The 144,179-nt window shown below is 39.2% G+C and overlaps 2 protein-coding genes and 1 pseudogene across 2 annotated transcripts in view; all 3 read left to right on the forward strand.

Annotated features, from left to right (window-relative positions):
* Positions 1-2,574: 2,574 nt before the first annotated feature.
* LOC111140775 lies at positions 2,575-3,626 on the forward strand (annotated as a pseudogene).
* A 13,932-nt stretch (positions 3,627-17,558) lies between these two features.
* Positions 17,559-82,196, forward strand: LOC111141090 (complement C6). Its single transcript, XM_022493423.1, has 19 exons — positions 17,559-17,657; positions 18,717-18,782; positions 22,197-22,359; positions 24,304-24,460; positions 25,932-26,076; positions 30,478-30,625; positions 34,565-34,703; positions 39,788-39,988; positions 48,600-48,840; positions 54,090-54,212; positions 60,052-60,218; positions 62,065-62,290; positions 63,374-63,545; positions 63,799-63,910; positions 66,972-67,104; positions 68,046-68,234; positions 73,987-74,077; positions 76,693-76,934; positions 81,652-82,196. The coding sequence occupies exons 2-19, from the start codon at positions 18,755-18,757 to the stop codon at positions 81,831-81,833; spliced, it is 2,859 nt and encodes a 952-aa protein (XP_022349131.1). The 5' UTR covers positions 17,559-17,657; positions 18,717-18,754; the 3' UTR covers positions 81,834-82,196.
* Positions 82,197-134,709: 52,513 nt separating this feature from the next.
* LOC111141149 (maestro heat like repeat family member 2B) overlaps positions 134,710-144,179 on the forward strand; it is a 63,456-nt gene continuing 53,986 nt past the window's right edge. Inside the window, exons 1-6 of the mRNA XM_022493508.1 lie at positions 134,710-135,194; positions 136,510-136,571; positions 138,117-138,227; positions 139,484-139,643; positions 140,369-140,467; positions 143,155-143,309. Coding sequence (XP_022349216.1) covers positions 135,167-135,194; positions 136,510-136,571; positions 138,117-138,227; positions 139,484-139,643; positions 140,369-140,467; positions 143,155-143,309 — 615 coding nt within the window. The 5' untranslated portion in view covers positions 134,710-135,166. The remainder of the gene's footprint in view (positions 135,195-136,509; positions 136,572-138,116; positions 138,228-139,483; positions 139,644-140,368; positions 140,468-143,154; positions 143,310-144,179) is intronic.

Below are 144,179 nucleotides of genomic sequence, written 5' to 3' on the forward strand. Positions count from 1 at the left end.
GTTCCAGAGTAATGCAACACTTTCCAAATAAAAGGAACTTAGAATTGCTTTGTAATTACTTTGTTACTCTTGGGAATATACTAGAATTCCCCTACTCTGCCCCCGGAAAATTTAAGGAAAGTGGAATTTATATTATGGAGACAAGCAATCTATTACTCTGGAGTATTTCTATATGGATACCTTGCAATTATACAGCGTTGGGGTTTTTTTTTTTTTAACCTTTATTCTTCAAAATAAATAATGTAAAGTTTACCTGGGAAGGATCATTCTTTTTTTTTTAAGATTGTATTTATTTATTTGACAGAGAGAGAGAGAGAGATAACAAGTAGGCAGAGAGGCAGGCAGAGAGAGGAGGAAGCAGGCTCCCTGCCGAGCAGAGAGCCTGATGCGGGGCTCAATCCCAGGACCCCGAGATCATGACCTGAGCCGAAGGCAGACTTAACCCACTGAGCCACCCAGGTGCCCCTGGGAAGGATCATTCTTGAGAGAGGGAGCAGTATGTAGGTGACGCTGTTCTCCTAGTTTTCCAAACTCTGACTACCAGAAGTTTGACTCTAATGGTTAGTCAGAGCCATTCATCCAGTATTTACATATAGCAATACTTGAAGGTTTTCACTTAATCTCAAGAATTTATCAAGAAAACAGAAATATTTGTGGTAACGAAGCAATATTCAGTAGTGATAATGCTGCCATATGTGTATGATAACCAAAAGAGCAAAATAAATGAATTAATGAGAGAATTAAGTAAACTAGAAAAGTATACATTGATAAACTTCTCATATCACCTGCTGATAACCCAGTATAGCTAGGAAAAAAAAAAGATCTGATCTCATCTGGATTTGTCTCAGTGGTTTTCTTTCAAATCTTCTAAGACAGGAGAGCTTTTTTCCCCTTCTCATCCCTTATTAATAAGTGCAATTATTTCTTTTTGCTCATGCACTTACTTAGAAGCAACTGAGTATTTATTGCATTTCTGCAGATGTTTGCCTCTCTCTAAAGTGCTCTACGAAAAGCTAATTGCCTACTTTTCTGTAATAGAAATAGCTTCATCTTGTTCTGTGTTGTTTTCTTACCTAATTACTCTGTGACACTCATCCCTCTGCCATGATGTAAACATTCCATGTGTGAAGCTTCTCTGTCTATGTGGTCAGTAGAAAGCATTACATTTTTCTTGGAGATCTGAGGTGAACATGGATCTGTCAAATCACACATGGCCCTAGTGGCCTTTTTGTAGACAATTGACCAGGCAACAATGGGAACAACAGTTCCTTCCCTTATTGCTTAACTGTTTCATGTTCAGTATCTTTTATTTCATAACTTCCTTGTACATCTGTGAGTTTATTTACTTTTAGCTAGAGCACTTATCATTTCCTTATTTTACAGATGAGGAAACTGAGCCCTAAAAACGTTAATTGACATGCCAGACTTCAAGTAATTGGTGACCGAGCTATACTGCTCAAAAGCACATTTTATAAATATCAAATAGGCGATAATGGATACTATGTTTACAGAAACTAGCAGACATGGTCCGTGCCACACTAGAACTAATAATCTAGTGAAAGAGATAAATGTTAATAAAATGAATACAAAAATAAATCTATAATAACACATCATTTAAAAAGTGTAAACCAAGAAAACAACAACAACGAAAAACAAGCTGCTATGAATAGATTCTAATTTAATATAAATGAAGGTTGATCTGACTCTGAAGAAGTTAATTGAGGCAGAAAACAGAAAGATGACTAGGAAGTAACCAGGCGAAGATGTTGGAGCATCTTTTAATTTCTCTTAATTTCTCCTTTTACTTTTCTAAATTTCCAAATCTCTGCAAAACACGGATGTTACTTTACCAATCAGAAACTATGCATGTGTGATTTTGATTCTCTTTCTGACAGAGTCCTTTCTATCAAACCAGACCTCCTAGAAAAGCAACTCTAAATGCTGAACTTAAAAAGAATAGTAAGGGCAAGAAATACTTTAGCAACAAAGAAACCCCAGAAAAGGAAAATTGACTGTAGTAAGAGAAATTCTCTGCTGCTTTTCCTTTTAAGGAATTTTCTAATATATAAGTGCTGTGGACCAAAGTCTTAACAAAAACAACCTGTAGGAGCTTTGACTACTCCACAGTGGTGAAGGTGGAGGTGAAGGCGGGGGGCGGGACAAGCTAGGAAGATGTTGAAAATAGCCAACATTCAAGGAATGGGTAATGCCGTTGGGATATTTTAATGCACTTCTCAACAGTCTCATTGATAGAAGATTGGAAGGGCACTCTTAATAAATTTGGCCTAATTAATAGATAAAAGACTGCAAAATTTCACACACACTTTTCAGGGGCATGAGAAACATTTACCATATGCTGGTAAATGATCATACATTGAGCCATAATGCAAGTCTCAATGATTTAGAGGATGGAGATATAGAAATATAATCCCAAACAGCAGTTGAATTTAGTTCCGCACAAGTGTTCTAAAAGTTGGAAGCCCAGGGCGTGCATGCGCAGTGGTGTGGGGAGAAGTATGGACCAGGCCAAAGGACTGGAGGCCGCCCACCATAAACCCAGCAGGCAGCAGGTGTATGCACCATGTGGGGAAACCAGGAGCCAAGGTCTTCAAGAAGTCGAGCTGTGACTGCAAACTCAAGGTGTACTTGGGCAAGCAGGACTTTGTAGAACATCTGGACAAAGTGACCCTGTGGATGCATGGTGCTTGTGGACCCTGACTACTTAAAAGACCGCAAGGTGTTTGTGACCTCACCTGCACTTCCTCACTTCCACTATGCTGTGAGGACCTGGATATAATATCCCAGAATCTGCCCTGGTCCATCATACTGTAGCCAGGCCCAGAAGACGCAGGGAAGGCCTGTGCAGCAGACTCTAAGATGTGAGCCTTCTCTGCCAAATCATTAGAGAAGAGAAAAAACACCAAAGGAGGTCTATGCATCTGGTGATCTGAAAGGTGCAACTTGCCCCAGAGAAACCGGGCCCCAGCCTTCAGCAGAAACCACCCACCACTTCATATCTGACTAGCCCTGCACCTTGAGACTTCCATGGACAAGGCCCTGAACTATCATGGGGAGCCCCTCAGTGTCAATGTCCATGTCACCAACATCTCCACCCAGACCATCAAGAAAATCAAAGTCTCTCTGAGATAACATGTGACATCTGCCTCTTTTGCTGCCCAGGACAAGTGAACTATGACTCAGATCGAACAAAATGACCAGGTATCATCTAGCTCCCTCTGAAGGTGTATACCATCACCCTGCTGCTCAGTGACAACCAGAAGAAGCATGGTCTTGTCCTGGAAGAGAAGCTCAAGCATGAGGACACCAACCTGGCTTCCAGCACCATTGTGTAGGAGGGTGCCAACAAGGAGGTACTGGGAATCCTGCTGTCCTACAGGGTCAAGGTGAGCTGGTGGTGTCACATGGTGGAGTAGCCTCCATGGAGCTGCCTTTTGTTTTTATATACCCCAAGCCCCACCACCACATCATCCCCGATAGCTGCTCCTGAAATAGACACCCCTGTGGACACCAACTATGCCACAGATGAGGATGTTGTGTTTGAGGACTTTGGCCAGCTATGGCTGAAGGGGATGAAAGACAAGGACTGCAAGGATCAGTTTTCCTAGAAGGGGGCTGCAAGGAAAGGATGTGTGGCGCTGGGAGAGGGAGGGTCCCAGCCGTCTCTGCCTTCCCTCCATTCAACCACTTACTCAGCCAACCTTCCCTCCTTCACTCCCTCACCAGTTGCCCCCAAACATGCACTGAACCCATCTCCTGTTGAACATGAGCATTGCTTTTTTGACTTCAGCTGTGCCTCCCCAACCCCCCAGTGGGTGGTGGCAAGCTGTGCTCAAACCCATATTTTCTGGAAGGGGATGCTGAAAAGAGGAGTGACTGTAGGGAAGATAGGGAGAAAGAACTCCCACATTGGACCTCACACCAAAAGCCAGCCCACCCCACACATACTTCCTTTCTTTTCCTTCAAGAGGAGACATTCCGGGGGGACAAGGTCACTTCTTTATTTCTGAGCATAAATAAGAAAATAAATATTTCCTGGGAAAAATTATAATAAAATATTTGGAAACTAAGTAAAATATTTGGAAACTAGATTATCTATGGATCAAAGGTATAATAGAAGTAGAAATTAGAAAATATTTAATTTAAATAAGAAATGCAACATATTAAGTCTTACAGAATAAAGTGAAATCAGTGTTCAAAGGGAAATTTAAAAACTTTAAAATGTATGCATTAAGGGGGAAAAGACTGAAGACAAGTGATATAAGTTTATTAAACATTTTTTAAAAATTAAACCTAAACTAAATGAAAAGAAAATTATAAAGAGAAGAAATTAATAAAATAGAAAACAAACATGCTAAAGAGAAAATCAACAGATTAAAAATTAGAGCTTTGAAAAAATGAATAAAATTGAGAAACCTGAAGACACAGAGAATAATTATTAGTTATAAAAATTTTAATATCAGGAACAATTTAAAAAGATACCACTGAAGAGGCTACAGAAACTAAAAATAAATTAGAAGCATGTTTTGAGCAATTTTAGGGCTGTAATTAGGGCAAAGAAAGAAAAAAAGGGAAATGGACAAATTACTAGAAAAAAACTTAGCACAAATGGCAAAATTAAAGAAATAGATAAACTATAAAGTCCTGTTTCTATTAAATTGATTGTATATTTTATTAAATTATTTACTCCTCAAAAACTCAGACCCGTATTGGACTTACTAGTAAATATTTTAAAATAACATCAGTCTTAAACAAACTTTTCCACAGTATAGAAAAATAGCAAACAACTCATTTAATATAGCCAACCCAAGCTTAACACTAAAACTTGACAAATATATTTCAAGAAAGAAAAATTAAGGCTTATCTTTCTCATTAACATAGAGACAAAAATGCTAAATATATACTAGTACATCAAATGCAGGGATTCCCAAAATGCACTTATTCTCAAAATGCAATGATGATTTGAAATTCAAAAACCAACTGATGTCATCTCCAGATGCAACACTGTCAGACAAACCCGAAGTGATGAGTATTCGAAAAGTAGCCAAGCTTTATTCTTCAAAATTGTCAATGCCACTAATGACCCCAGAAATTCAGAAATCTGTTCTTGTATCAAGAGAGACCATGATGACTAAATGAAACGTGTGATCCTGGCCTGGATTCTGTACTGCAGAGAAAAAAAAAGCAATAAAGAATAATACTGAAACAATAATACTGAAATATGAATAATATAAACTGTACACTAAATGAAAGCACTGAAACAATTGCTTCTAAATTTGATAACTGTGTTGGATCAACAGTAGACTGGATACAAACTCACAGAAGCAGAGAGTAGAATGGTAGTTGTCAGGGACTGAGGGAAGGGGGTAATGCGCAGCTATTAGTCAAACGGTACAAGGGCCCAGTTATACAAGATGAATAAATCCTAGAGGTCTATCCTACAGATTCTATAACATAATGTCATAGTGAACAATACTGTATTGTATACTTAAAATTTCGCTAAGAGGGTAGAACTTCTGTTAAGCATTACTATCACACACACAAAATAATAATGAGTGTGGGAGGAAACTTTTGGAGGTGATGGGTGTGTTTATGGCACAGAGTATGGTGATAGTTTCACAGGTGCATACTTCCAAACTCATCAAGCTGTAAACATTAAATACATGCAATGTTTTGTATGTCGATCATGCTTCAATAAATGGGTTTAAAAAAAGAGTAGACTGTATAAACTATGAATTCCTATAATAGGATTTATCTTTGTGCTCTTTCATACTTCTAAGCCTAAGACAACACTGTTTTTATTCAAATAGAGTGCCTCACCTCTAGAAAAGATAGAGCTAATGTAATCACTCAAGAGGTTGACTGGCATATCCCATGGTGTCAATAAAAGGTTTTTGAGGTCTCTTTTCCTGGAGGGTAGGCCTATGTCCACACCGTCTTGAGGTTTTTGTGTGGTGAGCTAACACTGGAGATTGTTCATTCATCTAGCCCATTTTGTAACTGTTGTCCCCGACTGATTTCCTCTAGTATCACTGGAAAGAAGAGCAGAAAAATCACTTTTATTCAAGCACAGTTTCATTCAACTGTCTAGTCCTCGTAGAATAATGAAATCACCACAGTTTTGTAACTAATTCTCTGCTACCCTCTTTGTTTTCCTGCCTCCTCTGGCATATATCTCCCCAGTGCCCAGTGGGGTAACAATGCCTCTTAATCCCTAAATGTCAATTTCAGGAGAAACCATAAAGCCGCAGCATTCATCTATCATAAATAGTACCCCAGGCAAGTTCAGCTCAGAGCTGAATACAAATTTTTCCTTCACAGCCTCATGAATTGTATTCTTTATATCTGTTATCAAAACGGATTGCAAAGCTTAATTTACAGAAGAAATTCAAAAAGATTTATGCATGTTAATTTTTTTTTTTTTTTTTTTTTTTTTTTAGGACGGGGTGGGAGGATGGGGGAGTATCTGGTTAAATGAATATGGTTAAAACATTATGTTTATTCCCATCTAGGAAGCTACATGAATTTCCACTAGACATAGCAATTGGCCATATAAACTTATTTCATCCATCTCCGTTATAATAGGAAAGAAATAAAATGTTGTAAATCTAAAAGGAAAAGAAGAACAAAGATGTCGGTAGACATAATATTTCAGTAACTTTTGGAAACAGAAAGCAGATGGAAAAATAGTGTCTGACTTAGAGCAAGCTATATGCTAAAGGCACTTAGGCTAAAAGGCACGTGGAGTGAATACTGAACAGTCACTTTTTAACCTGCAAAGGACTTGGAGGCATCAGGTTACCTCATTCAAGACAATCAACCACCTCCCCATCTTCTCCCGCAGGAGACAGTAGGTCTGGAAAATCAAATCTTACACACAGATCAAAGATCAGAAATGATAAAATTGTGGATGTACATAAAGAAGCAATTATTTTTTTTCTTTTAATTTCTTAGAAATACATATGATAGTTTAAATCAGCTTCACAATCTTTTTTTCATTATCACTCCCTAAGAAACTTTTTCGACCTTTTTTTCCTAATCACTCATCCCCTCAATGAAATGCTAGTATTCGTGATACATTGTATACCTACTTATGTCGTATGAGTATCTGTACTTTATACATAAAAAGAAAAAAATAAAGTTTACTCTTTTTGTTCGACACAGGTTTCAAAATGACTACAATTTTAAAAGTTAGAATATTAAAAAGTTAGTGTCATGTAACAACTTCATAACTGTGTGATTTTTGTGTGATAAATTTTAATGTAACGTATTTAGTTCCATAAATTATAATGTATGAAATTAATATGCAAATTATCAACATACACAGCACACAGTAATAAGAGGTTTTGAAACTTATTTTTTTAAAGTAATTTACAGTTGGCTCTTGAACAATGCAAGGGTCAAGGATGTTAACCCCTTGCACAGTAAAAAATCCAGGGAGAATTTTTGATTCCCCTAAAATTAACTACTAGTAGCCTATCACTGACCAGAAACCTTACCAATAACATAAATATTCGATTAACAGATATTTTGTATATGTATTTTATACTGTATTCTTACAATAAAGTAAATTAGAGGAGAGGAAATGTAATTAAGAAAATCATAAGGAAGAGAGAACACATTTATAGTACTGCGCTGTACTTATCAAAAAAATTTGCATATACATGGACTCATGTAGTTCGAAGCTATATTACTCAAGAGTTAGCTGTAATTTAAAAATTAAGTTGCTGGGGCACCTGGGTGGCTCAGTAGGTTAAAGCCTCTGCCTTTGGCTCAGGTCATGATCTCAGGGTCCTGGGATCGAGTCCCGCATCGGGAGCTCTGCTCAGCAGGGACTTGCCTCCCCCGCACCCATCTCTGCCTGCCTTTCTGCCTACTTGTGATTTCTGTCCATCAATTAAATAAATAAAATTTAAAAAAAAATAAATAAATAAAAATTAAGTTGCTTAAAATTTATTTTTAGGGAACTCAACTTTTAGCTTTTGCTTGATATGAGAAAATGACTTTTAAATAACTGCTAGATATTCATTTGGATATTGTCAACATTTTTTTCTTTTCAGCACTTAATACAATAGACTGAATAACTTATAGAATTGAATAAAAAGCATAAACCTATTTTTATTTCATTCTTAAGGCCCAAGTCACACATAAAAACTGAGGATCCCACACAAACAACATCTCATGATTATGCCTCCTCTTGTAATATGCCTCAAAACAGAGCAAACAATCAAAGAAAAGAAGTCACCTGCTCACCATTGACTTTAGCACTGATCTTGTATACATTCTGCAACTCTTCCATAAACTCGATGTCAGTGCTGCTTACATGATTCCTTAAAACAAACAAACAAACAAAAAAACAATGAGAGAAGTTAAATTCTAAGGAATAAAGTTCTACTGGGTGTGGTTAACCTTTACAGCCCTGTAATATCTAAGAATTTTTCACCACCCCCACCAACAATCAATTTTCATCCTCTTGAGGGCAATGTTAGCCTTCTTATGAATGCATAGTTTACAGCATAAATTATAATGGTGTGTAATGGAGTGAACATGAAAGCTATAACAGAGACCTGGGCCTGGGATAAATGGAGTTTTATGGGTACTAGTACTAAGAAACACAAAGATAAAAAACAAAAAAGAGAAGAAAAGAAAAGAAAAACAAACCAGCTCTAATTGAAAGTGACTGGTCCTAGAAAGAAGACAAGGAAGTAAGACAGGCTAAATTAGTGGCATTGTTTTGCTGCCTTAAAACTGAATTCTGTTTTTTTTTTTAACAATATAAATAGGTTACTTTAATAAAATAAAGAAAATACTTTAACTAAATATTAAAATTAAACTGCCAAGAGTGCTTATTAGGTCCTTGCTCTTTTTTTTAGATCAGATCTAGTTTATAGAAAGGCTTTTTTCTGATTACACTCAAAACATTAGCAGTCTATTAAAGTAAAATAAGCTTTACAGAATGGTTTGGGGCGGCCATGGGAGTGCTGAAAGCTAATAAAAAACGAAGTGAAACAAGTTCCACTAGACAGCAGAAGACCTCTAATTCCCCCTTTACCATTGATTTGTTGCAGTAACTTGGCTAATCACTAATGTATCCAGAGACTTAGATTCTCCTTTATTAATGATACTTTACCTGCATAAAAATGAAGGCTGTACAAATGGCCAACAGACACATGAAAAGATGCTAAAAAAAAAAAAAAAAGTTGCTCAACATCACTCAACATCAGGAAAATGCAAATCCAAACCACAGCAAGCTATTACCTCACACCTGTCAGAATGGCTATTATCAAAAAGACAAAAGATGACAACTATTGGCAAAGATGTGGAGAAAAGGGAAGCCTCGTGCACTGTTGGTGGGAACGCAAACTGGTACAGTCATTCTAGAAAACGGTATGGAGGTTCCTCAAAAAATTAAAAATAGAACTGCGCTATGATCCAGTAATTCCCCTACAGGTTATATATCCAAAGGAAACAAAAACAGAATCTTGAAGAGATGTTGCCACTCTCATATTCTTTGCAGCATTATTCACAATAGCGAACATGTGGAAACAACCTGTGTCCATCAACAGATAAACGAATAAAGTGGGGTGTGTGTGTGTGTGTGTGTGTGTGTGTGTGTGTGATGAAATATTATTCAGCCATGAGAAAGAAGGAAATCCTGTCATGCGATGACATGGATGAAACTTGATGGCATTATGTTAAGTGAAATAAACCAGATAAAGACAAATACTACATGGTATCACTTATATGTGGAGTAAAAAGACAAAGTCAAACTCTTAGAAGCAGAGAGTAGAAAAATGGCTGCTAGGTGCTATGGAAAGGGAACAGGTGTACCTTATGGGATTCAAGGGAAGGAAGTGTAGCTGAGCCTCGTGAGGGACAACATTTATACTCTCTGGGTAGATTCCTTCAAGTCCCCACTTCATTCTTCTGTCCCTCTGCGGAGAGGTATTCTCTGCTTCTCCTTGCATATGGCTAAAGTAAGGTTCACATTATGTCTCACTGAAGTTCCCCTCCGTAACCTGGGCACATAAAGTCTAATTGACTCCTCGTGCCCTATCCTGGTCCATCAGTCTTGCCCAAGAGGCAGAATCATGAGCCCTGCAACAGGTTCTACAGGATTAGATTTTTCTGAGCCCAGACTGGGCAGATTTCCTCTAAGAAAGCATAAGGGCAGGAGAATGACCTGCATTTTTAGAAGTATTTAATATTTTAATCATATTAAAGAAATGCTACTAAAAAAACTATTATTTGCTCATTTACTTTGTTTTCACTCTTTTCTGCCCAATAATTATAAATTCCGTGAAGACAGGATGTTTTTCCCTGTCTGGTGCCTAGAACAGTGCCTTATAGTAAATTTTTGCTAAAAGAGTGAACAAAAGACTTTAAATAATGATAATGGCAATTATAATAAATGTAAGCTAAAGAAACGAGAATAAGTGGTTACATGCACATGAGAGGATATGATTTCTTTGATAAGTTTCTTATAATTGCAGTATGCTCATATTCATTTTTTCCATTCAACTATTATTATCTTTTATCTAAAGTTCTTGAAAAATTCACCAAATTCACCCATCTTTTTCTCTTTAAGTTTCAACATAATATCTGGTTTGTAACAGGTGCTAGGTGAGTATTTATATATTGATCTTAATTTTGATCAATTTATGTATTGATCATAATATTGATTGGGCAAATAGATATCACTGAGCCTGTGGCATTTTGAAAAGTGTTTAGCAAGCCATAAAATGCTCCCCAAATATTAAACTGTTATTTTCATTATGGTGGAGATTTCGAGTGAGTGGTTACATCTCCCCAAATTCATACGTTGAAACCTAATGCCCAGTGTGATGGCATTTGGAGGTGGGGATTTGGGTGGTGATTAGGTTGTAAGAGCCAAGCCCAATGAATAGGATTAGTGCCTTAAAAGATAAAAGAGATCTTGGAGAGCTCTCTTGCCCCTTCTGTCCTCTATGAACCAGGAATTGGCCCCTCACCAGATTTCGCATTTGTCAGCACCCTGACCTTGGACTTCCCAGCCTCCAGAACTGTGCAGAATTAATCTCTGCTGCTGTGAAGCCACTCAGTCCATGGCATTTTTGTTTCAGCAGTCAGAACAGATTAAGACCGAAAACTTGGTAATAGTGTTCAAGATGCATGGGACAAGGAGCAAACTAGGAAGCCAGTTCAAGAATTTGTGCAAGACTCCTTTGACCTCAATAACCTTTTTTCTTGCCTTTTCTCCCAAAGTCCTGAATTAAAAACCAAGTCCAGATTTCTCTATAACCCTAGGAGGGGCAAAATCTTGCAGAGGTTTGACTTGTTTTATCTCAAACTATATTTCTATTCCTATCTATATTAAGTGAATTTTAGATTAAGAGTCTAAATAGTAGTTCATTTTCTTTGCATCCCAAAGAATCGTCAAAGGGTTTACTCAATTTAATAACATCATTATGCATTGCTCAACAAGTCAGTAACCATGTAAGTAAAAACAATTTTTGAAGCCCTCTACTGTAGGAAAGACTGCTGTCTCTTATGCCAGATTAATGAGAACCTGCATAGTGGGATTCTAGCTAAGGGCATATATGTATAGACATAATGAAAAATTCAGCAGTTTTCTTGCAAATTCATTGTGTATGGACAACTCCATTCAATCAACATTTATTTAACTTCTTTTTTACTCAGTTATAAAGATGACTATATTATTCAGTCTCTGTTATTAAGGAAATTTGAACATATCACATGGAGTAAGAGAGAGCAGGTGATAATACAGCAAGTAAATAATCATAAGGCCTGGCAGTAATACCTTCCATACAAGAGGTTAAAAAAAAAAAAAAAAAGTTATGTAAGCTTAAAGGATAGAGGAATCATGTAGTTTCTGATCATAAGAGTGAAAGTGTTCATGAAATACAGAAAGATTTAAGAAGAAAATATACTTGGAGTGGCCCTTGAAGAACAAATACATAATACACTAATATTTCAGAATACAAAACTGGGGAAGAAAAAGTTTCAAGAAAGAAGAACACTGTCAGGAGATTCCATAGCCCATTTTGAGCAAATTGTCCAATTTGGTTGGCTAACGGAGTGTGCAAAAGGAAGGAGAGAAAGTAAGTCTAAAACGGTAATATGGGACAAAATTGTTCAGGGTTTCAAATATCAGGCATTAGAACTCTGTTCCTAATTCAGTGGTCTTCAGAAAAGAGCACCATCTACATTCTGAGTAGAGTTGTGCCACTGAGAGGTGAGCTCTAGATGGACTAACCAGGAAGAGTCGTTTAGGAGGAACAATAGCACCACGGAAGCCACTGAAGGGATCTTCCAGTTTTGAGTTCATCCGTTCATGGAAGCAGAGCTGTGGCTATAGACACGGGGAAGAGGTAGAAAATATGAAAGTGCATAGACAAGAGACACTTCAGAGAGTACAGCACAGGATTTAGCCTCCAGTAGAATAGAGGAAGTAGGGGAGAAAGGATGCCATCACTGTGATGTGGTGTTCTGTTTGGATACTATTAGTGAACACTTGAATATAGTTGACCTTTGAACTGCATGGGTTTCAACTGCATGGGTCCATTCTATGTGGATTTTTTTACAGTACAGTACTGTAAATGTCCTTTCTCTTCCTTATGATTTTGTCAGTAACATTTTTCCTCCAACTTACTTCGTTATAAGAAAACACTGTCTAATACATACAACATACAAAATATGTGTTCATTATTTGTGTTATCAGTAAGGTTTCCAGTCAATAGTAGACGTTTCATTTTTAGGGCCTCGGAAGTTATACGTAGATTTTTGACTGCATGGGAGATCGACACACCTAATTCCCATGTTGTTCAAGGGTCAGTTGTACAGAGATCGGTGGGCTAGGAAGTATTCAACACAAAGGTAAAGGATAAATCCGTGGACGTAGATGAAATATCCGATTAAAGAAAAGAGACTGAGGATAGAATTCCAGAAAGGAGTAAGGAGAGAACCACGGGAAGAAAGAGAGGAATTTCCTGAGAAAAACGTGGATGGTAAGATATCCGAGAAGCCAATAGCAGATTGAAAGGTGGTCCTTGGGTTTGACAGTTAGGAGGTTCCTGGTGGTTACTGAGTGAATACTTTGGGTAGGCTGTTGTATTTGTAACTCTAGTTGCAAAGAGTGAAGTTAATGAAGAAGAGCCATTAAGAAATTAAATAGTCAATTTAGATGGTCCCTGAAATAATTTTAGTAATAAAAGACAAAAAGAGGGTGGTAGCCTGAGGTCCAAAGCAAACTTCTCTTTCCTCCATTTGAGAGTCTTGATTTCTGATTCTCTGAGTGAAATAATTCAATTTGTAATTTTACTTTATCTACTCACACATGGACTGACAAAGTGCACTCGAAAGGGCTGAGAAAATAGATGGGGTCATTAGCCTTGGCTCTAATAAGAAATTATAGTATTTTTCCTATAATGATAAGTTGGCATGTGAATAGTTAGCATATGAAAAAGCCTTCAGATAGCAGCTTCCACTGTTCATTATCTTATGTTTTGGGGTTATTTTCTTGGTAGAAAATATCATTTGACTGTGAATCTATTATCATTAAGAAAGGAGTACAGATTTTTAACAGAATACATATTCTCCTTGTGGAAAAATTATAATCGCTCTATTTCAACTTTCCATGTCCTGGCTCTAATTTCCTCTACACCCTTCTGTTCCTTCACGATGAAGGCTTTTTCTGCTCGTCAGTCTACACATTTAAGCTCAGTAGCAACTTTCTGCTTTATACAGATTTGGAGCATTTTATTGAAAAAGGTATTCTGTGTCACCAGTCAACACTTTATTTATTTTTTTAAAGATTTTATTTATTTATTTGACAGACAGAGATCACAAGTAGGCAGAGAGGCAGGCAGAGAGAGAGGAGGAAGCAGGCTCTCCGCTGAGCCAAGAACCCAATGCGGGACTCAATCCCAAGACTCTGGGATCATGACCTGAGCTGAAGGCAGAGGCTTAACCCACTGAGCCACCCAGGAGCCCAAACCAGCCAACACTGTAGAAGGCCTGCAGCTGCTGAAACTGTTCAGCTGGTTAATTTCATAATGCGCTTTGTTTCTCAGCATCATGTGTCCAAATACCGTTTAGAGAGCACTCAGATTCTTGCACAGAGGCCTACCTGAGCATCTTTGCACACAACCAGTTCGTAGTGCTTGAATAATCACCCATTCATCAGTTAAAAAACAAAACAAAACAAAAAACCTATTTCTACTTCTACTTCTCAAAGCTAGTTGTGGTTGTATTGATCAGGCCAGAAATCTCTCCCTCTGGGTTTCAGGGTTCAGAAAACTTTCTGTAAGGGGCCACATAGTAAATACTTTAATCTTTGCAGGCTGTATAGTGTCTTTTGCAATGACTCTACCGTTGTAGTGCAAAGGGAGCTTTCGACAATGACTAATTATGTGACTCTATTCCAATAAAACTTCATCTGCAAAATAGGTAGCAAGCTAGATCCACCTCCCTGGCTCTAGTTTGCCAATCACCACTCTAGAAAAAGACCTTGAGTGGGATGTGTCATTTAGGCATCCATAGAGACTCAAGATGGAGAACCCATGAACATCATTGAGAAGCTACCAGCTTCTCTGTTGATGCCAGGTCAGCTCTAGTATTTGAATCACAGCTATTTGCACTCCATCTCAAGCATTCCTCCTTACCCCATTTATCTCTCACCACCTGTGTTTTCCTGTGCCATGACACATGACCTTCTCATTTCTCTGTCCACATTACTTAACAACCCTACTTAAGCTCATCCTATTTCCTTCTGACTTTTATCTAAGTTATGAATGCTGGCATTTGCCCTTTGCTCCAGATGACCATAGGAAAAATGTATTTAATTTTAGGGCCTCAAAGAACCAACTAGATAAAGAAGTGTATATACTTAAATGGTGTATTTTCTTGCCCAGTCACCATATATTTTTTTCTCCTGTTTATCTTCCCAGACACTGAACAGTGAAACTCCTGTACCACACCCCCAAAGTGTCTTCAACGGTGGTCTTCAGCACACCACTCTGTTTTCCTTCTTAGCCTGATATCTCAATATTTAAAGTCTCAACACAGTACAGGAGAAAGAGAACAGACTGAACCAGGTTCCTGTATTCTGGTTCCAGCTGACTCGTGTGGGATAAGTTACTGCCATGCATGTTAAAGCATGTCACCTTGGAGCAGTGGTCTCCCTGCTGTACTTCCAAGAATCTTTAGACCTGCTCGGATAGTTATTTCCCACCACATAGTGAAAATACAAGTTATTTGAGGAATATTTATTTTAGCTGTTTTCCATATTAGAGATATAATTAATATTTTTGAAAATATTTTGAAATAAGTTTGAAGAATACTTACTCTCAAAAGAAAAAACAATTTCAATGAAGTAAAGGGATTTGCTGAAGAACACATAGTTGGTTACCAAAGAATCAAGAGGAAAATAGAAGTCTCCACATTCTCTATCCCCATAGTGTTCTTTTTTCATTGCACTATTTTTTTTTCCTGCTTCACCTTAGCACAATATCCATATTAGCCCACCTCAACCTATACTGTGAACCTCTCATAGAAGTAAAATCATCATCAGATGTAAAGAGTGTACTTGCTGAGGCTGTTTTAAATCTTCCCAGTTTAAATTTGCTTTTGCTGGTTTATAGAAACATTTTTTCTATAATAAACATTTCTATAATAAACCACATCCAGTAATCTTATAAATTCATTTATTAATTTCAATATATCTCCACAGATTCTTTTGAATTTTCTACACATAGAATCATGTTGTCTGTAAGTAATACTATAGGATCTCTAGTACGATATTGAAAAGAAGGAGTATTTACTTAGAATATTGGAGTGATTATTGTCTGCTTATTAAAAATGATTTTAATCTTCCTCTTCACACTTTTCCATATTTTCTAAATCTTCCTCAATGAATATTCTATAATCAGAAAAAAATAAGAATCAATACATATTTGGGGGTGTCTGGGTACCTCAGCTGGTTAAGTGTCCCGACTCTTGACTTTACCTCAGGTCATGATCTTAGGGCTGTGAGATGGAGCCCCACATGGGGGCTGGGCATGGAATTAAGATTCTCTCTCTCTCTCTCCCTCTTCTTCTGCCTCCCCCCTTCTCTTTTTCCCTCTCTCTCTCTCTCAAAAAAAAAAAAAAAAAAGAATCAATAGATATTTTATCTTTCATACCTAAAGGGGAAGACAATTTTTTAAAAAGATTTTATTTATTTATTTGACAGAGAGAGAGAAAGAGAGAGGGCACAATCAAGGGGAGTGGCAGGCAGAAGGAAAGGGAGAAGTAGGCTCACTGCAGAGCAGGGGAAGCCTGAAATGGGACTGGATTGGAACTCCAGGATCATGACCCGAGTCAAAGGCAGTGGCTTGACCAACTGAGCCACCGAGGCGCCCCAACAATTTTTTTATAAAAATATTTTATTTATTTACTTGACAGAGACACAGTGAGAGAGGGAATGCAAGCAGTAGGTGTGGGAGAGGGAGAAGCAGACTTCCTGCCAAGCAGGGAGCCGGATGCTGAGCTCGAACCCTGATATCATGACCTGAGCTGAAGGCAGATGCTTAATGACTGAGCCATCCAGCCGTCTGGGGGAAGACAATTTTGAGCAATTTATTCTAAATGGTTTTAAAAAATGGAGTCAGAGGGGCGCCTGGGTGGCTCAGTGGGTTAAGCCGCTGCCTTTGGCTCAGGTCATGATCTCAGGGTCCTGGGATCAAGTCCCACATCGGGCTCTTTGCTCGGCAGGGAGCCTGCTTCCCTCTCTCTCTCTCTCTCTCTGCCTGCCTCTCCATCTACTTGTGATCTCTCTCTGTCAAATAAATAAATAAAATCTTTAAAAAAAAATGGAGTCAGATTTCTTTTCGAGAGCAATACCTATTACAATCCCTTTAATGGGAAAAATCATTGAAAACTTAGGACTCTGTATAGTACCTCACTTGGAGTTTCAGGGTTACTGCTGATTGAAGTAATCATTTGTGAAACCCAGAGTTTCCACAGAGTGTTTATTTTGACAACACTCCAGGTATTGTTAGATCTCTAAGATAGGGCCATGTGTTAGCAATAGGAGGGGGAAAGCTTGTTTGGATTATCATGTAAACCGTTTTCATTGTGAGGAGGGACCTTTTGGTTTTTCAGCCATCTGCAGCAAAGATTTTGTTTAAAGATGACTGATATAGTGATTTCATTCATAATCTTAATATTTCAAAGCTGAGGATCATGTTTCCAACAACCTTACCCTTTTGTGCATGAAAATAAACAACTCAGACTATAGCAATTTATTTGCCTTTCTCTTAAAAAAAGAAATAACTACTTTGCTTAAATCTCAAAAGAACTAAAGGTTCATGTTTCTTAAAGAATTATCCCGCCCGAGAACTCCCTTGCTGAGATCAAGTTTTTTCTATGAGTTAAACTAGAGTTAACAAGTAAAGCAAACATACCCTTTAACCAAAAAATGAGTCATGTGCCTGCACTTCCCGACCTGTCCTAACAACAGTACATGTCATTTCTTGAGATTCTGGGGCATGTGCAGAATTAAAAATAATATGAAATAAAGAGATTCAAGAAATGTACAAGGAGATGGAAAGGAAGTACCTACAGCTGGGGGTAAATGAGAGCATCCTCTGAACTGTTGGGTAAGTTATGCCGAACGGCCCTATAGACAGATGGTTCCTGTGAGGCAAGTACACCAGACGGTGACAGATCAGAATGAGTTGAACTCCACTCTACACTAGAATTCTCTAAATGCTCACAAATCTATCCTCAGCGGTTCAGTGGTATCACTGATTTTTAGGGTCCAAAAGAGCTGCACAATCACTGCCCTTCCATGATGACACCCCAACAGAAGATTCTTCCTATTCTGTTTCATGTTTCTAAGAAAATTGTATGGTAATGGCTAAAATGTCCACCTGTCATTGTAGGTATATCCAAAAGCATAGAGATGTTGAAAATTAATAAGTAAGGAAACATTTGATATATGCTGGGCTGTGGTAATAACAAAATCAGAGAAATAGTTACCTTTATTTGAATGAAAATTATCCTCCTAACAGTCAAATCTTATAAAAGGTGAAGATACCAATGAGTTCTTTTATTAGCATCTCCTCAAACAAGAAGCTTTGACATTACCATTTTAATTTATAGCATTTTCTAAATCACCTCAAAATACTTACAGCCAGAGAGGAGATCAGAATAATTTTGTAAGGGTTCTGTTCTTGCAGTTTTTGCTGTTAGCTGGAATAAAGTCTGTCTATGCTTTTCAAGCTTTTGGACATGGAAACAGATACTGTTTGCTGAGAACTGAGAACTGGTAATCTCTTGTAATTCAAGTTCCCCTAATCATCGACATACTGGTTCAGCAAAATACTTCAAGAGTTCGTTTTCTTTACAATTGAAGGAGCTATCCTGGAGGAAAAAACGATCTCTTCAAAATCTAATCAGAAAAATAAATAAATAAATAAACAACAACAACAAAACCCTCTCCAGTTTAGGCTTCCTTGTTAGCAGTTCCTATATGAGAAGATCCCAGTTTGGGGGGGTTGGAGGGTAGGGAGGTGGTTGGTCTAGTGACTGTTTGCCAGGAAACGTCACATTGTCTAGGAGCCTCAACTCCTGAACCAACCCTGAAGCCAGTGAAAAACCACCCAATCTGGAGCTTGGGTCTGATGTTTAAGACACGATACTCTGTCTGATTACAGGCTAAATTCTGTCTGGACACCGTTTGTCTCAATGTCCTATGGCTCTGCTCAGGAAAACGAGGAAAGGTGAGTTATCAGTGAGCATGGATCAGCAGGCAAGTGCAGCAATCTTTAATTTTTATGATGCAAATAGCCCAGGGCAGTAGCAGTTTATAGATAAGTAGTGGCTTATCTATGAGTTGCATTTAAAAAGCTTGGATAAAAAGCTTGGGAAGAATGTTCAGTTTCTGTCTATCCTCCCCAGGCAGTGATAACGGATTCTATTCTCTGCATCTCACTTAACTCGTAGCAGTACACAATGGATACTCAAACGTATGTCAATTCCAATTTTAAATTGAAGGACATTCAGTCACATGTTCAGTGGTTTGGGTTGCTTTTATTCTAGCATTTTTCTCTGAGTTGGTAGGGAAGTGCAAAAATCTCACTGATTTATTAAGAAGAAATGCTGCGAAGTCTGAGCATATTGGAGAAACAATTTTTATATTTGATCTCATACTCTTGGTTTGAATGAAGATTTTTTCTGAAGTATTTTTTTAACCACAACTATGAAACATAAAATGACCACATTCAAATATAATCAGAAAGTTACCCTCTGAAACATTTGAGGGAGCCATATTTCAGTAGGGCTATTTGGCAATACCTATTAATATTTTAAATTTCATATCCCTTGACTAAGCCATCTACTGCTGGGAACACACACACTGATCCCATGGATATACAACAAAAGTATACGAAGATATAATACAAAGATGTTTATTGTAGTGTGTGTGTATATACTGAATGTTTAAAATTAGAATAATAGTTAAATCCGATGTAATACATCCATATGGTATAAACTATGCAGCCATTGAAAGGATGAAGTAAGTATGCATCCATCAATACGAAAGATCTTCAAAGTGTATTAGGCTGATTATGTGATGATGTGTTTTCTGGCTACAAGTAGAAGAGAACTCCAGCCTTATATTTTTTCCTTGTGTTCTGTTTAAAATTTTCAAATATAGGCATGTGTTATTTTAACTTTTTTTGAATGTCAGCAGAAATCTTCTGGTTGATTAAATTATAAGCCATCTTAATTTTCTTCTTCATACATCTTTTTTTTTCTTCTTCATACATCTTGATACAGTTTCGAACTTAATAAATGTTATCAAAGAAATAGAGGTGGACTAACTAAATTACAGGTGTTTTAAAAAGAAATCTGAATCTCAAAAGGTGTAGTTTTTTTAATTTCAGTCAACTATTATAACAAAGCTAAGTTATACTGCAAACTATCTATCAGTCTTGCTAAAAAAGTGGGAGACAATTTCTAAAGTCTATGAAATATTCTCAATTTGGCAGAAATTTTAAGAATAGTATTACAAAAGTGGCTGTAATTACGGACTCATGTTATGGTATTCATATGTCATAAAAACCCATTTCTAAAATATTTCCTAGACTCAATTCAAAAATATTTATTCATTATATGCTATGCTTGCTCTCATTCTTCTAAATGCTGAAATGAATAAAACAGACAAAAGAGATCAAGCACCACCGTGTTTATATTCTAATGAAGAAGGAAAGAGGGAAGAGGAGCTATTTATTTAAACTTAAGTAGTCATTTATATATCAAAAGGGGATATATAACAAAAATAAAGCAGGGAAAGGGCATAGGAAACACTGGTGGGAAATTGCAATTTCAAATAAAATGGTCAGAGATCTGATTTTATTTGTAAGATGAAAGGCAATTAACACCATATTTCTCAATCTTTTTGAATGTGAATAGCCTTATTTAATATCTAAACATATTTTTGGCCTTCATATGATCCTTACTTCAATTGAGGAGCCCCTGATTTTGAAAAATGCATGAGCAACAGCTACAATTAAACCTTTAACACTCTTAAATGTTATTACTAACTTGTGAAACTAATTTTTATTGAGTGATGATTCCATGCCAAGGATTGTTCTAAGCACTTTGCATGAATTTTCTTACTGAATTCTAACAAAAGTCTTATGAAGAAGGTAGAGTGTAACCGCTGTTTTATAGATAATGAAACTGAGACACAGAAATTAAGTGAATGGTGGGCCTTCTGGGTAACTCAGTCAGTTAAGTGTCCAACTCTTGGTTTTAGCTCAGGTCATAATCTCAAGGTTGTGGGATAGAGCCCCATGTCCCTCTCCCTCAGCTCCCCTCACCCCCTGCCACTCTAAAATAAATAAATAAATCTTAAAAAAAAAAAGGAAGAAAAAATTAAGTGAATGGTGTTTTATCTCTTTAAATGAAAGTTACTCTATTAATTACAGCAGCATTTTCTCTATATATTTAATCATGTTGCATGTTTTGTTAGAGATAAAAGGATCAAAATAGCAACAGTGGGGACAGAGGTAGTTTTGCAAATTCCTTTCATTGCTCACAGATCCCCAAGGCTCCATAGCACACAGAGGAGAACAGCTGGTCAAAGTTTTCTCTGGCATTCAGCTTCATCGGGATGAACCCTCTTGTGGCCTGTGTGTGGGGGCACGGGGAGAGTTGGAGCAGAGTTCAAGGCATCTAGATGCTGCAGTAATGCAATCATTAGTATGATCAGAAATTCAATGAAGGAATGCACCTCATCCAAGAATGAAGAGTCCTGGACGCTTAGTTGTCAGGAAGCCTCAACATTATTTCCCGACCTTAAGCCCCAGTTTCATCATTCATAAAATGAGGGGGTTTAACCTGGAGATCTCAAGGTTCATTTCAGCTCTAACTTCTATGACTCCATAAGTAGATATACTTGGGCATTGAACTTTCTCATTAGCAGTTTCTAGGATACCAGGGAACTAAATAGAGCTTCCAGAAAAATGCTCCAAACTCCTTCCCCAGTCCCTGAAAAGTATGAAAAACTGCAATGTAATCAAGAATATTGCCCACGAAAATGAGCAACTGTTTCAAAAAATGTAAGGTAAGGGTGCCTGGGTGGCTCAGCTGGTTGAGCATCCAACTCTCGATTTCAGCTCAGGTCATGATCTTGAGTCATGAGGTCAAGCCCCACATGGAGCCTCACATGGAGCCTGGCAATGGGCTCCAACGCTCAGAGCAGAGTCGGCTTGTCCCTCTCCCTCCCTCTGTGCTCCTCCTCCCACTCGTGTGCTCTCTCTCTCTCAAATACATAAATCTTTTTTTAATTTTTTTAAAAGAAAAGTGTTAAGATTACATAAGAATTTCCATTTTGGAATGAAATGTGCTACAAACATATACTGTAGTACTTTGTCTTAGAGCCTATCACAAACAGTTTGGAGAAACTTACTAGAACTGAGAGTTGTAACTCTGGGAACATTCACTGAAAAAATATGTAAAAGTAGGATTTGTAGTCATGAGTATGTAAATTTATAGGTATTAACCAGCCTTAAGGAAGGCAGGGAAATGCAACTGTTTCCTAACATCATATTTGATTTCTTAACTGAGAATGGCTTGTAAAGTTTTACTCTCAACAAGCATTTGATATGTATTCTATAATTCCTCTTCAGGGCTTAGAGGCTTTCAAGGTATGGCTGGACACTCCATCTTGTATTTCATCCTCCTGAGTGCTCTGATTGACAAGTGCCAACCCTGTTACTGTGATCACTACCCATGGAGTCAGTGGTCCCCCTGCTCAAAAAGCTGCAATTATGGAATCCAGAGCAGACAAAGGTGGGCGTGAGCTCTGTAGATTGTCTTTGTGTCACAGGAAACCTCACAGATAGACCTAGTAATATCAAAAATGCCACACTAAGCAAAGGAGGGAGGGGAAATGTGTGTGTGTGTGTGTGTGTGTGTGTGTGTGTATCAAAGTAAGAAATCATAGAATTTGATTTGGATGGAATTTAAGTCTTTTCCACATAAGGTTGAAATGCAGTCTATGTTGGTTCACTCCATAAAATCAAGGAGCTTCAAAGAACTTTAATTAAGAATATGTGCAATATTTTCTGTTGACTATTTAACTTACTAAGAATTACTACTCAAGCCTTTTTGCAGTGTATAACTCTGCTTGCCTACAGTTAGTGAGTTAATTATAGAGAATTTTCTACTCATTAAACTGAGTCTAACACGACCTCAATTGAGCAGCACTATTAGCTATTAGCTTGATTGTTGGCAAGTATAAGAAGGGAAGAGAATGTGTTTACTTGATAACATTTAATAATTCAGTCTTCTCATGGATTCACACTACTTATCCCCCATAGCTTCTTTAACTCTGTTAGATGTCTCTGTTGCATAGAGATGCTCACATAACTTGGGAATAAAAGCATATATTTAATGTGTTTTAATTATTATAGCTTTTTAGAGACCTATTATAGAAAACCATTTTTACATGCTCAGTACAAGTCTCATTAAAATCACCAGCTGACACCAGCTGACTCCCTCAATAAACCATCCACCAAGTATGTTAAAGATTTTCAGACTCCTTCCCTCAAAAGAACCTCCATAGCTTTCTATTGCCCACCAAATAAAGCACAGCAATCATTCAGGCTCCTCTTAGCCAGCAATGCCCAGGCCCATCCCATAAGCCCTACCAGGAATACGTCATGCTCCTCCACCTCTAATCTTGGCATACCCCTTCCCTTTCACGTGCCTTCCCTTTGGTGCCTAGAGGAGTCACATGAATTTTTCAAGATGTATCTCCTCTATTATTTTCTCTTTGAATCTTTGGCCCCATAGTACTCTGACTCTGTCTTAATCATGATACTTACCAAACAGTGTTGTCATATTTTAAGAAATTTGCAGGAATTTTTTTCTTTTCTTTTCCATCCAGTCCCTTCCAGGAATTCCCTGAGGGCCAGTTTCATGGATATGTGACCTATGCAGTCACATAAGACCACACCAAGAAGGGCTCCATGCTTGGCTTAATGCTCTGCCAGTAGTGTCTTAAAATTTTTAATAATTTTTTAACAAGAGGCCCCTCATGTTCATTTTGCCCTGTGCCACACAAATTATGAATCCAGTCCCAAGTTCCATTAAGTGGTAAGAACTGCACAGACACCAACCTGCCTGATTTTCCATGAAAACCTTCTTTCTGAGCCTAGATGTCCACTAACAGATGAATGGGTTAAAAAGATGTGGTATATATACAATGGAATATTATGCAGCAATCAAAAAATAAAATCTTCCTATTTGCCAAGATGTGGATGGAATTAGAGGGTATTATGCTAAGCGCACTAAGTCAATCAAAGAAAGACAATTATCGTATAATCTCACTGTATGAGGAATTTGAGAAACAAGACAGAGGATCATAGGAGAAGGGAGGGAAAAATGAAACAAGATGAAATCAGAGAGGGAGACAAACCATAAGAGACTCTTAATCTCAGGAAATAAACTGAGGGCGGCTGGAGTGAAAGAGGGTGGGATGGATGGGGTGGCTGGGGGATGGACATTGGGGAGGGTATGTGCTATGGACAGTGCTGTGACTTGTGTGAGACTGATGAATCACAGACCTGTACCCCTGAAGCAAATAATACATTATATGTTAATAATAATAATAATAATAAAAGAAAAACTTTCTTTTACTCATTGTGGTTAATATTCAATGATATTTTTCTTATGGGGCTGGAACCACAGTGAATATATTCATTCTAAACAGCTTTCTCCTTACTATGACAGAAAAATAGTGGTTGATCAGTACTATGTGGGTAACTTTTGTGACCAGATTTGCAAAAAACTGGAGACCAGAGAATGTAACTGGCAACACTGTCCTATCAACTGCCTCCTGGGAGATTATGGACCGTGGTCAGACTGCGACCCTTGTGTTGAAAAGCAGGTAGGTGACCCATGGGCATCTTCCAGAAATCCTAATCACAAGGAAAGACTTGGAAAACTTGGCAGGAATGCTCAATTTCTTCAATTTCTGAAAATAAACTATCCCAGCTTCCACTGAGGGAAAATTCCATTTAGCAATTTTTTTGTTGTTGTTGTTGGGAGTAGGGGGAAGAGGATTCATTTACATGTTTTACTATCATATGAGCTCCAAAAGGAGCTCAGAAAGGAGCTCAGAAAGTAAAAGCAGATGCTAGAAAGTGGGGATTTCAGTCCAAGGTTTAAAATCAGACAAAAAGTAAAGACATTAATCAAATGACTGACTCCTGACCCTTCCTCTAATTTCCCTCTCCACACAGGAAAGTCCCTCGATTTGTTTATTGTTCCAAGCTGTAATGTTTACTCACCTTAACTCATTCCTATAAGGGCATTGGCCCACATAAACTATAGTCGTCACAGCAGTGCTGAGCATTCACACATTAGGGGGAAAAGAGGAACTGATTTATGGAGCACCCACTCAGAGGGAAACTGTTCTAAGCCCTTATATCATCTTATTCAAACTTCACATCCGAGTGTGTTCTCCTACCCCATTGACAGATGGGGAATTTATAACTCATTGGGGAATCAGTAATTTTCCCAAGAATGTACCTCTGATGAATAGAGTGCTATATTCTGAACTTGGATTTTTCTGACTTCAAAGTCAGTACGTTTTGATCCTGTCCTATTCCTATCCTTCTCTGACTCCCTGTTTTACTACTCACATTTTAAAATCATTTAAAATGTGGAGAATATGTCAACCCTGGTTTCCATGCTGTCTTCCTCACACAGAAGAACCCCTGAATCCTTTCAACCCACTGAGCCATCCAGGCGCCCCCCCCCCGAATCCTTTCAAATTGATCACTTCACACTCCCTCTGAATATGAAAGTGCTTTGTGGGGCACCTGGGTGGCGCAGTCAGTTAAGTCTCTGACTCTTGGTTTCAGGTCAGGTCATGATCTCAAGGTCATGGGCTCCAGGCCCACGTCAGGCTCTGCACTCACAGAGTCTGCTTGAAATTCGCTGTCTCCCTCTGCTCTCTATGCTTGTGCTTTCTCTCTCTCTCTCTCTCTCTCTCTCAAATAAGTAAATAAATCTTTAAAAGTGCTATTGTTACTACTTGGAAGATATACTGCCTGCAGGATACTCAGCAAATATTTGTGCATTTGATTTAATTTATTTTCATATGGTTTCAGTGTACAAAGTCTTAGAAATCTATTGTCCTGCTTTCTCATTTTACAGTTTAGAAAACTGAGGCCCAGAGAGGTGCTGACTTCTCTAAGGGCACACAATAATAGAATTGGAAAACTCATTAGTTAATTTAGGAAACATTGCTGGAGGAAGAGTCACTGTGATGATTAAGAAGTCCAGTTTTCTTAGATACATTTTGGCTTTGGCCCTGCTTCCAAGTGCCTCACCTTTCTCTACTTTCCTTTCAGTTTAAGGTTAGATCCATCTTGCGCCCTGGTCAGTTTGGAGGACAACCATGTACTGAGCCCCTGGTGACTTTTCGACCATGCATTCCATCTAAGCTCTGCAAAATTGAAGAGGTCGACTGCAGGAATAAGTTCCGCTGTGACAGTGGTAATGTACACTAGAAGATGTCCAGTCTCCAGTAAAAAAATGACTTGACTAGATAAAGTCATTCTAGTTGACTACCAGTCAAAGCCACGACAGAGAAGTCCCACCTTATGTTAAGTATAGGGAGACAAAGGTGTTATGGTACCAATTGCCAATCCATTCATGTATGAAATTATAGCTTTCGAGCTATAATCATCTTGACAATGTACCTGATCCAATTGCTATTGGTGCTCAGGTCCCACACTGTGATAAAGAAGGATGATGCGAAAGCAACAGGAAAAAGAAGAAAAGGCAGATACTGGTAAATATCAGCTATTAATAAGTACAAACCTGTAATCAGAACCAGCAGCTGAAAAGGAGTAACAGATTTAAAAGATTTTCAGTATCATTTACTAAGATGAGAATATTAAGATATTATGTCAAGGAAATAACTAGAGATAATGTGACAGACTTTCTTGGGTGGTCCATTGAATGGTTCCAAAGGTAATTCCAAAAGGAAGATTGAAAATGCTTTAAACAGTGGCAACACTCCCTTCAAGTCATTACTCATTCAGATATTTACATTTTATTAGATTATGAATGAATATACCTGAATATACTACTTAATCATATGTATTCTCTTGCTTATTACCACCATTTTGAACTCTCTAAATCTGATTTCTGCAAACTTTTCCAGTAAAGGTCCAGACAGTAAATATTTTAGGCTTTTTGGCCATACGTTCTTTATAGCAACTGCTCAAATCTGGCCCTGTAGCTTCAAAGCTGCCACAGACAGTCTATCAACAAGTGGGCATGGCTGTGTTCCCATCATATGTTACATACAAAAACAGGCAGCGGGTGAGGTTGGGCTCTGCTTTCTGCCTTCAGCCATTGGTCACTAACCTCTTCTCCAAATACTCAATTTGATGTTAAAATTGGAACTCAGATGAATAAAATTCATACCATTTTTGTATACTCTGGAATACAATGAAAAGTAAAGTATTTATAGTTAAACAGATTTCAAATTCCATAAGAAAATTGACTGCAGACCTTAGGTCTATTGTTTCTCTCCTTTTGCTCCTGCTTCCTGCCTTCAGCTATGCCAACTTTTGCTGAAAGTCAGATGGGAATGCTGGTGTCAGGATTTTCCCTCTGTGGCCCCCAAACCCAGGATATGATGGTGGCCCATGGGTGGCTACACTTCATAGCTACATGCATAAGGTCATGTCAAAAGCTGAAAAAAGAGGAACTATGCAAACAATCTTACTGGCAATGGCTGAGTGGAATACAGACGTAGGCATTAAATCCAGAATATGAAGATAAAGGTTTAGAACTGAGGGCAACTATTGGAAGCTTGAAGAATAGTTTTGGAACCAATTACCAGAAAGAACACATTTATACAATGGATGTTAAATCTGTGAAATTTACTACAGAAGGGTTTTGTTAACCAAAAATATTCACAAGTTTGAGAAGGCTTTAGATACATCCATAGCCCACCCATTCATAATGAGCGTTTTAAGGAAAGCTAGTGGTGTAAGGACAGGTGACTCTAGTTCATCAGCAATATATTCACAGCAAGTGATTAAGAAAAGAAAAAAACCTGACTATTGAAATGTGTATGCAATGTGTGTTAAGTAGCTGCTATCCTGAGCTCTCTTAGTGACTTCTGCTCTGCTGTCCAGATCCCTTGACCAGGAAACCATAGATCTTCCCGAAATCCAGCCACTAAGTAGTTGATCCCTGGCACAGATGTGGTTGGCATCCATTTTGACTGGGTGCTGCCATGATCTATTGATTGTTCAGTATTCCAGTGAAGATTATAGACTACTTTGCTCCTCTAAAATCACCCATTAATGCCATTCTCAAAAGGCATTAAAGGTTGGATGGACCATTATTTGGCTCAGTAGGATGTTTGGCCCTCAATTAATAAGAACCATTTATCCTAAAGAGAGTTTCTCTCTTCCCCTTCCTCCCTCATGATTACTGTTCTGGTTCCCCAGACTAAATTTGTGACTTAAATGCATACATGGATCTTTGAGAATTACCCATAAGGCTAATAATCCCCACGTGCACTATGCCAACTCCTTTCTCAAAGTCCTAATTTTAATCATAAAGACTAGAGAATTTGTAGCTCCTTATACATATACTATACCATTGCAGTAACACAAAGCAGTTCAAGTAATGGGAAAAACATGTACAGTTTCTAAATGATACATAGCTCCAGATATAAGTACATATAATGCATGCATTGGCTAAAGCATGCTGAATTCTGTAAATCCTGCACTATCCAAACTACCCTTCTTCACCTTTCCCATTCCTTCTCCCGTATGGGATATATTTACAGCTTTCTAGATCCCTCCCCTTGTATTTCTTATTCCATTGAGTTTCTGTGGCCAGGAACCATTCTCAGGTGTGTCCTATCAGACCAATATCACTCTTGCCACCCATTCCTAAACATCCTTCAGAAGAAGTCCTCTTGCCTTCATCCCTACCTTGCTAATAGGTCCTCTTCCATATCTCCAAAAGTACTAAATCCATTGAAATTCTTATATTCAAGCATATCTGGTACGTTGCTCACAAAGCTAGGCTAATGAGAACTATACCTTGCACGTATGACCCTACCTACCTCTGCCTGATAAAATGGGATTTCCTTTTTATTAAAGTGCAACAGTATCAAAACTTAGAGTTGCTCAAATTTATAAGTAAGGGTATCAAAACTTTTTAAAAATGTGATATTCATTGTTTTTCTTCCTTTGGAAAAAGCATCTATATTTCAAACTAAATTACACATTCTTTTCTGCCCTTAAAAAAGCAAGCAAACAAACACTAGAGAGATGTGCTATTTTAAAAACAGACCATCTTTCAGGTTTTATCTTTGGACTCACAGACATCCAATTCCCTCAATATATTCAGTCTTGTTTGACCATGGTGCTCATATAACTATAATTCTTTATAATTATGGTCTAGATACAATACAAAATTTTGAATAATTAAAGAAGGAACCTTACTTTAATTACTTTAGTTACTTTCGTTTTTCTCTACCTTCTTAATGAAGATTATTTACCAAAAGATTTTTTTTAAGATTTTTTATTTATTTACTTGACACAAAGAGAGAGAGCACAAGTAGGGGGAACAGCAGGCAGAGGGAGAGGAAGAAGCAGGCTCACCACCAAGGGGGAGAGCCCAATGCAGGGCTCCATCCCAGGACCCTGGGATCATGACCTGAACCAAAGGCAGACGCTCAATGATTGAGCCCCCCAGGCTCCCCTATTTACCAAAAGGTTTGAAACTAACTGCTTTCTGGGAAAATTTCTATTAATAAAAAAATTTAATTCAACAGAATACCCAATTTCTCCAAGCATTTCAGTTAGTTAGTAATGCATAGCTGCAGTGAGATGTTAATCACAACTTAGAGTACTTAATCCAATAATCTTGAGTAAAACATTTAATTCAGTCTCCTTGTCAGTGAGACCTGTACATAATTGTACAGATGCCAGCATCTCTGATTATAACAAGAGGCTGAGGGACAGGAGAGGGGCTGTCATTGTACATAAGTCATTTCAACTTCTGCAATTTATCAATATCCATTGATCCTAAGGATCTTTATGAAATTCAGCAAATTTAAAAAGGAAGGGAATTATCCAAGTAAATGGGCTTGGTGTTATTTTGTAAATTCACTCACTTAACCTGGTACCTAACACTGTAGTACATAGTAGTTTAAAAAAATTGTTTCTTTTTAACTTGTTCAAAAAACAATTACAGAAAATAAATTTGATGTCCTAGAACACAAGATTTTTAAAAAATCATATAGCATGACTCTTATGTGTCTGGCTTCTTTTACTCAACAGAAAATTTTAGAGATATAGTGATAGTATCATGTGTACATGTGTATGTGTATATATATATATTAAATTATAGGGGGTTTTTTTCTAAATAAAAATAGTGACAAGTGCTATGGTGAGTGCTGTGAAATGTGTAAGTCTGATGATTCACAGACCTGTACCCCTGGGGCAAATAATTCATTATATTCTAATAAAAATAATTTAAAAAAAAACAGTGACCTTGATTTTGTTGTACTGAATCAAAACAAAAGTCTGAAACTACTGTTGATTTTCTCCTACAGAATATGATTTATGCAGCAAGCTCACTGTAATGGGAATGGGATTCTAGAATTACCTCTCTTATTTAAGACAAGCAGCCCAATGGTGACTAAATAATTCTACAATGACTCTTGTTATCCTACAAAAATAAGGGGAAAATATCAGTCTGGCATCCATATCCATATTTCCTAAATCTGTATAAAGAATAATGAGAACTTTCCCTCACCACTCTCCCTTGACATTTAAAGCACTAACTTGCTTCAAATCAATAAATAACCTCAAATAATCAAGTGTGTCGTTAACGTTGTTTGCTTTCCTTGACCAGGCCGCTGCATTGCCAGCAAGTTAGAATGCAACGGAGAAAATGACTGTGGGGACAATTCAGATGAAAGGGACTGTGGAAGAATAAAATCAGTGTGCCCGGGGAAGAAGCAGCATCTTCCCATCCCCAGCGTACAGCTGATGGGTGCTGGGTAAGTGATGTCTCTTCGTCGTTGGCGGGAGTAAAGGCATCTCAGGAGGAATGAGCTGGAAGCAGCAGTGAAGGGATGAGACCCATGTTTGTCCGCTTTCCTCAGTAACCTCTTATGACTCCCATCAGCCCTTTCTCCCACACGTGGCTGCCCCGCTCAGGTAGCATGCGGCCAGGATCCTCACTCATGGGGAATAAAAGAACTCGGCATTTTCACCCTTAGTCTGTACTAGGCAATGTTAGGCGCAGTTCATAAACATCGCTTGTTTCCATTCCCATCTATCCTTCTGACAGCTCTGCAGTGAATCAGGCCAGCTGGTGCCGGGTGGATTCCTGGGGCTCGGTCTTGAATGGGCCAGTAATCAATCAGAAATGCAGTTTCCTCAACTGTATGTTGGATGACTACAAATGGATTTGAAGTTCTGTCCTAAGAATTCCTAATTAGAGTTGATTTCAATGAGAATGTTCCAACAGCATCTTCTTATCAATGGACAGAAATGGTTTCCCTGGAAGAAAACCTCAGCTCAAAATTCCCACTGATAATCACATTTCCTAATGTTCTGATTGATGAGGGGTGACATTACAAACTCACCCCTTGCTCAACAGATCTAGCTTCTAGAGTTACAGATGGGGAGGACCACATGCTATGTGTACTTTGGCAGAAGGACCATGTGGCCCTCTGCCAACCAGAGTTGTTATCCCAAGGTTTCTCAGAAATGAGCAAAACCTGCTGGCTCAGGGACAGCCAGTCCTCTCCCCGCCTCTCCAGGGACTGAGAATTTTAAGAGCTGCTTACTGGAATTCTTTCTAATCTGCTAGCCTTAGAATCTCTGCCCCCCTCTCTAGCACATTTCTACCCAAAAACTGTAGCCTCCTGGGTAGCTGTCCCTCTTTTTAAGTAGCATCTCTCCAAGAAAGAATTTAACAAGACATACCAACGTTCTTAGATTGCCAGCGCCAGTCACCAGGTCTTAAACCTAAAGCAAGAATCAGGCAATAACAGCATGCCATTTGTTTTTTCTCAGGCTCAACCAAGGTACAAATGCATACACACATATACATAGAGGCACACACATGCAGATTTATGTGTGTGTATGTGTGTGTGTAATTTTAAATGAAATTTTAAAAGTCATAAAATATGATGTATAAAGCCAAATTAGATTTAAAAAACACTTTAAAAACTTAAAATATGAAAGACCATGATATATTTGAAAGACCAAAATATTTAAACTTAACTTAAATACCACAGAGGAGAGAAGAAAGAATAAAGTTGAAAATTGCAACGCAGTTGACTTAATTGCTGACAGACTCCTCAGGCGTGCCCTGACAAAGCCACCTCCAGAAAACTATCTTTGGGCTCTCTGCTACCTTCATAAATTCCTTATGACCTAGGAGCCATTTTTCTCAAGCCCTTTCTTGTTTGACAAACTCATAAGTACATTGTAGAACACATAAGGTCAGCAGTTTTTTTTAACGTCATCGATCCCTCTCAACTCAGAAAACAAAAATGAATGAGTCTGAAAACACCCGTGTTTGTCATGCTCCCATAAGTAGTTTGGAACATTTTCCCCAGACCAACTCCTAATGCTCTCTCCCTCAAACATCCATTGATACGAATTCAAGTAGGGATGAGAATGAACCTCAAATTGTGTTTGTAGCTATTTGAGTATGAGGTGCATCTTACAAAACCCACAGGAACCACTTATTTTTTTTTAACAGCTTTATTGAGGTACAATTCACATACCAGTTCACCGCCTGTGTACCTCTTTTCCTCTCACATGATCACCCTTCTCACAGTGCTCTGACACCAGAAGTGTTTTCCCCCAAGTCAATCTCTATGACACCAACTGGGTGTCCTGCAGTTTAACTCAGTTAATGCCACAGGTTCAGGGCTCAGTCCCACAAGACCAGACCCCTCTGATGCTAATCACAAGACCAAATATCACCTGTGATTCTGACACCTACGAGGTTTTCAGGACCCCCTCCTCTTTGCTTTATTTGCTAGAATGGCTCACAGAACTCATGAGGTAAAACAATTTATTTACATTGCTAAAAAACAAAATTCAACTGAATAAGTTAAGATCTAATTGGCTTTATTCAATGATTTGTGAATCAGGCAGCATCCCATCTAGCAGATAGAAATGAGCTCCAAGGATCTATACAAAATGGAAGACTTTTATGGGCAGAAGGATGCAGAGCAAGGAAGTTTCTGAAAAGAGTGGATTATTTCAAGCAAGGTCACCTTCCTTTGAGGGAAGGCAAGTGTTGATCAGGCCTCACTAGTGCTGACCAGATAATTCCCTATGGCTGATTAAAGGTCACTTTCTTGGGAGAGGCAATCAAGAACTGCATTTAGGTGAGGCATTAAGGATTTGTTTGCTGACATGAATCTTAGCCCAAGTGACTCCATTTTGCTGTTTCTTTCTTTTTTAAAATACTGGCTACCAGTTTATTATAAAACGATGTAAAAAAAGAATACAGATGAAACTCCAGTTGGTAGACATAAGTAAGGCAAGGTATGTGGGGAGGGGCATGGAGCGTCCATGCCCCCCCGCCCGGCACACCATTCTCCCAGCACTTCCATGTGTTTACCAACTGAGAAGCAAACTGAACCCCATACTTGTGGGATTTTTATATCAATCATGTAGGCATAATTGATCATTGACTCCGTTTCCAGTCCCTCTCCCCTCTCTAGAGATGGAAGATAAGGCTGAATATTTCAAGCTTTTAACATGGGTTGGTCTTTCTGGTGACAGGTCCCCATAGAGAAGCCTACCAAGAGTCGCCTCATTTGAACAAATGACACGCAAGAAATTCCAAGGGATTTAGGAGCTCTGTGTCAGAAATTAGGGTCAAAGACCAAATATTAGAACAAAAGATGTTCTTAGTGCTCTTATCACTTAGGAAGCTACAAGGGTTTTAGGAGGTTTCGGTTTTTTTAATTTCCATAATTTTTTAAATATCTGACTTGTGCTAAGCTAATGACCTTCAATTTCCTCATTTGTAAAATAGGTGAAATAATTGTATCCTTATCTACATCACATGGTTATCATAAATATTAAATACATATAATAGTAACATTAAATATAGATCAACCAGAGCTTGATATATGTATATGTATAAATATATGTATATATTTACTTTATACAGATAGTAAATATGTATGTATATTATATATAATTATGTAAATATACAAATAGTAAATTATGTATAAAATATACATATAATGAATATTTGTAAGCATTTTTAAATAAATTTAAATATTTTTAGTTATTAGTAAGAATGATAATATTATAATTTTATTAAAATACTGCTGTTACGGGTGCCTGGGTGGCTCAGTGGGTTAAAGCCTCTGCCTTGGGCTCAGGTCATGATCTCAGGGTCCTGGGATGGAGTCCCGCATCGGGCTCTCTGCTCAGCAGGGAGCCTGCTTCCTCCTCTCTCTCTCTGCCTGCCTCTCTGCCTACTTGTGATCTGTCTGTCAAATAAATAAATAAATAAAAATCTTTAAAAAAAAAATACTGCTGTTACTATTTAATTATTGGCTGTCTATAAGAATTCCTTTATGTATCATACTGAAGGAAGTAAACTCAGAATGGCATTAATTATGTAATAATTTCTTTCATAATCTGCTTCCAAAGTTTGCACTGATGTGGTAAGTCATGAAACAAAAATAAACCTAAATTTTAGTTCATGCTGAAAGCCCAGAATATTTAAGTGAGTGGAATATGGAGAATCTAACAGAGCCAGAGGGGCAAAGTTTTGGCTTCCAGACCTTTCTGGCTGCTTCACCATAAGCTAGAAAAAAAAATGGGCTTTTTTTCAAGTCATTCTTCAAGAGTCAAAAATGTCTAAGAAAGGAATTTCTTCCATAGAAGTCTGGTAAATTTTAAAGATTGTTCCACATCTATTGAATTCTTGAAAATTACTTTGTTTGCAGGTATCATTTTCTAGCAGGAGAGCCCAGAGGAGAGGTCCTTGATAACTCTTTCACTGGAGGAATATGTAAAACTGCCAAAAGCAGTAAAGCAAGTAATCCATACCGTGTTCCAGCCAATTTGGAAAATGTCAACTTTGAGGTATGACAGCCTATCATGGCGGCCCTCCAATGCTGATGGTGATTAAAAGCTAAACTTCCAATGAAGAATTAGTGATGAAGGAAGGGACAGAATACCAGGGTAATGAACATTTTAAATCATGTGTTGTGGGTTGGTGTTTACTCCTTCCACAACCCAGTGAGGTCAGTGTTATTATCATCGCTTTACAGATAAAAAACGAATGTAACCCAATTCGCCCATAGTCGAGCATCTCATAAGTCAGGGGTTAGTGATTTAAGGTCAGGTTTCCCAAACTCCAGAGTCCAGTGAACATTTAGCTGTACCTTCTCCCACACAGATAAATAAACAGTTTGCTTGATTCCAAATTTCCTCGCACCATAGCTAGTTCTCTCAGGTAACCACAAAAGTATTGTGGTTATATAAAAGAGTGCCTGGCTTCTTAAAAAATCAAGATGAAGCTAAGTGTCACAGGGGTAGTTCTTCTTACCTTTCTTCCTATTTTATTAGTTGATTTGGTTTTCTGTTTGTTTTCCTAAGTGTAATGAGAGTTATACTACATACTCCCAGAACCAACTCCAGTGCCTTACACACAAGTGCTCCAAAATTCTTAAGCTAAAGTAAACAATCCATTTCTTTTAATTTATGATAAGAGAAACAGGAAAGACAGGATTTTAATAGTAATATCCAGGCATACAAATTCGACATGTTAGAATTTCGGGGGCTCCATTGATTTCTGAGACTGCTTTATGGATAGTATAAGCTCAGCAAAAGTGATTTAATCCTTCCTTTAGAAAACCTTTCACATATATATAAATACAAGCAGTTTTCCAATTTAATCAGCTTAATTTAAAGCCACCTGATATGCACTAATGGACATAGGGAATGCCCTTGGGGCCCAAATGCCAAATTCAAACACCTTCTGGGAGAGATCTCTGTCTGGAGATAGAAGTGACAAGGGTAACAATTGACCTCTGACCAAGTAAAGAAACTGCCCATTATCTCCCCACAGATCCAGATACTAATTCCAGAGGGTCCACCACCACCACCAACTGAGGTGGTATGCTAAATAGGAACTCAGAAGAGACATTGTTCCAAAGAAATTCTGTCAATTACAGCATTATTCTTGAGGGGATGAAATAAGCTTTAAAGACAGAGCTAACACCCAAATATTTACATATAATACTGTTATGTTGGAGGATGTCTTCTAGCACTAAACAACCAATCCATATGCTTACTTTTAAAATACAGCAATCCTCCCCCTGCAAATACTTCCTATATTCTCAGCAAGCATCTATTTCACGCAGTTTTACAAGGAACATGTTAAACTGAGCTCATGGGATGAGGGCAAATTTGGACAAATTTGTTATCTAAACATATCTAAACAATACTTACAGTTTTGAAAGTACTTGCTGGAAGTATTTGCTTACATTGTTTTACTCAATTCCTATAACAGTCTTCCCAGAAAAATAGAAGATTGTTTATGTCCATTGTACCCATAGAAGATCCAAGATCTGAAGCCACTAACAACTTTCTTGGAGTTATGCAACAAGTAAATGGCACATGCAAATGCGAACTCCTGGCTCCTAGTGCAGCGCTGCTTGAGCTAGGTGAGACCTTGACAGTAATAGCAAGAAAGACATTAACAACCATGTAATATGTGCCAGGGTTGTGTACCCTTCATAAACTGTCGTTTATAAAAGGTATCACCTGGGAGGTTCACCAAGGGTGTGTTAGAGTGAGCTCTTCCAGTTTACAAGAGTGAATTGTTAAATTTTTGGGAACTTTGCGAGCCAGTTTATAAACATAGCCATTACTAAATATTAAGTACAGAATCTTACAATCACATAAAAATATTAAAAACCTAGGTAATAATTATTCAAAATTTATCAACTCTCTATTATTTTGCTACATATTCCCATCTACGCTCTCGAGGTTACGTACATCTATTGTATCAATGTAATGAAAATGCTATATAATAATTTGCTATCGTACATCTCTTTCCAGGTTTGAATTAAGAGACACTACACAGGTAGCTTGAATCAGGTATGGTAGGAATATATACACCATAACCAAGAGCAAGTGCTGTAGTAAGTCACAGGTTTTCCCCCTCCCAGAGAGTTAGTTTTTAAACAGTTACCAGCAGACCACTGGATCCGCCCACATAACTTGGTAACCCAAGTTATGGGTGGCTAGTTACATCAGGAAATACAGCCCAAAATTCCTCATTCAGAATAAGAGACTCCTTTCATTATCAGTGTAGATTAAACACTGTTGAACCTTACTTAAGAAGCTACCTGAGTTGATGTCTAACTATATGTCATTGATTTTTAGGTAATATTCAACTACTGAGGAAGGTCAATAACCAGATCCAAGGTCAAAAGAGACCGGTTGACTCTTCACTGATCTCTATATTGCTTTGTTCATGCTGTTAGCAGGCAGCTGTGCAAATCTAAGCTATGCCTTAATGAAAACATAGAGAAGAAATTCAGCAGACACCTGACTTCCCTTCTTCTCTAGTACTGGGGTTCATTAAGATAAATGAAATAACAGGTTGGCTGGTACAGATGAGAGAGGCTCTTGAAAGGAAAGGAAGGGAAGACATTAGATAGGAAGTCAGATTAGAAGACCACTGGAAGAATTCTGCCCCTTAGGGATCCCCCAGCTGCTAACTGCAGAACTCAATCACCATATAATTCCTGCACCAGCTCCCAGAGTTGTACCACTTAGTCAGGAAGACTCCTCTCTTTTTCTAGGTGGTGCTGCTTCACTACTGGTTGTATGCTTAGCATTTGCTGTCAGCAGCAAAGTGCAGAGTGTGGTCGCCACTGGACTCTGATTCTTAACAATACATTGCCCTATTTAGGCATGGCCCCTTGCTGCATCCCAGAGCTATGAAAACCTTCAAGTCCTCCCCAAATCCCTTGTGAAATCCACAACTTCAGGTCCTGTCTCTAACCCTCAAGGCACAGGAAACCAGGTGCTACCCAGTCCTCTCTATTCCCACAGTCCCGCTTATCTCTCCTCTCCTCCTTTCTACAAACCCATCTTTCTTTAAACTCAAAAGTAAAAGTGTTGACGCACATAGAGTCCTATGTCATCAGCCCACTGGATATACAGACAGTGAGGATGGATGGGCTCATCGATGTATGTAACGATAGGTAAATGAGGATTAAAACCTTTCCCCAGAGTTTGGGTACCATCTCTTCCTGGGAAAATCCATACTTCCAAAAGTTGCCTTGGCTTTCTATATTCCCTTTCATGGAACAGCATTTCCATCATCTCTCTCTCTCATGCTCTCTCTGTCCTCCCTCCCCATAGCTCCTTGGTCAACAACTTCTGTGAACTCAACTCCTCTTTCAAATGCCCCAGTTTTCTCTCTACCCAACCACCACTGCCCTAGACTTGGCCATTATCCCATCTCACGTGGCTTATTGCAACAGTTTTTACAACCACTTCCTTGGCCTCCACTTTATTGACTATAGTTAACATGATCTTTGTAAAACACAAAAGTGATGGTAACACTCTCAATATTTCATTCATTCAATTCACATTTTTAAAGAAACTGTTATATGCAAAACCTTCATTTAGAAGTCAATCCAAATACTTTCTCAGGCCATGCAAGCCCCGCCCCAGTTTCCCAGTTCAACCTAATTTTTCAGTCCTGCTCACCCATAAACCTGTCCTTCCAGCAAGTTAATATACATGGGCAGAGTTTCCCTGAGCTTTTGCCCAGGATACCTGAGCCCTCCTCCTTCCACACTAATATTTTTTTCCCTTTACGCTGATACGTCTTTTCTTGCATAAGAGCTTAATTCATAAAACAAAATATTTGTATTCTGAGCTTTTTAGAGAAATGGTAAAGAAATGTCAGCGGCTATATTTAAATATGATTGTATTGCTTCATCGCTAACTAAAGAGCTTCATTTGTGGGCCCTTTAAATGCTAACTAGCATGCATTGGAGTATCTGAAAGTAGCACTGAACTTCTGACTGTGTCTTACTGTTGAGCAAGACTCTTTTGCAGCTGGGTTATTTTGTCTTTCCTTCACTAATTGTACAAGCTATTTGATTGTGATATGCGGTTTGCCTCACAGTGCACTTTAATACTGAATATTTTTTTAAAGATTTTTATTTATTTATTTGACAGACGGAGATCACAAGTACAGAGAGGCAGGCAGAGAGAGAGGAGGAGGCAGGTTCCCTGCTGAGCAGAGAGCCCGATGCGGGGCTCCCAGGACCCTGGGATCACGACCTGAGCTGAAGGCAGAGGCTTTAACCCACTGAGCCACCCAGGCACCCCTTAATACTGAATATTTTAAAACAAGAAACTTTCCCTCTGCAAACCAGAAGAGCATATTTAACATAAAATACTCTTCAATTTATTTTGCAACTTTGTTTTTTAATTCATCCACTGTGTCCTTGTAGCAGCATAACCATAACAGGGATTTAACTTGTACTTGGAAAATTCCTGTTCCACTCCTAGTTCAAGTCAAGCTCCAAGGGTAGTGTCTTTCTCCTCTTCCCAGACTCAGTCAGCGAAGGCTGAGAACCAGCTGCCAGGCAGAACCAATCAATTACACGGCCTCTGCCCCGCAGACATAGCCAGTAGAGCGCTGATGCCCAACATCTGGAGGAGACTAAGTAGGTGGGAATGGAAGTAGAATAGGGTAGGACAGAATCTGTCCTCCCCTTTTATAGGCCTCAGTGTTTTGGGAGATACCTTCAATTAGATTGCAAAGAGTATCAAAATTCACAAGCAGACTAAAAATAACCCTTGTTGCTAAACTGTTCAGTCTCAGTTTAGGAGTAGTTTGCTTGATGAAGATTTACCTGGAGGGGCCTCTCTGGGTTTAGGGTTATTTATGCCAATCCCATTAGCAGCACAACACTTCCCACATTGAATTAAGTGTGGGTGATTGTTTTTCTCCCTAACTACTATTGACTCCCTGAGGACAGGAACTAATTTTTCCTTTATTTCTAGCAAAATGGGTCTTCGACAAATAATCATTGAATGCATAAGGGAATGAAGGTTCATTTCATTAGATCTTAACAAGAGGTGTAATATTTCCTAAGTTATGTCTTATTTCACATGGATTTTTTCTCCAGGTAAAAACTGAAGAAGATGATTTTGAAACAGATTTCTACAAGGACTTAATTACTCTTACAAGTAACAAAGATCAACAAGGTTCATCTTCGGAGGGATACCTAAAAAGTGTTTATGTACCAATTTTTTATTCTTCAAAGAAAACTCAAAGCACCACCCATAAGTATGCCTTCAAACAAGCCATAGAAGCCTCTCATAGAAAGGTAATCAAAATGGTTCCCAATCTGTTTATTCTTTTTTGAAAAATTAATGCCAATTCCAACAACCTTCCAATGAGAAGGGGAGAGTTTTGGGCATCAAATCAGTAAGATTTCTAACACAAATTTAAATAGATTTACCTTGTTATATCTGATTTCAGAAATTATAGAGGTGATACATATAATGATGCATATATTTGGCTGTATTTATGGTTGTGTTCTCTTTGTCTTACTGTTTTAGGTATATTTTTTATAAACCACATGTAACAGAACTTTGCTTTTTTAATCTGACAGGTCTTTGCTAGGGAAATTTCATCTCCTTTGATTTAATATACCCACTGAAATACTAGATTATATTTCTTCCTTTTTAATTTTTCTTACTCATTTTATTTTGTTGCTGTTTCTTATTTCTTTAATTTTGCTATCTTTGTCTCATTTGTTTACTGCTTCTTGTCCTTTTGATCATTTTGGAAGTGCTACTAAACTTTTAAATTCTGCTCGTGGTTCTCTTTCTTTAATTAACAAGCATAATTAAACCTGTGTTTTTCTTTTATCACATGAAGTAATATCTGTAGTTCCCAAAAGATGTTTTACTTCTCTATACCCCACCCCCACTATTTTCTTTACCTTTCTGGTCCCCCCACACTAAACCTCAGTTTTACTGAGATAGTTCAATACCTTTGTGTTCCCTTTCTTAGAATTGTTTTGTGTTCATTTTTATATTACATATGTTAGTTTGTATTTTATTCTGACTCTTATATTCTCTATTTAAAGATTCCTCAGTAACATTTATAAAGTTCATAGTCTGTATTTTATATTTGTGTTATATTTTATATATTGTATGTGTGTGTGTGTGTGTGTGTGTGTGTCTATACATTTACTCCCTAAGTCCTTATAGGTCTAATATGCTTACATTTTTCCTGAGCAATAAAGGAATATCTTGGCCAAATATAGGAATATTGGATCATAGTCTTCTTTTCTTGGTAATTGTTGGATATTCCTATCCAACTATCTTCTACTTTTCATTGTTGCATAGGAAAAATCACATGCAGAGCTGCTTTTCTTTCTTTTATTTTCTCTATCTGGAAATTTATAGTTTTTATTGTTGTTTAGAATTTAGGTTGTAAGTAAGTATTAGACTTCTTCCATTAATCTTGCCAGGAACCAATGAAACTCTTTCAATATGTAAAGAAACATTTTCATCCATTAACCTTTCTTCTTCTGTTGCTTTTTCTTTGATTATTTGTATATGAAAACTCCTGGACACATTTTCCAATTTAGGTGATAGATTTATACTAGACATTTTTAGACATTTACAAATGTATTTTAAAATAGTATCTGTTCCTCACTACAACCACCACTGTGTACTATTTTTTTTTTTCCAAAGAAATGAATGGGAAGACTGAGCCCTGAATCACAGAACTTGAGGGGAGAGGTGAAAAGAGTTACCAACACTGGAACAGATGGGACCAGCGGCTGGAGGGCACCATTTTATGGCTCCTCCTGTCTTTACCATAGTGCCTCTCATATTTTTATTTATTCACCCATTCATACACTTTCATAAAGAAGAGATTTTATAACACTTTATAGATAATTTTCCTAGGCACTTCATTTATCTTCAAAAGAACACTAAGAAGGAATCAGAGTAAATATTTTTAATAACATTTTACAGATGAGTAAATTAAAGTCCATACATTTATTTTTAACCCAAGAAATATTTATCAGGTATCTACCATGTATTATGTACTACACTAAAGTCCAAGAAGCTAAGTGTTCCTATGATCTTACAGAGAGTAGATGTCAGAGTTGGGCATTGAAATCAGTTTTTTCTAATTTTTGCCCACTCTTCATATCACTACGTTACACTTCAAGCTATCTGCTTATTCATTCATTCATTTATTCATAATTTAAACAAACTGTGAAAAGAGTAGAGTTCTGGTGATATGAACCCATAAAAGAAAAAAAGAGAGAATAGAGTAGATTCCTTTTATAACATAAATTGTTAGTGCACTTTAGAATGGGCTATAGGTAGCATAGTGTCCCTCAAATTTACCAAAATTATATTCTTTTTCCTTTTAAGTTTTTATTTTATTCCAATTAGTTAACATACAGTGTTCTATTCATTTCAGGTGTACAATATAGTAATTCAACCCTTCCATACATCACCCGGTGCTCATCACAAGTGCCCTCCTTAGTCCCCATCACCTACTTCACCCATCCACCCCAACCATGTTTGTTCTCTATAATTAAGAGTGTGTCTGTGTTTTTTTTAAGACTTTTTTTTTTTTTAATTTGAGAGAGAGACACAGAGAGAGACAGCATGTGTCGGGAGGGTGGAGCTGAGGGAAATGGAGTGGGAGAGAGATAAGCAGACTCCCCACTGAGTAGTAAGCAGGCTGCAAGGCTCAGTCCCAGGACCCTGGGATCATGACCTGAGCCAAAGTCAGATGCTCAACCAACTGAACCACCAAGACACTCTAAGAGTCTGGTTTTTTATTTGTCTCTCTTTCTTTCCCCTTTGTTCATATGTTTCGTTTCTTAAATTTCACATATGAGTGAAATCATTTGGTATTTGTCTTTCTCTGACTGACTTACTTTGCTTAGCGTTATACTCTTCTAGCTCTTTCCATGTTGTTGCAAATGGCAAGATTTCATTCTTTTTTATGGTCGAGTAATGCAAGTTATATTTTTTTTCTTTCAAGATTTTATTTAAATTCAAGTTAGTTAACATGTAGTATAGTCTTCATTTCAAGAGTGGAATATAGTAAGTCATCACTTACATATAACACCCAGTGCCCATCACAACATACACCCTCATTAATGCCCACGACCCATTTAGCCCATCCCCCTTGCAAATTATGCACTTAAAACAAGTTAAAATCAGAATTACTAGGAAGTAAAAATATGCATCCCATGGCCCTTCTCTTTTTTTTTTTTTAATTTTATTTTTCATAAACATATAATATCTTTTTATCTCCAGGGGTACAGGTCTATGATTCGCCAGGTTTACACACTTCACAGCACTCACCATAGCACATACCCTCCCCAATGTCCATAATCCCACCCCCCCAACCCCCCTCCCCCCATTAACCCTCAGTTTGTTTTGTGAGATTAAGAGTCACTTATGGTTTGTCTCCCTCCCAATCCCATCTTGTTCCATTTACTCTTCTCCTACCCCCTTAACCCCCCATGTTGCATCTCAGGGAGATCATATGATAGTTGTCTTTCTCCGATTGACTTATTTCGCTAAGCATGATACCCTCTAGTTCCATCCACGTCGTCGCAAATGGCAAGATTTCATTTCTTTTGATGGCTGCATAGTATTCCATTGTGTATATACACCACATCTTCTTTATCCATTCGTCTGTTGATGGACATCTAGGTTCTTTCCATAGTTTGGCTATTGTAGACATTGCTACTATAAACATTCAGGTGCACGTGCCCCTTCGGATCACTACGTTTGTATCTTTAGGGTAAATACCCAGCAGTGCAATTGCTGGGTCATAGGGTAGTTCTATTTTCAACATTTTGAGGAACCTCCATGCTGTTTTCCAGAGTGGTTGCACCAGCTTGCATTCCCACCAACAGTGTAGGAGGGTTCCCCTTTCTCCGCATCCTCACCAGCATCTGTCATTTCCTGACTTGTTCATTTTAGCCATTCTGACTGGTGTGAGGTGGTATCTCATTGTAGTTTTGATTTGTATTTCCCTGATGCCGAGTGATGTGGAGCACTTTTTCATGTGTCTGTTGGCCATCTGGATGTCTCCTTTGCAGAAATGTCTGTTCATGTCCTCTGCCCATTTCTTGATTGGATTATTTGTTCTTTGGGTGTTGAGTTTGCTAAGTTCTTTATAGATTTTGGACACTAGCCCTTTATCCGATATGTCATTTGCAAATATCTTCTCCCATTCTGTCAGTTGTCTTTTGGTTTTGTTAACTGTTTCCTTTGCCGTGCAAAAGCTTTTGATCTTGATGAAATCCCAATAGTTCATTTTTGCCCTTGCTTCCCTTGCCTTTGGCGATGTTCCTAGGAAGATGTTGCTGCGGCTGAGGTCGAAGAGGTTGCTGCCTGTGTTCTCCTCAAGGATTTTGATGGATTCCTTTCTCACATTGAGATCCTTCATCCATTTTGAGTCTATTTTCGTGTGTGGTGTAAGGAAATGATCCAATTTCATTTTTCTGCATGTGGCTGTCCAATTTTCCCAACACCATTTGTTGAAGAGGCTGTCTTTTTTCCATTGGATATTCTTTCCTGCTTTGTCGAAGATTAGTTGACCATAGAGTTGAGGGTCTATTTCTGGGCTCTCTATTCTGTTCCATTGATCTATGTGTCTGTTTTTGTGCCAGTACCATGCTGTCTTGATGATGACAGCTTTGTAATAGAGCTTGAAGTCCGGAATTGTGATGCCACCAACTTTGGCTTTCTTTTTCAATATTCCTTTGGCTATTCGAGGTCTTTTCTGGTTCCATATAAATTTGAGGATTATTTGTTCCATTTCTTTGAAAAAAATGGATGGTACTTTGATAGGAATTGCATTAAATGTGTAGATTGCTTTAGGTAGCATAGACATTTTCACAATATTTATTCTTCCAATCCAGGAGCATGGAACATTTTTCCATTTCTTTGTGTCTTCCTCAATTTCTTTCATGAGTACTTTATAGTTTTCTGTGTATAGATTCTTAGTCTCTTTGGTTAGATTTATTCCTAGGTATCTTATAGTTTTGGGTGCAATTGTAAATGGGATGGACTCCTTAATTTCTCTTTCTTCTGTCTTGTTGTTGGTGTAGAGAAATGCAACTGATTTCTGTGCATTGACTTTATATCCTGACACTTTACTGAATTCCTGTACAAGTTCTAGCAGTTTTGGAGCGGAGTCTTTTGGGTTTTCCACATATAGTATCATATCATCTGCGAAGAGTGATAGTTTGACTTCTTCTTTGCCAATTTGGATACATTTAATTTCCTTTTGTTGTCTGATTGCTGAGGCTAGGACTTCTAGTACTATGTTGAATAGCAGTGGTGATAATGGACATCCCTGCCGTGTTCCTGACCTTAGCGGAAAAGCTTTCAGTTTTTCTCCATTGAGAATGATATTTGTGGTGGGTTTTTCATAGATGGCTTCGATAAGATTGAGGTATGTGCCCTCTATCCCTACACTTTGAAGAGTTTTGATCAGGAAGGGATGCTGTACTTTGTCAAATGCTTTTTCAGCATCTATGGAGAGTATCATATGGTTCTTGTTCTTTCTCTTATTAATGTGTTGTATCACATTGATTGATTTGCGGATGTTGAACCAACCTTGCAGCCCTGGAATAAATCCCACTTGGTCGTGGTGAATAATCCTTTTAATGTACTGTTGAATCCTATTGGCTAGTATTTTGGCGAGAATTTTTGCATCTGTGTTCATCAAGGATATTGGTCTGTAGTTCTCTTTTTTGATGGGATCCTTGTCTGGTTTTGGGATCAAGGTGATGCTGGCCTCATAAAACTCATAAAATGAGTGTGGAAGTTTTCCTTCCATTTCTATTTTTTGGAACAGTTTCAGGAGAATAGGAATTAGTTCTTCTTTAAATGTTTGGTAGAATTCCCCCGGGAAGCCATCTGGCCCTGGGATTTTGTTTGTTTGGAGATTTTTGATGACTGTTTCAATCTCCTTACTGGTTATGGGTCTGTTCAGGCTTTCTATTTCTTCCTGGTTCAGTTGTGGTAGTTTATATGTCTCTAGGAATGCATCCATTTCTTCCAGATTGTCAAATTTGTTGGTGTAGAGTTGCTCATAGTATGTTCTTATAATTGTCTGTATTTCTTTGGTGTTAGTTGTGATCTCTCCTCTTTCATTCATGATTTTATTTATTTGGGTCCTTTCTCTTTTCTTTTTGATAAGTCTGGCCAGGGGTTTATCGATCTTATTAATTCTTTCAAAGAACCAGCTCCTAGTTTCGTTGATTTGTTCTATTGTTTTTTTGGTTTCTATTTCATTGATTTCTGCTCTGATCTTTATGATTTCTCTTCTCCTGCTGGGCTTAGGGTTTCTTTCTTGTTCTTTCTCTAGCTCTTTTAGGTGTAGGGTTAGGTTGTGTACCTGAGACCTTTCTTGTTTCTTGAGAAAGGCTTGTACCGCTATATATTTTCCTCTCAGGACTGCCTTTGTTGTGTCCCACAGATTTTGAACTGTTGTGTTTTCATTATCATTTGTTTCCGTGAATTTTTTCAATTCTTCTTTAATTTCCCGGTTGACCCATTCATTCTTTAGAAGGATGCTGTTTAGTCTCCATGTAATTGGGTTCTTTCCAAATTTCCTCTTGTGATTGAGTTCTAGCTTCAGAGCATTGTGGTCTGAAAATATGCAGGGAATGATTCCAATCTTTTGATAACGGTTGAGACCTGACTTAGGACCGAGAATATGATCTATTCTGGAGAATGTTCCATGTGCACTAGAGAAGAATGTGTATTCTGTTGCTTTGGGATGAAATGTTCTGAATATATCTGTGATGTCCATCTGGTCCAGTGTGTCATTTAAGGCCTTTATTTCCTTGTTGATCTTTTGCTTGGATGATCTGTCCATTTCAGTGAGGGGAGTGTTAAAGTCCCCTACTATTATTGTATTATTGTCAATGTGTTTCTTTGATTTTGTTATTAATTGGTTTATATAGTTGGCTGCTCCCATGTTAGGGGCATAGATATTTAAAATTGTTAGATCTTCTTGTTGGACAGTTCCTTTGAGTATGATATAGTGTCCTTCCTCATCTCTTATTATAGTCTTTGACTTAAAATCTAATTGATCTGATATAAGGATTGCCACTCCTGCTTTTTTCTGATGTCCATTAGCATGGTAAATTCTTTTCCACCCCCTCAATTTAAATCTGGAGGTGTCTTCAGGTTTAAGATGAGTTTCTTGTAGGCAACATATAGATGGGTTTTGTTTTTTTATCCATTCTGATACCCTGTGTCTTTTGATTGGGGCATTTAGCCCATTAACATTGAGGGTAAGTATTGAGAGATATGAATTTAGTGCCATTGTATTGCCTGTAAGGTGACTGTTATTGTATATTGTGTCTGTTCCTTTCTGATCTACTACTTTTAGGGTCTCTCTTTGCTTAGAGGACCCCTTTCAATATTTCCTGTAGAGCTGGTTTGGTGTTTGCAAATTCTTTCAGTTTTTGTTTGTCCTGGAAGCTTTTAATCTCTCCTTCTATTTTCAATGATAGCCTAGCTGGATATAGTATTCTTGGCTGCATATTTTTCTCGTTTAGTACTCTGAATATATCGTGCCAGCTCTTTCTCCATGGCCCTTCTCTTAACTTACTGATTCAGAATATCAGGTGGGGCATGTGATTCTGCCTTTTTTTTTTTTAAAGTCCCCCAGCTGGCTCTAATATATCCAGGATTAGAAAAAACTGCTTTAAAAATATAGTACATAATGAGCAGGGAAATGGAGATATTGAAAGAGACATAGATATATATATCGGTCTCAACTTTAAGATTTGCTTCACAGAATTGGTTTATAAATGTTTCAGAGAAATGTGTTAAAGGCAAGAAGGGGGCCAGCGTGGAAAGGAATAGGGTAGAGAGAATGGAAAGAGAGAGGGTAAAGTGTGAATGGTGACTCTTTTTCAATCTTTGTGATTATTTCTTTTCTTTTGTGTTAGCAGCCATTTTATGCCTTAATTATAGCACACAGGAAAATAACTATTTAATAGTTTATAGCTACGATAAAGTTCATTTGCTAAAGTACACTCCTCTCTCTGCTATTACTCAAACACTACACTTTGCTAAAATTGAGAGATATATAAAGTATATATAATATTTTTTCAACAGTATATGTGGATATACTTCGAAAACTCAGTGGGTATGTAGAAAGACAATTTAATGGAATGAGATTTGGGTATAAGACCAACCACCAAATCATAAATTAACCTGACATAATAAGAAATGATTAAAAAAACACCTCTCAAACAAATATTCCAGTTTATGGGTAGAGGAGGGAATATAAATAATGTTGTTTAATTTTAACCCTAAGTAATTTTGAATCATAGCATGTTAGAGTTGAAAGGGGTGTGGTATTGTCACCTGTCACACAGCCTTCATCTGTGCCCCAGGTGACATTTCTCAGACATCTGGGGCCTGGGGAATGTACATGCCTTTTCCCAGTTAAGGACAAACTTGGGACTTGAGCTCAATTGCGTAACTTCCAATTCAAAATTTATGCAATCCTTCTTCAATGTTTCGCATTAGCAAGAAATTCTAAATACTCAGTAGGGACGCAACCATGATTGACAACCAAGAATGAAAGATTGACTTTTCCGATCATGGATGTCTTTTTGGTAGATCTGCCTACCAAACGTAGGCTTCTGCCACACAATTCCCATTACCGAGATAATCTTATCTGTTGCGCACTTTGAACATTTCAGGAAAAAATCCTGGGAGGTAAAACAAAAATTCTAATTTTGTGCGTGATAGCATGCCACAGAGAGGTAAAGCTATTAGCAGACTATGGTCAGGATGAAGCTGGTGACAAATGGACGACATTTAAAAGCTTGACACTTCAAACTTTCATTACCTTTAATCATCTAATCATCTTGGCTTTTTTTTCTTCTTTTCTCCTCTTCCATTTAGGATTCCAGTTTTACTAGGATCCATAAAGTGATAAAAGTTTTAAACTTCACAATGAAAAGTAAAGATCTGCAGCTTTCTGATGTCTTTTTGAAAGCACTTAACCACCTGCCTCTGGAATACAACTTTGCTTTGTATAGCCGAATATTTGATGACTTTGGGACTCACTATTTCACCTCTGGCTCCCTGGGCGGCGTGTATGACCTTCTCTACCAGTTTAGCCTCGAGGAACTCAAGAATTCAGGTAGGCTTTTTGCAGCTCTCCCTCTTTTTCAACTTGATTCGACTGCCTGCAATTCATTTTTCTCTTACTCTGTCATTTTAATTCTTCTTTATCGACTTCTAGACTCCACTTTATTTCCAAAATGGTATGAAGAACAACCAAAAGGTACACACTCAAGCAAATAAAATAAAAATAGAAAATTAGGACCAAAAAAAGAAGGAAAAATAAATATACATTCCTCTTTGACTGGGCATTAGGTTTGTTTCTGAATTTCCTGACATCTGGGAACATCATAAGCTACACAGTGGTGATAACATAAAAGAGAGATGCGTGCCATTTTTCTCAAGGAAAATGAAATTTGTCCTGGAATTAAACTCTAAAAGATAATTTACTTATAGCATTTTTATAGGAGATAGTAATTTTATAGAACAATAATTATAGGAAATTCACTAGCTTTCTTTTTCTTTTAATGATTTTTAAGTAAAAGCCAAGGGCATAAGATAAAAGAACAATTAAGGACTTGACAAGGGACTAAGTTAATGTGGGCTAGATATGCACCCACTGTTGATAAAACTTGAAGCCTGATGAGAAGCACTTTTTTTTTTGAGGAAAGTTTGCAACTTTGTATTTTGGGATACAATCAGGGATATTTTTCTGCTTCCCTATAAGCTTTGGTTTATAAATAAGCATTGGTTTATAAATAAATCTTGGTTTTTTAACTATTACCTTAAATTGCCAATAGTAATTATTATTACAGCTTAAGCACGTTGGATAAATTTGTTTTGAGACTCCTTTGTGAAATGACACAGGGCCCTTGTGATGATTCTATCATGTGTCTCTTAAGGACATGGTTGGGAGACTTTATGGTAACCAGAACTCAACTGACCAATTACCCCAGATAAATAAGAATTCTTGATCAGGTGACTTTTATATGAAAGAAATCAGGGGGTGCCTGGGTGGTGCCAGTCGGTTGAGTGGCTGACTCTTGGTTTGGGCTCAGGTCATATCAGTGTCCTGGGACCGAGCCCTGTGACTGGCTCCATGCTCAGCCTAGAGGCTGCTTCAGGATTCTCTTTCTCTCTCTCCCTCTGCTCTCCTCCCTGCACCCCTACCACTCTCTTTCTTTCTGTTTCCCTCTCTCTTAAATAAATAAATAGATCTTTAAAAAAAAAAAAAAGAAAGAAAAGAAAAGAAAAGAAATCAGGAATTTATTTTAAAAAAACAACTTCAGGCCAAGCTTCAGGTCACTCTAGTGTCAATCCCTCTCTTAAATCTCATGATGGCAATTACTAATGTTTAATGTGGCTCTCCTCAGTTATTCCAAACTTTAAGTGACTAGCTATCCCTCATTATCTACCTTCCTAAGAAAGAAGATGGGATAAATGTTTTTGAGAAGGATTTTCAGTAAGACGGCCTAAAAAATTTTTACCTGACAGAGTCACTGAAATCCAAAATATTTATGCTGTGGTGGGCTTTCAGATTACCTAACCTTATGTTCCATTTCTGTTATTCTTTCCACTGGAGCAATGTCTTTATGATGAATTTGGTATCTTCTGCCATGAGAATACCACATTCATGCTAAGCAAAAATGGTTGTGGAAAACCTCTGGCTTTTGACTGGTTTCATCTCACCCCTGGGATGAAATTATTTTGGTCACTTGCTGTTGTAGCCCAGAGAATAATTTCTCACTTGATCAGCTATACTCATCATGCATTCACAGCAAGGCTTCTAAAGGCTTAGAGGTCAGGTCAGTTAAAGAACTATGTGAATCTTTAATCAACCATTCAGCATTTTAATAGTTGAAGACCCATGACCAAAATGAAGTGATGAACTATACTTTCTTACTGAAACATTCTCACCTTCCATCTCTTTCTTTATAAATTGAGGTAGAAACAGGTGCACATAATAAGGGAAAGGAAGGAGTTTGAGATGTGATAAGAAGCTGAAAATATATGACCATATACACCTACATACTCACATACACAAATGTTATATATAGATATAGATATATCATATATACTTTAGAGTGTACATATGTCTATTCAGTTTCTATATTTAATATTCTTATATATAATACATGTTCTTACATTCAATAAGTATATATATATATGTATATATTTCTCTGAGTCACAATAATGATACTGGTGTACAGTTTGTTTTTTTTAAGATTTTATTTATTTATTTGACAGAGATCACAAGCAGGCAAAGAAGCAGGCAGAGAGAGAGGAGGAAGCAGGCTCCCTCTGAGCAGAGAGCCTGATGCGGGGTCGATCCCAGGACTCTGGGATCACGACCTGAGCTGAAGGCAGAGGCTTTAACCCACTGAGCCATCCAGGTGCCCCGCTGGTGCACAGTTTTAATCGTGGTTAGGATGAAGCACATCCAGATGGAAGAAAATCTCAATAAAATGAGATTTCTCTAGTGGGTATGCTTACCTGTTTTTGCCCACTCTCTAGATGAATATATACTCTGGCCTCCTCTCACTTTTTTCCATTTCCTCTCTCTTTGCTGGAACTAAAGTATAGGCTTAGTTTTTATTTGCTTTATTTAATAATAATTGTATCCCTTGTCATTAATTTCAAAAACATGACCTGAATATTTCATAGTACCTTTTCTCCCTCAAGAAGAGGAAAACAAAATTAAATTGCTTTTTATTTGCATCCTTCATTTATTCCTCTATTGTTCAATGTCCCATAGTCAATTTAAATTTGAATAAAAGTTGACATTGCTTCAGTGTGCTCGGTGAACAGAATTTCAGAAATACAGTAAAAACATTAACCAATTAAACTATCATAATGTGCGAGATGGTAATGTTAAACATCTTTTGTTGAGAAGTCATTTCTTACTCCAAACTGGAGAACAATTACAGGCCCCACCATTTATCCATATGACTAACACTGTTTTTTGACTAACACTGTTGACCTCTGCCCCGTCAGAGCAACTGAGGACATTTCTGAAATACTTGTCCCTGTGCTACATCAAAAGGACACTCAGGTTTAAGAGGCCAAGTACTGCAAGCCACAGGAAGTACAGGGGAAGAAAGGCTTATATAGAAATTCACTGATAAAGCCTTGACATTGTGACCACTGCGTGACCAATACCATGGCTCATACAAGGGATTCATCATTCAAATCTTCCAAGATTCTCCCTTAGCCCTCAGAAAATGAAATTAACTAAGTTGATAGTCGATGAATTATGTTATAGTTAATGAATTGGATGCATAAAATTTAATTTTCATTTATAAATAATAAAAGCCTAATGAAAAAATTTTAAAAGGATGGCAACTATGCACTATAGACACATTAAATTCCTAACATGGCTTCAACGTTTGACTGACCTACTTGTTAGAACAGCACTACCAGAAGAAAATGACTCATACTTATTCAGTCTCACCAAAAAAGAAAACCAGACTTTTTTTTTTGTTAGCGTTAAAGATTCATGGTAAACTGGTAAACATGAGGGCTCCAAACTAAGAATTTTTCACTGCCAACTTACAGTGCATCTCTTCAAATGTGTCCAACAATTGAAAATACTGTGAAGTAGGCAGACCACATTCCCTTCTACTTGGCCTCATTTCTCAGTAATCTGGGTCTTTAGAATTCAGTTTCAGCGTCACACCCAAACGACACCTCAAACTCTAGAAACACTCCTCTGCTGACTATAATCTATAATCCTAAATATCAGGATTTGACGAACTCCTTTGCTTTAAGGTGCTTAGGAGCTGATACTAACAGCCCTATCTCTTGTGTGCTCGTGTTTTGCAAGGCAATTTTTAAAAAATTAATTAATTATTTTTAAAATTTCTTTTCAGTGTAACAGAATTCATTGTTTATGCACCACACCCAGTGCTCCATGCAATACATGCCCTCCATAATACCCACCACCAGGCTAACCCAACTTTCCACCCCCCCGGCCCTTTCAAAATCCTCAGATTGTTTTTCAGAGTCCATAGTCTCTCATGGTTCATCTCCCCCTCCAATTTCCCTCAACTCCCTTCTCCTTTCCATCTCCCATGTCCTCCATGTTATTTCTTATTGCAAGGCAACTTTTAACTAACAATGAGAAAACTGAATTCTTGTGTCAGCTGTACTTCGATTTAAATAAATTCCATTAAAAACAAAACCCAAAATCTGGATTCTAATTTTACTGTTTCCGGTAGCAGGTCAAGAGGCTTTAGGTAGCTGTTAAAAAAAAGGAAATGTTGATTCTCTTCAGATTACCCCGGATAGGCAGCACCAACTCAGCCTACAAATAAGCCAGACCTGTTTCCCTGCACTGTGTCCCACTTAATCCCTGACGTCTCATGGATTTTGAAGTCATTGAGAATACAGGCAAGGATGGGATTGTGAAAGAGCGACTCAGAGGTCAATTACTTCAACAAATGATGCTTGAAAGTTTGGTAAAAGGCAAGAACAATGAAGACTAAAGATGTTAGAACCGAATGGCCTAAGCCTTGGAGCGCCAGGGTTTTGACAAGATTTCCGTCTTACGTCAGCACCAGGAAGCTAGGAGGAGATCAACCCCAGCTCTCCAGGACTGGGAATGAAGCAGTATCCCCCTCCCTCCAAGACATGAAGAGAAACAAGGAGTATAGGCTTGAATGAGGATAAGGAAGAAAAGAGTCAGTGAGGACACTGAGAAGAGTTCATAGGTCAGCAAGTCAGAATTTCTGAGAGAAAACAAAAGGGTTTTGGGAGGACAGGTGGAATGAGCAGCTAAGTCAGGGAGACGAGTATGAGAATGAGTGTTCAGGGAAGGAGGGACGAGCAACAAGATTTCCATTCTATGTGATGACCAGGGAATAAATGAGGTGGACTCTGGCCTCACAGAATTAGCTGTGCCCAAAAAGTAGGCCTGACGGGGCACCACACGGAACATGTGTTCATCTCTTCATCTGTGGGGCTATCGAGTGGCTGTGGCCAGTAGGACAGGCAAGCTTGGGGGCTCCTTGTGTGTAGGCCACAGGGAGAGGCCAGCATGAGCCCCATGGGATGGGCCACAGACACCTTATATTTGCCTCTTAGGGCCAGTGCTGACGGGAGAGACAGCAGGGACTCATAAATGACTCCTCTTTCAGGATCATCCCAGGGCTTGTAAAGGACTGAATCTGGAGATGAAAGCTGGAATCATTCCAGTTTACTGGAACTGGAGAAGATGGGAGCCAATACCAAGTATTTGTAGCTCCCCAGTGTCCAGAGCCTCACGCTCTTCTACTCTGAATTCTCAGGGGTGCATTCTCAGAATGTGCTGTTTGTACTCCCATTTCCTAGGTTTAACAGAGGAAGAAATCCAAAACTGTGTCCGGTTTGAAACAAAGAAACGCTTTTTGTTTATTAAGATAACAAAAGTGGAATACCGGTGCACCAAAAACAAGATGTCCGAGAAATACGAAGGTAAGGGTACTTCCTCTCTCCTAGCAGCTTGTCCGCTAGTGGCTGTCCCAAGCTAGCAGCTTGTCCACAGGTGGCTGTGAAAGGGGTACCACATTATGTTTGACTGTGCTATTTTTAACTTTCCTTTATTTCATTTATCTACCTCAGAGCCCTCTGTGTGGTGGGGGAAAAGGTGAAAATAAAATACCATTAGCACTACTTACAAGAGAAATATTTAAGTTTTTCTTGATCTTATACTTAGGTTGTTTAACATATATCAATTCTTCCCATGGGCCGAACTCCGTATTAAGCACTGTGATGTAAAAATGGGTGTCAAGCAGCCTTCCTATCAAGGAGCTTACAAACTACACGTATAAACAACCATTAAAAATATAGGCTAATAAGAGTCTATCAGTCTGTAAGGCTCCAGCAACCATGCCAAAAACCTGAGTCTTGTCTTTAATTTCGCCTTCTTTCTGGCCTCCATATCCAACGAGTAATCACTCTACATTCTTGATACTTCTCCAAGTTACCCCCATTTCTTCGTTTCCATGGGCATGCGCTGTGTTCGTTCTTTCCAATCCGGATTACCTACCACAGAAGTCTCCTAACCAGTCCTGGTCCCCTTGTCTTTCCCAATGCCTTCTTCCAATCTCTTCTACAGATTTCCTGTGACAGGACTTTTCCAAGGCAAACTTTAACGTGCAATTTTCATGCCTTAAACATGTCATGGGGGGCTGCCTGGGTGGCTCAGTGGGTTAAGCCTCTGCCTTCAGCTCAGGTCATCATCTCAGGGTCCTGGGATCGAGTCCCACATCGGGCTCTCTGCTGGGCAGGGAGCCTGCTTCCTCCTCTCTCTCTCTCTCTACTTGTGATATCTCTCTGTCAAATAAATAAAATCTTTAAAAAAAAAAACATGTCATGGTTTCACATAGACTTAAAGATAAATTCCTGTATCTCTCTCTCTCTCTCACCTGCTCTCTGTCTAGCTGAACTATATAGTCTCCTAAATAAGGCATACTGTCTCTTGTGCTTTGCCATTATAAATATCTCCTTCCTCTGTGTAAAGTTCCCTTGTTTCCTGACTTTGCCTGACTGAACGCTACTCATTCTGCTAACAACAAAAGGAAGCAGAATCATAGAAACTCCTAAAATATGAAGCTTATATTCTCCTGGGGAGACAGATAAGGAATAGATAAAAATATTTACTATGATAATAAATAGATAATTTTGAATATTCAACCATATAGATGATCTACATGTATATGCCCATGTTAAGCATAAGCAATTTAAGAAGGTGATTTTTATTATTGGTGGAATACTTTGCCCACATATCAGTCATATGCCATTTAAAACCAATTTTGACTAAACATAAAACACATTTTTAAAGCCCTCAAAGAAGCTATTCTGCTCATTTCATTTAAATGAAGATAAAGGAGTTCAATCATTATGAAAAAGAATAATTTACATACAATGTAAATTATGACAGCTATGCATGCATATTACAGCAAAAAAAGAAAAGAAAAAAGAATATGCAAAACAAATAACCTAGTAATATAAACCAAAGAATGGATATAGACTCTATACCAGTTTTTCATGCAAAAATTAACAATAATGTGAATTCAATAAATCAAGTGCTCAGAAACAAAAAGATTATAAGAATTAATTAAAAAGGCAAATTTCAAAGCTAAGGTACAAAGACAAACATTGAAAAATATCACCATTATAGTTCTAAATAAATTAGATACTGCAAGAACAAAATATAATTGCCTGAAAATAAAACCAAGAAAGTTAATCACATTTAGAAGGATTTAAAATAATTCATAATAAATGCAGAGAAAATTTAGGTATTAACTTTTTTTTGGTATTAATGTTTATTAAGAAAAAATCTAATGAAAAGGGAATGACAAATACAATTTAATATAATTGTCAGATATTTTAGGATGTGGAAATTTGTATTCCCAGTAGAGATCCCCAAAAATCAAAGAGGAAAACTGTTAAGAAAAAAAAAAGATACAACTATATATGAATACCTATATATGAATATATCCCTGAAATAAAGGAACAAATTTGTTTTGATTATATGAATCAGAGATATGGTTCAAATATATAACTTCAAGACAAACCCTAACTAATTTACTATATACAAAGATTTAAAAAATGAATTATTCAATTATCTTGACTGAAGGAACAAGTCTCCCACAGAACAACCAAAACAACAAAAATTGTCTGGCCTCAGACTTCTCTATAACTAAATTCAATGCTATAAGACAATAATTTCCACAAATTTCTGAGAGAGGGAAAAAAAAAGTAATTTCCTATATAAAGGTAATAGGAGGACATCTCAAAACCTGAGAGAATTTTGAGAATATACTTACTGGAAAAAAAAAAACCCAAAACTGCCCTGTTATCAATTATAAAATTCATCCAAAAAAGAAATGAGAAAATGTCAAATATGGACCCACAGTTTTCAGCTTGTAAGAATGAGGTGAGGACACTGCAAAATCTGAGTGTATTACAATGGTCTCCATACTGGTTTATCCATTAGCCATTGCTACCCATGTGGCACATTACGTGAATTCTCTAACTCAAAATGTTTCTAGGGAATGTAGTCACTTCTAAACCTACAGGATGAAGTCCATTCTCCTTGACTTTCCATCCAGATCCTCTCTGTCTTGCTGCTCTTCCCCTAACTGAACCTTCAACTTCAACTCAAGTGGTTGTCCATGGGCACTGTTTCCAGAACATGGAACCATCGGCCCCTCATTCCAGGTCTCTGCCCGTGTTGGGAGGGCATTGCCCCCTACCATGTCTTAGCTTTGCCTCAAAGTCCTTTCATAGTACCACCCTCCTTAAGTGCCTAAAATCACAGAATTCTTTCACGGCCCTAACTCAGGAATCCTGAATTGTTGCACCACTCTCTAACACTAAAACAAAATGTTGGGATTTTTGTGCACCTTTTTTCCCCCTCCCTAATCTCCCTTCTTATCTTCCTTCCTTCCTACTTTCTTTCTTCTCTTTTTTAGTTCTCTATGGTTTTGCTAATATTATTTATGTACCTATTTTTTCTTCTCATTGGGAGTCTATGTCCTTCAAATACAAAAGCCATATTTTACATTTCTCTCAGTCTTCAACCTAGCATATAGCAGATTCTCAACAAATGCTTATTAATCATGATGAAAATTTGCCTAATGTCAAAGCACGTTTAAGAGTAAAACACACATGAAAACATACTGTGTCGACGTCTGATCCTGAGCTCCTTTGATTAAATCACTGGACTCCAAACTTTTAAAATCTGTAATGATATCATTAAATTTTTTTTACTATAAATCCCTAATATACTTACTTTAAAAATACTAACAAACTTTATAAATGTAGTATTCTAAAAATATATTATGCACAAAAATATATACAGACATGGAAAAGAGAAAATTTTGAAAGATAGCTTACATGAAATAAACAGAATTTTTCAGTGTCTTGTTCATATTATGACAAATTAATATTTCATCAAAAACTCCTTGAAATTTTTGATATGTTTTGGGCAGCTTTGGTATCAGTCTCATGTTGTGACTTACGAGAAGCTTGTGTAAGTAACAGAAATATCTGCTCTTCTTTCTACTACCATCCTTAATATGCATTTCCTTCCTGGAATCTTTTTAAACCACTCATTGTCTTGCAAGAGTTAGTTCTGTTCCAGCTAGCTCATGGAATATAAACAAACTTAATGCTCACTCTTTCTTCAGGACCCCATGCTTATCATATTTAACTCTTACTGGTGTCAATCCATTCAGGAAATACATGGTATCAAGCCAAATGTGAATTAGCGTGTCAGAGCTACTGACAATTGGTACATGATATATTGACAAATACTAATTTCTCTCCTTTTTTATATGAAAAATACAAAACCTCTAAAATGTTTTCTTATAACCCCTCTGTGTTATCTTACACAACCTCACTTTGGAAGGGATATACGACTTCCTTCACAGAGAGAGTACTTCACCCATTGGGCTCTTGTTCTAGATTCTCACTGTAGAACTTCAAATCAACGGAGCCATGGCTGATCCGTACTGCACAATAGATGCAAAATTAATGCCATTAACTCTCACCCAGATCACTAACCTCCTCTTCATTTGCTTTGATTTCTCACTATGATTTCCTATTACTCAGTTCCTACCTTTGTTAATTAAAGACATCATTAGCTCATAGGAATTGTTTTTGAAAATCTACGTAAAAGATTTGCGCGCTATACATTAAATATCATTGTTCCTAAAGAAACAACGTGCCACCTCTTATCTTGAGGCTTAACTTTTTCTTCCTCTTTGATTAGTTGTGCCTTTGCCCCTGTCTTTGAGCTTAAAAGCATTTTATCAACTTTAAATGGAAGTCTCCAGCCTGGCAGTCCACCGATTGGATATCAGAAGCCTGGTGATTTGTGCTATTCTGAAGTCCCAAGTCATATGCTGATACACATCAAATGTGGGCGCTCTGGCTTCCAAGAGCTGGGAGCAGAGTAGCCTGGACTTGGGCAGCATCTATGCCCCAGCCTACTCCCTCTACGCCACCCCTAGTTACTGGACATGTGTTCAGGCTAAATTACCTCTAGCTTCAGTGCCTGTGTTTATAATAATATCTACTTCTCAAGATTGTTGTGAGAATAACTTAAGACAATCAGTGCAAAGTGCCTGGCATAGACAAGTTGCTTAATAAATGGGAACAGCTAACACCGTTATCATTTCTATTACTGAACTCCCTGGAGGGTTGAGGCAGACTGTTCTCTCGCCTTTCACTAGCTTTTGTAATGTAGCTACATGACTACCATCTACTTCTCCTCCCATGCAAACAGGCTTTTCTTTTTTTTCTTTTTTTTTTTTTTAAAGATTTTATTTATTTATTTGACAGAGAGATCACAAGTAGGGAGAGAGGCAGGCAGAGAGAGAGGAGGAAGCAGGCTCCCTGCCGAGCAGAGAGCCCGATGCGGGGCTCGATCCCAGGACCCTGAGATCATGACCTGAGCCGAAGGCAGAGGCTTAACCCACTGAGCCACCCAGGCGCCCCTCACATCTTCTTCTTGAAGTGGATAGTAACTAATCCCATTGCAAAGATAAGTTTGCAGTTTATGCAGTACTGTACCAGTTCATGATAATCTCCTGGTTTGTACATACATATATTTAAAATCCTGCAAAAGATCTATGAAAATGTCAGATTTTTCCATCTTATTTTTTTAAACAAGGATTTTTTATCCCAGCTGTTATAGAAAGTTAACTAATTTTCTCAAAAACAATATTGCATATATGGGAATTCTCCTACAAGCTTTCAAATCGGGGTTAAAAAGTGAACTTTCTGGATTTGGTATTAAATAAGGCATTATGTCAATGAGTTGAATGAGTTGAATTTATTTGTCTAAAAAGGAATTTGGGTCTATTTAATTTATAGCTGTTTATATCTTACTTAATATACTGCTTTAAGTGTGTGCGCGTGTGTATAGTGTGTGTATCTAAATCGGTAAATTCTGCCTATGTGGTACCCCATGTGGCTTAATTGTTGTCCTTTGGAGTTTGTTTTTCAAATAATCATTACATACTCATGAAAGCAGATTTTTTTTTTTAAAGATTTTATTTATTTATTTGACAGACAGAGATCACAAGTAGGCAGAGAGGCAGGCAGAGAGAGAGGAGGAAGCAGGCTCCCCGCTGAGCAGAGAGCCCGATGCGGGGCTCGATCCCAGGACTCTGAGATCATGACCTGAGCCGAAGGCAGCGGCTTAACCCACTGAGCCACCCAGGCGCCCCAAACAGGCTTTTCTTTAAAGTTTGAATGTGCAGTAAAGTTAAATGAGTCATTTTCTTGAAACACCTTGCAGGTTCAGTTTTGCAGGGAGCAGAGAAATCTATTTCCCTGATTCGAGGTGGGAGGAGTAAGTACGCTGCCGCCTTGGTGTGGGAGAGGGGGAACTCTGGTCCTGCGGAGAAGGAATTTTCGGAGTGGTTAGAATCCGTGAAGGAAAATCCCGTTGTGATTGACTTTGAGGTAAGAGTCAGAAATATTATGGGTAAGAGAGCTACAGCGATTCTCTAGCAGCCTAAACTGCACACCATGCAATCCCTTTTCCGTTTTCCTCGCACATGAGAAAGGAAATGTCTTTCTTTAGTGTGCGTTTCTTTTTTAAAATGTTAAATTACACATCGATTATGTTTGCTCTTCAAATGAGTGATCTCTGGTACGGTATTTGGAATCCTTAGTATACATAAAATACCAGGAAGGGTAATTTATTTTTTTTTAAGATTTTATTTATTTATTTGACAGAGAGAGAGAAAGGGAGCACAAGTACAGGGAGTGGCAGACAGAGGGAGAGGAAGAAGCAGGCTCTCCACCTTGCAGGGAACTGGAGCGGGGAACCCCATGTGGGGCTCAATCCCAGGACCCTGAGATCATGACCTGAGATGAAGGCAGCTGCTTACCTGCTTAACTGACTAAGCCACCCAGGAGCCCCCAGGAAGGGGAATTTGGGGAATACATCTGCTCAGGCTTGCCTTAACTGGTGCTTTTCAGCGCCCCGTCTGCATAATAAATCTGACTGGTGTACCTTTCTTGCAACTTTTTATTCCATGAGCATGCCTAAATCTTCAGTCTAGCTCTGTGGGATAAATGGGGTCTTAGACCCATTTGGCTCTCAGTTTCTATCACCATTGATTAAAATTACCTGTCCTGTATTTGATAGGATTACATAAAAAGGTGATTTTTATTATTGATGGAATACTTTGCCCACATATCAGTCATATGCCATTTAGAACCAGTTTTGACTAAACATAAACACATTTTTAAAGCCCTCAAAGAAGCTATTCTGCTCATTTCATTTAAATGAAGATAAAGGAGTTCAATCATTATGAAAGAAGAATAATTTACATGCAACATGAAGATACATTGAGCTCCACAGGCTATGATGGGAAAATGAGATCTGGCTGCCCATCTGGGCACCTGTGACTCATATGCTGCATTACATAGTCATTCCTTTGAGGTTTTCAAATGTTAATAAAATGAGCCCTGATTTTGTGTTAGCTCTATTATTTGTTACTGTAATTCTTCCATTCATCCTATGGGCAAGTTCATCTCTCCTGCTCCATAGTTTCTCATCTGATCCCACCAAGAGCCAATCCTGTCCGTGGAAAAAAGAACACAGAAAGCCTCTCTTCACCCTCTTTGGATTTTTCTGCTTAAATCAAACCTAATGAGATTTTGGCAGAGCATGCATGAACCGCCCAACTCTCCATCACCTCTCTCAGTGTACTTGAGGCATGCATTTGTTGCTTACTGAATAATGTGGTGTAAGTCCAAATAAGCGACACCTCCCAGGAGGCTTCCTTCCTAGCAGTATTCCAGGGAAGGTAAGCGCCAGAGACATCACATCAGGGACAAGAGAATCTGGCTAATCCTGTAGAGAGCTGCTCTACCCTCCCTAGAAGGGAAAGAAAAGAAACTCCCCTGCCCTCATGCAGAGAGTTTTTCTCCACTAGTTCAAAAAGCAGATATGCGGGCGCCTGGGTAGCTCAGTGGGTTAAAGCCTCTGCCTTCATCTCAGGTCATGATGCCAGGGTCCTGGGATCGAGCCCCGCGTCAGGCTCTCTGCTCAGCAGGGAGCCTGCTTCTCCCTCTCTCTCTGCCTGCTTCTCTGCCTACTTGTGATCTCTGTCTGTCAAATAAGTAAATAAAATCTTTAAAAAAAAAAAAAAGCAGATATGCTATATTGCACAATAATCCCTTTGAAGTGTGAGATTTTCCAGACCTTTCCTCTCAGTCCATGAGAATTGATCAGTGCTGGCAGCATATGCCCAAGGAATGTGGTGGACCACACCGCCTCTCTACCATCTGCTCTTAGCTTGCTCCCATCACGGACTTGGTGAGAAACATCCCCTGTGCGGTGACAAGACGGAGCAACCTCAAGAAAGCTTTCCGAGAATACGCGGCCAAGTTTGACCCTTGCCGGTGTGCTCCATGCCCTAATAACGGCCGCCCCACGCTCTTGGGGACCGAGTGTCTGTGTGTGTGCCAGAGCGGCACCTACGGAGACAACTGTGAGAGACGCTCCCCAGACTATAAATCCAGTGAGTATCCGTGACTTCCTGTGGGGGAGGCCCCTCTTCCCCACCAAAAGGTGTCCTAGGTTGGTCAAGGAAAACAAAAATTTTATTTTTCACCTTATGCAAACTCACAAGGAAAAGAAGCCTGTAAAAAATTAGACTCTAAAGTCAAACAAACAGCCCTGGAGAGAGTGAGGCTTTGCTGTAACCTACCAGCTGGGTAGCCTTGGGAAGGTCACCCAACCCCTCTCTGCCTCAATCTGTTCATCATCAAATGGGGACAATGCCAGTATGTACCTGAAGATTTTATATATGTATGGAATAGGCAGCACAGTGCCTGTAACCTGGGCACCTGTGGCCAATAATAAATAAATAAATAAAATAATTTATTAAAATTAAATCGTCAATTTTAAATTAATTAATTTAAATTTAATTTAATAAATGTATTTACTTTAACTTAAAATTTAAAAATTTAAAATTTAATTTAAGACATTTAACATTTAAAATTTAATTGAATAATTTAAATTTAAATTAATTTAAAAATAAATTGTTAATTTGTTAAAAATAAATAAAATAATAAACCATACTATAAAATAAAGTATGTGATACTGTTGTTATAAGCCTCTTCTGTTGTATAATGTAGAATGACGATGGCTTTATAATCAGAGATAAATTAAGCCCCCACCCAAGTTTTCATACAGGGCTAAATAACGTTCATGGCTACCTCTAATCCTCCCTAGAAAGGGGATGTGTCATGTGGATAAGAATGTATTCTATTACCTTTAAGAAAATAATTTGATATATATTCTATTCAGAAATTTGTCTTTATACATATATGTATGCATCTACATATGTGTGTGATATGTTGTTGATAGTCAAAAATGATTCATAATTATGGCCGTTTTATTCAGGCTGTGGGAACAGGAAAGGGAAGTCAGGCAAGGTGTCAGGCCCTTTGCACAGGTAATTTCTTTTAATCTTCACTATAACCCTGTGACGGTCCTCAAGGAATCACACAGCTAAAAAGTGAGGAGACCACGTCAGCTGGCTTCACACCCCCTGCTGTCTCAGGTGCACCAGGATGACAGGGGCCTTCCTGTGTTCCAGATGCGGTGGATGGGAGCTGGAGCTGCTGGTCTTCCTGGAGCACGTGTGATGCTACTTACAAGAGATCCAGAACACGAGAATGCAACAACCCCAGCCCCCAAATGGGAGGGAAAAACTGTGAAGGGGAGAAGCAGCAAGAGGAGCACTGCACGTTTTCAATCATGGAGAACGAGTAAAGATGGGCGACGGGGATTTTTTTTATTTTCCTCTAAGTAAAGAATCAGAATTTTACCTATTCCAACACAGTGTGTTAGTGGGGGTATTGGTGGATCTGGTGCTACCCATTTCTCTCTACTGGTTTCTCTCTTTATATCTATGCGTACACATTCACATGTAAGTGGGTTGTGTGTATATGGGTGTCTATATACACCCACTCACACACACATTTGTTACATTATACACACATATTTACTTTCCCCTTTTAGTGGACAGCCATGTGTCGGTGATGATGAAGACAGGAAAGAAATAGACCTCCCTGAGACAGAATCAGATTCAGGTTGTCCTCGGCCAATTCCTCCGGAAAATGGATTTATCCGGGTAAGCATCCTGACCTTCACTTCGACTTTGGAATCCAAACCATAGAACATAAACTGGGCGTTTTCTTTTATTTAACCTCATTGTTTTCCCAGTTTAATCATCTTCTGTTGACTTTAAAAATTAATACTTAAAAACACTCTACCATGCCTCTGTCTTGAATTCCCTGGAGAGGTCTCCCCCCACACCTGGTTGTTAGACCAAAGACAGCAGGTCGCCTACCTTTCTTGGCACTACTGGCTCCTAAGGTAATGGTCCATTATGTGAATGGAAAGTGGAGCTTGGCCACAATATCAGTTCAGATGACTTGTGAGAATTTGAGACTAAGATCTGACTGTTTATTTCTGAGTCTGAGCAAACTAATCTGCTATCTAAGACATGTTTTCAGAGAGAAAGCTTAATCACAGGAGGTGTGGAGCCTGTAATGCCTTGGGTTAGAAACCTGTAGAATTCTTCAGCAATCAATATAGTTTTAATACCTTTTAATTTTATCTTTTTTCATTGAGCTGCAGCGTTTCTATGATTTAAAATAACTAAATATGTTCATCAGACAGGTCTGTGGTTGAGATATAAATTAGACATATAATATTTAAAATGGATCACAGAAGGCATGCTCCATAATCAATTTTACCTTCAAAAAAATTTTTTTAGCTTTCTTAAACTCAGCGAAGCATTTAATCTTTTTCCAACTGTATCATATTTATGATCAAAAATCAATAACCCTCAATTCTCCAATGCTGGCAAATAAATATCTACGGAGCCTAGTCCGGGCTAATGTACCCTCCGCATTCATTTGTCTTCTGCCTAAAGATTGTAAGGGGAGGAAATATTTTAGAGTGAGATAAATGTCATTTAGTCCTTAGAACAGAGATTCGAGAACTCTACAGGGCACTGGAGGGCTTGTTAAAACATGGATTGCCGGGTCTCTTGCCTGGGATTTCTGATTCAACAGGTCTTGGGCAGCGCCCAGAAACTGTCCTGTCTAAGGAGTTCCCAGGTCATACTGATGCTGCTATGTCCAGAGCCACACTGTGGGAATGAGTCCCCCAAAAGCAGGGGTCAGCAAAATGTGGCCCACAGCCCAAATCTGGCCGGCCATCTGTTTTCCTTTCTTCTTTTTTTTAAACAAAGTTTTGTGGAAATACAATCACACTCGTTTATTTACGTATTATCGATGGTGGCAACAACGGAGAGCTGAGGAGTCACCGCAAACCCCGTGTAGCCCGCCCTTTACCGAGGAGCTGTGCTAGTCCCTGGCCTAGAACATACTCTTCAAAATTACATTTTGTCAGGTCCTGATACCCAAATAATTTTTAACCTGTTTTTGCCAGCTGCTCACAAACACTGTTAAAATGATCAACATTCTAATTTTAAAAGCACACAAAGGGTTTCAACAGTGTTGCATTATTCGAATGACTCTTTTTATAAAATTAGATGACATGTGTTTCCATTCCTATGAATATATTTATTACTTTTTGTTCTCTTTTGCTCTTTATTAAAGACCCACTCTCTACTGACAGTAGTTTTTACTCAAACATAATATAATTTTGATTTTTCCTAATGAGTGCCTTCTGGGATTCCACGTAGAAAGATACCCCTTGTTCTGAGAGAGAGGCAGCTACACCTCCTTCTAGGCTAGAGCAACCACGTCCTTGCACAGGAAGGTAATCGCCTACCCCCGTAGGCAAGCAACAGTGACTTTAGGTAAAGTTCCCTTGTTCAGTCAGTCTAGCAGATGTGTTGGTGGAAGTTTGATGGTTGCAACCTACACTCACAGGTTCCAGCCTCATAAGATAAACAGAAGCACAGGAACACATATTTATTTGGGGAGGAATGCAAGAAGAAATGTGCAGCCTTTGAATAAAATAGCCACATCCTGAATGCTATGCATTAGTTCATTTCCCTTAGAAACAAAGCCACACACCCATAACAACCAGTAGTGGAATAATCTTTTTGTAGTCAGGAAAGTAATCATCTTCTAGGAGACAAGTTGAATCGTGTGGCCAAGTAATAATGAAAGTTGACATTAGAGCTTTTTTTTTTTTCACTTACCTCAAAATTCATGATTTCAGTTCTCAGAGAGTAACTCCCTAGTCAATTCTTTGCATTTTTCTTCCTCTCAGTAAGGAAAAAGAGTGTTACATTACTGCCCCCTCAGAAGAATTTTGTTTTGCATTCTTTCAGCAGAGTTAGTAGGCCTTTGTAAAGACAGGTGAGGCAGAAATCTGTTAGTGGAAGTGCCACTCCTGGGTCGGGAATGAAGCAGCAGTGTAGCACATGTTATAAAAATAGGGCTTTGTACGACTTTCCGCCAGACCTGAGAGAATGGTGCACCTCATGAAGCTGGGAAAGTGAAGGTTTTCACAGAGGAAATTCTATTTGAGTTGGGTCCTGAGAGAGGGGAAGACAGAAGGTGTGGAGCACGGAGGGAACAGTCCGATAAAGACATGGTGGCATGACTGAGAATATCACGTTCAGAGAATGGCAGGTGGTTTTGTTTTGTGAGAGGTAGGTTTTACAGGAGCAAAGATTTTAGTGAACTCCCACATGACGGCAGTTGTACTTTAGTTACACATAACTGGGAAACTATAGAATGACTCCTGGGTTACTAGGAACTGAGTAACACTTTTAAATGATATGTAGTTTATTAGCCACCACAGCAAATCCCTGTAGAATACATTATTTATTCAGTTTATAGCTACTCTAGGGTCAGTATATACAGATTTTTAACTTTTACAGTGGTAGGGCATGCTATATCCAGTGGGGAGGAAGTTTCTAAGGAAAAAAAAAAATATATATATATATATAAATTTAGAGCAGCAATATGGAAGGTGGCTTAGGAGAAGGCCCAGTTAGAAAGTTGTAAGAGATCATAAATGCCATGAACAAAGACAGTGATGGTGGCAAAGGAAAGGAGAGAGCTTTGAGAGATGTTTAGAAGTAGAAACTGAGAGGACTGTGACTGAAGAGATCAGGAGTGAAGGAATGGAAAGAATCCAGGACTACCCCCGAGGTATTTAGAGATCATGGCATTGATAATTTATGGTTTCTGTGTTAATTCTAGAATGAGAAGAAACTGTACGCAGTTGGGGAAGATGTGGAAATCTCCTGCTTTACTGGATTCACAACTGTGGGCTACCAGTACTTCAGATGTTTACCAGACAGGACATGGAGGCGAGGAGATGTGGAATGCCAACGTGAGACACAGGCAGACTTTTTGCATGACTGCTCTAAAGAATGAACGTGTCCCATACACCTAGAGCAAAATCACACCGTCAGATCTCTACTTCATACGATTTTACATAACTCTGGTAAAAAGGTCTAGTGAAGGAGAAAATGGGATTCATTTGGTAAAATTCAATTTCAAAATGTCTTCCTATTTCAGTCTCAGGCTGCTGTATCTTAGCCTCCTAGACGCAGGACTACAAAGCATGTGCTTAGCAAAGAAATCCCAAAAGTCCGCTACCTACATCGAACCTCAGACCCCAGGACCTTGCCTGATGTCCCAATTAATGCAAATTGATGAGTCCTAGGAAGATGATACTTACATTCCTTATGTATCAGAAAAGGGATTTTATGTGACATGAAGATTTCTCCTTGGAGCATGTTCGCATCCTTCATTAAGGAAGAGAGGAAGAAGCCTACCCATTTGTAGGCTACAGGAAAGTCAAAATAAGATTTCCGGAAGGCTCAAGTAGGAACCCCAAAGAGTTACTAGGGAACCCCACGAAGCAGAGTTGAGACCAGTGTCAATTAGGACTTCTGCCTCTGGTCATCCACACTGTAGTGACTTGCTTTTGGGAACCTATGCTATGGAGAAGAAGGGGGAAAGTACATTTTGAAAGGAAAAGTCCCAATAATGTAATGAAAGTGGAAAGTTTCTGGAGCCACATCCTTAGCAAGGGAACCTCAGATAATGGAACTAAAGGGAGTGGCTCAGGGGAGGAGTCTCTCAGGGGAAGGGTGGGATCCTTTGCCCACACCCCGGAACCCCAGTTTTCTGATCAAAACACGGCCTTAAAGCTGCACCCATGCAATAAGTAGCATGAAAATCACCTCTTGGGCTGCCTAAAATCTGCTTACATTTGTTCAGTGTTCTGCTTCACTAAGCAATTCTGAAGTGTTTCTCTGCCTGCAGAGACACAGTGCCTCAAGCCAGTTGCGCAAGAAGGTCTGACGATCTCACCATTTCAGAAATTGTATGAAATTGGCGATTCCATTGAGCTAACATGCCCCAAAGGCTTTGTTGTTGCTGGGCCATCAAGGTACACATGCAGTGAGGCTTCCTGGACACCGCACATTTCAGACTCACTCACCTGTGAAGAAGGTGAGTAGCAGCTCAGGGTTCTGGGGTCTGCTAAGATGCCGCCCCCCCCCCAAGAGTGGTTGTATAGCATCCACAGTAGGTCTATTTCCTGAGTGTGTTTTGGGAAGAGAAAGTGGAAGTTTCCACAATGGGCTGGGTTTCATATTTCAACCTGTGTCATAATGAAGACAGGCAGCAAATGAAAGTTATTAGTTGGGTAGATATCTTCAGACTTTAGAGAGTGAGGTCAATGTTCTTTTCCAATCGAATGCTTCAGTATTTGAATTTAACATCTAGCAAAATCAGAATTTTTTAAAAGATTTTATTTATTTGACAGAGAGAGAGAGAGAGAACAAACAAGGGGAGTGGCAGACAGAGAGGGGGGAGCAGGCTTCCGCTGAGCAGTGAGTCCCATGCAGGGCTCCATCCCAGGACCCTCGGATCATGACCTGAGCCAAAGGCAGATGCTGAACTGACTGAGCCACCCAAGCACCCTAACAAAATCAGAATTAATGGTAAACTGAAAATGTGCTTGAAGTGGAGAGCCATAAAAAAGTAATGCATACTACTTTTTAATTACCTAAGCATTTTGTTTTAATTTAAAATACATAAATGCACGATTATTCACCCATTTGCCAAAGTAGGACCAAGATCTTATTTTCTAAAGGGTCTTCTGATATGAGTTCCAAGACTTCTTCCTCAAATAAAACAAATACATAATTCATCGTCTATGTTATCTCATATCAATTCCTCTAAAACAATGTGTGTTTTTTTAACTCCAGATGGGGCACTTCTTTTAAAAATCACCTCTGCTTGGGTCCCATCCCATGATTCTGATGTCATTGAGCTGCAGAGAGCCTGGTATTTGGTGTTTATTTAAAATCTCTTCCAACTAACCAGATCCATGCAGAGTTGAGAACCATTGTTTTGAAGAGAGGTAAAAACTTAAAGGCACTTTTGAAACAAATTGACTAGAGAAAGCTTTTAAATTTATCTACATCTATATCTATCTATCTATCAAGATATACATAGAATAGTCTGTTTACAAGCTTGTGTTGTATTTTGAGTAATTAGAGGAGGAATGTTCATTGACGTAGTTCCACTTCTGGATAAAAGTCTGCTTTTTTCCAGGAATCCACATACCAATCCTTATTTGGATTGAGCAGAACTGTCATGGTGATTTTAGTTAGGAGCAAGGATCTTTCAAAACTGCAATGTAAATGGTATTATAATGAGGGAAAAGTCACCTGAAGATACCACATAACCTAGCTTGCTGTTGGCCTAAGATTTCCTCATCACAACAGGTGGCTTCAACCCCCTTTTGATGCTTAGCAGGTGCCTTTCTGCTCCATCCCTGCCCTGCTCATTACTATCTAACTGCCTACTCTAACCAGAGGAGCCTACAAACTGGGAAGTTCAATTATCAGGCAACTGTCATGGAGGGGCAGGAGAAAATAGTCTGGTGAGTCAGTAACTTGGAAGAGTGGTTAAGGGCTTCTAATAATTCATATCTTCCAACTTTTTCAGCATGCTTTTTCGAAACATGTCTCATTTTTATTGAAAGAATCCTGGGGGCACCTGGGTGGCTCAGTGGGTTAAAGCCTCTGCCTTCAGCTCAGGTCATGATCCTGGGGTCCTGGGATCGAGCCCCACGTGGGGCTTTCTGCTCAGCGGGGAGACTGTTTCCTCCTCTCTCTCTGCCTGCCTCTCTGCCTACTTGTGATCTCTGTCAAAAAATAAATAAAATCTTAAAAAAAAAAAAAAAGAAAGAAAGAAAGAATCCTGGAAGATGTGTCTGAGATCAGGTATGATCAGGTCCATTTTGCTTAGGCCATTGCCAAGGTTGGGCAATTTGGGTCAACGGGAACTGACCAACAGACGTACTCCTTCCCCAAGCTCACTGCCATCTGGCCTTCCATATCCTCTTCTAGGCTATCCTAATGTGTGAACGAAAGGGGGAAAGTTAACCTATTAAAATAACCTTAACACTATTGATAAAGAGATATCACAGAAATTTGTGAGAACTTCAAGTTGACATTATGGCTGGATTTCACTTGACTTCTGATCACTCATACGAGAGGGAACAACAGGCTTCAGACGGTTAAGATCCTCTTGGCGTCTTAGGTAGTATCTTCTCTCTACAAACAGCAGCACTATCACACACACACACACACACACACACACACACACACACACACACGCATACGCACACACACTCCTATGACTGTGTTTGGAGAAGAAATTGAAATTATAATCCAATCTGAGAGAATGAACTTTTCTACATCCAGATAAAGTAAATAAACATCCTATCTCATACATTTTCTCTCCAGCAACACTGGCAAAAAGATCAATGAGGGAAGTCAGAGAGAGAGAGAAAATCATCAATAAAGCTGAACACTTTCCTTTCAATGTGCGGGAAACTGTGAGACAAAGAGGCTTTCAGGCCATCCTTGGTTAGGAAAAGATTTTTTAATTATTTCAACATGAAAAGGGTTTGGCTTCCTGAGGAAATGAGATGGTACATGCCTTCACAGTTACTTTTTCTTCCTCTGAGAAACTGACACTCCCAAAGATCCCCTCAACGCCAACCCCCCAAAGATCACAATGTTCTCTGTTCCATGTCCTTCACAAACTATGCAGCACAGTGTGGGCAGCTGACAGCCGGTTCTGACTTCCACCTGACGCACTGAGGGGTCGGACTCCTTGCGTGTGATCATGACAACTTTGAATCAGTAGTGCCAAGTGCTTGAAAGTTGATTCTCTTTGGAAACAGTGTACAGCTCAGAGTCCTTCCCTGACCTAAGTGTGGACTTATTTCCGAAGGGCAGAGAGGTATAGCTCTACAACAAAGAAAAATAATCCCATGTCAATGGAAAAGCTCAATGCCTGAGGCCTTCCCAGTAGCTGTAGGTCTCCATGTTCAGGAAAGTTATGGGCCAGATTTCACCAGAAGGAATAAGGTTCCTGACAGAGAATGAGAGTGGGAAATGATGAAATTCATTTTTATTGATTTTTAAAATCTTTATTTTTGCCTCTAGCATAAACCTCCTTCCCTCAACAAACCTTCTGCCTGGTAGGGTAAAACAGGTATCTGTGAGCTTGGTCTCCTATTCAGTCATTTAACATGGCAGAATATCTACCTATAGCTGCCTACTGCCATCCTTTGATGACTAGCTTCCAGAAGCCATTGTGGTTCTGTGGATTAGTCAAATTCAGTTCTGGGAAGTTTGTTTCATGCAATAGGCTCAGGAAGTCAACTCTAGGTCGAGTTCAACTAGTCTAAAGGTTCTCTGGATGGCCCTTCATGTAAGCTAAGACAACCAAGACTTCCCCTTCATATAATACACCCAAGTGTTACTCCCTCTGCTTTAATCCCCGTTGCTCACATACACACTGTTGCTTGTCTTAGATCAAGCCTCATTTATTTGTGGATCGTTCCTTGTATTTCTCAGTTGAGGTCTCTTGTTATATGGTCTCTGGAACTATGTTCCCTTTCTACAAAGTACCTATCATGGCCTTATATATAAACTCATTACTATGATTATTTAATTAATGTCTGTTTTCATAGTGTCCTTTACATTCATGCAAAAAAGGGGACCACTTCTGTTTTCATTCTTTTTATCTTTTTTTCCCCGCCATCACATACTAGTGCCTAGAATATCACGCAGGGATTAACACCTGCATTAGGAGTTGCATTTCTCCATGGATTCTCCTTAGAAGAAAATCTGACTTTCGAGACATTACCCCAAAAGAACAATTTTCACCATTGTCACTGACATCTATACTGCTAAAAGTGATGGATATTATTTTGATCCTCATCTCCTTTGGCCTCTTAGGAACATCCAACAGTGTTGACCTTCCTTTTCTTTCCGTGGCTCCCAATATACAACACCATCTTGTTTGTCTTCTACCTCTCTGGCTGGTGCTCTCTGTTTTTGGCAGCCTCCTGCCTGTGCTTGGACATTAAATGTTGGAGTTCCTCAAGGCTCATATCTGTCCCCTCACCTTATGCTACCTTTTCCTAATGGGGAATCATACCCATACATATGGCTTCAATGATTCCCCAAAGAATAATAATAACAAATTTATTTCATTAGCACAGACTTCTCCACTGAGCTTAAACCCAAATGGCCACATGTTAATAGATACATCTAAAATAGATACATTTTATGTACCTATTTTGATCTAGTTTGTTTGAGTGTCTAAAAGACACCATAAATTTAAGAATGCTTGGGTGGCTCAGGTCATGATCCCAGGATCCTGGGATCAAGTCCCACAATGTGCTCCTTGCAGAGCAAGTAGCCTGTTTCTTCCTCTGCCTGCTGGTCCCCTTGTTTGTGCTCTCTCTCTCTCTCTCTCTTTCTCTCAAATAAATAAATAAAATCTTTTTAAAAAATAAAGATACCACAAATTTAACATTTGCAGACAAGAACTCTTGAGTCATTACCCTTCCCTCCCTAAAACTAAGCATCTTTTTTTTTTAAGATTTTATTTATTTATTTGACAGAGAGATCACAAGTAGGCAGAGAGGCAGGCAGAGAGAGAGAGGAGGAAGCAGGCTCCCTGCTGAGCAGAGAGCCCGATGCAGGGCTGGATCCCAGGACTCTGAGATCATGACCTGAGCTGAAGGCAGAGGCTTAACCCACTGAGCCACCCAGGTGTCCCCCTAAAATTAAACATCTTATAAGATTTTCTATTTCAGTTAAGGCACCAAAGCCTATTGTCTAATGCAAGCCAGAAACCTAAGAATCATACTTTGCAGCTCACACAGCTTGCCCACGATATGCAATTTCATCCATTTAACCTGCTAAATATGTCCCAGGCTTATCTACTTCTCGTCATTTCCAACTCAACATTTTGGTCCAAATTACCGTCCTCTTTCACCTGAACTACTATAATCATCTCGTAGATTGTCTACCTTCTGGGTCACCATGCCTCTTCAAATCCATTCTCCACACAGAAGCCAGAATTAATTTCTTTTTCAGAATCCAGACCTGCTTTTGTCATAGGACCCCCCTGTTTAAAACCCACTGAAGACTGGTCATTGTTTATAAAATAGAGGCAAAAATCTTTCAAAAGCCTTGTAAGCCCCCACACAGCCTGACACACACTTGCCTCTCTGGCCTCATCTTGTTCCATGCTTTTGTTTTTCTGCACTAAAACCACACAGGCCTTCTCACAGTTCCAGGAAAATCACTTGCTGCCTCTCTTTCGAACTTCCATGCCTGATGGTTCCTCTGCCATGAACATTTTCCCTTTCGTCTTTCCATTTTGCCAGTCCTAACCTTCCTCATGATGTCAGCTTTCTTGATTATGTGCTTTCTCTCTACTAGCATGAATAACATGAGCAATTCTATTTGTATTCGTGTGTTTGATTACTGCCCTCATAAAACTCTAAGCTCTGTGAGCATAGACTCTGTATGAAATTGTACTTAATCCACTATTGTCCAGAACTTAACACAGTGCTTAGAGTATCATAGTCACCCAGGAAATATTTGAAGAACAAATGAACAGAAATTTCACCAATTCCATTTTCTTCAGTTCCATGAACTTTACAGCAACTTTAGGCTGGGAAAATGACGGCTCATGAGAGCTAGAAAGGACCTTTCAGACAGAATATTTCATGACAACATATTTGGAAAAAGGCAAAATGAATGCCCTAACTATAGGTGATAAGAGAGAACTTTTCACCACTGCCTTTCCTCCTACGTCCAAACTTACCATTAGGAATCCATGCGGTGCACTGCTCTTTACCTGTTTTCTTTTGTTTCAGATTTTTTGACAAAATTAAAGGGCCATTGTCAACCAGGACAAAAACATTTGGGATCTGAATGCATTTGCATGTCTCCAGAAGAAGATTGTGGGTGAGAGATACTCTGTGGACTGTATTTGGAAAATGGGAAAACCAGTCTAGTGTAACCAGCTTGATAGAGGAGCTGAGCTTCTTGAAGCACAAACACGAAACATACTAATTTTTCACATAACTGATACCCCCTCTGCTGTGTTGATTTCTTCCCCACTGGTAGCAAGCTTTCTTAATTATCTCTCAGCCCCATTCCCTAAGTTTGTATGGCATTTGTTTATGAAGAAACTTGCAGTTTTGTTTATGAAGACTTATTCCTGTCCATAATGGGTTTCAGACTCAATTATTCTCAAAACCTTCCTCTTGCTCCTAAGCATGGGGCAAGGTTGTGACTCCAAAAGCATAGCATAGAGACAGTGGCATGAGTACAGACTTCACACATAAACACATCCCTTTGTCAGTTTATTTTTTCATGCTGGGGTAGAGAGAATGAAGAGGGAAAATGATGCATCTCCCTCTGACTGCCATGACTAGATGGCTATTTCCTTTTTGTTGTTACAATTGCCTTATCTTTTTTTAAAGTAATCTCTACACCCACTGTGGGGTTTGAACTCACAACCTCGAGATCAAGAGTCATATGTTCTTCTGACTTACCAGCCAGTCACCCCTAACTGCCTTTTCTTTACATGAACAAACTAAGGAGAGTCAAGGGAGCTTCTTAATTTAAGGGTTACTTTCAGCTGAGTTTAATTCAAAACAATGTTAGCTGAAGATAAAATTTTGTTTCTCTATCTCACAAAATAAATGCAGAGGTAGGCCTTCTAGGGCTAGTATGGCGACTCTCTCGTTGCCAGTAAGACTGAGGCTCATTCCTGCTCTTGTTCTACCATCCTTAAAGTTATTTCATGGTCAGAGATCGCTCTGTAGAAGCAGGAATGGAGAAGACCAAAAATGGACATTTTCCCTTTTTTTAAGGAGAATTCTTGGAACACCCATCACTCACTTCCATCTCATTAACCTTCACTTATTCATATGGCCACATGTACTTGCAAGGGAGGCTATGAAGTGCAGTTCTTTGGCTGGATGCATAGGCCCTATGAATAAAGTTAGAGTCAAATGACTGAGGAGGAGAAAGACTGAACACTGGGATAGGAAGCCAATAGACTGTGCCCAGGTGTTATCCTTCACTTTTAACACTAAGTAGCTCTCATGTTCCTCCGTGCTACAGGTGAATGAACACTTACAGGGATTTCTTATTTATTTAGGAATACTCTAGGGTATTTTTCCATATAATGCCACAAATATAATTCAGCACAAAAGTGGTCCTCTCTTCCCCCCCACCCCAATCTTCACCAGAAATGGTCCACTGTGTAGCTTCTTGCTGCTGGAGTCTCCTCATCCAGCAGATGGCCTCCTGGGGAGTACATGCAACCTTCATATTGCCCATGTAATGCAGGGGAAGCTTCTGTCTTAATCTTTGCAATACCAAGTTGCAGGAACACAGACTATACTCTGTCAGAATTTCAGCTCTTCCCTACCTCTCTAGCCTCTTTCTGTAGTCCTCAGTTCTCCTTTACACAGCATTGAAGGTATTTGTGAGAAGTGACTGGCCCCACAGCTTAAGTTCTCTGCCCACAGAGAGTGAGTGGCCGTTATTCCTGGAGATCAATTTACACACTGATGCCCTGATTGTGGACTCTAAAACTGACATCCAAGAAGAAACTCAAATTGACAGTAATCAAGAAGCTCTTATCCTCTCAGCAAAAGAAGGACTGTGACCACTGGTTAGGTTTCAGGAGGAAGACCCAGCATCTACTTAGGAAGATTAAGCAAGTTACCCCGGGAATGACATAAAAGCTCATGCCCTCAATCGCAGTACAAACACACTTGCAAATATATATATATATACACACACACACATATATATATATTGCAAATATTTACAATATATATATATGTGTGTGTGTGTATATATATTTGCAAGTGTGTTTGTACTGCGATATAGATAGATAGATAGATAGATAGATAGATATATCTCTGATATATCTGATATATATATATCTGGTGTTCCAAATACTGAGTGTTATAGAGTTCTGAGGCAGTCCAGACTATAAGGGTCAGATTGGTCAGGGATAGCTTCCAAGTGCAGAAGGCAGAAGTGTAGCCAGGAATTGAACTGGACACAGAGAGGCACAGAAGAAAGACAATGCAATGCAATGCTGATGGAACAGAGCATGGGATGCCAACAAAGGAGAAGTAATCTTATCATTTTCAAAAATGATCAATATAATTGTCAAGTGATAGCGATCAGGAAGGAAAAGAAAACAATTCTAGAAAGGAAAGTTAATTGGAGTCAAGTTGTAGAAAGTTAATTGGAGTCAAATTGACTCCAACTGAGTCAAGATCCTCAATTTGAAGATCTTGATGACCAGAATTGAAGAATTCAGACTTTGATTTGAAGACAATTGGGAGGAACACCAAGATAAAGATGAAACATTAGAAGGATAAATCACAGGGTGCGCAAGATGAGATGAAGAACCAAACGAAGAGAGGCTGGGGACAGGGGGAGCATTGGGGAAGAAAACTGGGTGGTGAGTCTACATATTATATTGACTGCCTACCATCTCTTTTTTTCTAATCTTCATATGCGAATGTTTGCTTTCCTCTCTTGGGCAGCCATTATTCAGAAGATCTCTGCGTGTTTGATAAAGACACCAGCCATTACTTTACTTCATCTGCTTGTAAGTTTTTGGCCGAGAAATGTTTAAATAATCAGCAACTCCATTTTCTGCATATTGGTTCCTGCCAAGATGGTCCACAGCTAGAATGGGGTCTTGAAAGGAGAAGACTTTCAACCAATAGCACGAAGAAAGAATCCTGTGGCTATGACACCTGCTACGACTGGGAAAAATGTTCAGGTGAGCTCCAGTAGTGACCACGTACTAGAAAGGCTCACACATAATCTTCATCGCAACTAGTTCATCTTTTTTTTTTTTAAAGATTTTTTATTTATTGATTTGACAGAGAGAGATCACAAGTAGGCAGAGAGGCAGGCAGAGAGAGAAGGGGAAGCAGGCTCCCCGCCGAGCAGAGTCCGATGCGGGGCTCCATCCCAGGACCCTGGGATCATGACCTGAGCTGAAGGCAGAGGCTTTAACCCACTGAGCCACCCAGGCGCCTGGCAACTAGTTCATCTTATTTGCATTTATACTCTTTTTCTAAAAACAAAACAAAAACTTTTCCTTAATCAAAAATAACTCCTTTACTTTGTAAAAAATTTTATAAAGTCATTTAAATAGAAAGAAAAAAAAACATAACCCACTCATTGTTAGAAATAACCACTTTCATAGTTTTAGGGTGAATCTTCCTAATTATTGTTCATTGCATATACAATCAGTATACTACCCTTAGACTCCAGTAGAGAATCACCTGTCCCAGTCTCATGCTTCAGGCACCATTCCCCACCCCCAGCTTTGGAAAGCTTTCATCAGAATTGTCTAAGCTTTCCTCTGGCATCTGGGACTGGCTGGGACAACATAGCCAGAGGACCCTGAGCCTAGACCAAATTCCTCGTGGATACTAATTGCCAGAAGCATCTTCTTCAAATTTTTTTAAGTCCTCCTGCAGTGCCTGGGACTAGCCAAGGCAGGCAGTGTTAATCAGGTAGGACACTCTGGGCCCAGATGGGGTTGGCTCATGGGCTCAGGCACCGTTTTTCCCTTGTGGAACATTCTCTGACATTCTGCTTCTCTCTCACCATGCATGGGGTCAACCAGCTGCTCCAAGGAGCTCTGGGACTCATGCCTGTAGAGCCATCTGTGGCTCAGAGCTAGAACCTCATTTCCAGAAAGCAGCCTGGTGAGCCACCAACCAGCAGGGTATTTGTCAAGATTGCTTGAGATTGGACTGCTAGTATGGTGCTAACACTCTAATTTAGAGTGATTGTTATTATTTATACAGAGAAGCATTTCACAAAAAATAAAATAAAAATAAAAAATTCCCCAGGGCCTTATAAATCTCAGGGATGGCCCTGATTACATTGCATTTTTTTTTAAAAAGTATCATCCTTTACATCTTATTTTATATATTGCTGTTTTTCACTTAATATATCATGAAACTATTTTCACGTCATTATATATTATTTTGCCACATAATTTTCAATGTCTGCTAAAACCTATATGGACATTCTATAATTTACTTAACTAATCTTAAGTGTCTAGATTTTTCCCAATATTTTGCTGTTATAAATGGTGCTGTAATAGACAAATCTATCACAGATAAATCTTTAAGATTATTTCCTTAGGATATACCTTAGAAAATGAAATTCCTAGGTAAACATGACTTCCAAATATAAAGTCTTTGTTGGTACTCTGTATCAACTTGCTTTCCAGAAATGTTTTTACCATATTATATTCCTACCTACAATGTATAATTAAGACTGCCTTCCATACTTTCACCAATGCTTGGAGTTATTACTCCTTTATTTCTCTGTCAATTTGATACTCAGGAAGTGGCATTATGTTTCTACTTTCTGTAAGTTGCCCAATTTTGATCAGTATCAAATCATCTTGTAGCTAAACACTACAACTCATTTTTCATTGCCAGACTAACACCATTACCCAACTGACATGTCTCTCATAAATGATAATTTGTGGTAGAAAAGAGCTGAAAGTATTATGGAATATCATTTTATATTTAAAATATAAACTTTTTCTTTGAAAATGGTAGCATAGGAACATATTGTCAGGAATGCACACTGAAGATAAAAGGAAACAGGATAAAATGGTCCCTGTCTGTGCTATAATAGATGGAACTGGTATTTGAGAATGTGTTTAGTGTCAGCTTCCCTCCTTCCATACTTATTATGAAGAAAAGATTTTCCTGGAACCCTGTATAGCAACTAATTTTTTTTCCTATTTTCCGCAAATTATTCTTTTCAGATCTATCAGAGTAACAAATAATATCTGGCTTACAATTTCATCAAAATCTGCTTTTACTATTAGCTCTTCACTGTACATATATCTAAATCCTACAGTCTCCAGAAGTCTGAGTTTGTCTAAAAAAGGAACACAGAAAAGTTTGAATATTTAATCAATATTGCTCAAGTTAACAGAATGTCCTGGGATAGTCAAACTAATACATGGATATTTTGTAATGAGAGATTTAAGTAATTTAAAAGATTCTTTAATTTTATACACAATCAGAATACTGAAAGCATTTTTCCCCAAAAGATATGGTCTTCCTGGGTCAGTCTTCTTCAATTGGTGAGGAAAAGTCAATGTCACAGAGAATTCTGTTCATTAACACTATAGAAGAGCATCACTGTACAAATCACAGCATTTATGAAGAAAGAGAAAGCTAAAAATGTATTTTTAGCAATCCACTCATGGCAAGTTGGGATATTATTAATTTTGAGTTGAAGTGAAGGTCTTCTTGGTTGAACTGTGTTCTTGAATACATCGCATACTTTGCTACGCTTTTCCTTCTCTATCTAAAATGAAATAAAGAAAGGTTTAAAATGGAACTTCAAAATTACATAAAGTTCACTTTTCAAAAGTTAGAACATGAATGGCTTCTTGAGGAGCCTATTTTTATGGACGTGGAATGTTTTGCCTAAATTTCAAAAATATCCACCCTTGGCTAATTGAAGGGGGAAATTTATTCAGCACACATCCATTTAGTAGTCAAGATGTGGACATCACTGTAAAAGGTATGATGAAGACACTGAAGATAAAGGAGTTTTGTACCTTCAAACTGTTCACAGTAGCTAAAGGAGTAACTTTTCATGATGATTGCATGAATAACCTTATGCAAGCCAGTATGTAATAAGAACTGTGAGAAAGATAAAAATCTTTTGGCCTGGAAGTGTTTCATAAGGTGGCACCATGAGAATTGAGTGTTGGAGGATGCATTAGTAGAGGTGGTGGGAAGGGCCTTTTGGTGCTGGTAGTCTAAAGATAATCTTGCTAAGAGCATTTAAGCCATAACCATGTTAAAGGAATGGTGACCATGGCCTTTCCAAAAGCCTGGGGAATGGACATCCTCTCCAGAGGTGTCCTTCGCTAAACCCTATTGTTCACAACAATGAGCAAGACCTTTCCCAACTAGAATCTTCTCTAGCTGGTGACAGAGGGCTTACAAGAGAATGCATGCTCTTTCATGAAATGTTTTCTACCAAAGACAGGAAGTCTACAGGAAGTCAATGAGTGTCTCCCTACTTCTTTTCCCCCATTTTCTTACATTGGGCAAGAACCGATATCCGCCTAAAAGAAGCTACTTCTTAATGACATCATTGCTGATTCTCAGTCTGACTCAGATATTTTGGCAACATGAGTTTTCCCAGATCCATCAATACACTTCTTTTTGAATACTTACACCTGTACCCCAAATTCAGAACTGAAATTGACTGATGAAACTGAATTAATTGAGCACCTCAGTAAGAGGTAAATGGGACATAGAGATGGATGATCTCTCGAATAAACCACTTAACTGTCTTGAGAGACAGACATGTCAGTGTCAGATATAGTACTAACAAATGTCAGATATAGTACTATTACTATAAAAGTTTTACACTATTAAAGTTTAGTTAAAAATTCAATTGCCGTTTAGTTGGTATGGGACAAGTGACTATGAAATGCTTCATGGAGGAAGTGAGACCTGTAGAAACTGGATATGTGGAGGAAAGTAAGAGGGAGCACATCAGTGTAGCAAAAGAAGGGGATAGCATGGGCAGGAGTACAAAAACTAGACCACCACTGAGGTCTTGGTTGGGAAGCACAGAGGGACTTACTCTACCTGGAATGGAGAAAACAGAGAAGGCAATATGCAAAGGGATTTTGATGTCAAACTGTAGAGGACCTTGACCTTTGATTAAAATATGCATGTATATAAATGAGCCTATAACCCTTTACTCAAAATTTTTGTAATATTCTTGGCTTTGGTAAGTTTATCTTAAGTAATTATTTTTAAATGATTTCATGAATGCAAGATCTATATGAATTATGAAGTGACTGGGTAGTTTTGAAACCAGACCTCATGAAAGAATCATCCACCCAGAAATATTCTAGAAAGAAATCAGTAACTGTGATGTAGAGTTATGTTAAAGAATTAAGGCCTATGGGTCATTTATGATCTAAAACCTGCCTCTACCACTTACTAATTGTGGCAAGCTTGTGTGTAGAATTAGCATGATAACATAGAGTCCATATGTTTTTTGTGAGGATTAAATGAAATAAAGAACGTAAATCTCTTGGCTTATTATGTGGTTCATAGCACCTTCTCAACAGAAGTTAACTAAATGTTCTTGGGTGGTGCCAATGAGAAATAACAGCAAGGAGAGACAGAAGACATTGTCGAAATGGATTGACAGGATGTAGCGACCAATTGGATGTGGGCATTGAGTGAGAAGGAGGTGCCAGAAACAGCCCAACTCCTGAATCTTTCTGGCTTACTAGTGCATTCTGGTCTCTTCCAACCAGATGACTCCATTCGAGCACAGTTGGGTCTTTTGGGTCATTGCCTTTTTTCCAGCTTTCTAATACATTGTCACCAAAGTGCCTGCTGCTCTGGGAACAAACAAGGTAAAATCAAACCCCGAAGTCTGTGGTGAGTCACACTGTCTCCCTTTCATTTCAGCTTCCATTTCCAAATGTGTCTGCCTCTTGCCTGCTCAATGCTTCAAGGGTGGAAGCCACCTCTACTGTGTCAGAATAGGATCATCAACGAATGAGAAAACAGTGAACATCTGTGAAGTAGGAGCTGTACGATGTGCCAACAGGAAAATGGAAATACTGTATCCTGGGAGATGTTCAGCCTAAAGCAATTACGGATAAACAGATTTACTCTCTAAAAATAATTCCTACAAAAGGGCATCCTCCTACAAACAGCAGACTGGTGCGCCCAGAGGTTAGACATAAATTCTTTTGTGTTATTTTCATGCAATTATTCACCTTGCCTTAGCCTTTCCCATCCAGTTTCAATCCATGATGTTCTGTAGTGTACACCCAGATAATAGCTTTCACATTAATCCAGTAAATTCTTCTGTTCTTGTTGCACTAAAATGATGGGACTTCTGAGGACCTTATGAAGCCTGTAGTATTAAACATTCTCAGAAATAGAATTGAGAACAAAAGCCATAATTGTCTTCAATTAATAAATAAACAGAAACCTACAACCTGTAAAACACATTCTTGAAACCCAACCTTCCTTCATGCACTCATTCAGCAGATAATTCTGAATGTCTACAATGTGCCAAGCACTGTTTAAGATGCCGGGGAATTAACAGTGAATAAAAAGACAAAATTCCTTGCCTTCATGAAGCTCACAGTCATGTGGAGGAAGACATACAAAAAATAAAATAAGCATATAAATATATAGTATTTTTGATGATGACAATTGTCATGGAGAAAATAAGGCAAGGAGAGAAGAAAGAGTTCCACCATCTTGTGCCAGGAAACACAACACAGTAATAAAGCATCACAGTAAGGATGATTGGAAAGAAGTGGAAATTGGCTCGTGTAAGGCAGTTAGTAAACTTCTGGAGTTCCATACTCTTAGGAAAAACAAGTCTCCTTGCCTCAGCTAAAGTGCATCCTGAAGCTTTTGAGCTGAAGCATGTGATGGGTGGAAAATAAAATCGTTAGAGAATTGTGAAGGAATAATTTTTAAATTATGTCTTCTGCATTGGGCCATACCAAGAAGACACCCATTTCTTAGAGAGGCTAGGGTGTCATTCTATTGGGAAAGAGGAGCATCTTTAGAACAACAGTTCTCGATACTGATGTGCGTCAGTCACCTGGAGTGCCTGCTAATTGATACACGTGCCTGCAACAGTCCCCCCCCACCCCCAATTTCTGTTTCAGCAGGTCTGGGGTGGGGCCTGAGAATTCTTAACAACTTTCCAGGTAGACTGACCATCAGGAGTGCGACATTTTGAAAACAGTTTAGAAATGGAGTCATCCAACAGTTCATTCTGTTTGATTTACTAACTGATCTCAAAGCCTAACTTAGCCAGCCCATCTCCAAGCCTGTGAGTGGAAGAAGATTTCCTTCCTCTAAAACTCAGTGGGACTCCTACCTAGTGGAAGGCGGCCATGAGGCACGGCCACCTGCAACACCCTCATCAGACCTGACACATTAAATGTCACTCCTCCCCTATCTCTTTCATCATAACATGTTAGCAAAATCTGAAACATCTTGCAACATCAAAGGAGAAGTACAAGGAAGGGAAAAAACTTAGGAACAGAAACATTTTCCCGGTGTAACAGCCATCGAGTGGGAATTTTTATTTTCCCAGGAGTTAGTAACCCATCTTTTCCGGTCATGCCATCCCCTCCCATCTCACAGAAGTGGTGCCACCTTGTCAGTACCCATGCCTTCAGCACTCCCAAGACAAAGAGGGAAGGCAAAGAGGCATGGCTGCCTTCCACTAGGTGGGAATCCCATTCAGTTTTAGAGGAAGGAAATCTCCTTCCACTCACAGGCTTGGGGATTGGCTGGTTAATATTTTGAAATCAGTAATTCAACATGAGGGCAAAGGGGCATTCAATACTCCCATGTCCTCAGGAGAGGCACTAACAACTGAATCAAGAACTTTTCCTCAAGACTGAGCTGGAGCTGCTCTCCCCAGATCTCAGGCCTACCTCCCATCTTTCTGAGGGGTCAGGGGAAGAGAGAGGGAGGCCAGGGGAATCCACAGCCGAGTAAATACTGTGTTCATAGAGAGTCCTACTTCCCGCCCAAGTTCTTTTCCTACCCTGAGTGAAGAGGTAGAGATGCTGAAAGTATCCACCAAAGCCAGGCAACCGAAGCCCAGAGACTCTTCTCTAAAGCAAGGGGAACCGGCAGTAAGGACACAGGTGCTGCCCCCCACTGGCTGGTGGGATGCTGTGCAGTCTTCAAGCTGACGCCTGTGAGCAGGTTGCAGGAGTCGTCTCTCTGGGAGGTATGGATCCTGATGAGGGCAGATGTGGAGGCATTCTCCCTTCCTGAGCCTAAGACCACTTTCTGCCTAGAGGGTGATGAGGACGGGATGCTACAAGAGTGGCCCTCACCATTTTCACAGAAGGGGGTTGTCTTGAGTAGGAAAAGATGGGTGCAACATTTTCTCCAACAGAGTCCCAAGACAGAGAGTGAAGTATGTTGGTGGTTCTCATGGCTCCTGAGGAAGGACACAGTGAAGAGGAAAAGCAGGCACTCGGAGGATCCTGCATCTTGGACATGAGAAGACACAGTGGTCTTTCTCACAGGAAGTTCTGAGGGCCTGAGTGGGCAGGAGTAAAGTAAAACACCAAACCAAGGAAACAGAGAGGTTACCAATAACACAAAACCAGATTTAGAAAGAATGAGTCAAAGGTGACACACCATCATTGACCTTGCCATTTATCCTAGCCCATTTCCTTGCTTCCAGCACCAAAGACCAACATCCAGCAAATGCAAGAGATGCAGGTGTCCTAGAATGAGACCTGCCTCTCCCCATTACCCCTGGGAGGGGTTGGAAAGGTGCCAGAGCAACCCGCCTGCCTTCCCTGCCCTAAGCTCACTGATTCATGAGCCTGGCTGACTGGAGGCAGGGAAGAAGGTGAGATGTCAATTGGGTAGGAGATTGGAGACTTAAACTGGACTAACTTTGAAAAATAGAAACTGACCTGAAATCTATGTGATCTTTCCCAGATTTAATTAAGGCAAGAGAAAAAGAAAAATGGAATTTGGCAAAGCGAAGTGAAAGCTAAGAGTATTAGTTTGCTAGGGCTGTTGTGACAAAGGACCACAAACCAGGTCACATAAAACAAGAGAAATGTATTGTCTCACAGTTCCGGAGGCCAGAAACCTGAAATCACTGCGTCAGTAGGGCCATGTTTCCTCTGAAACCTAGAGGAGAGAGTTCTTCCTTGCCTCTTCTGGCTGTTGGTATTTGCCAGAAATCCTCAAGTGTTCCTTGGCTTGAAGGACCATCACTCCAGCATCCGTCTCCATCAGGACATGGCTGTCTTCAATGTTTTCCTTCTGGGCATGTCCATCTGTCCTAATTTGTATGGTTTTGTGAGGACAGCAATCATGTTGGATGAGGCCCACTCTCACAACCTCATCTTCATAGGATTATGTCTGCAAAGACCCTCTCTCTAAACATGGTCACATTAACAGTTACCAGAAGTTCAGATTTCCACATATCTTTTTTTTGCAGATACAATTCAACCCATAGCACTGTGATTGGGGAGAAAAGTTTTCCTGTTTACACACCATAATGTAATTAAAGCTTGATACCAGTTATTATATTCATGTTGCTTGATTAAAATCAGTCATGTTTGCTTTGAAGTATGTTACTTTTTCACTTGTAACCGTCTTCCCTTTAATGGTGATTAGTTGGTCTTTTTACCACTTAGTTACCTTTGTTTGAAAGGATTTTTTGAGTGCACTAAAGTTTGCATCAGGCTTAATTTGCATGCCATTTACCAGTTGAATTTTTCACACTCCCATATTAATATTAATACAGCAATTTAGTACAGTAAGTGTTAAGAGCTAGAGATTAAATTGTCATCATGAAGCAGAGAGCAAAACTGAAACATATTAAATACCTGGAATTTGGACCTAGAATGTCCAATGCTGTCGTAGAAGATTAAATAAATTCCTGATCAAAGGTAAAAGCTCATCCTCTTAAGCTATTGGAGATGAATACTAAGCATTCATGCTTGTAGCTTCTGTAACTGGAAACTGAACTGGGTCCTTTTTTATATATATATGGATTTTGATTTTTGTTGATTTTGCAAGAAACTGACAAAATAAATGAAACTCCAGTTTAAAGAATCTTATAAATTGACATACTATACCTCTCATATGTCCTGGAAGCAGAATTCTAAGTCTGTGATTTTAAAAACTCTTGTCCTCTCGTGGGGTGACATTCAAGCTTAAGTAAAGATTTCCTGTTTTGACAGTCTCCAGTAAAGTTCACTAAATTTGAGAATATGTTACTGTTTTTTTTTCTTTTTTTACAAAAGCCTCCCACAATGGACATTCCTTTAGTTTTAAAGACTGAGCTCTTCTGTTCTTTCCAGAAGAACACCCACAAGCTAGACCTAATCCACATCCCTTGCTAAATTCTAATTCTGAGTCACAAGAATCTGACGGATCATGATGTCTCTGGTTGGTGTTGGGCACCAAATATTCTGAAGTTTGGTTAATTAGATTCTAAATGGCTGGCTGTCTCTAAGGTCACCTTCATTCTTTTGGAATACATTGTGTATGGAATCAAGGAGGCGTCAAGCTTCTAACCAAACAAATGGCCTGTAAAATCATAGTTGTATCCATGTCATTTTATAAAAGTGAGACAGGCCACTGTTAGCCTATTTGTCTTCTTGACAAGTTATAGAGGTACAGCTTCAGTTCCCCATGTCAAATGTCAGTTAGCACAGGTATGTGTCACCAATCAAGGGACTCCAACGGACAGATGGTCGTGCTTACAAAGATTTATATAGAAAGATGTTCATAACAACATTATTTATAATGGCAAAAAATGACAGCACCTAAATGTCTAATAATAAATTATGGCCCCTTCCTGGGATGGAACAGCCTGAGACCATGGACAAGTATCTTTGGAAAAAGATTTTAAAGGACATAATAAAACGTGAAAAACAGGGCTACAATACTACATACGATTCCAGCTCCATAAATCGTGTGTGTATAGATGTCTTTAAAAACAATGATTGAAAAAACAGATCTCTAGAATATGGAGTCATTTTTATTTTCTTTTTTACATTTTTCTCCATTTTCTAGATCTTCTACAGCCAGCATGCATTTTCTTTTATAATTGGGCATAAAAGTCATTCTAAAAATTTTCTCTTCTACTTAGGTGAAAAGACAGTTAGTTCTGTTTGTACAGATATACTGGTGGCAAATTAGCTTTGAGGTTCGAGCCAGCCCCATGGGTCTGGACTTGCCCACATGAAGTGAGTGGTAGCTTTCAACTAGCCATGTGAGCCTCATGTGCATTCATTCATTCATTCATTCATTCACAAGCATTTTCTGAGTAGTTGATAAGTCTCACAAGTTAGGTCAGTAATCAAGCAGAGATTTTGGAGGTACTTACAGTAGAATGGGAAGATTTTAAAGGTGTACTTACACCAGTATTATACAAAATAGAAAGCAATGAGTTAGTACTAAAAAGTTACAGGTATAGATAACATCTTTACAGAATTAAAAAACTGGACAGTTAATAAAATAAAGTCAAGCATAGCTTCTCAAAGTCTGGTAACAGTTGGAGACACTGAGCAGCTACTTAAACTTGGACAAACCTTTGAGACTCAGTTTCTTTATGTGAAAATGGGGCAATACCAGCCAACTGACTATAGCTTACACACACACACACACACACACACACACACACACATAAAACAACTACTGAAGTCCAGACTGAAGTGTATGTTTAACTACTTTGGTGATGTTGTTGTGATTATTACTATTATTATTATTATTATTTTATTACTGAACACCAATGGGAAAGAGTGGCTGGTCTTCACTCTTTATTTCCTATCATATGAGGCATTTCTTCTGCTGCCAATCTTGCCATGAAGCTTGATTTATTAAGGAGCCATTGGCTTCCTTAGAGAGCTCAGAAAAGAGAAATGGCTGGAGGATCCAGACTCACTGTCTGACTAAGCTGATGATAGGTGCTTGTTCACAGTACTCACTCAGGCATGACTATGGTCATCAACATCAGCGATAAAAGTTTTAGTTCTCTTCAGAATGAATTACCCTTCATGCCAAACAAATGGAGATGGCCCGGTGTTTGCAGCTGAAAACCTAACAGTCTATGATATCAAAGCAATGTGAGCAGAAGACCCAGGACTAGAACGTGAAGAGGGAATCAGACTGGGTAGCTGGAAGCACACTCCAAGGATCCCTCACTTAAACCACTCTCCTAATCTGCAGTGACATAGTAGAGTTGGAAAACCTGAAACATGATCCTTAACATGAGACCGGAATCTGTTGTCTTCCATGAAGCTGTATTTGTAATAAAGCCAAGATGTAGAGCACCACCATAACCGAAGCATTTCCATTTTGTTTATAACTGAAAACTAATTGTTGCCTTGGGGCATGTCTCCCTTTCTCATGAAAAGCAGTGATACACACTGGTACATCTTTGCAGTTGTCAGAATTACTGCTCGCCAGTGTTGCTAGCTCTCCATCTCCTGGGGACCTGGTAGGATCATACTACCTGATCCCCATGGACTAGGATGCCATGTAATTGGTGCCATATGTAGCTTCTGGACAAAACATGTCATTGCCGGCATTCCCCCCAGAGCTCCCCTTTCCTTGTGGCACATTGAAATGGTGGACGCTCCATCAGCCTGAGTCCCTGAATCATTAACATGAGCAGCGTCTTCTATACGTCATCAAATTTCTATGGCTATGTGGCATGAGCAAAATATAAACTTATCTGAGATGGGAGGGTGGGGGTATTTGTTACTTCATTACCCAGTCTACGTGTCTGATATTAACTGTAACAAATGACTTGATGACATTAGAAGCTGATCTCTTTCTTTCACTCCCTGAATTGCATTCCAGAACACTCCGTTCTCTACATGCCATAGAAGGCAAATAGAAATCACTATGGTAATTAGTAGTAAATAGGTAGGCAAATAGGAATTGCTAAGGCTTGGAACATAGCCATTATTACTCCATGCTTGGGGAGAAATACAGAAACAAACTAAAATTAGGAAAGGGGAGTGATGATATTTAGTTCTTAAATACATTCTTTTTTTTAATATTTTATTTATTTATTTGACAGAGAGACAGAAAGATCACAAGTAGTCAGAGCAGCAGGCAGAGAGAGAGGGGGAAGCATGCTTCCTGCTGAGCAGAGAGACTGATGCGGGGCTCCATCCCAGGACCCTGAGATCATGACCTGAGCTGAAGGCAGAGGCTTAACCCACTGAGCCACTCCGGTGCCCCTCTTAAATACATTCTTAATTGCAAACATCATTTTATAGAGAAACTGATGAGTAGAAAAAGTTACAAAGAAACTCAATTTTTTTGTTTTTGTTTTTAAGTTTTTATTTCTTTTCAGCGTAACAGTATTCATTGTTTTTGCACCACACCCAGTGCTCCATGCAATCCGTAACTTCTCCAATACCCACCACCTGGTTCCCCCAACCTCCCACCCCCCGCCCCTTCAAAACCCTCAGATTGTTTTTCAGAGTCCATAGTCTCTCATGGTTCACCTCCCCTTCCAATTTCCCTCAACTCCCTTCTCCTCTCCATCTCCCCTTGTCCTCCATGTTATTCCTTACGCTCCACAAATAAGTGAAACCATATGATAATTGACTCTCTCTGCTTGACTTATTTCACTCAGCATAATCTCTTCTAGTCCCGTCCATGTTGCTACAAAAGTTGGGTATTCATCCTTTCTGTTGGAGGCATAATACTCCATAGTGGATATGGACCACATCTTCCTTATCCATCCGTCTGTTGAAGGGCATCTTGGTTCTTTCCACAGTTTGGCGACTGTGGCCGTTGCTGCTATGAATATTGGGGTACAGATGGCCCTTCTTATCACTACATCTGTATCTTTGGGGTAAATACCCAGTAGTGCAATTGCAGGGTCATAGGGAAGCTCTATTTTTAATTTCTTGAGGAATCTCCACACTGTTCTCCAAAGTGGCTGCACCAACTTGCATTTCCACCAACAGTGTAAGTGGGTTCCCCTTTCTCCACATCCTCTCCAACACATGTTGTTTCCTGTCTTGCTAATTTTGGCCATTCTAACTGGTGTAAGGTGGTATCTCAATGTGGTTTTAATTTGAATCTCCCTGATGGCTAGTGATGATGAACATTTTTTCATGTGTCTGATAGCTATTTGTATGTCTTCATGGAGAGGTGTCTGTTCATATCTTCTGCCCATTTTTTTATATGATTGTCTGTTTTGTGTGTGTTGAGTTTGAGGAGTTCTTTATAGATCCTGGATATCAACCTTATGTCTGTACTGTCATTTGCAAATATCTTCTCCCATTCCATGGGTTGCCTCTTTGTTTTGTTGACTGTTTCCTTTGCTGTGCAGAAGCCTTTGATCTTGATGAAGTCCGTCCCAAAAGTTCATTTTCACTTTTGTTTCCTTTACCTTTGGAGATGTATCTTGAAAGAAGTTGCTGTGGCTGATATTGAAGAGGTTACTGCCTATGTTCTGATGGATTCCTGTCTCACATTGAGGTCTTTTATCCATTTTGAGTTTATCTTTGTGTACGGTGTAAGAGAATGGTCGAGTTTCATTCTTCTACATATAGCTGTCCAGTTTTCCCAGCACCATTTATTGAAGAGACTGTCTTTTTTCCACTGTATATTTTTTCCTGCTTTGTCGAAGATTATTTGCCCATAGAGTTGAGGGTCCATATCTGGGCTCTCTATTCTGTTCCACTGGTCTATGTGTCTGTTTTTATGCCAGTACCATGCTGTCTTGGTGATCACAGCTTTGTAGTAAAGCTTGAAATCAGGTAATGTGATGCCCCCAGTTTCGTTTTTGTTTTTCAACATTTCCTTAGCGATTTGGGGTCTCTTCTGATTCCATACAAATTTTAGGATTATTTGCTCCAGCTCTTTGAAAAAATACCAGTGGAATTTTGATCGGAATGGCATTAAAAGTATAGATTGCTCTAGGCAGTATAGACATTTTAACAATGTTTATTCTTCTGATCCAAGAGCATGGAATGGTCTTCCATCTTTTTGTGTCTTCTTCAATTTCTTTCATGAGTATTCTGTAGTTCCTCGAGTACAGATCCTTTACCTCTTTGGTTAGGTTTATTCCCAGGTATCTTATGGTTCTTGGTGCTATAGTAAATGGAATCAATTCTCTAATTTCCCTTTCTATATTTTCATTGTTAGTGTATAAGAAAGCCACTGATTTATGTACATTGACTTTGTATCCTGCCACGTTACTGAATTGCTGTATGAGTTCTAGTAGTTTAGGGGTGGAGTCTTTTGGGTTTTCCATATAAAGAATCATGTCATCTGTGAAGAGAGAGAGTTTGACTTCTTCATTTCCAATTTGGATACCTTTTATTTCTCTTTGTTGTCTGATTGCTGTTGCTAGGACTTCTAATACTATGTTGAACAAGAGTGGTGAGAGTGGGCATCCTTGTCGTGTTCCTGATCTCAAGGGGAAGGCTGCAAGCTTTTTCCCATTGAGGATAATATTTGCTGTGGGTCTTTCATAGATAGATTTTATGAAGTTCAGGAATGTTCCCTCTATCCCTATACTTTGTAGCGTTTTAATCAGGAACGGATGCTGGATTTTGTCAAATGCTTTTTCTGCATCAATTGAGAGGACGATGTGGTTCTTCTCTCTTCTCTTATTAATTTGTTCTATCACATTAGAAACTCCATTTTTATATAGAGAGTTCACCTGCTAGGACTAAAAAGAAATATAAATGCAAAAACGATGAGCACTCTTATAAAAAACTCCTTACTGTATTTGGGAAATTTTTTAGACTCTCAGAAATGGCAATTAGTTTTTTAAACATTTACTATTTTAAACAGCTGCTTAAAGTTAATTAAATCTGCTTTATATTTCTTGATTACCAAATCATTCCTATTATATTTCACACTAATTGCTTATCAAAAACTGCATTCCAAATAACCTCAGGCACTTGCTAACGACACAGATATACAAAAATGGATCCTTCATTCCAATTTCCAGTGCTTGGACATAACTTGAAATCTAACTAGTATATAGAAGCAGGTGTTATTTATTGTCCCTCTCCCCACAAAAATCTACCCAGCCCCCTGCCAACAGCCGGCATTTCAGAAAAGGCTGGTTCTAGTCCTAACACCAGACCCAGAAAGTGTACCACAGTTGGTGTAAGTCCATCACCATGGCTCCCTTTCTCATCCCATGCGGTGTAGACATGTGCCATTGATACCAGATTGATGAATGAGTGGTAAGAAGCATCTTCCACAGGGTCTGAGAGAAGGAATGGCTTAGTCTGCAGGAGTTCACAGAAAGTAATGGTCTCTTCTGAATGTTGCCATGTGTAAACCTAATGCTTGGAATACTGTAGCCATCCTGGCACTGTGAGTGGATTTTCACTTGTAGTCTAGGCCAACATATGGAAAAGGCTCCAGTAGAGACACAGAAAGAACCATTTGTGGATTCCCTGTGAAATCATTGAGTCCCTGAATTACCTAACTAAGGAGTGTCCATTCTTCTGGTCTTGTTACAAAATAATAAATTTTCTCTATTGTTTAAGCTGTTTTGTGAGTTGAGTTTTCTGCTACCTTTCGCCAAAGGTATCCTGATTCAGAAATTAATCATGTTCTTGAGGTTTGTACTTTAGCAATATTGATGGATTGGTAGCATGGGTTTTTATTTTAAAATGATTAAAACTTGTTTTTTTTTAATAAACTTTCCTTTCTTGGTTGAATATACTTATTGTGTATCTAACAAAGGAAAGATGAACCTTCAGAAATGGAACCTAGTAAGACAACAATTTCACTTCATAATGAATCTCTTTGTTATTTCTTAGAAAGCCAAGATAACCTCTAAAGCTTCCCAAGTAACAAAAATTAATTGTAGACTTATTAAGCACTCAATGTCATGCTTAATTCTCCGAGGGGAAAGGGAGACCTAAAGCTTATTAAGCCACAAGTAGGTGCCAGGCTCACCACATAACTACTTTTATTTAGTCCTTCCAGAAACTCTAAGAGACATAGGTGTTATTGGCCTCATTTAGAAATGAGGAAATTAAGGATCAGAGACCAGAACTACATGCCAAATTTCATACACCTTGTGAAAGGCAGACAGATGTCACACCTGGCCAGACTAACTTAAGAACTCAGGAGCAGGCAGAACAGTATAGATACTAGATTCATTGATTTTCTAATTATACTGTTTTATTGTTGTGATTATAAAGATGGCTGCATATTATTTGACATTCTTCCATTGAGATGTCAGTTCTAATTTCATACCCCTGAATTCTGGCAGGTTTCTGACTGCTTCCACTATTGAAGTAGACCAAAAGTGACATTATGTGCCTTCTGAGACTTCCCCCAAAAGAAAGCTTGAAGTTTTTAATTGATCCACAGAAACAGTTCCTCCTAGTGCCCTGACCTGCCATAATAGAAGCCGATGACGCTAAGGCCCCCATCCTGTGAGGAAACCCATGACCATGAAGAGTCCATGTAGAGGGGCCCTGGGCAACAGTTACAACTTAGCCCAGATTTTGAGATGTCCCCATCCAGACACCAGACATGAATGAAGAATGTTGCATCTTTCCACTTGAGGCTTCAGACAGCATAAAACAGAAGGAAACCATCTCCACTGTTCTCGTTCCAAATTCCTAACCCACAGAAGCCATAAGCAATATGCAATAGTGGTTGTTTTATACCATGAAGTTGGGGCTGGTTGGTTACACAGCGATCAACAACCAAAATAGTTATGGGAGGGAATGTCTCAGTTCTCAGGAAATACACATGGAAACATGTAGGAATAAAGTAATGACACCTCCTTCGGACACCTCCACAAACGTGGAGACATTGCTGGAACAATAAGAGATTCCCTGGTAGTGATTCCCAAACCTGGGAATCACCAAAATCATTTGGATATCATCAAAATCATTTGGATATCATCAAAATATTCAAAATATTTTTAAAAATATTGATTCCCAGATATTGTAATAGGTATACTTGTGGGGAAGACAGCATAATGGATAGAGATGTTGAGTCACTATGTTACACACTTGAAAGTAATAAAACTTTGTGTGTCAACTATACTCAAACTTTAAAACATTTAGTAAAATAAAATATTAATTCCCAAATCTTAGCAGACCTACCCACTCCAGAACTTAGATGATAGCACACACTCAATAAAAACCCAATCAGTATGGACAGTGGGGAGGGTATATGCTATGGTGAGTGCTGTGAAATGTGTAAGCCTGATGATTCACAGACCTGTACCCCTGGGGCAAATAATACATTATATGATAATAAAAATTACTTTAAAAAAAAGAAAAACAAAACAAAACAAACAAACAAAATCCAATCAGGAGAACTGTTTCAGATCAGAGCTTAGGCAAGCAATTGAAATCAGGAATCATTCTGTCCGCTCTGAGTCCGTGAACACTAACCCTAGTCTGGACCCTGTCCCTCACGGCTATCCTTCTACAGGCTTGAAGGCCTCCGTACCATTCCCAGGCTCCTGCCGCTACAATCAGACCACATGGCCACCTGCCCCTTCAGCTGCATGTTTGCTCCTTTGGACATCCTGCCCATGCCCTCCAGCGTGGTGGACCGCACTTTATCCGCGAGCTCAGGAATTGCAGATATCCACAGCCCCTGGTTAAGTGAAGTGTTTCGAGACTGTTTGCTGCTCTTGGACAGTGAGAATCGGAGGAAAAACAAAGAGAGAAAAACAGGAGTACTGACAGACTGACGTGAGAAACAGAGAAGAATGTGCCACGTGAAAGGGTGGGCAGCAGATCCCGTGATCCCAGAGATGATGCCTCTGCCACCTGTACCAAAATCGCTTCCCATGGCACCATGCTAAGTGTTTGCAAATTATTTCCTGTGGTTTCCAAGAAGAGGAGCTGGGTCCAGAGTGTAAATCAACACATTGCCCTCTTCAGCCACAAAGTCTTGCTACAACAGCAACAAAAGTAGGCTAAACTAAGCAATGAAATTAATGGCAAAGTTCATACACATTCTGTCATAGGCTCTTTGTCCCATGAAACCCACCCAAAATCAGTTCCGAGAAGGTGTTTTAAGTATTCTTGACCTGGAGTACTTGTTTAAATGACAACAACAGCAGAGGTAATAATAATATATTTAACATTTCCTAAGCATTTGCTGTATGCTTAAACATCTTATCTAAAGGATATTATAAGCTTTACTCATTATGTCTACTAAAATTGATCACAATATACATGAGGAAAAGAGCTATGATAAAAATCTCAGTATACCTTAAAATAACTGGCACAAAGCTATTTGTACAGCAAGGGATCAAAATATATTTAATTGTTTAAAATAAAAACATAAGAGAAATAAGGAATTATTGGATTAGAGGCATAAATTTGGGAGTTATCTACCAAAAAACTATCTAAGTAAATAATTTCCCTCAGGGAACAAAGCCCAATTTTCTTTTTCTGAATTATTCATTCACTCACTCATTTCAGTACTTATTTATTCATTCAATTGAGAGCGTCCTAAAAGCACTATTAGGGACAAACATGATTCTGATTCTCATGGAGCATAAATTATTATGAAAGGGACAAAAGCTAAGTTATGAATTACTAATAAATAAGTTATTACAGACCACAACGAGAACTGAGGAGCTGTAAGAGGTCGAGGACATGTGAAGTCTTAGGGGAAAAGGAGCAGGAAGTGTGAATAGCCCATGTAAAGAGGTGGGGTGAGAGTCTGGAGGGGAACTGAGAAAGATTCTGGAGCTTCTCCAAAAAATGAGGCTCATTTGACTTCTACTTTCAGGGAGGTTGGAGACCAACACACTGCTGAAAACCAAAGTAAAAAGCAAACACATTTAAAAATCATATATTAAGGCATAAAAGGGCTGTAGAACAACAGTGACCAAAGGGGATAACGTTTCAGAGAAGGCAATCTTACGAGGCTCTCCTCTGTCCCTGGGGGCACATGCTGACCTTGTACATCAGCTAGAGAGAGGCCAACAGTCAGGACTGGGCACAGGCAGGGCTCACAGTTGGGGGACAGAGAAACCAGTGGGATCTTTTGTTTGGGCAGGATGCTGGTGTTAAAACTAGAGAAGTGAATGGTCTCAGGCACATGGCCACTTCCTCTCTTCAAAGCACAGACTGGGATTGTGGTAGGAAATATGGAGAGAAGTAGCTGGACTCAAGATAGAATCATTAAGACTTGCTGATAGTTTGAATATAATCAATCAGAGAAAGACACTTAGGTTCTGACGAGCAAAATTGCATGGAATGATAGCAGAATGGGTTAGGATGTTGAAGGAAGTTAAGAGGCTTTCCTGAGGTTACCAACTCATTGGTAGCAAAACAAGGACTAGAATCCAAGTTTCCTGCCGCTCATTCCAGTACTCTATACCATACTAAGTTAACTTTCCTTTAGGAATTCCTGTCAATAGTATTACGTCTGCATCCCACAGACACTACATAGACATATTTTGTGCTTAGGAGCCCAATTTTCAGGAGCAGTCAAATATTAATTTTGAGGCTTTAAACAAGGGCAGCAAATGCAAATGCCTTCAAAGCCAGGAAGTGAAAGATGGGTGAAGATCAAGCTTTATGATCAAGAGAATGGGAAGGAGGGCCCTTTTGATGCACTCACAGGGTTCATCACCCCTAAATGCATTCAGAGTTGATTTTAAAATATTTTTAATTGCTTGCCTGCCAATTAGGACACATTTATATGCAGTGTACCAAATCCTGCTAATGAGATGCAAATATGTTTGCTAACACCCATTAAAAAGAAACAACAGGCCGAAAATAGAGTCATTTTTCTTCTGCTAATAACTTCCTTGTCCTGTACCACTTCTGCCTATAATTTTGCATAACGTTCTTATTTGTCAGATGGGATGCTGCCTGATCCATGAAGCTTTGAATAAAACCAATTAGATCTTTAAATATACTTGTTGAAATTTTTCTTTAACATACCTTATTTTGCCTTTGAGCATAACCAAAAGATAAGTAAGTTTGTTCAAGGACTCTACTGTGGTTCAGCCACTTAGTGGAAGTGGCAATGTGTTTCTAATTGCAAAAATATTTATATGTGAAATAGAAGTCAAAATTTTATTCCATAAACAAGAAAAAAAAAAAAGGGCCAAAAGAATGCCATGCTTAGGGACTCCTGGGCTGCTCTGTCGGTTAAGCTCCGAGTCTTGATTTTAGCTCCGGTCATGATCTCAGGGTTATGGTCTCAGGGTCATGAAGTAGAGCCCTACATGCTGAGCATGGAGCCAGCTTGAGATTCTCTGTCTCCTTCTCTCCCTCTGCCCCTCCCCCATATTCACCTCCCCCCACTCACTTGTGCATTCTCTTTAAAAAAAAAACAAAACAGGAAGGCCAATCATGATGAAATATTGTGATCCAGGAATTATAGTTAATCCAACCTTTCACAACTAAAATCCAAATAAATTAATTGGATTATCTTGACTGATACATTTATTGTTCCCTTGAGATCCATGTCAGGAACCCTCAACCACATTACCCAAGGAACAGACAACAGAAAGAGGAAGAAAAGGATGACCACAAAGTAGAAGCCTCCAGTGATGTATGAACATGTGGGTATTCAACAAAAAACCAATGGGAAAAAAATGGTTTCATAGAAAGAACTATTTTGTTTCTGTTTCCAGAAATTGCTTAATGCCTAAAGAAAATATTTATTTTATGTTTCATCTGGGAAGCCATTCAGCTTAAATATTTCTTGGCAGTTTTGGAATTTATAAATGCATTAATATAGAACCAAATTTGGCAGGATATCAGTATAGTGTACTTTTTTTTTTAATTTTATTTTTTATAAACATATATTTTTATCCCCAGGGGTACAGGTCTGTGAATCTCCAGGTTTACACACTTCACAGCACTCACCATAGCACATACCCTCCCCAATGTCCATAATCCCAACCCCTTCCAACCCCCCTCTCCCCATCAACCCTCAGTATGTTTTGTGAGATTAAGAGTCACTTATGGTTTGTCTCCCTCCCAATCCCATCTTGTTCCATTTACTCTTCTCCTACCCCCTTAACCCACCATGTTGCATCTCCTCTCCCTCATATCAGGGAGATCATATGATAGTTGTCTTTCTCCAATTGACTTATTTCACTAAGCATGATACCCTCTAGTTCCATCCACGTCGTCGCAAATGGCAAGATTTCATTTCTTTTGATGGCTGCATAGTATTCCATTGTGTATATATACCACATCTTCTTTATCCATTCGTCTGTTGATGGACATCTAGGTTATTTCCATAGTTTGGCTATTGTAGACATTGCTGTTATAAACATTCGGGTGCACGTGCCCCTTCGGATCACTACGTTTGTATCTTTAGGGTAAATACCCAGCAGTGCAATTGCTGGGTCATAGGGTAGTTCTATTTTCAACATTTTGAGGAACCTCCATGCTGTTTTCCAGAGTGGTTGCACCAGCTTGCATTCCCACCAACAGTGTAGGAGGGTTCCCCTTTCTCCGCATCCTCGCCAGCATCTGTCATTTCCTGACTTGTTAATTTTAGCCATTCTGACTGGTGTGAGGTGGTATCTCATTGTGGTTTTGATTTGTATTTCCCTGATGCCGAGTGATATGGAGCACTTTTTCATGTGTCTGTTGGCCATCTGGATGTCTTCTTTGCAGAAATGTCTGTTCATGTCTTCTGCCCATTTCTTGATTGGATTATTTGTTCTTTGGGTGTTGAGTTTGCTAAGTTCTTTATAGATTTTGGACACTAGCCCTTTATCTGATATGTCATTTGCAAATATCTTCTCCCATTCTGTCAGTTGTCTTTTGGTTTTGTTAACTGTTTCCTTTGCTGTGCAAAAGCTTTTGATCTTGATGAAATCCCAATAGTTCATTTTTGCCCTTGCTTCCCTTGCCTTTGGCGATGTTCCTAGGAAGATGATGCTGCGGCTGAGGTCGAAGAGGTTGCTGCCTGTGTTCTCCTCAAGGATTTTGATGGATTCCTTTCTCACATTGAGATCCTTCATCCATTTTGAGTCTATTTTCATGTGTGCTGTAAGGAAATGATCCAATTTCATTTTTCTGCATGTGACTGTCCAATTTTCCCAACACCATTTATTGAAGAGGCTGTCTTTTTTCCATTGGACATTCTTTTCTGCTTTGTCAAATTTGAGTTGGCCATAGAGTTGAGGGTCTATTTCTGGGCTCTCTATTCTGTTCCATTGATCTATGTGTCTGTTTTTGTGCCAGTACCATGCTGTCTTGATGATGACAGCTTTGTAATAGAGCTTGAAGTCCGGAATTGTGATGCCACCGACTTTGGCTTTCTTTTTCAATATTGCTTTGGCTATTCGAGGTCTTTTCTGGTTCCATATACATTTTAGGATTATTTGTTCCATTTCTTTGAAAGAAATGGATGGTACTTTGATAGGAATTGCATTAAATGTGTAGATTGCTTTAGGTAGCATAGACATTTTCACAATATTTATTCTTCCAATCCAGGAGCATGGAACATTTTTCCATTTCTTTGTGTCTTCCTCAATTTCTTTCATGAGTACTTTATAGTTTTCTGTGTATAGATTCTTAGTCTCTTTGGTTAGGTTTATTCCTAGGTATCTTATAGTTTTGGGTGCAATTGTAAATGGGATTGACTCTTTAATTTCTCTTTCTTCTGTCTTGTTGCTGGTGTAGAGAAATGCAACTGATTTCTGTGCATTGATTTTATATCCTGACACTTTACTGAATTCCTGTACAAGTTCTAGCAGTTTTGGAGTGGAGTCTTTTGGGTTTTCCACATATAGTATCATATCATCTGCAAAGAGTGATAGTTTGACTTCTTCTTTGCCAATTTGGATGCCTTTAATTTCCTTTTGTTGTCTGACTGCTGAGGCTAGGACTTCTAGTACTATGTTGAATAGCAGTGGTGATAACGGACATCCCTGCCGTGTTCCTGACCTTAGCGGAAAAGCTTTCAGTTTTTCTCCATTGAGAATGATATTTGCGGTGGGTTTTTCATAGATGGCTTTGATAATATTGAGGTATGTGCCCTCTATCCTTACACTTTGAAGAGTTTTGATCAGGAAGGGATGCTGTACTTTGTCAAATGCTTTTTCAGCATCTATGGAGAGTATCATATGGTTCTTGTTCTTTCTTTTATTAATGTGTTGTATCACACTGATTGATTTGCGGATGTTGAACCAACCTTGCAGCCCTGAAATAAATCCCACTTGGTCATGGTGAATAATCCTTTTAATGTACTGTTGAATCCTATTGGCTAGTATTTTGGCGAGAATTTTTGCATCTGTGTTCATCAAGGATATTGGTCTGTAGTTCTCTTTTTTGATGGGATCCTTGTCTGGTTTTGGGATCAAGGTGATGCTGGCCTCATAAAACTCATAAAATGAGTTTGGAAGTTTTCCTTCCAATTCTAATTTTTGGAACAGTTTCAGGAGAATAGGAATTAGTTCTTCTTTAAATGTTTGGTAGAATTCTCCTGGGAAGCTATCTGGCCCTGGGCTTTTGTTTGTTTGGAGATTTTTGATGACTGTTTCAATCTCCTTACTGGTTATGGGTCTGTTCAGGCTTTCTATTTCTTCCTGGTTCAGTTGTGGTAGTTTATATGTCTCTAGGAATGCATCCATTTCTTCCAGATTGTCAAATTTGTTGGTGTAGAGTTGTTCATAGTATGTTCTTATAATTGTCTGTATTTCTTTGGTGTTAGTTGTGATCTGTCCTGTTTCATTCATGATTTTATTTATTTGGGTCCTTTCTCTTTTCTTTTTGATAAGTCTGGCCAGGGGTTTATCGATCTTATTAATTCTTTCAAAGAACCAGCTCCTAGTTTCGTTGATTTGTTCTATTGTTTTTTTGGTTTCTATTTCATTGATTTCTGCTCTGATCTTTATGATTTCTCTTCTCCTGCTGGGTTTAGCATTTCTTTCTTGTTCTTTCTCCAGCTCTTTTAGGTGTAGGGTTAGGTTGTGTACCTGAGACCTTTCTTGTTTCTTGAGAAAGGCTTGTACCACTATATATTTTCCTCTCAGGACTGCCTTTGTTGTGTCCCACAGATTTTGAACCGTTGTGTTTTCATTACCATTTCTTTCCATGAATTTTTTCAATTCTTCTTTAATTTCCTGGTTGACCCATTCATTCTTTAGAAGGATGCTGTTTAGCCTCCATGTATTTGGGTTCTTTCCAAATTTCCTCTTGTGATTGAGCTCTAGCTTCAGAGCATTGTGGTCTGAAAATATGCAGGGAATGATTCCAATCTTTTGATACCGGTTGAGACCTGATTTAGGACCAAAGATGTGATCTATTCTGGAGAACGTTCCATGTGCACTAGAGAAGAATGTGTATTCTGTTGCTTTGGGATGAAAAGTTCTGAATATATCTGTGATGTCCATCTGGTCCAGTGTGTCATTTAAGGCCTTTATTTCCTTGTTGATCTTTTGCTTAGATGATCTGTCCATTTCAGTGAGGGGAGTGCTAAAGTCCCCTACTATTATTGTATGATTGTCGATGTGTTTCTTTGATTTTGTTATTAATTGGTTGATATAGTTGGCTGCTCCCACGTTAGGGGCATAGATATTTAAAATTGTTAGATCTTCTTGTTGGACAGTTCCTTTGAGTATGATATAGTGTCCTTCCTCATCTCTTATTATAGTCTTTGGCTTAAAATCGAATTGATCTGATATAAGGATTGCCACTCCTGCTTTCTTCTGATGTCCATTAGCATGGTAAATTCTTTTCCACCCCCTCAATTTAAATCTGGAGGTGTCTTCGGGTTTAAGATGAGTTTCTTGTAGGCAACATATAGATGGGTTTTGTTTTTTTATCCATTCTGATACCCTGTGTCTTTTGATTGGGGCATTTAGCCCATTAACATTGAGGGTAAGTATTGAGAGATATGAATTTAGTGCCATTGTATTGCCTGTAAGGTGACTGTTATTGTATATTGTCTCTGTTTCTTTCTGATCTACTACTTTTAGGGTCTCTCTTTGCTTAGAGGACCCCTTTCAATATTTCCTGTAGAGCTGGTTTGGTGTTTGCAAATTCTTTCAGTTTTTGTTTGTCCTGGAAGCTTTTAATCTCTCCTTCTATTTTCAATGATAGCCTAGCTGGATATAGTATTCTTGCTGCATGTTTTTCTCGTTTAGTACTCTGAATATATCATGCCAGCTCTTTCTGGCCTGCCAGGTCTCTGTGGATAAATCTGCTGCCAATCTAATATTTTACCATTGTACATTACAGACTTCTTTTCCCGGGCTGCTTTCAGGATCTTCTCTTTGTCACTAAGACTTGTAAATTTTACTATTAGGTGACGGGGTGTGGACCTATTCTTATTGATTTTGAGGGGGGTTCTCTGAACCTCCTGGATTTTGATGCTTGTTCCCTTTGCCATATTGGGGAAATTCTCTCCAATAATTCTCTCCAATATACCTTCTGCTCCCCTCTCTGTTTCTTCTTCTTCTGGAATCCCAATTATTCTAATGTTGTTTCATCTTATGGTGTCACTTATCTCTCGAATTCTCCCCTCGTGGTCCAGTAGCTGTTTGTCCCTCTTTTGCTCAGCTTCTTTATTCTCTGTCATTTGGTCTTCTATATCGCTAATTCTTTCTTCTGCCTCATTTATCCTAGCAGTCAGAGCCTCCATTTTTGTTTGCACCTCATTAATAGCATTTTTATTTCAACTCGGTTAGATTTTAGTTCTTTTATTTCTCCAGAAAGGGCTTTTATGTCTCCCGAGAGGGTTTCTCTAATATCTTCCATGCCTTTTTCGAGCCCGGCTAGAACCTTGAGAATTGTCATTCTGAACTCTGGATCTGACATATTACCAATGTCTATATTGATTAGGTCCTTGGCCTCTGGTACTGCCTCTTGTTCTTTTTTTTGTGGTGAATGTTTCCGCCTTGTCATTTTGTCCAGAGAAGAGTATATGAAGGAGCAAGTAAAATACTAAAAGGGTGGCAACAACCCCAGGAAAATATGCTTTAGCCAAATCAGAAGAGATCCCAAATCGTGAGGGGGGAGAAAGGGGATAAAAAGAGGTTCAGAAAGAAAAAAAAAAAGAAAAAAGAAAAAAAAGAAACAATTAAAAAAAGAAAACCAATAAAGAAAAAATATAAAAAGGAAATATATATATATATATACATATATATATATATTAGATAAACTAGTTAAAAAAACGTTAAAAAAGAAAAGGGTAAAAGTTAAAAAAATTTAGCAGAAGAAGAAAAAAAAATTGAAAAAGAAAAGAAAAAAAAATTAAATTAACTGCAAGGCTAAAGAATCATAGGGAGAAAGCCATGAGTTCAGTGCTTTGCTTTCTCCTCCTCTGGAATTCCACTGCTCTCCTTGGTATTGAAACTGCACTCCTTGGTAGGTGAACTTGGTCCTGGCTGGGTTTCTTGTTGATCTTCTGGGGGAGGGGCCTGTTGTAGTGATTCTCAAGTGTCTTTGCCCCGGGCGGAGTTGCACCGCCCTTACCCAGGCCGGTCTGAGTAATCCGCTCGGGTTTGCTTTCGGGAGCTTTTGTTCCCTGAGCGCTTTCCGTAGAGTTCTGGAGGGCGGGAATGAAGATGGCGGCCTCCCGGTCTCCGGCCCGGAGGAGCCGAGAGCCTGGGGTCCCACTCCTCAGTGAGCCCTCAGAGAACAGCGCCCAATTACTCCCGTCACCCTGGCCTCCGGCCGCGCTCCGAGCTGACCGAGCCTGCGACCGGTTCAAGGTAACCCCGAGCTTAGAGCTCACTCCTCGGCTCTGTCTCTGTAGCCGGCTTCCCCGTTCTAATACCTGTAAGCTCTGCGACACTCAGACACCCCTGATCCTTCTGTGACCCTGCGGGACCTGAGGCCACGCTGACCCTGCGTGGACTTCACCCCGGTTTAGCCTCTGGAGCGATGTCCCTCAGCGGAACAGACTTTTAAAAGTCCCGATTTTGTGCTCCGTTGCTCCGCCGCTTGCCGGGAGCCGGCCCCTCCCCCCGCGGTCTATCTTCCCGTCGCTTTGGATTCACTTCTCCGCCAGTCCTACCTTTCAGAAAGTGGTTGATTTTCTGTTTCTAGAGTTGCTGTTCTTCTTCTCTTCGATCTCCCGTTGGATTTGTAGGTGTTTGCAATCTTTAGATAAGCTATCTAGCTGATCTCCCGCTACCTGAAGTAGTCTCAGCCTGCTACTTCTCCGCCATCTTGACTCCTCCCAGTATAGTGTATTTTTGACAAATTTCCTGATAGTCTTTTATATGCTTAATTTTTGAAAATGTATTTAATGAAAGGATAAAGATCCATCCATTATGTAACCCACAAAACAAAATAATTAAATAAGAATGAAATATCTTGAAAACATATGACCCATAGGACAATCATATCAAGTTAACATCTCAGATATTTTACTATGATTTTTGTATCTATGGTTTTTATAACATTTCATTTATTTATTTACTTTTGGCTCTCAAAGTATCTGTTGTAACTTAATTTATTTACTTCCCCACTTCTTAATAAAGGTAGACAATTTGGTTAATCTATTTCTTCCCCTATTTTGTTATAAACAACACTTTAATGAGACTACGTGAACATGACTGTTTCTTTCCACCTGCTGACAAAAAAAAATGGACATCAAAAATATTGTTGTGTATGTAGAATATCCATTGTTGACTTTGCAACAGTTCATATGAAAAAATCTGAGGCTTTTAGGTGATGGCAATCTTAATGTGAGCCAACACTGTAATCATTACTCCATTTCTGCAGTTACCATTGTTACCATTGATAATAATTACACTTCTTCTAATCAAAGTAGTATTATAAGATTACCCATTAAATAAAAACTTCATTATAAATGCATAACAGTGATAAACAAATTATTTGCATATATTTTTGAAGTTGTATTTGTGCTTAAAATGATCTTAGCCAGATATTCATGAACCAGAAAAATAATTAAGTTTGGATTAGGCCTGAACACCTACTGAACTTCAGGATAGAACCAGAACAAATACTTAGATCAATTTCTAGGTGGCTGATTAGAAACTATAATACCACATACATTTTAGACAACTAGAGTCTAAATGAATACAGAGATGAGCAGAGAAGTCTTGCCATGAGCAAAGTCTTTTTTTAAAAAGCTCATCCTATCTGGAGAAAGCAACTACATTTGAGATTCCAAACTTGGGTCAAGCTAACCTGCTGGCTTTGAAAATAAATCTTTGATATTCTCCCAGCATAGTAGACCCATGTTTTCAAAATAAGGTCTGGTTCCACAATGAGGATTCCAGCATACTGGGTAAAGCCAAGTGTGAAATACTAAGAAAGAGATATGTGCATATCAAAAGAGAAAGAAAATACAGACAAATGCATGTACTCATACACATAAATCCTACACAAGAGAAACTTTCAAATAAAAATTCCAAAACACATGAGAAGATGTGAAGCAAGGGGAACCATCTTACACTGTTGATTGAGAATGCAAACTGGTGCAGCCACTCTGGAAGACAGTATGGAGGATCCTCAAAACATTAAAAATAGAACTACCTCATGACCCAGCAATTGCACTACTAAGGATTTATCCAAAGGATACAAAAATACTGATTCAAAGGGGGATATGCACCCTGATGTTTTCAAAGGGGGATATGCACCCCGATGTTTATAACAGCATTATCAACAATAGTCAAATTTTGGAAAGAGCCCAAATGTCCACCAACTGATAAATGAATAAAGAAGGGTTGTGTGTGTGTGTGTGGTGTGTAATGGAATATTAATTAACCATCAAAAAGAATGATATCTTGTCATTTACAATGACATGGATGGAACTAGAGGATATTATGCTAAGTGAAAAAGTCAGAGAAAAACAAATACCATATGATTTCACTCATGTGGAATTTAAGAAAAAAAAACAGATGAACATAGGGAAAGGGAAAGAAAATAAGATTAAAAACAGAGAGGGAGGCAAATGATAAGAGACTCTCAACTAGAGAGAATGAACTGAGGGTTGTTGGAGGGGAGGTGGGTGGGGGGATGAGCCAAATGGTTGATGGGCATTAAGGAGGGTACTTGTGATGAGCACTGGGTGCTGTACGTAAGTCAGGAACCACTAAATTCTGCTCCTGGAACCGATACTATGCTATATGTTAAGTAACATGAATTTAAATAAAAATCTGGAAAAACTAGTACAAAAAAAAAGAAGATATACAGATGGCAAATAAGCATATGAAAAGATGCTCCACATAATGTATCATCAACGAAATGCAAATTAAAACAAGATAGCACTACACACCTATTAGAATGGCCCAAATCCAGAACACTGATGACACCAAATGCTGGCAAGGATATAGAGCAAGAGGAACTCTCATTCATTGCTGGTGGAAATACAAATTGGCACAGCCACTTGGGAAGATGGTTTGGCAGTTTATTACAAAGCTAAACATATGCTTCCTATACACAATCCAGCAATCTCAAAGGAGTTAAAAATTTATGTCCATGCAAAATTCTGCACACAGGTGTTTATAGCAGCTTTATGCATAACTGCCAAAACCTGGAAGCAACCGAGATGTCCTTCAGTAGGCAAATTGACAAATAAAAGAAGTGGAAACAGTGAAAGAAGCCAATCTGAAAAGACTCCACACTGTATATTTTCCAACAACATGACATTCTGGAAAGGACAAAACTATAGACACAATGGAAGGATCAGTGGCTGCTGGGATGGGGGGAGTGGGAAGGTAGATGAACAGGCAGAGCACATTTTTAGAGAAGTAAAATTACTCTGTATGGTATTATAATGATAGGCCCATGCTATCACACATTTGTCCAAACCCATAGAATATGCAATACCAAGGTGACTCTAAGGTAAACTGGGTAGATTTGGGCGATTAAACATAAATGTAAATACATCCTTGGTAAAAAATAAAATAAAATAAAAAGCATACATAAGAAAAATAAATATCATAAAGCTCACCAAACAGGAGGCATTACTTTGATATTATCCAAAATAATATCAAATATTAAAACATTCTTCTAAGGACTTTAAAATCTCCGTAGAAAAAAATAAAATCTCCATAGAGATGAGGAGGAGGAGGAAGAGGAGAAGAAGCAGAAGGATAGTAATATTAGTAACAATATCAACAACAAAATAATAGCTTCTCAGAAATATTGAGCACTTCTGTCACTATTGTAAAGTGGACTTTACTACAGCAAATCAATGAGAAAAATAAAGGGGGAAATTGCCATTTTTACCTGACCCCCATTAACCCAATAAAAGGTCTGCTTAACTTTTCAACCTCTTGACTTCAGAATCATCAAACACCTCAAGAGGGAGAAAAAAAAAAGATGATATCAAATGCTGAACATTCTTCTGTGAACTCCTACTTTCTCCCCTGAGGCTTGTTTTCATATCTATAAGGCAAAATCAATAAATAATAAATCATTAGGTAGCAAAAACAGGAAGACGTGAATCAGAGTAAATAGGGCTAGAGGAAAACTTACAAAAATGAAAAATACAATCACAAATAAGAAAATACAGAATAAGTATCAAACTGATGAGAGAATTGGCAAATCAGAAGACAGGAGTTAAGAATTTACCTAGAACAAAATGTGGAGCATAACAAAAAATAAAAACTTTAAAAATATTGTATACAGAGAATAGCTCCTGACACAATATTAACAGATAAGAAGCTCTGACATGTACCTAATAATTGTTCTAAAATCGAAGAATAGAGAACATGGCTAATGATTTCCCCGAATTAAAGGAAGACGGGAATTACCAGAAAGCAGACCTGTGATCCCACGACAGAACAAATCCAAACAAGCCCACACCTAGAAGCTTTTAAGACTTCTATTTCCACAGCTCTGCACACGGCTCTGAGGGTCTCATGTGGGAGGTCTGCTTCTGGCAATGGCGATGTGGTTTTTCTCAAACGAAACTTCCAACTGAGAACAGCTAGGACATCTGGATGATTTGTTCACAGAGTTTGTAGAAAAGCATCAGGGAGCTCCAAAAGGGAACAAGGATCTCTCGTACCCAGATCCAGGCAGAGGAGAGAGACATGGAGAAGTGAGTGCCTCTTTGTAAGGTACTTGCCAGCTCAGAAAAATGGCAGCAGACAGGTTGAGAAGCTGAGCAAAACCTTATAACAGGGAAGTTTCCACAAGTTGAGTTCCGAGACCATACGAGAACAGGGACCCTGATAAATATCCCCAAGCTTTTGGTTGAGCTTTTAAGAGCTACACCCTAAGAATAATGCCGAATTAGAACACATGGAGATCCATCGTGGTCAAGAGGCTAAAAAGCAAAAAACAGGAAAAAATCTTGAATGCTGTTAAGAAGAAAAAAAAAATCCTTCAGGAGCATCAATTAACCTTCAAGTTGACTCCTAAACAGAAATGAGGGAAGCCAATGATGTAAGACTTAGAGTCGTAAAGGACAGGAAGAGAACACCTGCTAATCTAGAATTCTACAGCAAAAATATCTTCTGAAAATAAAGGTGATATAAAAATATTTTCCAAGAATTCAGCATTAGCAGATGTGCCTTGAAAGAAATAACAAATGTTTTCTTTAGCTAGAAAGAACATGATTGAGGTGACAAGGCTAATATGTGGGTAAACGAATATGGACTACATAATCATGTGCATGAGGATTAAAATAAAATATGAAGAAAAATGAAGAGAAAACATATGAAAATACCATTACATACTTTGAGAGGAGGATCAATGAGGTTAAAATGTCCTAAGGTCCAGAGAGTGGTAAAAGTATTAATTTTTATATTAAATGATTTCAGGATACAGATTGTAACCTCTAAATCTATACTAATTAATAGTAAAAAAAAAAAAGCATATAGCTAACAAGGCAATGGAGGTACAATGATTAAAAATATAATGTAGAGACAATCAAAAGGGGCAAAAATGAATCAAGAAAAAAAGACAAGGACAACAAAAGGCTAATCACAAGATAAATTTAAAAGCCTATCAAGAATTTCATTGAATACAAAATAACTATATTGTGTCAGTTTGGGTCCCCCAGAAAGCAGGCGCCAAGAAGAATGAGAGGTACACAAGACTCCATGGCAAAAATAAAAGGGGAGAGGAGAGTGTGGAGGGAATCTGCTCACAGTACGGATCTGACACCTGTGAAGACCTACTGAGAAGGTCTCAGCCGGGCTGAGATGGGGCCCAGAACCATCTGCCCAGTTTCCGAGTCACACGGTGGACAGAAGAGGCTCGGCTCTGGTACCCCTGCCTCACTTACCCATGCCTGGGAGCGGACCAGCCAAAGAATGACCTTAGGCTAAGTGCGGTGACCCATCCCAAAGGGGTGGAGGCTATCTGCTAATGACGATCCTTGCAGCAGCTTCTCTCTTAAAGAAAGATCTGAACAACGTACCTGTGAGATATCACAGTTCGCCATTCATCCTGCTTCAATATACATCTTCTCACAGGTTCAAAGAGCAGCTCCCGTGTGGCTTCATTCCTGAGGTAAACTCGGAGCAGCCTCTGTCCTTAGCATTAATCTAGGGCCACATCTTGTGCTCGTTGCCTTCCTCCTTCACCATCCATTTTTCCCCCCCATGAGTAAACTCCACACCCAGCATGGAGCCAAAAGTGGGGCTTGAACTCACAACCCCAAGATCAACACCTGAGCTGAGATCAAGAGTCAGAGACTTAATGGAGCCCAAGGCTCCCCTCGCCATCCATTTTCAATTCCTCTCCCCCTCAGCGATCATCTGCAAGTTTTAGTTCTTACCTGCTAATAGGACCCATTCCTGAGAGGCCTGAAACCCTGGTAATCAGGCCCTCCTCCACAGGTAAATGTATTAATTTACATTATACTCTAAGGACTTATGGACAATGTTGCTGCATTTGTTCACTCACAGCTGTAATCGGGTAAGGGAGTAAAAACCAGATGCAGTTGGATCCCTGGCACCCTCCACGTGTTTCTCCTGCCCCTAGGGTATATAAAAGCAGCCCCATTTAATCAGTCTTGGAGGGTTCACTTCGAGCTCTACTGTCTCAATGCTGGACGGCATTCTGGCCCCTCCGGCTTTCGATGTAGCAGGCCTCACAGAACCCAGGTCATCATAGGAAATGAGGGGTGCACAGTCACTTGGTCCCCATGCTCAATTCTTCCACCAGGACTCAGGCACTCTCCAGGAGATTTTTCTTAAAAAATGTATAATTCTCCACCACACATGGCTCGGTCTTGCTCCACCATACCAAAGGCACCCGTTCTAATTCTTCCAGTGAGGCTTGCAAATTCCATGATGAATTTTTTTTCACCTCAGACACACATTTCAAGGACATGGTGTTGGCTGGACTATATGGCCAAGGGGCAAGAGTGCTTGTGTCAAAGTTGACAGCTTTCCATGTTAGTGTATAAGGGCTGAAGCACAATTGCAAGGTATCAAATACACTGCCTCCCAATGCTGAGGAGGGCCGTTGGCCTTGGGCAGCAATCTGTCTTTGACTTGGGGATATTCTGACATATCCCTGACTATATCCTCTACGAACTTCACTGAGCTGTCAGATCTCTGCAAACATGTGTTTCTCTCTTACCTGCTGGAGAACCTGAGTCTCTCACGTGACAGTTACCTCTTGCTCATCCTGCCCAAGCCATGTATCATCAGGGTCATGGATCAGTGTGGTGTCCTGGTGACAGCCCATGGTCCAGGAACTCAAGATCTCTGAACTAGGTGATGATAGGAGGCAGGAGAGTTAACATGGCCCTGGGGCAAAACTTGGAATGAATTGCTGTCCACATGGATGCAAATTATTTCTATCTTATTGAGAATGGAAGAGAACACATTTGCCAAATAAAAGGCCACATAGTATATACCTGAGACATTATTACTCTGCCCTCCCAAAGATACCACATCTGGCTGGCAGTTGCAACTGGGACCGCTCCCTGGATGAGAGTGAGCAAGTCCACATTCACTAGCATCCATTAGGTTTCTACAAAGGTCAGGCTGACTAATTAGAGGGATATGAGAGGAACCACTATCTGTGAATATTTATTTATGTATTTAAAGATTTTATTTATTTATTTGGGAGAGAGAATGAATGGGGGGAGAGGCAGAGGGAGAAGCACACTCCCTGCTGAGCAGGGAGCCTGATTTGAGACTCAGTCCCAGGACCTGAGATCATGATCTGAGCTGAAGGCAAACACTTAATGGACGAAGCCACCCAAGCACCCCTCCCCATGGATATTTAGATCTTTAAATTTGATACAAATATTTATACCCCATTCCCCAGGATTGTCTTATATTTAATATCTCATCTGCAGCTTAACACGGCTTCAGAGTCTAACATTTGTCCTTCCCCATCATTGTAGCTCTTAACCCACAGGCCAAAAACTTGATGTGAGGATTACTCCAGCTGCCAAGGGTGTCAACCAACTCCAACAATATACTCAGTGACAAGGAAAAGACCCATTGTAGGGTAGGCTTGAGCCAGGACTCAATTATTACCTAGCTCCTATGTGTCTCCACTCTCACAGAGGGGCTCCAATAAGGTTCTATGTCAACTCAGACCCTGTGTCCTATAATCCTCAAAATATTTTGACATCCTTATTTCCCCAGTGTACAGTAACCCGGGTGAATGGCTCTCAGTCCCACTAGGGAAGGACTGGAGGTATTTTTCACAGGATAAATTTGCTGTGGCATTGTAAGCTCCTTCCTTTTGACCTGGCCATCCTGTGACTCATTGAATTCCAGATCTGAAAATTGGCTGAGCAAGGGATCATGATGACATTTTATTGGACCACTGTCCCCAGCCTCTTGCTCCTGTACTCTTGCCCTCTTCTGATGGTGGCTGTAAACAACATTCTCAGTGGCTGCCCTTCTTGGCTGTAATTGGTGGCCTTAATGAATGGAGTGTCCCACATAATACAATTTTCCAGGGGGCTGCTGACCTCACATAATATATCTATTCTGAGATGCTTACTTTCCTCAATCTTTTTGCTTTCTCTAGAAACTGCCTCAGCAACTCAGGCATTTCAGTTTCATTCAGTGTGGGCTACTACTTTCTCCAGGCTTCTAACAACTCAGCAGTTAATTGCCCCATTCCCTGGGGTCCTTTGCCAGGGTGTTAAAGCTCTCCTAAACCACTGAGTTCTTGCTTCGGTTGTCTCACATTCCAACCACTAGAACAATTACCCTAAGGAAAAACCCTTGAAGACTGAAAAGATTTCACCTACAAACTAAAATACTTACAACTGAAATAATATGATATCATTGATTTTCTTTAAATATTCAAAGAAAAAAGGAAAATCAAGTGTTATGCATGGAGAAGGCTAAATAAAATTAGAATGCCAGGATGTTGGTAAGAACCAAAGCTGCAGGCATCTGGCTGGCTCAGTAGGTAGAGCGTACGACTCTTGATCTCAGGGTTGCCAGGTTTGAGCCCATGTTGGTTGTAGAGATTACTTAAACAACAACAACAACACGAGAAATGAAGCTGGTTGATAGACTCACAAGGGTATGTGTGTGTTTCTTATTACATATTCTCTTCTTTGTGTATATTTGAAAATTTCAATAAAAAAGATAAACACCAAAAGGAAATTAGAGAACGCCAGATCTTTTATTTTCCCTTGGAATTTCAAGGAGACCACATTTTTAGATATTTTATGCAAGATAGAAAGGAACGTTTAAATGTAATAGGGTTGGACAACATGAAAGGAGAAAGCAAAGGAAGAGAAGAGAAGGAGGAGGATAAAGAGGGGGGAAGAAGGAAAGAGGCAAGAAGGGGTACCTTACTAGAATAGGGGTGGTGGGGATCAAGACTTAACTGTCACTTACACCCCACCCAACCAACATTTCCTTTTGGACAGGGCCGCAGTGTCAGAATCATGGCACTGGACCAGATGTTGTGTGAGAGGACTCTTGGCAATCTCTTAGGTGGCTACATGGTCTCGGGTAGATGAGAGACTGGGGTCCTGAAATGCCCAGCAGCCTCAAGCACGTTGCCTTCAAGATACCATGCCCATGCTGAAGATGGGACGTAACTCCCTTTGCATAAGGGGTTCTAACAGGCAGTCAGGATTGAGGTCCACCAGATTAGGAGATGAAGGTGTAGACCCTGTCCTTCACAGGGAGGCTGCCTTGGATCATGATTGGGAGCATTGTTTTGGAGTCAGACAGCCTTGTGTTCTGGTCATGTACCTGTTGTGGGTCTCACTCCTCTTTGCTGTGAAATGGAAACAGCCATGCCTACCTCGTAAAGGTGCGAGGGGTGAACATAATATAAGTCACTGTGTTTGGAAAGCTTCTCGGGTTCCACTTCCTAGATAAGTGTCCCTTGGAGGTAGCTGTTGTTATTTTACAAAAGGTTGTTGGGGCCAGAAAAGCCTTCACATCCCAGAGAAATAAATCTCTAATCGTGGACTAGCATCACAGATGAGTAGTGGAGATTTCTGGGGCTTATCATAGGAACCCTCAGCTTCTACAGGAGGAGACTCTTGTCTACATGGTTGTAAGTGTGGCCTCCCCCCTTTCCACAGCTGCCTGTATCAGGTTATAAAAAGGGACATTCATAAATGTATGAGAAAATGCAAATCAAGAGCACAATGAAAAACAAACATACCACATATTGTTAGAAAAAATTAAATCTGACAATACTGACTGTAAGGAACAGTTATCAATGGGATCATTTATATGCAGCTGTAATTAAGACACTTGAGGAAATACTTTGGAATTATATTGTATAGTTGAGCAGCCAGATACCCTACTATCTAGCAAGTCTACTTCTAAGAGTATAACCAATACAGATTCTTGCACATTTTGCATGAGGTCATGGGAAAAGTTCACATCATTTCTAGGTTATCATGGCAAAAAAATGGAAATAGCCAGAGTGTGAAAAAAAATTCATTGTAGAAAATTTGGATAATATGACAAACTAAAGAATAAACTATAATTACATTATCCTCAGTGTTTTTCCTTTATATAAATACAATATAATACAATAATACTATGCATACACTTTTTCATTCCATCCTTTTGACTTCACATATGAGCTGATATTAAGTTGGAATGCACAGTTCAACCACTTCAGTTACTAAAATACTGAAATATTTCCATAGTGGCTAGAAATGGTTGCTGTCCCAAGCCTTCCATATACCCATCCTGAGTTTGCCTTGGCTTCCACCCCTAGGACCCTTAGATTCCCTCACATTCTGAAACTAAAGGAATATGGGTGACACTGTCAGAGGCTTCCAGAAACTCTATGCTAGCTTAGTGCACCCAATTGTACATATTAGCACTAGTGCTATGCCAGTTAAATACTTCTATTATGCCGTGTCATTAATTTTTTAAATAATTATAATGTCCATGTTGTGATGATGCCATAATTCATTCAATTATCTCCTTATTGAAAAACTTTTTTTAGAAGATTTTATTTATTTATTTGAGAGTGAGAGAGAGAGTGTGTGAGCATGGGAAGGAGCAGAGGAAGCAGGAGAGAATCCCAAGCAGATTCCCCGCTGAGCCAAGAGCTCGAAGTGGGGCTCAATCTCACCAACCCAAGGTCATGACCTGAGTCAAAATCAAGAGTTGGATGCTTAACCAACTGAGCCACCCAGGTGCCCCCCAAAATTGGGGGTTTTAAAATAAAATATTCAAAAATATTTTTATTTTATAAATATCACTGTGATGATAACTTTGTTTTATTGCTTATTTATGAAATCTGGACTAGGTCATACAAGGATGAATAATGCTAAAGCCCTCAGTATACAGTGCCTAATCTTGGTAACTTTTTAAACTGAGTTGACTTGAAAGAAATAAACAAGGAACCCCAAAGACCCAAAGGTCCTAAAAATGTAAGAGCACACCAGAATGAGGATTTTGATGGCTACTAAAAGGCATAGGTACAGCACTTGAACATTTTAAAAGAACTTTCTCATGTATTGTTTCCTTTGATACTCAAAACAATTCCATAGGAGTGATAGGACAGATATTCCCATTAGTAACTTCTCCAAAGCCAGTTAGTTATTCATTTATAGAGTTAAGACTAAAACAAACCTGTGGATGCAAATGCACTCTGTATTCCTCAGCTTTCAATTTTATATAATATTGTATATGCACACTAATTAATACTAATCCCTCTTATTGGATGTTGCTGAAATTCTACTTTTATCTTTGTGCATAACTTTGTTTTACAAAAAAAAAAAAAAAAAAAAAAAGCGCCGTTCAGATCTCATTCTGACTTTAACCAGATAATGGCTATACTCTGCTCAAAGTCAGGTGACCTCCATTCCACGCTCATAAATATACTCCAACGGCTGATGAGATTAAACAAAATGTCATGGATAATTTTCCTCTCTAATATAATAAAAGTGATTATATCACTTCTACTCAGTTAGGAGGAAATAAAAATTTCAGTGCCTTAAGAAAGGAAAATGTGATAAACGGGCTTAATGACCCTGGTAGAGAGGAGATATACTCCCAGAGTTATTTTTTTCAGTTTGAATAGAACTTCCATTTGGGCTCATCCTTCCATTCTGCCTCACCAACACAAACTGGCATCCTTTCCTAGCCAAAGCCTATATTCCTTAGCACCGAGACTATCCCCTCTAGAAAATGGTATTTGTTTGTTTGTTTGTTTGTTTGTTTGAGGGGAATCTGATGCAGCTTTGACAATTCTGCCCTGACAACAAATTTATTTCCATCCAGTTCTGTGATGTCAATTTGGTTTCAAACACATCACCTCATGTACCCTCAGCGGGCAGCATCTCCCTGTTATTTTAGACTTCAGTCTGCTGCAGGCTCAGAGCTCGCCCTGGTGTGTCTGTAATTCATGTTTATTTTTAGAGTTATGCGACTTTCATTAGAAATCACAAATCTATCTTAACCCAGTTTAGACTCTTGTTCTGACAAAAATGTTCATGCCAGGAGAGTTTCAATGAGGAGGCTTTGAAAAATAATCGAAGGAGCTCTTCCTGGGGAGGTTTGATGATGGTGGAATGTGTTCATGGGTCTCCCTCATGCGGGATTAAAAGAACCCTTCGAGGTATTTGATTTATGCCACCAAACAATATCAAGTGAGGGTTTCTTTAAAGATAGAGATTCCAAAATGCTCTGATAAATAAGCCACAACCACATAAAGCCAAATGAAAAGATATTGGAAAGAAAGCATGTTTGAAGAGAAAAGGACTAACATTCATTAAGTGCCCGCCAGGTTCCAAGTACTTTCTGTGACACAGGAAGTAGGTATTATGACTGTCCTATTTTATTTTATTTTTATTTTTTAAAAGATTTTATTTATTCATTTGAGAGAAAGAGAAAGAGAGAGCAAGAGTAGGGGGACGGGCAGAGGCAGTGGGAGAAGCTGATTCTCGGCTGAGCAGAGAGCCCCATGTGGGGCTCCATCCCCGGACCCCAAGAACGTGACCTGAGCTGAAGGCAGAGGCTTAACTGACTGAGCTACCCAGGCAGCCCCACTATCCCCATTTTAGAGTTGACAAAACTGAGAAAATAAAGAGCACAGCCAGGATGTGAATCCAAGTCTGTTTAAATTTCAAAAACCATTGATTTTTGTAGTGTGCATCCTGAATGAGCGTATGATCGGCCTTCTAGTGGTAGATTGCATTAAGATCCCCAATTTGCCACTGCTTCCTGCATACACGCTCTTTGCCACGTAACCTTCTAAGACCCTCTCACTGCAGGCAGAATAAGGCTCCATCTCGAATCTAGTCCCAACCACGTGACTTGCTTTGGCCAATGGGATATTAATAGATGGAATAAAGCAAGAGGTGGAAAGTGTTTACTTGAAATTATTTGCTTGATTGGGCTTGGCCTCTTTCACCACCACCAGCCCAGGGGGAGGAGGAGAAACCTACAAAACAAATCCACCCCACTGGGATCAGCTGAACCCAGCAAGTTGCAGGCACAGGAATGAATATAGCCAAGAATGGCAGAATGCCCTGCCAAGTCCAGTCACTCCCTGCCAAATTCAGCTACCCCAAGCCAATCCGCAGATCTGTGCAAGCAAATCCTGTTGTTTTAAAACACTGATCTATGGGATGATTTGTTACATAACAGTTTTGTGACAATAGCTGACCAATCTACCCCCCATACCCTATCCCAGCATGGAGCAGGAAATGGGTTGTGTTTTTCTTTTTAATCCTACAATTGTGAAACCTACAAAAGATTGAATGTTGCTTCTATGCACAATGAAGGAAAACCTTTTGGTCAAAGAATTAATCCTAGAAATATTCTGTAAGAGCTCTTGAAATATTAAAATGTCAGCCACAGTACACATGGAAGCAACATCTAAGTCCCAAGATCACCAGCTGGTTGACTTCAGAGAATATAACCACATTCCAGGGACAAAGGGGACATGGTTTTTTTTTTTTTTTATATAAACATATAATGTATTATTAGCTCCAGGGGTACATGTCTGTGAATCGCCAGGTTTACACACTTCACAGCACTCACCATAGCCCATACCCTCCCCAATGTCCATAACCCAGCCACCCTCTCCCTACCTCCTCCCCCCGGCCACCCTCAGTTTGTTTTGTGACATTAAAAGTCTCTTGTGGTTTGTCTCCCTTCCGATCCCATCTTGTTTTATTTATTCTTCTCCTATCCTCCTAACCCCCTACATTGCATCTCCATTTCCTCATACCAGGGAAATCATATGATAGTTGTCTTTCTCCGATTGACTTATTTCGCTAAGCATAATACCCTCTAGTTCCATCCACATCATCACAAATGGCAAGATTTCATTTCTTTTGATGGCTGCATAGAATTCCATTGCATATATACCACATCTTCTTTATCCATTCATCTGTTGATGGACATCTAGTTTCTTTCCATAGTTTGGCTATTGTGGACATTGCTGCTATAAACATTCGGTGCATGTGCCCCTTCGGATCACTACTTTTGTAACTTTAGGGTAAATACCCAGTAGTGCAATTGCTGGGTTGTAAGGTAGCTCTATTTTCAACTTTTTGAGGAAACTCCATGCTGTTTTCCAGAGTGGTTGCACCAGCTTGCATTCCCACCAACAGTGTAGGAGAGTTAAAGGGGACATGGTTTTAAGAGACACAGGCAAGCTGACACTCCGAAGGGAGAGAACATATAAAAATGTCAATCTATGAAAATTACACTGTAACATAACTGATAGATGCAAAAAAAAAAAAAAACCAGATAAAGTTTAACTAGTTTTATCTTTTATTCCTACAATTTCATAGAGAATCTCTCTTCCCCCAAAAAACTTACTTAATTCTCACTTACAGAAGAGGGAAAAAAAGACAGCATGAAAATAAACAGATCAGTTATAAGTTCATCTTCCTGTGTTGCTTGATATGACCTTGTCCTACCACTCAGGGCATGCTTCTGTCTCACCTGTTCCTGAGAGCCTCCAGTCCACTTGTTTGAATAAGAATTTTTTACTATATAACAAACTTTTACCCACACTGGGAGGCTCAGCTCCAATTCTCGCTCTTCAATAAAAAGCTCCATAAACTATTCTTTCTAACCTAATGACTTGCCACCAGCCAAAAATGATCTCTGCCCCACAGTTCTCTCCTGGAAATTTATTTGCACTTAAAAAAAATAGCTCTTAACACTTTGCAGTTGGGTTTTGAGGTTTTTTTTATGCATTTTGACCCCTCTGGTAAGCAACAAGTCATAAACTGAACTGCCTCCACAGGTCAGGGAGGGGTGACGCCTGGGTGGTTCAGTCAGCTAAGCAAACGTCTGTCTGCCTTCGTCTCAGGTCTTGATCCCGGAGTTTTGGGGTCGAGTCCCACATCTGGCTCCTTGCTCAGTGGGAAGCCTGCTTCTCCCTCTGCCTGTCATTCCCCCTGCTTGTGCTCTCTCTCTCTCTCTCAGCCTCTCTCTCTCTCTCTGACAAATAACATCTTAACGAAAAACAAATGTCAGAGGGGTAAGGCTGAGGAAAGAGGGCTGACAAATGGTGACCATGGGTAATGGAGAATCTGGCTAACTGAAAGAGCGTATCCCATCTGAAGAAAGAAAGCTGTACTCAGATCCACCTAACGGTTTTCCAGTAGAGGAATATAGGCTCAGAAGGGGTAAGTCTTCCAGTTTTTAAGATTTGAGAATCTAGATTCTTATGTAAAGTTTTCCAACTTTATATGAAAGCCCCTTTTAAAATCCTGCTGTGACAGAGATTTCATTACTGTTCTGAAGCACATACCCACTGCACTGAGGCAGAATACCATCCCCCGCGCACTGGGAAGGGCTTGGCTATGTGACTTGCTTCAGTAAGGGGTGGTTGTACTTCCTGTCTAACCAGAGCTTTCAATGTGTCACTAGAGCCTCCGATCCCCGAATGACAGACATACAGAGCAGACCCCTACCCTAACCTGCAGCCTGAAGCAGAGCCACCCCAGCCGACCTATGGATCCGTGAGCAAGAAAAATAGGTATTTGTGGTTGCATGCCCCTAAGATTTCTGGAGTTGCATTTTATATAGCATTATTGTCTCTGAAATCTGAATAAAAAATTTGACCATAAATTTAAAGAAAAAATTAAAGCATGGGGAAGCCTGGGTGGCTCAGTCGGTTAAGCATCTGCCTTCAGCTCAGGTCATGATCCCAAGGTCCTGGGATCAAGTTCCACATCAGGCTCCTAGTTCAGTGGGGAGCCTGCTTCTCCCCCTGCCTGCCACTCCTCCTGCTTGTTCTCACTCTCTCTCTCTCTCTGACAAATAAATAAGTAAAATCTTTTAAAAAAAAAATTAAAGCACAAAACACTCTGATAACTAAGTTTGGCTCACAGGTCTGTAGGCTACAACTTCCCTTACTGGGCATTTTTTGAGGGTCATTCATAGTGAGTGCACATTTAAATTTCCTGTCCCCCATAATGACGACATCCAATATTATAAAAAACGAGTAAACAAAAAACAAACAAACAAACAAACAAAAACTAATTTTTTACTTGACAATAATTTGTCATTTTACATTAAATCTCTTCTTCTTAAAAATAAAAACCTCTTGTCCAGAGTCAGATTATGGGGAGGTCAATCTATAAGGTCTGCTTTGTCATCACTAAGATAAATTAACTCATGTTGCCACATCTCCTTCCTCATATCAACCCTACAAAAGTAGACAGCACACTTGAGGAGAATTTTGAAAACATTCCTCCGAGAACAGACTTAACTCTTTGGAGTTGTCTGGACTAAACAGGAGCGGTCTCATTGGGAAACAAATTGATCCAGATTGTTATGCCCAGAGTTTCTTTCTTTCCATGTGGGTTTTGTTTGGCTTTCCTGGTTGGTACGAAGACTTGCTGGTATCTATGACAGGCTCTTCTCCAAAGCTCTTCTGCCATCCCTAGATGAGACTCTTCTTCTCAAGACAAACATGAGTCACCCCCCATCCCCACATTCCAGCTCCCAGGGAGGAGAACGAAAACAGAGGTCAGCCTCCTTTCCTTCAAAAGGCATGACCAAGAAGCTCTACAGAACACTGTTGTTACAAAATAAACCTTTTAGAATTTCTAAAAAAAAAAAAAAAAAAGTAAGAGCCCAGGCAAGGACAACTGCCAAGGACATACAATCTTCACAGAGAGCTCCCCAGAGCTCCAGAGAAGGAATGATCAATACAAGGTTGTATAGGCTTTTTGCTAGATGAAGAGTTAGAATCACCACTACTAAGGACATTTTAGAAAATTATGAACTTTATCTTGTGCTCTTGGTATGTGCCAGGTTGCAGGTTATGAGAACAGAACTTAGGGAGACTTTGATCTTTAGTTTGAAATATTTCTTTTAGTTTATTTGCTAACGAAGCAGATATACAATGTGTGTTACATGAGGGCAGGAATGGAGTCCTTGCTTTGAAGTTCAGCAGGTCACTCTGACCTTGATAAAAGTAGAACTTCCCAGGGAGCCTAGGAGCAGGACCCACAGACATTAAAAGTTGAAAACTTCCTTTATCAGCCCCTCTGCTCACATCCTACTCTCCAGAGTATTGTCACATGTTTCCTTAGTGGAAAAGAAAGCTGGGGAATGTATCCCTTTTTTAAAAAAAAGATTTATTTATTTATTTGACACAGAGAGACAGAGAGAGAGCATACAAGCAGGGGGAGTAGCAGACTCCCTTGTGAGCAGGGAGCCTAATGCAGGACTCGATCCCAGGACCCTGGGATCATGACCTGAGCTCAGGGCAGATACTTTTTTTTTTTTAATATTTTATTTATTATTTGACAGAGAGATCACAAGTAGGCAGAGAGGCAGGCAGAGAGAGAGGGGGGAAGCAGGCTCCCTGCTGAGCAGAGAGCCTGATGCGGGGCTTGATCCCAGGACCCTGAGATCATGACCTGAGCCGAAGGCAGAGGCTTTAACCCACTGAGCCACCTAGGCGCCCCTGGGGAATGTATTCTTTAAAGATCTACTGCTATTCAGCTAAAGCTTCAAATACTACAGCAGAAGATAAAATGTATTTAAGAGACAACTCAGAGTCTCTGTAATATAGAGCAAAAGGGAAACATTTCGACGAGTTTTAAAACATTGATCCACTTTTGTCAGTGCATGTGAGCTTATAAGTAAATCTGTCTCTACGTAGTTTTTTCTTTTTTTTTTTTTTAAATAAAAACCACTTCCCCCCCTTACTTCCATTAAGTAAATATTGAAGAAAGGTATTTGGAGAAAAAAATTCAAAACAAGACCATAGTTTTAGACTACCTGAAATGGCCAAAGGATTTGACCCAGCCTTTTCCTTGCTTACCACATGATTAGTATTGGGTAAACTTCATTTTGAAATGAAAGGGGGTGAACTTCACACGTGAGACTCAGGCAGATGATCTGTATTTATTCAATAAGTGGTTAGTGGTTATCTAGTGAGGGGCCATAGCAAGGCATGGAGGATGGAAGTGGATAGGGAAGCACGCATGGTCCTCGTCTCCATGGAGAGAAGACAGACATCAGTCACAATCACACAAATAGAAGTGCGATTATGAAGGGATGGACATGCAGTCAAAGTGGACACAGAGCGCAGGGCAGTACCCTGGCCATGGGGATATGAACATAAACAAGCCGTTGGGGCACACAAGAGACTTCTTTCACACTCTCGCCCCAACTCCATTTCTCTTTGTGTATCTTTCATTTTAAGGAGAGACCCAAGGGATTCCCCCGAGAACATGCTACCCAGAAAGGTAGCTTATTAGCTTCCAGGCACCAAAGCTACACCTCTCATAGAACTCTGTTGATACAGCAATTAACTTTTATTCTAGTTTTCTACCAAAGAATCCATATAGCCTGTGTAAATAATAAAAAATAGTTCAGGGATGCGTTTGTCTCAAACCATACTCTCTGCTTGTCTCGTGGAAGTCTTGTTGAGTTGCCAAAATGATAACTGATCTCATTAAAAGCATCCCAACAGTCAGGGCTCAGCAGAAATTGAGGAGGGCTCTGGGAAATTGCCATTGCTGTGCCAAGATGCTAGGTCTAAATTTAAAAAGGCAGGTTTTCCCTGATAGGAGACTGAGGTACAAAATAAAGTAACACCTCTGGATTATCTATTATCCAGGATTTTTGAGAGAGCTGTGGTTTTTATTTTCGTTATACACACAGATTTTTGAAATTTTATCATTACTATACTGTGACTACTCGTTTTACAACGTCCCACTCAAGGTCCCCTGCCTTCTGATTGCCCCCTTTGCTCACTGCTGCCTCTTCCACCACATCCAGATGCCCCAGGATAGCATTCACTCAACTCTCATCTCTGCCTTCAAGCTCCCAGAAGTACCCTGTTCTTATTCTACTCCCCATTGTTCAGCAAAAATAACACAATTTTTAAATACTCAATTAATTCCATTTTCTAATACAGGCACAAAACTGCTGTTTTTTTTTTAAGATTTTATTTATTTATTTGACAGACAGAGATCACAAGTAGGCAGAGAGGCAGGCAGAGAGAGAGGAGGAAGCAGGCTCCCCGCCGAGCAGAGAGCCCGATGCAGGGCTCGATCCCAGGTCCCTGAGATCATGACCTGAGCTGAAGGCAGAGGCTTTAACCCACTGAGCCACCCAGGCACCCCAAAACTGCTGGTTTTAATAAGAAAAATAGCAAAGGGGATTATTCCTCAAGTCAGGAGATGAAATGGTCAGGTCCGTGGAAGACTTGGCCTCATCGACAGTAAAGTAGAGTTGAGAACAGCTGTCCTTCTTTACCTTGTGGGCTTTGGATGAGACAAAGTATAGGAAAACATTTTGGAGAAGACAACACTCTATCTATGAGCCAAACATGAGAGAATAGGAATGTCTTTGGATGTGAGATGTCTTAAGACTCTGAAAATCTTGTGTTCTTAACTTTACTCCTCCCTCAAATCTCAATATAACCTAGTTTATCATGATCAAGAAGTTTGCATTTTCATTGTTGTTCTTTTAGATTGAGTGTTGGGTCTCCAAAAGTCCCTCTGACATTACACGGATCTATGCAGTATTGGTAACAACTGAACCTCAAGGGTAGACCCAGGCAGAAGGTTATCAAGATATTCCATTCTGTTCTTGTCAAATGGATGAAATACCTTAGAGAAAGAAATACAACATGAGTAAGTTTGGACTGAAGAGAAGAAATTCAAGTTTGAACTGAAACAGAACTATTTATGTGCTTGGGTAGAACACAGGAGGATAGAAATTAGGATTGGTTCCAGACGGGAAATGTGGAGGCAAGTAGTTTAGAGAAATTCCATCTCTTATACCACATGACTTAAACTAGATAAGAACCAAGTTTGTATATAAAAACTACCTTCCTTTCCACAACCCTTTCATCATATCCTCTGTGAGGCTCAGTTTCCTTATTTGGGAAATGAGAAGTAATGCTCACCTTATAGTTCTGTTGAGGATTAGATTCTAAAATAATAAAAAGCAATAAGATACAGAATCTTGAATTTTTTTGAGCACATACTCAATAAATACCTTCTTTCACTTGTACTACCTGTGAAAGTTTACTGTTTGAGGGTTTTATCAGGGGTGTAGAAGGAAGAATTAGCATAAAGGGAAGAAAGCAATTTTAAATTCTCCCTTTGGTGGGATTTTTCCCCCCTTCTCTGGGAACTAGAAGGCCTAGAAAGTTCATGTACATGGTTCATGTAATAAAAGAGAAACCAAAGAGAAGAAGCAGCAAGGGATCCTAAACATTGTGTAGAAATATTCAGAACTCGCGGGTGATAAGACAAGCATGCCTGAAAGAACACAGGACTTTCAGGGCTATGCTGGAAGGGAGGAAGCAGATACAGGAAAGTGATCCAACTACTGGTGGAAGGTTCAAGGTTATCAAGCAAAAGGGATAAGTCAGGATGACCCATTTCAGTGCATTGGGAGAAATTGCAGCTGTGGTCCTGAACCTACCCTCAATATTTAAGAATTTTGAAAGAATGAGAGAAATGCAAAACACCACAAATATTGCAGAAAGAAAAAGTCTTAATTTTCAAAAAGGAGAGAGAGGTGGATCTTGAGAACTATAATTTAATGTCCCCAAAATAGTTAAGGTGGGTTGGTAAATATATAATTAATAAGCTCTTGGAAAAGAAAGATATGATTGCCAAGAATCCTTCTGAATCTCTCTGAATAGCCTTGATTGATATGATTCTTAGACTCATTAAGAATACATAAAGGGTATGCTTTTATTTTGACTGAGCACTTAACAAAAACCTTTTCAGTGGTGTAGTCAAGAGAGAGCATCATGTGAGGTTACTTACAGAAAAATCTCTATACTTATTGAGGATCAGTGCTCAAATAGCTGGTTCCTCAGTGAGAGTAAGGACAGAATAATCTAGGGCATGCCTACGGATTTTAAACCCTGCTTGATCTTTTTTGCCCTTGTCTATCCCACCCTGAGAAATTGACTTTCCATATCCTCCCAGTATGCCACCTTGAACCAGTCCCCGTTCCCAAGCCAATCTTGAAGCAAAGGATACACAGAAAACTTTCCTTCCCCAGAATATAGGGACTTGGAATTGAGTGGAAATTCTAGTGCTACTCCCCAGAGATCACTTCCTTAGTCTCAAATCCTGGGGAAAATTATTCTTTCACTCACTGTCTTAGTTCAGGCTGCTCTCACAAAGTACAATAGGCTGGAGAGCTTACAGACAAAAGAAATTTTATTTCTCACAATTCTGGAAGCTGGGAAATCTGACATCAAGGTGTCAGCATGATCAGGTTTTGGTGAGGACACTCTTCCAGGTTGCAGATGGCCAACTTCTTGTTGTATCCTCACATGGCAGAAGTAGGAAGAGAGAACTCTCTGGAGTCTCTTTTATAAGGCCACTAATTCCATCCCTGACCTAATTACCTAATTTCTAACAATCTGAGTTGTGTCAAAATGGAAGAGTCTATGTGGAGGCAGTAGAATCCCTGCCCCTGGTAGTTTTCTGGCAGAGGCTGAGTTGCCACCTGCTAAGAACTGGAGGGTGGGGGGTGTCTATAGTAGAGAATGTATCAACCTGTAGGACCACCTAACAGTGCCTTCAATTATAAGATTCTGTCATCCATCCATACTATTCCACCACTTACCAAAAGAAAGACAGAGATTTCACAGGCATTAGAAAACGATTCAGATAAGCCTGATACTCCTCCTGCAGTGGAGAAATCTGTACCTAAAACAGTGCAGTCAGCACAAATTGAGACAAAATAGCCCTTGTGAAAATTGTTAATTCAATCGCTTAAATAAAACTGTCTAAGCGTGCATATGGTACTCATTTAATAAATCTTTAAAAGTGACACTTCCTGACAGGCAAGGGAAATATTTGGGTGCCAACTTCAGAACCACAAATCTGTCTAAATACTATAACTTGTAAATGAGATACTTTGCCAATATATAAAGCAAATATCACACACACACACGCACGCACACACACACAGACACACTTTTTAAAATATTCTTCCTTATCATGTGGAAGTTTGCCTTCCTAAGGCAAGTGTTTATAGCTGAAATCGCATGGTATTGCTGTTTTTAACCATACTTTTTTTCTTTCCTTAGTACAATTTTTTTCCCACTACATCAATGTTTTATAAATAGGAGTAAATTAATTACTTTAATAGAGCCCACGTGTTGTTAAGTCATGGTGGATAGTAGACTTTGCTTTGTGTTAACCTTAAAACCATATGCAATATAGTGATTGCATGACCACTCAGATGACCAAATATATTTGTCATCTACATCTGGTCTTCATCCATGGTTCTTAGTTCACAGCTCCCAAAACCCTTGGAATTTCCTAGGTGTTGAGAGTGATAAAAGTGACTTTTGCTATGTTAATGGGATGACTTGGTGTGGGGGATGCTGGTTGCCATTACAGCCCACCATGTGATTAGAGGGCTGGAATTCTCAGTCCACTCGAAAGATCTCCAGAGAGGGGAGAGGGGCTGGAGATTGAGTCCAATCACCAGTGATAAATGATTTAATCAACCGTGCCAATGTCATGAAAATTCATAGAAATCTAAAAAGCCAGGGCTAGAAGAGCTTCTGGGTTGGTGCTCACATGGAGATGCTGCAGGATTGGTGTGCCTGAAAAGGACGTGGAAGTTCTGTGTTCTTTCCCCATGTCCTACCCTATATGCATCTCTTCCATCCGGCTGTTCCTGAGTTATAGCCTTTTGTAAGAAAACAGTGATCTAGTAAGTAAAATGTTTCTCTGAGTTCTGTGAACCACTTTAGGAAATTAATAGAACCTGAGAAGGAGCTTGTGGAAACCTCTCACCTAGAGCTGATCTGTAGCCAGTTGGTCAGAAACACAGGTGATAAAACTCTAGCTTCTTTTTTTTTTTTTTCAGCGAAACAGTATTCATCGTTTTTGCACCACATCCAGTGCTCCATGCAAAACTCCAGCTTCTGACTGACATCTGAAGTTGGGGGTTGGGGAGCAGGGTCTTGTGCGACTGAGCCCTTTCCCTATGAAATCGGATGTTATGTATGGATAGTTCAAGAATTGACTTGAATTCTTGAACTCTGTTAGTGTCCAAGAACTGCTTGCTGGTTTGGGCAAGCGCCCCACTCAACAACATACACTCATACACACACACACACACACACACACACACGCATCAGAACAAAAGACAATATTTAGCATTTATTTCATTCCACCAAAAGCAAATATATCCCTAATAGCATGAGTCAGTTATGCAGATGTTATTGACTGTTCAGTTAGGATACAGAAAAGATTTAGTTAGGATACATCATTCTTTATACAGAAATCAAATTTATAAAATCCCAATTAAAACCTGGAGATTAAAAGAAACCTAAGAGAATATCAACTAATTGCAATGGATAGACCATGACTGGTTCACACTAAAGCAAATGAACTAAAAAAATAAAATGATACCATGAGGAAATTAAACTCTGAATATTTGATGATATAAGGAAATTATTATTAATTTTTAAGTATAATGATGGTACTGTGCTTACTTTTTCTTTAAAGACTCCTGAATCTTTAGTTTTTAGAAAATCATTCTAAAATATTTGTGAATGAAATCATGCAATGTCTGGGATTTGCTTTTAAACAATCTACAAATGGGGAAACAGAAGGGGATATAGAAGAAAGATGATGAAGTCTGACTTGATAATTATTGAAACTGTTGATGAAAACATACATGAGCATTCATTATACAATCATCTCAACTTTTATAAATGTCTGGTATTTTCCGTATTTTTAAAATAAAAACAAATCTTATTTAGACATTTCTCTTTTCTCTGCAAAGTCCTTCTTCAACTTCCAGCTATCATATTTTCCTGTTTTACTTCATTTTCTAACTCCTGTATTCTCTTAAGCAATTCAACTCTCAAACAGAAAAACAAAAGCCTTGAAGCTAACCACACCCAGCCCTTTAAAGAACACATTAAAGATTATTAATTACGCTCAGAGTCTATCCCTTGAGATCTTGAATTCAAGCCAAAACATCTGTTTAATCATCTAATCTAATTGCAATTCTCCTTGTGTATCATCACACTGGAATTTTTTAAACAAAGAAACTATATCACCATAAGGGTTGTCATCTCAACAGCATTACAATTTACGCGCGTGTGCGTGCGTGTGTCCATGCGCGTGTGCGTGCATGTGTGCGTGCATGGGTGCCACGTTTATCTCTTCATGTGTGCTCAAGAGGCACAAAGCCTAAGTCAGTGCGAGTGGAAAAATTAATGATTTCGAGAGCTTCTGAAATAAATTAAATTAAATAATAGACAAGTAAAAGTGGACTAAACCAAACAAATGAGGACAATGATATGAGGTATAGTCTCCATGTGAATTTATCTGTTTTTATCTAATTTATCTAATTTTATCGTCTTGCCTTCACTTTTATTCACTATTTATGATTTACATAAAGCCAGCTCACAAACACAGAAGGAAAATGTTATCAAACATAGGAAATAAGTAGCTCTATTGGGCTCCCACAGATCTCCAGTCATATTGGAGTTCATGGCAATATCGTCTACCCTTAAATATTGGGAACATAATTTTTTGTTGTTGGTTTGTGTTGTGGCAGACACTTGGGACTATCTATTCAAAAGATCCTTATAATTATGATACGTGAAATAAGTAAAGAAAAGAAAGTCAATTATCATATGGTTTCACTTATTTATGGAGCATAAGGAATAGCATGGAAGACATTAGGAGAAGAAAAATGAAGGGGAGGATATTGGAGACTCAAAGAAACTGACTGAGAGTTTTAAAACCGGCGGGGGGTGGCAGGGAGGATGGGTGAGCCTGGTGATGGGTATTAAGGAGGGCACGTATTGTATGGAGCACTGGGTGTTATACGCAAACAATGAATCATGGAACACTACATTAAAAACTAACAATGTATAGCATAATGACTAACATAAAAAAAAATCCTCATAACACCTTTCTTACCTGTCTTCCTCTACTGAGAGGATATGGAAGCTAAAATACATAACTTCCCAGACTCCACTGAAGTGGAGAATGGCCAAATTCTTACCAATTAAATATGATTAGGAGTCACTGTGAATGCCTTCTCTTCTCAAATTTAAAATGTAAAGTCTTACATGCAGAAAGCTTTGTACTCTTCTACCTTTTTCGTTCCTGGAAGGCAAACATGAGGTCTAGAGGTAGAACAAGGCCATCGTGCTCTTAAGAGATCAAAAACACATGCTAAAGATAGTAAAGCAGGAAAGAAAGAACTTAGACCCAGAACAACACTGCTGAACAGCTGCTTTAGTTCTGGCTTCCTGTCTCCAAACTGATTTTCATATACGAACAACAGAACATTATGTATTAAAGCTAATGTTAAGAGGGTTTTCTGGGTTTCTGCTCTGTTGTTTATTTGTTTGTTTTGCAAGGAAACATATTCCTAACTTATACCCTCGTGCTCCTGGGAGGAAGTGCATGGCAGCCATTCACAACACAGAAACAACATAAATAAATGTAAGAACATTGGCAGACTTCTGCTTCTGGCAAAGATATAGTGACAGGGATTGGATTTACCTTTCCACCTAAATTAAGTAAAAGAACAGACATAATATAAGACAGAACAGTTTTCAGACACTGAACACCTGTTCATGCAGGACACTGGTCTCTAAGAGAGGGGGGAAATAGGAAGTTGGCTCCAGTGACTGCCCAGATTTAGCTCCTGGAGAAAGTTTCTAGATATGGAGCTAGACGTCCAGGCAGGGCAAAGTGGATAGAGTCATTATGGCAGACCACCAGGCGGGGTGAGGGGGTGGTTGGCCATTAGGGGTGAAGAGTAGGGAGGGGGCAAGCTGCCAATAGAAAAAGCTCTTGGGATCTGCAGAGTATTGACCTCCAGTCTGCAGCTGAGTGCTGAAAAAGGCATACATGCGGGGGGAGCAGAGACTGGGGAACAAACCATGCAAAAGAATCAAAGCAATGATCCCCAAAGCCCACCCAGGACTAGGGATAGTCTTCAACCAGCCAGAGTGGTAAACTTCACAACTTGTGGGACAGCAGATAGTACTCAGAAGACTATCACTTCAGTAGTAGGGCCCAAGTAGACCTTCATTAAGGTTTTTTGGTCCTCATACTTACAAGACATAAAAGCGAGCTCAGAAAGGATCAAGATGTTCTCCAGTAACTTAGATGTGTCCCAGAACAAAGCTCAAAAATATTCAGCACCCAATAAAATGTAATTCACAATGTCTGACATCCAATGAAAAAAAAATGCAAAGCAGGAAAATATAATCAATGAGAGGAATAAAAAGAATCAATAAATAGAAACAGATGTAGACATTACATACTTTACATTGTCAACACCAGAGAACACAATCAGTATATTTGCTTTTATAAAATTAATACACTACCAAGAAGCAGGATTTAGAGAATATCATTTTACGAAATACAATACAAAAGACAGAAATGCTTAAGAAGTAATTAACATGTGAGTAATTAACAATTCAGCAACTAACAATTAGACTGATTATATCACCAGTATAATTATTTCATAAAGAGTCCTGGAAGGGGTGCCTGGGTAGCTCAGTCAGTTAAGTGTCTGCCTTCCAGGTCACTATTTCAGGTCCTAAGATGGAGACCTGAGACCACCTCCCTGCTCAGTGGGGACACGGCTTGTCCCTCTGCCTCTCCCCCAGCTTGTGCTCTCTCTCTCTCTCTCTCTCTCAAATAAATATATAAAATCTTTTTTAAAAAGTGGGGGGAGTCCTGGAAGAACACTTTCTCTTAAAATCAGAAACCATGATCTTCTTTTTTTTTTTTTTAAGGTTTTTTTTTTTTAATTTATTTAAGAGAGAGAACACTCGCAGGGGAAGCAGCAGAGGAAGACGGAGAAGCAGACCCTCCGCTGAACTGTGAGCCTGAGCAGGGCTCAATCCCAGGACCCCAGGATCATGACCCGAGCCAAAGTCAGATGATTAACCAAATGAGCCACCTAGGCACACCAGAAACCATGCTCTTAAGACCATGATAGACAGAATGCAGCTGGAATAATTTAGTCTGGTTTTTTTTGGTTAAGCTGTAAATGCAAGAAGAACAGGAGTGATGCAAACAAAACAACAAATAACAATAATTTAGTGCAAATTTAGTGCAATAATTTAGTGCAAACTCAGTACAACTTCCCCTCTCATGTCCCTTTTACAGAAGGCAAGATGGAACAGAGGCTTAGAGGAAGTAACTTAATTGTTAAGCATCTCTAGTACTTATATCTACTTGTCTGCTTTAGTGAGCACAAAATGCTGACATGGGCTCCAGGTTCATCTCCTGGAACTTCTGGGCTCTTCTCTTTGCACTATGGAAGCAGATGAAGAATTACATATATTTTTTTTAAAGATTTTATTTATTTATTTGACACAGAGAGAGAGAGAGATCACAAGCAGGCAAAGAGGCAGGCAGAGAGAGAGGGGGAAGCAGGCTCCTGGCTGAGCAGAGAGCCCGATGTGGGGCTTGATCCCAGGACCCTGGGATCATGACCAGAGCCATCCAGGCGCCCCAAGAATTACATATATTAACACTAGGAGCAGGGATCAAATCATGTTTTGTTTTTCGATCCTTGATCCAGATTGTAGTCTTACGATTTGCCTCCTTTTGTTAATTCCAACAAAAATCCCTATTCATGTTTGAGTGCTACTGGTAACCAGAAATTTTATTATTTGAAACTTCACCTAACATTTTACCATCACTTCTTGACTAAAATGTTGTTGAACAGTTTCATTTAATGTGTTTTTATAAAACTCATTGAACATGGAGGATTCTAAAAATCTCTAAGAGTAACATGAAAATACAATTTATGACACATCTAGAGGCTGTCAAAACCACCAAAATCATGAATTAGAGATGCATTTTTAATCTTATGAAGGTAATCAAAAGACAACAGAGAAGCATTTCTTTCTTTAAAAAAAAAAAAAGGTAAGAGATTTTTCTTTCTAAATGTAAGATAATCACCTAAAGGTAATAAATTTCTTTTTAATCCTTAAAAATATAATACTAATGGCTGTTTCTTCTAAGATTTATTTATTCAGGCACTTATGGGGCCCAAGTAATTTATTATGAAAAGCTGAGAGAATGAATGTATCCTACTTTGTATAACCTATCAGCCACTAAAGCTGAATTCCTCAATCAAAAAAATGACGTTCACAGTAGCATGACCTGAACATCTAAGAGGTAATTGACAGTTAAAAGCTAGACCTTCTAAAAGCTCCGAGAAGGGGGACCTGGGTGGCTCAGTGGGTTAAAGCCTCTGCCTTCAGCTCAGGTCATGATTCCAGGGTCCTGGGATCGAGCCCCGCATCGGGCTCTCTGCTCCGAGCCTGCTTCCTCCTCTCTCTCTGCCTGCCTCTCTGCCTACTTGTGATCTCTGTCTGTCAGATAAATAAATAAAATCTTTAAAAAAAAATAAATAAATAAATGCTAAATGAGCTCCAGAACACAGAAAGATAATACCCGAGATGCCAGGCCCCTAGGGAGGGTCTTCAGAGGTCAAGGGCTCCTACTGCTTCTCTCACTACTCAAATTATGAAGCAAGTCTGTGTTCTTCTCCCAACAACTGTCGGTAACAAAGCTAGAAATACCTAATATGAGAGGTATTTGGGAAACAATTTGCTAGAAAATTACTTGTCTCCAAGGGCTTCAATTATCTATCACTTGAGAATGAAACCATTTTATAAATCTATCTGAAAATTCCCTCTCTAGCTTAAATTCTTAAACTCCTTCTGAATTGCTGAAAAGATGACTTTTTAAAAATTTTTTTAAAGATTTTTTTTATTTATTTGACAGAGAGAGAGTACACACAAGCAGGAGGAGCAGCAGGACAAGAGGGAGAAGCAGGCTCCCCGCTGAGCAAGGAGCTGATTTGGGGCTCCATCCCAAGACCCAGAGATCATGACCTGAGCCAAAGGATGATACTTGACTGACTGAGCCACCAGGTGCCCCCTGAGGAGATGACTTTAAAACCATAATCTCAATTTAAAAATGCAGCCTGCTTAGTAAAATAACTACAAGTAGAAAAAGCAAAGAAGGGTAAGAGAGACCAGAGGAAAAGAGAGAAGAGAAGAGGACAGGAGAGAGTGGACAGGGAGGAGAATAGAGGGAGTCAAGCGAAAGGAGGAAATGAGAGGCAACTAACAGCATAAGAATATTAAATCTGTGTAAAATTATCATCTAATATCTCTTGCTTTTTATGCACCAGAGTGTAAGGTATTAGGCTTATGTCAAAAAACTGACTGGGGAAAAAGTGGTGGGGGGGGCCTAATTTCATTTTAAATATATTTTATGAAATCTAATACTTAATTTAAAGAATAAAAGGATTCATGTCAAAGTTCAAAGGAATTGTACTCTAAAACCATTAAAACCACAAAAATACAAAGTTCTATAAATTCTAATATTAGATAGATTGACAGATAAATAGATATTGTCCCTTTGCTTTATATTTTGCCTTTACTGCCTTATTAATGTTCCTGTCTGATAATACCTCATTTGGGAGCATGGTAGTTCTGGGACTAGGTAGTATCACTCGTCAAGTTAGATTGAAAGGGAATGGTTACCATACAGCCAGGAAGACTCTTCAGTTCTTTAGCAAGCTAAATTTGAATTCCCTTGCAAACAGATATCTAGAAAAAATAGTCCATTAGTTAGCAAAATGTCATCCTACTAACTTTGAGAATCAGTGCTTAGCATGCTCCTAGGGCTTAGGAGACCCATATTTGGGTCTACATTCAAACCCATATTTGTTAACCTCGTGTAAAGAGAAAAATAGGAAATAATGGGGAAATGAAATAAGATGTCCCCAGGAAAATGGAATAGAAATGATAGCAAATCTGTTGTTTTGAAGTTTGACTTTTTAAAATCTATCTGCAATATTGCTTTATGAAAAAAGAGATCGACAGGTGAATTTGCTTTATCTGAAGGAATATTTGGCAAAAAAAAATGTGTTTTGATTGCCCCAATAAATTACAAAATCATTATAAATCAATCATCTCCTAACCTCCCTAATGTCTACGAAATCAAGGAAAACCTGATATACAGACATTCAGGAAAATCATTTGCTACCGTTCACAAAAAGAGTAAGAAATTGATTATAGCAATTATCTGAATAGCTAGCTTTCTTATTATTGATTCTATTGCACATTGTTCTTTAAGATTCTAAGAGCATGTAATTTGCAATGTCATTTTTCCTACAAGACGTTAAGAGTTTCAGCCTACCTCAATACCTCTTGGATCCACCAGTTCTCACCCTATTCTTCAAAGGTGAGCAAATCACGGCACTGGAGATGAGAAGCTCCTCTTCTTGCCCAACCACAATGAACACCCTTCAAATAACTGCTAAATTTTCAATTATCCCCTAGTGGGTTATTGGGCAATGAGCTTAGACGGTGTTTCTCAGACTTTAGTGAGCCCTGGAATCACTAGGGTGCTCATTAAAAATACAGATTTCTGCCCCTCATTCTAATTTACTAGGCCTGAGGTGGACCTGGGAGTGGACATTTTAAATAAAGACACCAAGTGATTCCTGTCACCAGGCACTAATGGACACAATCTGGAAAATAGTAATGCTGACTTGAGAATGTTCTAAACCAGCAGCCTGCTCTGGTTAGAGGACCTCACTCTATAATAAATACAATGCAAAATAATCTGTCTGTAAAAACAATAATGAATTCAAAGATTTAGTTGGAAGTATTTGACCTATGAATCTGAAATAACCTTCACCAAAGGAGGGGAAGATAACTGGAGAAGGAGTCACAGATGAGAATTGTCACGAGCCCCTTCCCTTGGCCCCTTTCACACCTAGACCTATAGACTCCTAGCACTCCCTTCCCTAACACCTGCCACATTAAGATCCAGTCAGTCCGGGCATACATTGAAAATTGTGGTCATATAGATTTAGAGTTGGGGGCATTGGGACCAGATTTAGGTCCATACTAGTTAAGCTGAAAACATTATGTCAAAGAGGTGTGGATAGAAAATGATTTGAAAACAAGAAGAGAGAATGGAATCAAAGAAAAAAGCCTGAGCCTGGAGTGAGGCCAAGACCCAGACCGAGTGAATGGTGGAGGGAAAGTGGGGAACAGGAAGGGGTGGCAGAGAAGGCTTTTGCTTTGCTGCTGTCAGTTGGACATTCTATTCAACTGCCCCTGGTGGGCATTCCGGTCCACTGAGCATGCCCAATTTGTGTGACTGACTTTCACCAAGTAGAACAATCAACAAGATCACCATAAAGGCTTTACCAACACCAGGCCAGTAAAGTGACCACTGAAAACCATTCCCAAATTTGTGATCAATGGACCCAAGTTTAGGGAGAGGAACTTCTTTGGTCTACAAAAATGCTTTGAGTCCCAGTCTCTAATTTCTTCCTTCTCAGATACTCTGGTCTCCACCCAAGGGACAATATTCGGTGAGATGCAGCCATTTTGTTGGTCAGCAGGAGCTCAGAAGCAAGAAAATGTCATAGTGGTAGAATACAGCATCATCCTTCTCAGTAGCAGCCCATCGCTGGAAGCTTCCAGATCGTTGTGCCAATCAAGTGGAGGAGGGACTTTCCTTTAGAGAGCCTTATGTGAACATTTTGTGAGAAACTTGTCAACTTGCTTGTTCAATTTTTTAGCCATACTATTTCTGATACTTAGGTGCTGTCTTTTAGAGAGCCTGAAACAGCCAAGACATGACTCAAGACATGGAGGAAACTGTAGGTGAGCATCACGGGATCCTAAGGAGCTAAGTGTTTTGTGTCTATGCAATCACATGTTTATGTGGGATGGGGGATGGTGTGAGTCATTGTGGAGGGTCTGTACAACTTAAAGTGTTATAAAAAGTTATGCTAAAGTAAGATTATTTCTCTCTACTCCCCTTTTATTCCAAAATAATAAATCATATTGATTGTAAAGGGGCAGTGATAGACTAGGAGCCTGAGAGATGATGGTGCCTTACTTTCTTTAAAAATATATTGTCTACCTGAAGAGAAAGTACCTACAACACAAAGAAAGACAGTCTTTTATTTACTCTTAAATATTGGAATGGTCCTTTGGAAATATTTTCCCCTAATTTTCAAGCATGGTTGCCTATCTGCTTTGCCAAAACAAGACCTTGCTAAAGGGATCTGTGGCTTGATTTGGAGACTCACCTCCAAGGGTTTCTCTCTTACCAATTTGCCATGTGGCCTGAATTGCTCAATTCCTTTGACTCACATGTTTTTTTTCAGTTTTCTGATGAGAGTTATTCAAATACAAATATGCCTGGAAAGTGCAAGTCAAACTAATTTAGATCATTTATCAGAAAACAGAAGTTTCCATTAGCTTGGGACCAGAAGAGGGACCTGGCAAAGCCAGAAGGTTAGACGGAGAGAAACAGAGGTAGACAGACTGTGGAAAAGTACACAGAGGAGGTGCTGAGGAGGAAATGAAAGTAAACAGCTATATCACACCATTGTCTTCTCATGCTCAGGTAGGGTGGAAGGGTTTCAACTCATGACATCTGAGAGCTGCACCTTGGTAGAGAGGATATATAGGGTGATACCTACATGACAGGAGGGATAAATAGGAATGTAACATCTTTTTTTTTTAAGATTTATTTATTTGTTTGAGAGAGAGAAAGAGCACAAGTGAGAGTTGGGGGTCGGGGGAGAGAGAGAAGCAGACTCTCTGCTGAGCAGGGAGCCCAATGTGGGGCTCCATCTCAGGACCCTGGGATCATGACCTGACCCGAAGGCAAATGCCTTACTGACTAAGCTACCCAGGTGCACCAGAATGTAGCATCTTTTATCTTCCCCTTCCCCTTTAATTCAGGTTTTGAAAAAAAAAAAAAAATACTAAGTATCTGTTATTTGCAAGTATGTCAAGCATATAAAATATGAATAAAACTTAGCTCCTGTCATCAGAGAGCTGACAGTCAAGAAGAAGGAGGGTCTGGGACAAAAGAGAAACAGAGAAGCAAGAGAAAAAAAATTTCTGTAACTCTTGCATAGGAATTATAGGAGAGACTTAATTCTTCTTTTTCTGTACATTTTAGAGACTTTTGGAGATATTAACCTCACTCTAGGCATGCTGAACATGGAAGATAATATTAGCAAGGTAAGGAAAATAGAGGAAAAATCTGTTCTCCATTTACTTTTCCTAGTGCAATTATTGCAACATTTCATATACCTCTTTCTTTGCCTTGACTTCTTTTCTCTCTGGCTTCATACACAGCATTCAATCTTTCAAAAGTAGTTATAATGGAAGTCATTGTCATGTTTAAACAATGATATTTGGCATTTGAGGAATCATAGTATCCAGTTCTGGAAGTTAGCTCAAGAATACTCCTTTCTATAACCTGATACGGAAAGATGTGGAAAGAGGGGGAGGCCACACTTATAACCATAAGAGTCTCCTCCTGTAGAAGCTGAGGGTTCCTATGACAAGCCCCAGAGATCTCCACTTACTCATCTGTGATGCTAGTCCATGATTAGAGATTTATTTCTCTGGGATGTGAAGGCTTTTCTGGCCCCAAAAACCTTTCGTAAAATAACAACAGCTACCTCCAAGGGACACTTATCTAGAAAGCAGAACCCAAGAAGCTTTCCAAACACAGTGACTTGTATTATGTTCACCCCTCGCACCTTTACGAGGTAGGCATGGGTGTTTCCATTTCACAGCGAAGAGGAGTAAGACCCACAACAGATACATGACCAGAACACAAGGCCGTCTGACTTCAAAACAATGCTCCCAATCATGATCCAAGGCAGCCTCCCTGTGAAGGACAGGGTCTACACCTTCATCTCCTAATCTGGTGGACCTCAATCCTGACTGCCTGTTAGAACCCCTTATGCAAAGGGAGTTACGTCGCATCTTCAGCATGGGCATGGTATCTTGAAGGCAACATGCTTGAGGCTGTTGGGCATTCCAGGACCCCAGTCTCTCATCTACCCGAGACCATGTAGCCACCTAAGAGATTGCCAAGAGTCCTCTCACACAACATCTGGTCCAGCCCCATGATTCCGACACTGCAGTCCTGTCCAAAAGAATTCACAAGTTTCTTTCTACAAGGCATGAAGCAGCCAAGGACTTATAAGCCTCCCTTAGGATCCAGTTTCACAGCTTATCAGCCTCTTTGGGAATCACAGTGTGTTTCTTAATAACATAGTCGCTTCCCAGTGGTAGGAGCAGCGGTCTGGGTAATGAGCATTTCCATTCCCCTGAGTGCCCTACTACAGCAACTTTCAAGACTGATACGTTAGGTAGCCTGCTTCCAACTTCAGTTAGATTTTGTCATAGTAATGCAGTCAGGTTAAAATAGTTTTCAGAAAGAACTTTGCTTTATGTATAAGCTTTTGTGTCCTAAAGCTGCATATTATGTTCAGGAAGCCCTGATTAAGATGCATTAAAATCCCCCAATCAGGAGAGCCCGTGCTGTAATGAGCACCGGGTGTTATACAAAACTGATAAATGATTGGACGCTACATATGAAATGAATGACGGTATGTTAGTTGGCTGACTGAATTTAAATTTTAAAAAGATGTATAAAATCTATTGTGAAGTAGAAACACATTGCTCACTTTGATGGTGTTAATCATGTACTTCGTATGATTCCTTTAGTTTTGCAACTCAGATTCTGTGTATACACTTGTATGTTCACAGGAAGACATTTATAGTCATCTCACTTCTGTTATTCAGAATAGTGACATCTTGGATGATGCAATCGTCCAACGGTTGATTTATTATGCTTCTAAGGACATGAGAGACAACAATGTAAGTTTGATTCTTAATGATAAATCAATACCAGGGTCGCAACTGGTCTTTAAGTGACCCAGATGCACCCGTGTAGACATTTACAAGCTTTTCCTACGTTACTGCCTGATTTGCAAATCACTTTCATTCGTTTCTTCATGATAACTTGGATACTATTACAATACTTATTATTTATCCCTTCACAGATAAGGAAACTGCGACAAAGTTAAAAAAAAAAAAGACTTTAGAGATAATATTATCCATTCCAGTTTTAGATGAGCATGTTGATGTTTGGAGAGATTTTTTTCAAAGTAACTAGAACCCAGTTTTCTCACTTTCTGTATATAAATTATTATCTCTCATGTGCCTACTTAGCTATCTATGCTAAGAATTGTATCAGAAAAATTATTTGTAGACATAAGTTGAGTTTTAAGGATGTTTACCTGCCAAGGGTACTAACAATCTATGATTAATTTCAGGCCTTGAGATTTGGAGGAGGGGGGCACTTCTGTGATTCCAAGTTGGACTACAGTACATGGAGGGCCAAGCAAACCTTTCATTTAAATGAAGCCTTTTGGAGCCTTAGGCTAAAAGATAAGAAGTGGGATGACCAGGGTCTCACCATTTGTTGGTCTCAAATTCAGTCTGTTCTCCCAAAATACTGCACAGGAGCCTCAAATATAGGACTTACTTCTATGGATTTCCAATCTTTTCTAGATCTTAACTTAGTAATTCATTCCACTCTAATTGTGATGTTTTGTGAGTATATTTTCTAACAGCTTGTCAAGGTCTTTTTATTGTCTTCAGCAGGAGAATCGATCAAATTTACCTAGTTCAGCATTACCAAAAGCAGAACTCCAAATATCTCCACTATCCGAGATAACTGGATCAGGACAATATGAAAACCCAAAGTCCACCCCACCCCGTCCCATTTCCCTTTCACCATACCCTTCAGGCCTCCAGCCACAGTGATTCGTCATTAACACATAAAACATAGATCCTGTGTTCATAGTGCCCGATCAATTTGCAAGAAAATGTATTTTGACCTCACGTTTACAAGAACCTTAGTAAAACCTGGTTTTAAAGTTCACTAAAGTTACCTCTGCTAGACAGCTACTGGCCCTCACCCTAGAGACTTCCCCCCGGGTTTGGAACAGCCTGTTTGGTCCCTGTCCCAAAGCCGGGGGAACTTAGAATATTATCTAGACCATCACCTCTCCACAAACTCCCTCTGCTCTTCCTCCAGTTGTTATTGTTTTCTCCTTTTTCCTCCTCAGATCCTCAGAGAAACCAGAATGCTGGCTGGTGAGGTGTTGGTGTCTCTTGCTGCGCATGATTTCAACTCTGTGATGTATGAAGTACAGAGTAACTTCAGGATCCTGGAGCTACCAGATGAATTCATCGTGCTTGCTCTGGCTGAACTGGCGACCAGCTATGGTACGGAGGGAAGACTCTCCACATTTTCCTGGGAAGTATCCACCCTGACTAACTGTCTAAAACCAGATGGGTGCAAACAGCAGAAAGGAGAGCACTCTTCCCTTCTGCCATGCTCAAGAGCACCGATGGTGGGATTTAGGTGGTTGTTTCTGAGCACAGATGAGCCTGCTGATGCACCATTAGTCCATGCTGCTCTCTATTTGGCTGGACCCTCCCACCCTCACCGTCCCTTTGATCTGGCTTTGTGTTTGCAAAAGCCCTTTTTCCACAAGGCCTCTTCTGCAAACCACTGAACACTTACATGAAGTATGTAAGAGTTTATTAGGATTATTTTTCTATACCACTTTATTTAACAGATTTTTATTTATTTATGTATGTATTTAGTTAGTTAGTTAGTTTTATTGAGTATCTATTACCTGAGCTAGGCCCTGGGAATGCAGCCAAGTTCTGGTGGGAGAGATGGACATTAATCCAACAATTATCCAAACAGGCAATTGCTACAAACAACAGGTACAGCTAGAACCTTCTTTTAAATCAACCACTCCTTGATTTCTAACTACGGCCAGGCCTTACGGCCAAAGAAAGTGTCGAGAGGAATATCTTCCTGCAGCACCTCATCTGTCTCCCCGACACAGCTTTGACATGCTCCTTGCTGACGTGGAGAACCGCAGAACTCTCCAGTGTGAGAGGATAATGATTTTCTCCTCTTGTGCCCCTCTTGGCAGTGTCCCAGAGTATCCCCTTCATGATGATGACCCTGCTAACCATGCAAACCATGCTCAGGCTGGCCGAAGAGGAGAAGATGAAGGGAGTTTTCTGTATTGGTGGGTATTCCTGTGGTTTCCTCTTTGTTATGACCAGACTATGAATTGAGCAAATGTTTTATTTTTCCTTTTACTCTAGCTTTGTTCTATTCGCTAATAATAATAGCTACCATTTACTGAGTGCCTACCACATGGAAGTTTCTCTGCAGGGACTTGTCTCTCTCAGTCCTCAAAGCAATTATAATTCTCTCTGTCTCAATCCTCAAAGCACGGTAAGTACTACCCCCCCCTCCCCCCATCATTTTACAGATGAGAAACAGAGAGTCATGGAAATTAAGCAATTTCCTTAAAGTGGTGACAGTCAGTGAAATGGAGAGGTGGCGGTCAAGTCTATGTGACTGAGATCTATACACTTTCCACTGCCTTAAATAGCCTCCATTTCTACTAGCCTCCTTCTTTAACTGGATCACACTTTCCCCACAATGGTTCTGGGAACTCACCAGTTTTTAGCAGTAGGCTAAATGTTGGCATCGCTATATAATGCAATGTTGTAATAAAGATAAGTAATCAATCTAATCAAAGTACAAGCACTCATAAAATTAAGGAAAATAAGTAAGCAAACCATGGGTCACAAATTCCCTCTACCCCGAAACTGAAATACATCCAGAGTAATGAAGAGTCTGCAGAAAAGAAAATGGCCCTAGAATTTGCAGGAAAAAAAACATGTACAGCACAGTGAGAGGCTTCTTGGTTGAGTCTGGAGACCTGGGCTCCTCTCCTTGATCATCCTCTGAACCATCCTCTCTCAATCTCATTTTCACCTCTAAACACATTATGTAAAGGGATTGCTAGGATCCCTCTCCCCTCTAAAACCCCCCAACACTATGATTTTGTAATATTTAAAAGCCTGTGCTGTCAGGAATGTCATCTTTACCTCTCAACCAAGACTTGTCTGTTCTGTTTTGGCCATTTCTTCTTTTCTGCCCTCTATGGAAGCAATATTTGTATCTGGTATATCCTGAGAATGTACTATGTGCCGGAATACTGCCTTGGGTATTTTAAGATTATTATTTCCTTTAACCTCACAGCAACCCCATTAGGTAAGTAATATTTTCCCCTCGTTTTACAGCTGAGAAAATTGAGGCATAGAAATTTAAGAGCTTGCCTGCAGTCATACAGCTGGTGCGTGGCAGAGCTAGGATTTGAACTATGACAGTCTGGCTCAAGAACTTGAGCAATTACACTAGATTAGCCCACTTTTCAATACCTTTTATTTTTCCTACTTACTATCACAGCTAACACTGTGTTCTTGCAAATAAACTTTGGTGCTTGTAATAGCATTTCTACCTGCAATATCAACAACCCAACAGGGAAAAGGAAATAAAATTAGAAATCATCACAGTAATGAAAAAGGGATTCTCTGCCTTTGTGTTATAAAGTTATCTAGTGCCCTTTGGTCTTAAAGCAACTTTTGCCTGGCTGCCACTAAAGAATAGGTATAAAATTTCATAGTCATCCATCCGTCTATGTAGCTATTCATTTAATCAGGTAATAAGCAGACATTGTGCTCATTGCTTCAGATACTGTCAAGAGATGAGACATCCTTTCCCTCATGTTGATTTTGGCCAGTACAAGACGAGCACACACACATACACACACACACACACACACACACACACACACAAGATTATGACAATGTGTAGCAGGAGATTATCAGTTTGAAAGGAAAGTGAATGAGTCAATACATGGCCAGCTCTAAGGTACTTGGGGTCTTTCCAGAGTATTCTTTGCATGTGAAGTATCATTGAGGAGTAAACTATGACTTTTCATCATCTAGTGAAACAAGAGAGCTGAAGGAACAAATAATATTATTTAATACATTTGATGCAAATATATATGGGTTTTTGGTCCAAATGATATTTTTGCAAGCCCAACATTTTTTTATTTTATTGAAGTGAAACAGACCTATGGAAAAACATACCAATCAGAAGTGTACAGGTTGATGAGTGGTCACAAAATGAACTTACTCCTATGATCACCACTCAGGTCAAAAAGTGGGACATTACTAATAACCCAGAAGCCCACCTCATCTTTCCTGCCAATCATCATGATCTCTATCCTGTCCAAGAGTAACCACAAGCCTGACTTCTAACACCATAGCTTAGTGTCACCTATTGTGAAATTCATTCATATTGTTGTGTAAAGATGTCTGTGTTCACTTCTGTATACTATTACATGCCTATACTACAGTTTGTCCATTCTACTTGCTGACAGACATTTTTCTGTTTTCTGTTTGAGACTATGACCCACCCCACAAAGTGAATATGAACATTCTAGTACAAGTTTTTTAGTGCCTATATGTTTGTGTATCCAACCCACTGCATACTTAGGAGTGGAATTTCTGGGTCATAAGGAATATATATTCAATGTTTTCTAAAGTGTTTGTATCAATTCACACTCCCCCCAGCCATACATGAAAACACCAGCTGCACCTTAGTCTTACCAACATTGACATTGTCTGAAATTTTAGGAATTCTAGATGGTTTGTTGTATTATCTCATTATGGTTTTAACTTACATTTCACTAATGTGGCGGAATACTTTTTATATGTTTATTTGGTACAGTCATATAACATTTTATAGAAACTATCACACATTTGTTAATTATCAGTACACTCTTCTCAAAGTATTTTATGGGCCCTCCCATCTTTATATTTTTCTCAGTCTGTGGTTGTTTTTAAAATGCAGCCCTTGAGAAGTTCAGCAAGGCCATTTACAAATACGTCAACCACTGGAGAGACTTTCCCTATCCAAGATTGGATGCCAACCGACTATCTGACAAGATCTTCATGCTGTTCCGGTATATAATGGAGAAGTGGGCCCCCATTACCTCGCCCATGCAAGTGAGTGGGGGCCTCAGCATGCCCCAAGAGAGCTCTCCTTCCATGCTGCTTGAACTTCCTCCCCTTTCTGACATGATCATTAATCTCAGTTGTTTGGAAAGCTATGAGTTGTGGTTTCTTGAGGTTTATCAACACTTTTGTTTTTCCTGTTTCAAATCACTATTTATTCATTCTTGAGCTAATATTTATTGAGTCCCCATGACATGCCAGGCACTGTTCCCCCATGCTGGGGAGACAGCAGGGATTGAACAGACCAAAATCCCCACTCTTGTGGAACTGACATTCCAGTGTGTGGAAACAACAATGACTAACTGGAGATGAGTAAAATATAGAGAAATTCAGTATTTCATGTCTTTATAATCCATATTTGGGCTGAGTCACTCTTTAGGAAAAACAACAGCCAACAAAAATTTCCCATGTCTATGAATGAAATATCTAAAGGATGTGCGTGACTATTTCAAAAGATTGTGCAGAAGAGATTACAAAGGGCGTGCACATGGAATCCCATGTCTATCTTGCTTAATCAGTATAATTTTTAAATGGAGAGTAAATTACATCCTATTTAGGTCTTTTATTCCTATATTTTAAAGATGTAGCACTAGTCTTCTCTAGCTCAGTTTCTTTTCTATACTTTAAGCTACCAAAGCATTTTTTTAACATGCTGAAGTAGTTAAATCATTAGCAAACTTGGAACTTTTAAAATATCCTATAGAAGTCTTTTCTTTAAGGCACCTGAAAAACACAATTCAATACAAATTCGCCAAGTACTTTCCTAGCTTCCCACAGAAAGAGTTAGACAAGTGACAAGAAGGTGCACACAGTAATGAGGGAACAGAGAGAGAGAGAGAAGCACTTAAATCCTGTGGTGAG

Source organism: Enhydra lutris, unplaced genomic scaffold (assembly GCF_002288905.1).
Source record: "Enhydra lutris kenyoni isolate GAN:26980312 unplaced genomic scaffold, ASM228890v2 scaffoldscaffold5, whole genome shotgun sequence".
In the NCBI taxonomy this organism is placed as follows: Eukaryota; Metazoa; Chordata; class Mammalia; order Carnivora; family Mustelidae; genus Enhydra; species Enhydra lutris.

Excerpts from the sequence above, each read along its gene's own strand:
- LOC111141090 (XM_022493423.1), top strand. The coding sequence starts at position 18,755 with ATGGCTCTGCTCAGGAAAACGAGGAAAG. Across the intron at positions 18,783-22,196 it reads GCTCAGGAAAACGAGGAAAG|GGCTTAGAGGCTTTCAAGGT; the intron begins GTGAGTTATCAG and ends ATTCCTCTTCAG. Across the intron at positions 39,989-48,599 it reads TAGAAGCCTCTCATAGAAAG|GATTCCAGTTTTACTAGGAT; the intron begins GTAATCAAAATG and ends TCTTCCATTTAG.